The 144,179-nt window shown below is 39.6% G+C and overlaps 2 protein-coding genes across 2 annotated transcripts; one reads left to right on the top strand and one right to left on the bottom strand.

Annotated features, from left to right (window-relative positions):
* Window positions 1–7,549: 7,549 nt before the first annotated feature.
* On the bottom strand, window positions 7,550–11,154 carry LOC126481927 (nucleoside diphosphate kinase A). The gene is made up of 4 exons (XM_050105890.1): window positions 10,882–11,154; window positions 10,703–10,804; window positions 7,854–7,966; window positions 7,550–7,750 (listed from the first exon to the last, which is right to left on the bottom strand). Exons 1-4 carry the CDS (start codon window positions 11,056–11,058, stop codon window positions 7,630–7,632), a joined length of 513 nt encoding a protein of 170 aa, XP_049961847.1. The 5' UTR covers window positions 11,059–11,154; the 3' UTR covers window positions 7,550–7,629.
* A 25-nt stretch (window positions 11,155–11,179) lies between these two features.
* Window positions 11,180–99,355, top strand: LOC126428695 (U3 small nucleolar RNA-associated protein 18 homolog). The gene is made up of 11 exons (XM_050090414.1): window positions 11,180–11,219; window positions 11,310–11,421; window positions 39,040–39,201; window positions 62,966–63,190; window positions 63,543–63,726; window positions 63,970–64,155; window positions 67,058–67,255; window positions 84,826–84,994; window positions 92,372–92,670; window positions 98,936–99,075; window positions 99,167–99,355. The coding sequence occupies exons 1-11, from the start codon at window positions 11,180–11,182 to the stop codon at window positions 99,189–99,191; spliced, it is 1,740 nt and encodes a 579-aa protein (XP_049946371.1). The 3' UTR covers window positions 99,192–99,355.
* Window positions 99,356–144,179: the final 44,824 nt, after the last annotated feature.

Raw genomic sequence — 144,179 nt, forward strand, 5'->3', positions numbered from 1 at the left:
TGCAGGAAAGTGTTTCAAAACTGAAATTCCAATATCATTGCACTGCCTGGTACAGAAATTACAAATGTGTGAGGATAACTACACACAAAGATTTTCATTGAGAACTAATTTAAATTATTTTTTCTTTCATGGTTTTTGGCATATTTATTTCGTGAGTGAATACTGCTTTTCACATAAATGAATTAAACCTTTGTACTTGGCCATTTGTGTGAAAGACAGTGTAAGAAGAGAGAGAGTGGGCTATTGCTTGCAGGCTGTACATCCTCCTGTCACAAATTCATGATGAGGAACAGAGTATGTACAGTTTAATGGAGATCCAGTGTGGCATTTTTAAGTGTAGCATACTATGGTAACAATAAATGTTCTGTTAACAGTTTTGTTACATATTTTGTTTCTCTCACTTGTAATCATATGGCAGCCTGAAAGTTATGTTGTTCAAAGTAATCTTAAATTCCACTAGGTTAAAGGTCAGTTTAATAGCAGTTGGTGATCTGTAAGATCTTCTGAAGTTAGATTGATTCATATCTTACAGTCCAAAACTGCAGCTGATAGTTAATTAGCTACCTTTTCTTTATTAATGTCATGAAACTGATCTACTACATTTCATTTTGACAGTATTCTATGAAAAATGTGATTGCTATATGCTCTGCATTTGATTTGCTTTAGATTTTATGTTGGTGGTACACTAATGTATAATTTTTTTTCCAAGCTGGAAGAAAAGCCTTTTATTACTCTAGTCTGGAATGAATATACTAGGTGTATTCTGAGAGTCACCAGGCACATTTTCTCTGGTATTTCGGCAGATGTTTGAAATTCTGTTTCTGCACTGCGTAGCTGGAGTCAGCCCAAACAATTAATGCTTGTCACATTTTTCATGCAATTCCCAGTGTGAACAGAATGTGTCTGTTTCCCTCATAAAAAAAATTGGAATTTTACATGCTTTTTTGGGGTGCTTCCACATTAGTCTAAACTGATATTTGTTTTTTAGTTTCTATTAACAGGGACAGTAAAATACTATGTCAGTAGTGCGTGCTTGGCATTAGCGGTCAGTGCGGCCAGCAGCACTGCTGGAGTACTGATTATTATTCAGGTTTTGCAGTTCCTGTTAAATACATGTTGAGGAGACGAACATCGAACTAGACTAATCTGAAACCACTATTGAAGAGGCATGCAAATTACCACATTAAAAATAATTTTATTTGTAACAGGAAACAAACTGTCATTTTCTGTTGGCACTTATCGTTGCATGAAATATGTGACTAACACTATTTGTTTCGGCTGACTTCAAGTACACAATGCGAAAATGAAAGCAAGAATCTGCTGAAACACAGATAAAATGCACTTTATGACTCTTGGGAGAGAGAGACTGTATATCAGAGCAGTACATTGCATGGCAAATTCATTGATATTTTTCATTTCTATTTCACACAAGATTAATCAAATCAGTCACTGAACTCTACATTGGACTGTTAGTCTTTTCAGTTTGTTTAGTAGTAGTGTGATACTTGCCGATTCAGATGCTTGTTTATCTATTGCACAAGTTACCCAATTCTTAATATTCTTAGCATTTTGTATTCAGTTTGAGACATCAAAATAAGGTTGTTAACAACACTGTAGGAAGAGATAAATTGCTGCTTACCATAAAGATGACATTAAGTTGCAGACAGGCACAATTAAAAAGACACTTACACAAAGCTGTGGGCCACAACCTTTGTCAGAAAAAGAGAAACACACATCATTCAGTCAGAGAAGCACACGTCACAAACACAAACGTCAACTCTGGAACTCGGACCAGAATGTTACGCAAAGTAGGTCTTCAGGCTTTCCCAGTGAGGTGTTATCTTGGAAAATTAGTTTTTCTGTTGGTAATCAGCGTTGTGCTTAAAAAGTAAATTTGAGCCATTAGTAGAGTAATTCTACTGCATTCTGAATCTTCTTAATAATGTTCTTCACAATATTTCTTGTATGGGGGTAAACACCCATCTTATTGGTGTTACTCACCACTAAGTGTGTAGTTACAATACTGAGGCACACGTTGCAGTGACTACTAGGCATAAAAAATTTATCTTGATGGATAGTCTCAAGAAAATGAGGTTAATTCTCAAGAAGCTCAATAAGTGTTGTGCTACCTTGCAAATCAACATAGCATTAAGAACTTAACTACAGGAACAATGCAATTATGTTAAGTTGCATATTAACTTGCCACATTTTTCGTGGTTGCTAAATACACAAAACGAAGTTGCATAGCAGTTGGGCAGCCTTAAACAGCTGAGTGCTACACCCTTCAGCACAGTTCAGTTGCACCAGGGTACGTAATGAGGGGTGTTAGTATCAGTTATTCATCTGTCATTGTCGTTGGCGTCAGGAGGCATGTCTGTTTAGAGTCTGCAGGCAGTCATTTTGCAAAGTTTAGAGATGAACACTAATAATCTTGTTAAACAGCATCAGCCATTTGGGTCACATTGTGAACCTTGAATGGTCTGGATGGATATACTGCCGAATTGCTGCATGTGTTGGGCACAATGTATCAGTGGTGTGTTGTTGCTTTTGGCAGTTATCTTTGGAACATTCCCATGCCTGTAGATCAGGTTCTGAATGTCCGCTTACTACAGAAGTCTCATCAAGATTGACACATTGTGCAGGCAGTGGCAGCCAACTGATCATCTTCCTGGGACAAAATCCTAGCACTTGTCGCATCTGCTCTGTCATCAGGGACCATTGGGAATTGACTGCTTGCAGCAGGATTAAGATCATGTGTGCCTCTGGCCAGGTTCCCAGTGGCACAACAACACCACAAAACATGGCTTTTCTATCGTGAGAGTTGACTGCAGAGTGGAATGGTACAGTTTTCAGTGATGGAAGTAAGTTCTGTCTATATGCAAATGATAGACGTACTATGGTGTAGACTTTGTGAGCAGCTTACTCCAGAGTGCATTTCTCCTCAACAAAAAGGTCACCCAATTTCTTAGGCAGGAAGGCGATTTGTTTTTCAGCAAGATAATGCACATCCACATACAGCTGCTGCAATGCAACATGCTCTTGAGGGGGTGTACAATTGTCCCGGCCAGCGAGAGCATCATATCTCTTGCCAGTTGAACATTTAAGGAACACGAATAAGTGGGAACGGAACAGCTCACCAGTGCCTCCAAGAACCATGCTGAACTGTAACAAAAGACAAGATGCTCGGGACAGTCTATTGCAGAATGCTATTCGGCACCATTATGATCATTTGCATGCTAGAATACATCCCTGCCTTGCCGCTAGAGTGGGGTACACTGGGCACCCTTTACCATAGCGTATATAATTTGGTCATTGTCACCATACACTCTTACAGTGATGAAGTACCTGTCACCTCTCTCGTCAGTGAAATGACCTTGTCCTTTAGGTTACTGCATTTTTTTATTTTTTTTTTCGTGGCATGCACGAATGCTTAGTTGAGGATGGGGCTTACAAAAATGAACCAAACAGTTTTTGCTGTATGGTCATTGACAGCAAATAAAACAATCAATCTTAAGGAAAACAGCTTTTGCCTGTATCAAATCTACTTTGCTCATTTATTTCCCTTATACTTTCACTTTGCATCTAGCACCTACATCAGCAGTCATCAAACTGCAGCATGCATTCATGTGGCCCCCAATTATTAATCTTATTCTACAATAATATGCATCAAGCAACTAACAGCCAAATTCAGAAATGTCAACTAACGTTAGAGCTTAAGAGTAATTTTCTTGCTCAATAACAAAAGTACTTATAGGGACAGTAATATTTTAAGATGTCCTTAATTAAAACTGACACTGGTGAATACAGCCTTGAGCTAATTTTGCCACTTATGTCGGGAGCAGTGTGCTAGTAGCACAGCCACTGCAGGGTTAATAGAAGTAAGAGGTGATGCAGACAACTTACAAGCATTCACAACTAGCACTGATCAGCTGCTATAGCATAAATGCCTAACAGAAGTAACATGGATTCATGAATGTACATTGTAGAGATTGTCATTTTCAAATGTGGTACATCTTTGTAGCAAGTAATATGCAATCAAATTAAGCTATTGTAATACAGTGCAATAGTAAAAACTGCCATTCAAAACATGTGTGATGGTTCCTCATATTGCAAGTTATTAATTAATGTAACATACTAATTTACAGGGTTCCAGTCAATAGTAAGTTCAATAGGGGAAGGTGTGGTAAAATGGCCAGGTCAGGAAAAGTTTAAACAACTTCCTCTGGCCTACAGATGTAGTTCCTTGTTTACTTCAGTTTGATAATTTATTCTGTGTATCACTAATGCTGACACGGCATCCAAAGGGAAAATTGGCCAAAGTGTTCACCCCCAATGAAAGTTCTATCCCTGTGTGACAGTTCTGAATGAAGTTACTCTATTTGGCCCAGTACAAAGTGCCAACTGTAAACAGTCTGCTGCAGCTGCATGTTAATCTTTCACATACTATGGCATGAAGACAACTAGAAAATATGCCCCCAAACAAGAAAAACAAACGTGGGATTCAGTTGCAGTATGGCACCGACCACAGTACCCGCCTAGGTACAGAAGATGAGTAGCTATGTAAGTCTTCAGGAAAATGCATGTAGTTGCAATATGTTATTTTCATGCCACCCTACAGTGTCAATATTGGCTAAGACAATGTTTGACAACCACTGACCAACATAGTTGCAGCCCAAACTGTCACGCCATCTACAAACTACAGATGTATCAATATACAGCTGTATCAATATACTGAAAGCAAACTACCAGGAGTGTGGTAAAAGTGGGTTTAGTTTGGAAACTGGCAGCTGAAGTACCTCTCCCACACACTACAAGGCTTGAGGATAAATGCGGACAGTGCCACAAATTGTATATTGTGGTTCCTATACAAAACTCCAGCCTTTTGATTTACATGTTGTAGATTAGTGGAAGATCTTTCAGTAAAAATCAGTCTCATTGCAAATTAAAGGCAAAGTGACAACTCTGCAAGAGGTCTGGATCCAAATATTGGCAGCAGAGACACAAACTCATAGAGACTATTCTTATATCCTTTTGATCAGTACCTACACAGAAGAAGACATCTGTGTACAGTGGCACTTCTATGCAGTGTTTGGTTCTCACAGGAAGTACAAAAAAGAAAAAACTGATGCTTGCACATCAAACATATGCACCCATAACTAAAGCTTAGCTTTACTTGGAGGGATGTTCTATTTTTAACTATGTGCTTCCAGTGTAAAAGTAAGTACTATGACATCTTAACTGCGAGACACATTCTTAATAGAGATTTCTCATCTGAATACAAAAAACTATCTGAATATATTTCAAGTTTGTGTAAGCCCAGATGGGCAGAGATGTGGCTATTGACACAATGCTAACAGAAAAAATAAAAAAAATGATCCAATGCATACCAAACTTACAGTGACAAAGTTATTATCCCCTAACAAAAGAACAAACATCATCCACAGAAAATTAACAAGAGTCAATTATACCTGCAATCAAGGTTAACTAGTTGTTGATTCTCTTTAAATATATCATCATCTTCATATAGGGACCCATGTCCACTGTATTTCAGCTTTAAATACTAATGTACCTGAAACATTGCACTATTTCTGGGACATTCTCTAAATGTTCACAGACCCACAATTCCCTGTTTATTGCCATCAATATGCAATGCAAGTATTTCATCATTTATTGCTATGAATATAAGACCACACCTCACAAGGGAAACTCCTGATATCATCCCCCCCCCCCCCCCCCCAATCCTCCTGACTTAGTGATAAGAGGGCCCAGTGGATAGCCCGTCAAAAACTAAACACAAATCAAGTGTGAAAATAGGAAGGTGGTGTACTGAACTATGGAAGACCGGGGGGGGGGGGGGGGGGGGGGAATAGAAACAGTGAACAGTCCAAGGAGAAGAAGCACCACAAACAGCAAAAGCATCATGGGTAAGTGGTCATGGTGTTGGACTGCCAAGCCGAGTTCAACATGCTTTAATACTATTATTCCCCCTCCCGCTATAATATTATGAACTGTCCATCCAGTCCTTGAAATGTGTATTCTCTTCCTATAGTCTTGGCAGTTATGTTATACACTGGTTACAGAATGAGCCATGTGGTAAGAATACACTACAGTCATACGTAAATGTGATGAATAGAGATAGCAAACAAGGTACCACAGGCTTCTCACATAAATGAAAACAACACATGTGAACTATGTTACAAGAGTTCAAGAGTTAATACTTTCAAAACAACTTAAAAAGTTAGAAACACATTTTGACAGAGCACAGAAACTGTGTGATTGTGAAACTGTGGCATTAATTTGTTGCAGCTTATGTGACAAACTATTAGGTTTTCATCATTTCCTTCGGAGCGATCACATTCACATGAACACATACTGGGTGAGGAGGCATATCCCACCCACTCACCAGTTGTGCAGTTTAGGTGTGTCAATAAGAGGTTACTATCTCATTGACACACGTGCTGTCGATGTCATGTATGACACCAGACATGTTTTCCAGTGGAGGATTCGGTGCATGTGTTGCCTTTGCATCAAACTTTTGCATTTCCCATACAAAAGCCATTTCCTTTCGGCTCCTAATCGAGTAGTTGTGCAGAGTCAACTTTCATTATAGGTCTGCCTTACACCTCATTGTTGTAGCATGTTACAACACAGACACAAATTTGAATAAGGCGAAAAGAAAATTTGCACGATAGAGATTTGAACCCTACACACCCGTGTGCTAACCCAACACTAACCACTTACCCACATCACCATTTCTGTTCCCAGCTGCTCTATATCTCACTTTATTCTTTGACTGTTCACTGTTTCTATTCTGCCTTTTTTTCCACAGTCCAGTAAATAATCTTCCTGTATTAATGCTTCACCTGTGTTCGGTTTTTGATGAGCTGTCTACTGGGCTCTTACCACTAAATCTGGGAATGGAGGAGGGGGGTGGGGGTGCAATGGGGAGTTTCCCATGACAACATGTTTGGCTATTCCACACAAATGAGCCCAGAGCACATTATCAGACACTCAGTCCTTTGAATCATGGGGAACAAGTATTTACATTCATGAGAATCAAAGGACACAGAAATTCATTGACAAATAACTATGTCACCAAACACTCGTTTCTCCACCTATAATCCATCCATTCACTCCATGTCCTAGTGAATGATGGTATGAACTATCTGCCATGACGCATTAAATAAAAATGTTATTTCCGTTCACATTTAACTTTTTCCCAACCTATCAAGTTTTCAGTGCTTGGAACAAGTGCAACATTCTTGTTTATTTGTAGATACAAATGAATGTACTTGGCAATGTTTGTGAAGGCAGATACTGTTACATCCAGAGATGTTTCTTTGGTTCTTGTAAAGATACCTTTATCCTCTACACCAATACTCTTACAGATTTCCCTATCCATTTGCTTTCCATATCACCTTTCAGCAACTAGTAATTGCAGACTAATTGTGAGCCTGTATTTATAGATTCTTAAGTTAAAATAATTTACTAGGGCAATTTGAAGCAGATTTAGGGGGGGTAATCTACACTATTATAAATGCATTATTACACTTTTTTTGAAAAATTTATTATTATCACATAAATGGCGCATTTTGTGTAACTGGAATGTACACAGTATATAAGATTCAATTAGTCTTCATAGATCCATGCCTGAGTTGCTGGCTGCCAAGCAACCAATTCCTTTGACTCAAACCAGAGGCCTATTTCCTTCTGTGCTGACTCCACTGAATCTGAACCGTGTATGATGTTCCTGCAGAAAGAACAAAATCAGATACAAGTTCAGCATGGTATAATCAACACTACATAGTTTAATTAGGTGTTATGTACCACATTGTTCTGTGTGTATAATTTACCTTCCCACTTGAATGCAGAAGTCACCCCGAATGGTACCTGGTGCTGAATCAGCCGGATTAGTTGTACCCATCATGAAACGCCCCGTCTTGACAACATTCAGTCCTTCCCAGACCTGTGAAACATTTAGAAGTACTTTTAGTTTAAAGATTATGTTTGAACAGTCTCAATACATGTAACAGAATTACAATTCTTCATTTACATACAAGCTAATGGTGTGTACGTGTACAAAGGCAGTGTGCAAGTGTGACCCTACAACCTAACCTAGACCTTGTACAATGCAACATTGCTCATCACAATTTCCACAATTGTTATTTTCAACACACCCTATCCTGTTAATCTTGCAATTGTTGTCTGAGCACACCAATAAAAACTATTAACTCTACCAACAATCTTTACACCATCAAATCACAGTTGAAGATTAAGACACAAAAGCATTAACTCTGCTACCATAACCCACCGAAGTGAGCATCAAGAGAGTAAGTTACCTTCAAACATTCAGAAACATACCAATGTGAATACCACCATTTAAAAATAGTGTGGGACATGCTGAAAATATCAGATCAATGAAATGGAAAATATACAAGCCACAGTACAGTTCTTTGTTGCAATTATCCCTCCCTTTACTCCCACACGTTTTTCTAGTAGTATAATTATACTACTTCAGAACTTATTTGTTGTTTCACAGTAAAAAGAATGAAAATCCTTGCTAAACGAGTTAAAAAATAGCTGATTCAAGCTAGTCTATTGCATGCCTGAGAATTCAAGTTACAATACCCACAACATTGTCCCTGCTTGTAGAGTGAACTAGAATTTAAAATTTCTGTTTCAGAAAGGTTTTTACCATTTAAGTCAATATCAGCTCACAGAAATACTGATTGTGAAATTATCAAGTTTTTATCCAATGGCAGTGGAACTGTCTTTGCTGTGTAACTTTACACAAAAATGTATCAGCTATAGTTTTTAGTTTCCTCTGTTGCACATAGTTTCTTTTGTACTAACACGTCAAGATGAATCAGAGTAATGAAGTGGTGTCAGGGCTTCACATGTTTTGTGCATAAATGTGACTTAGCATTCCTGTTCCATTAAACTTCATCTTTTACATGTCATACCATTATGTTAAAAGGTCAAACAGCAAATTAATATGGTAATTCGGACAGCCTAATATTTGTAAGTAGTAAAGATGTTGATATGTTAGATTTCCCTGTACACTGAGGATTTTTTGCACTACTGCTCTTGCCTGAAAGATTCACCTTCATTTCCATTTACCAGACTATTAGCTAATGTGAAATAAGAGCTACCCTTCAAAAACATGGGCATGTATTTTAGTTCTCCCTCACTTTATACTGCTTCAAATTTTAAAAACACAGGGAAGTGCGGAAAAAGCAAATTAGGCACAACATAAAATTTATAGTGGGATGTAACTTCAATTTACTCAAGCTTTAGCAACAGACATTTTTATATTCACAAGTTTGTTTTCTCTCCACACCAAGGCTACATGTTGCATGCCATGCGAAGAGCATGTTTGATTTTAGCATTGCAGATTTTTAGTAATTCCAGTTCCTTAATCTGATGTCTAATTGTTCTTTTTGCCATATCATCCATTCAACAATTTCAAGGTGGTGTGATTTGAGCAGATTTATATGTCAATGTGGCTTGAAGAAAGTTAATTTGTGTCATTTACAGCGCTTCTTCCAACCACGGCACATATCTGAGGTTTGACCACTATGAAAGCACTAAAATGTCCTAATACTTTTATCAATTAAAGTATACTTTCGATGCACAGCTACACTAACATGTATTCTATGTGTATTTTAAGGTCCAGAATAGCTTCAGTATACAAATCCACATGCTACATTCGAGGAGTAAGTGATAACCAGTTGATTTTTATAGTCTTACCAGTCATTTAGCTGTGCTTACAGCTGAATAAAATTTATAAAATAAGGTAATGATTTATATATAGTGAGTGCATCTCATTACAACAGTGCGCATTCCAACTGCACAGCAGAGAGTGTCCAGTGCGTGTTTTGAAGACAGGTATTTTAGAGAAGGGTGTGTATTTAAGGAGTGAATGATGAGTTGCCAATAAGTAACGGTAGACTGCAACAACGGTAGAAGGGTACCATATTGCATTTTTCTTAACTTGTGTACGACATGTGATAATATCCATCAAACTCATTACGTAATATGTTTTTTTTTAATTTACATTGCAATTTTAGTTGTTAAAACAAGTTAGGCCCTAAATCTGCTGTGAATAAAGACATCAGGTACTATAGATCAATCCGGTACCAGAATCGACATTTCACGGGGAAAGGGGGAGGTATACTACACTGTAAACCATTCCACAACAGAGAAAAGAGTACTCTGTGTCTTGTCCATATGAGCTTTTCAAATGATGAACTTGCCCTTTCGGCTGAAGGGAAACGACTGCGGCAGTCCTGAATGGAGGAAAATGCCAGATATGGTTATGGGGAATCAACGGAAACTACGGTTGAGAGACCCCACTGTTTCGGAATTGTTCCATAGAATGGCAGAATGCATCCCAGACTAAAACTGGTAACCAGTCAATATCTGTCAAATGTGGGTTGCAATGGTACGTACACTGATCTAGAGCTGGCCATCAAAGGGAAAAAAATCTATTATTTATTCAGAGAGTCTGCACTGGTTCAGTATTCACAAACTGTTGAAGTGCTGATGATAGCACAAGTGAAACCCGAAACGTTCTTGACAGAAGTCGCAAATAATTAACGCCACGTGGTATTTTCTGATACACCACATATTTAACACATCGCTATTTAAAATTCCATATACTTGTATTCTTGGGATCCATTAGATGAACGTTTTTACTTACCATTGCTACAACTGGGCCAGAAGACATGTATTTTACCAGTCCAGCGAAGAAAGGTCTCCCAATGTGTTCAGCATAATGTTTCTTTAGCAGGTCTTCCGACGGCTACGAATGGAAATTTGATCAATGTAACATACGTATACGAGGAAAATATGTTTTTAGTAACTATCATAGTAACTTACCAATACAAACTTCATCGCTACTAGTTTAAAACCTTTAGCTTCAAATCGTTTTATTATTTCACCAACAAGATTTCGTTGAACACCATCTGGTTTCACCATAATAAATGTACGTTCCTTGTTTGCTGCCATTGCTTTGGAAAATAGGGAGAAGATATACAGAACAGTACAAATAACCATACGACGTCCACGAGGAAGTCAGGAGACAGAGAAGGAAGCCGGTAAAATGTACTAGGTTTTATGAGGTTCCGGTGGGAACTACTGTGCGGTCACAGATATTAGAAAATTTGGACTCGGGTGAATGGAGACATATCCAGTGCAATTTAGAAAGAAGGTCTTGAGTTGGTCACAAATCTTAGCGTAAGAGTGACAACTGTGGTAAGTTTGCCTTTATTTTCCTTTTCATACATAATCTCAAAATATTTTTGAAGTTGATGTCACTTTTTCCAACATTGGTATTGCAATTTCGATAGTACAATCATCTTTGGATTCGTGTACATTTTTTGATATCAACTCTGGTACGGAGGTTGTCAGAGTCGTCGGGTGAGTGTAAAATGTTTGTTGTGAATTTTCACTAGTTGCGTATGTTCTGATTTAAGAGTGTTTATTTACATAAGAACAGATTAATATAATAATCGCTGACCATTAAATATGAATCGTTTTCGCTTGGCAGGAATATGAGTACTATTGGAATTATTCAGACTAGTGTTCCTAAAATTCATGATAAAATATTCAGGTTTTGTACCGACTGTTTTTAGGCGTTTTGGATAAAGAGCGTTTAGGTGTGTAACACTACTCGACACCGCCCCTTAAAGCAATATTTTGTGCATGTATCTTTTGAGTGGAAGTGATTTCTTATCTGCATGAGTAAGTGTCCAGCCACATATCCTGAACGTTAGTATTCGACCCCAGTTTGTACCACGAATTTTCTGGTAATGTGGCGAACTGACGGTTAGACTGTGCACATATTGGATGGAAGCAAAAGCAGTAGGGCATCGTGGTTTTCAAACCAAACTTTTGTTAGAGGGTTGTTTCATTACGATGAGAATGTAATATAAAAGTGAGTGTTTGGAACTAAAGCCTCTGTCAGGCGTGTCGTGTAGTAAGGAAGTGAAAAGTGGGCGATAAACAATTCAGACAAGAAAAAAATGGAAGCTGTTGAAATGTCGCATAGCTGCAGAAACAATTGATTTATTTGCTTCCAAACAGTTGTGGTGTGCTGGCTAAGGCATCATTAGTACATACATAACTATACATTGCTAATCTTGTACTCATCCTGCACTATCACAGCCTTATCCTATCCAATTTTGTCAATGTTTTTTTGTGTGTGCATGTGCTCTCTCATGTCCGATGCTGTTGTACCAAATGGTCTATGGGCAAATAAATAATAAATCGCATAATACGTTTTGTTGCGCATATTACACAGACTGCAAATAGAGTTGTATGCCATAACTTACAATTTTATCTGTTCAGTCACATTTGTAATAAAAGATTTTTTTTTATTATATATAAATGCAGTTCTGTTTAGGATGCTTTTACCCTTACTATATCATCCAATATACTGTTGAAAAATATTGTGACAGCTTGTAATATGTATGGCAGTAAATCATATTGTCCACACAAACTAAGTTAACGCTTGACTCTGTGGCATATGGGACCAACTGTAGAGGCATTTGCCATTTATGGTTGCCTCAATCAGCCACCATTCCAAGTGTCAACTTTGTTTACATGGACCATCCAAGTTTCGGTTTCCCTTGGTGTTTCTAAATGGCTTAAGATGTATTTTAGTGGTTACTTTTTTTTAAAAAAAAAAAAAGCTACAGCTGATGTCATACCTACACCTTTCTGCATCATCCTTGATAATCTTAATCTACCCACTGCCTCTTCTTTCATTATCTTGCAATTGGAAACAATGTTCAGTGAGTAGACTTGTTGGGCGCATTATTGTACCCACTGCTGTTTGTTATTTTTATACATGTAAATAAATTTTGTGTGGCTCAGTAATACGATGGATAAGTGTCAGACTACAAATCTATAGGTCCTGGGACATTTTCGGTCACTTATTGCTTTTTTCACCTTTGATACTGAATTGCGTATGTGCCCAGTGCTGAGTGGCACCTTGGTTCCAGAACTGTTACCTAGTGAAGCACTTTGGCATCCAAAATTAAGTTTTTTCGTGAAGACAGGCTTATCTTTTTTAGATGTTCCACCGTATTTTCTGAAAACAATGACTTTGCAGTTTTAGTGCTTAGAGGAAAAATGTATTTAATATGGAAAAGTGTGTTAAATTTGGTGTGAATGTAAACATTAGGTTACTTCACAGGTCAGTCTATTACCACAACCTTCATTTGACATTTAAATTCATTGACTCTGACTCACAACCAATTATTGCCTTCTAACCTATCCTAGACCTCAGGCTACACAACAGATCAGTCAGATTCCAAAACCAAGTTTTCAGGGGGTGCAACATCACACTTGAGCCCAGATATATTTTTTATGCTTGTATAATAGCCTAGTTCCATCTACTACATATAACCTTTAAATTGGGTGGTAAATTATATTTTGAGGGTGTAAAATAATTTTAATTTTGTGTATATTAATTCATGTTTAAGAAATTCAGATTCAAACAAGACAATTCAAGGATAATTTTTTCTTTTATTAGCACCAAAGCTGCAATGTCAGTAGTCCGTAAACTCATACCAATAATTGTATTCATTATTTAGTGTTTCTTGAAAAACACTGTGCATTAGTAGCCTTCCCTTAGATGATTTTATATTATAAAGAAACTGTTGATTATTTCAGGTGACGTCTTTGTTCACTGATTCTACATACGTACATAAATACATAAATACTCGGTGTGTGGCAGAGGGTACCATGTACACCACAGTCACACATGTCATTAATGTTCCACTTCACATACAATGCTGATAAAAATGCATGCAAATGGAACAAAGGAAAGGACTTTCTGTATGCCTCCTTACAAGCCCTAATTTCTGTAATCTATTCTTTGCAGTTGTTATGTGAGATGTTAGTTGGAGCCAGTAGAATCGTTCTGCAGTCAACTGCAAATTCCTGTTTAAACTTTCTCAACATTGTGTTGCAAAAAGAATGCAATCTTCCCTCCAGGGATTCTCGTTTGAGTTCACAAAACATCTCCATAACACTTGTGTTGATCAGACCTGTCAGTAACAAATATAGCAGCAAGCTTCTGAATTGCTTCAGTGCCTTCCTTTAACTGACTTCTGATGGGGATCCCAAACATTCAAGACTTGGTCATTCCCAAAACTTTCCTAGTAAGCCGAAGTTAACCATTCACCTTTCCTGCTACTGTCCTTATACTCTCATTACTTTTCATATAACTTTGCAATGTTAAGCATAGATATTTAATCGGCATGACTGTGCACCCCACTGACACTGTATTCAAACATAGCAGGATTGTTTATGCTGTCCGTCTGCACTACCTTAACTTTTTCTACATTTATAGCAAGCACCCATAAAAAATCTTGACCAACTCATCCTGTAACCTTCTACGATCTTTACCTGCATACTATGGTGTTATCAGCAAACACACACCAAGTGCTGCTGATTCTATCCATCAGTATCAAGTATCACTTTGAAGTTCATGTAATGTAATGATCTGTGCATCTGTTCAGTTAATGAATAATCAAACTTAACTTTTCTGAATTATTGGAACAGGGAGAGGGACATCAGAAAACCTACATGATTGGGGCTACTCAAACATTGATCACACAGCAAATAATATGACTATTTTGAAGTTTATATTCTAGGATAATTGGGAGATCTGTATTTACAATTTCACTGGACATTAAACAACCATTGTGATACCGACTACTTATTGCATTTCTATATATACCTTAATGATGATCCACTCACTGTAGTGGAGTCATATCAGTTCCTAGGACTGGTTTTCGACGCTCGATTGACTTGGCTCCTTCATCTTCGTCAGCTTAAGCAGAAGTGCTGGCAGCACCTCAATGCCCTCAGTTGCCTGAGCTACACCAATAGGGGTGCAGATAGCTGTACGCTGCTGTAGCTCTACAAAGCCCTTGTCCAATCCCGAATTGACTATGGGAGTGCGGTTTATGGTTCAGCAGCACCTTCAACATTGCATTTACTCGACCCTGTGCACCACTGTGGGGTTCGATTAGTGACAGGAGCTTTTAGGACGAGTCCGGTGACCAGTGTACTGGAGGAGGCTGGTGTCCCTCCACTGCAGATCAGACGTGCGCAACTGCTCACCAGTTACACAGCACGCGTTCATAGTTCCCCTGAGCATCCGAATTACTGTCTCCTTTTCCCGCCCGCGGCAGTCCAATTGCTGTTCGCATGCGGTCCCTTCTCTCTGAGCTGGAGTCCTTCCCTTTACCATCTCTACTTGCGGTCCATTCATGTATGCCTCCATGGTGTACGCCTTGGCCGCAGCTTTGTCAGGACCTTTTGCATGGCGCCAAGGACTCCGTTAACCCCGCCACTCTCTGAAGTGGTTTACACCAAGGGCTCAATGGTCTCGTAGGCTTCGCATATGTTCATGGAAGACTTGAGCAGCACTCCTTGCCAGTTGACTGCAGAGTTTTCACTGCAGAGCTGGTGGCCATATCACGTGCTCCCACAGGGTTTTCCGGTTTTGGGAGACAGAATGACATAACAGCACGCACAACAAACTGCATGTTATTAAGGAGATTATGAATGTGTGGAAGTCTTCCATGCACACATCCTGCATTGGACATTCGTGGCTAATTCATGGTTACCTACTTTGTCTCGAGGACCCACCTCAGTGTCACTGTGGCTCCCAAATGACAGTCATCCACCTTTTGCCGGACTGCCCGCTTTTAGCCGCTCTTCCTTTCTTTCCGTTTTATGTTATATGTTTCGTCCGTTTTATTCTCACACTTGTGGCATTGTTTTATTATGTGTAGATAACCTTTTCATTGTTTTGGTTTATTTGACTTGTTAATGTGTGTAACATTTGTGAATAGCAAGTTAAAATTACCTGCTTTTGGGACACTGGAAGGTACGCTGATGCCAGATCAAATCAGTGTTGCAGACTAACAATTGGACCAGTTTGCCAGCCAACCTGGCCATCATATCTAAGTAGTTTTCCGCATTCACTTCACTAATGATGTCACTTTTGACCTTGTGATATGCGCTAGATGTAGGCAGGTAAGGTACACGGATTCCTCCCCAGTGGTGAGCTTGGCAGCAGCTTTAAAATGCCTATGAGGGTGGTAACTCCATCAACGCGGACTTGGAGAAGTACTATACCATTCCCAACCTAGAATTTGCTGGATAAAGAGCACTGTAATGGGTAGCTGGAGTTGCAGAGGTTTGTGTGTTTTGTTTATATGTATTGTTTATTTTCTTTGGGTCGTGTCTTGCTCTCCATATGTATTGTGAAGATGCTGAGTATATTGAAGATCACAATCTTGTACAGATAGTTGTTCTTATGGGGCAGCCGAAACTATGCAGGTCCATTTTGAAAAATCAAGAAACTGCAGAACTGTTGCTTAATCTACAGGTTTTTCTTGTGTACAAGACCAGTTTTGGAACACTTAAGTTCCATCATCTGGTGTAAAAAGATAGTCACTTAATCATCTAAGGTTACCTCACTCCAATGTTGTAATACAACCAAATGTTCCGTGTCAAAAGGCTGAAAGGGACAAAAATTCCGTAACAATTATTGGCCCTTGCTGTGTAATGGGGAACACAAACAGAAAAACTCATTTCCCTTTGCTGCATGACCTGGAACACAAACTGAAAACTATGTTTGTGTTCTTGGTCATGCAGAACAGGGAAACAGTTGTCGTGGAATTTTTTGTGCCTTTTTCCCTTTTGACACGGAACCTTTGATTCCATGACAACATTGGGTTGGTGATAACCTCAGGTGATCAAGTGATTTTGTTTTATTTATTTGTTGTTGTTGTGGTCTTCAGTCCTGAGACTGGTTTGATGCAGCTCTCCGTGCTACTCTATCCTGTGCAAGCTTCTTCATCTCCCAGTACGTACTGCAGCCTATATCCTTATGAATCTGCTTAGTGTATTCATCTCTTGGTCTCCCTCTACGATTTTTACCCTCCACTCTGCCCTCCAATACTAAATTGGTGATCCCTTGATGCCTCAGAACATGTCCTACCAACCGATCCCCTCTTCTAGTCAAGTTGTGCCACAAACTCCTCTTCTCCCCCATTCTATTCAATACCTCCTCATTAGTTATGTGATCTATCCATCTAATCTTCTTTATTTATTTATTTTACTATAAATAATGGAACTTCAAGTGTTCAAAAACCGGTCATGTACAAAATAAAAGATTGTGGATTAAGCAACTGTTATACAGTTCCTTAATTTTTCAAAATCACCATATTGTCATTCTGCTTTGGCCAGACACATCACTCTTGGCACTGTTTGCATTAAATGGAAGTTGTGACAGACTGAACTGTTTTGTAGGTTAGGTTGTATGTGAAAGTTTGGATTTAAATTGTTGAAATCAAAGAAATGAAGTGACAGTCTTTGTTGTAGGAAAGTTATTGTAGAATGTAATGGTTTCGGATTCACATGCTCTCTCTCTCTCTCTCTCTCTCTCTCTCTCTCTCTCTCTCTCTCTCTCTCTCTCTGGTGTCCTTACATGGTGCCAACTGGACATCCAGCCAGCATCATGTAAGGGCACAGGCAAGTATGTTTTCTGTGTATATTTTTTACTCTCTTGCTTGTCAAAGGGTTATAAATTTTATTTTATTTATTTATTTATTTATTTATTTATTTTTTTTTTTTTTTTTTTTTTCGACAACTCAGCACTTATACTTTACTGCTGAGAGTGGTCCCTTTTTAATCAAACCTAGTGACAATCTTTTTTTTTATTATTATGATATCGATAATATTACTTTAGAGCTATCTAATCACAACTGAATAAAAAAAATTTCTTGTCATACATGTTTCACCTGTTATTATTTCTAAGGCATCCTTGGTGTTTAAATTACTGTGCTTTACATTTTGGACATTTTATATTGAGGTTATTTATGCTTCTGCCACTTTTTGCTGGTGTGTGCTGTAGTGACAGTATAATTTCTACTTACAAATTTCATAGACGCTGGTCTACTTGTGTTGTTTTTCTTCTTCTGCTTTCGGCCGTAAGAGATTTCTTTTTCACAGCACCAGGGAATGACCGTTTGTTTACTTGATATGTTTTGGATGGTGTTGCTAACTGTTGAATGTGTCTTAGTGACACCAGTGATCTGCGTGCCATTTTTTTTTTATATTGGTGATCTATCCCTCTGTGTGTCTGTGTGTGTGTGTGTGTGTGTGTGTGTGTGTGTGTGTGTGTGTGTGTGTTTCCATTTATCACATAGGATTTTTGTGCTGTGGCTTTCTGGATGTGATACTTTTTATAACATCAATATACAATGTCCAAAAGTAAAGCAAAATTGTTTAAACACACATATGTTCTGTACATAGATATAAATGTAGATATATATGTCAGGCCACTGAAGATACCTTGCAATTAATAAAGACAAAATGTGTATGGCAAGAGAAAAATGTTTTGTCCAGTTGTGATTAGATGGTTGTAAAATAGTAATTATCAACATAATATTACATGCATTTGTGAATGACAGGACAAGAAATAATTAACGATGTTTGTTTTATTATTATTGCTTATATTGGGCATTAGACCAATGGCCTTGTCGCAGTGGTAACACCAGCTCCCGTCAGATCACCCACCACTGTTCGGCTTGGCTAGTACTTGGACGGGTCACTGTCTGGGTCTGCCGAGTGCTGTTGGCCAGCGGGGTGCACTCAGCCCTTGTGAGGCCAATTGAAGAGCTACTTGATTGAGAAGTGGTGGCACCGGTCATGAAAACTGACAACGGTCAGGAGAGTGGTGTGTTGACCACATGCCCATTCACATCTGGTGGTGCCTAAGGGCATAGAATGACTTGGCATCCAGTCAGTACTGTTGGGCCTTCAAGGCCTGTTCGGACAGTGTTTGTTTGTTTTTATATTGGACATTAGTTATGGTATATTCATCCCTTTTATGAAAACTCCTGTCATCCTACTGTGGTCTGGTATTTCAAGTTTTTAATATTTTTGGAGGTATTGATGAAAAGGACATCTATGCCCAGAACCCCGTACTCACATGAAGGTACCATTAGTTCGTTGATTTTGTTTTAGCTAACTTTTTGTGTTGTCCATTGTTCGTTTCTTGAGGCTTGAATTTAAAACATGTTAATGACATCATAAGATTAATGGTGCAGTACCGAATTTTTTCACTAATGCCACTTTTCTTGAGTCTTGCTTCCCTATCTATTCCACTTCCAACATGGCAAAAATCACACACCTCTAAAAATATCTCTTGTCTGTGTTTAAAGTTTAAACGCCTCTGCAGTCCTCACCATTATTAAATTTCGTTTTTGTTCGTGTTTATATTATCGTCATTAGCTATCATACTTTCCATTTGATTAAGGACCTGTCTCAATTTTTGTTCACTTTCGAAGACTAATCCTGTTGTCAGCAGAACATATTATACAGTTCTTCTGTACTCCCTTCTCAAATGCCCCTCCTTTTTGTAAAAGCAAACTGATCCTTCCTATTCTACTTCAATTTCCTCTTCCATTCTCTTGATAATGTACTCTTGAGTGTTTTTGGCACATGCAGTACAAGTCTTTGCCTGATGCCCATCAGAGTTTTGCTGTATTTCATAAATACTTGGGCATTTGTTCCCTTCAAATTTGTACCCAAACATTTTGAAACACAGAAATTTCTGTTGTATCTCCTTATTTTTGGTTAGCCTAATTTCTTCTGTGAGCAGCTGTAAAGTTTGTCCAAGTACTGTTTCCATCTTCCCACTTTATTTTTTTTCCTCTAATACCTAGTAATCTTTTTCATCTCTGAGCATTGTGTTCCTTGTTCTACACTCCCTCTTAGGGATTATTTTTTCGACTGCATGCAGCATGTATGATACCACATTTCAATTTTTTTAAATCTACAACCCAGTCATTCTTTCTAGGTTTTTCTACGTCCATGGACAATTTTGTTCTGAGTGGATGATGATGTAGTGTTTCACTTCCAACATTTTTGCCTTTTCTTTATTACCACCGAGCAAGGTGCTGCAGTGGTTAGCACACTGGACTCGCATACAGAACGACAATGGTTCAAACCCATGATCAGCCATCCTGATTTCGATTTTCCATGATCTCCCTAAATCACTTCAGGTAAATGTGAGGACGGTTCCTTTGAAAGGGCACAGCCGTCTCTTGACATGGTTGACACAGGCATTTACTATAAAAATCTCAATAACACTGCTTTTCATTGCTATATCCCACAAAATGAATTGTGGTAACCTCACAATACTGTTATGCACAGTTACAGAAGTGGAAAAATTTTATAATTTACAACAATCTTAAGAGAACATTTAATGAGCGGAGGAGCATTCAGATGATCGAGGCCAACAGGGAAGCTGCTTAAAATGTGAGAAGAATAGTGACACTAAAACTGCCAAACTGGTTTCTCATGGAAAAGCTTACAATAGTATCAGCCTCTGACATGTGTACCAAGTTACAGCACTATATGTAGGATGGGAAGTCTTTGAGCATGTTAGAAACAGTTTGAATTTCTCTCAGTAAAAGTTAAAGAGCAATACTGAATCAATTGCAATAATTTATATGTGAACTGGTATAACAAATAATGAGTCTTGGAGTGATTAAGATGCCTTGAAAAACTAGTAGCAAGTGTGTAGATGGCAATCTGTGGAACAAATACTGATGCAGGCTAGCTGTGTGGTGAGGTGTTCATAGCCACCTTCCTGATCTACATCTTTGTTCAGATAATTGTAAATTCATCTTTGCTGATGACACTACACTACTTGTTGATAATTCAGTAGAAAAACTTGAGGTTTCAGCTAGTAAGGTTGTAGGGGTATTGTGAACTGGTTTAACATAAATGCTCTTTCTATTAATTACAGTAATAGCAAAATATACCCATTTTCACATACCCTTGGAAGATAAAGAAATGCGAGAAAAACTAGGTGATCTGCAGGCAACTTGGATGGGTAGTTCAAAAAACCTGGGTATACATACTGATAGCAAACTAAACTGATCAAACCACATCTTGGATTTGTGTAAAAGACTGAATCCTGCAACTTAAATACATTGTCTGCTGTTATAGGAATATGACACCATTATGGCATATGGAATCATATTTTGAGAAAATCAGCCACTTTTTTGGAAAGTGCTATGCACACAGGAAAAAGCCATGGGAATCATGAGTGGAATCTACCCGAGCCACATGCAAAAATCTTTTTAAGAAACTCAAAATCTTCATGTCCACTCAACAGTGTATGTTCTCTCTGATGTGTTTCATAAAGGGAGATGTTTAGCAAACTCAAGTGGCAGACTCTGCAAGAGAGGCAGTCTGCATCGCGATGTAGCTTGCTGTCCAGGTTACAAGATGGTGCATTTCTGGATGAGGCATCGAATATATTGCTTCCCCCTACTCATATCTCCCGAAGAGATCACAAATGTAAAATTAGAGAGATTGGAGCACGCACGGAGGCTTTCCGGCAGTCGTTCTTCCCGTGAACCATACGTGACTGGAACAAGAAAGGGAGGTAATGACAGTGGCACGTAAAGTGCCCTCCGCCGCACACCGTTGGGTGGCTTGCGGAGTATAAATGTAGATGTAGATGTAGATGGCAATACAGAAACATAAGAAAGAAACAGACAAATCACTAATCTAAGAACCGTTAATAATTGCAAACAAACATCACTAATACAACAAAGTTTAAGGATTACAAACAAACATTAAGTCTATTAATATAATCTATCGACACTGGAGTTGCGAGCAGGAAGTCGTTGGGGCTCCCATTATAGGCTCGTCTGGAGCACTCCTCAACAATGTGGCTGATGGTCTGATTTTCTCTGCAGTCACACTGAGGGGATGGTATTTTACCCCATTTATACAGGGAGTAAGCACATCTGCCATGACGAGTTCGAATCCTATTTAGAGTGGACCACATTTTGCATGGTAGGTCAAAACCAGGTGGCTTTTGTGTGATGTAAGGCATGTTATGATTTTGCCATGCGTACAAGGGCGTCAATACGTCGCAGGTGTGGCGGCAGGATGTGGCTTAATATTGGAAGCCATTTCGTTGGAGTGGATTTGATTACTCCAGAAATCATCCTTAGATTTTTATGCAACTGGACATCCACCTTTTTTACATGTGGGCTGTTTAGCCGAATCGGAGCACAGTATTCGGCAGCCGAGAATACAATTGCTAAAGCAGAGGTGCGGAGAGTGGAGTCCGTTGCTCCTCAGGTAGTACCACAGACCTTTTGAATAATGTTGTTTCTTGTCTAATTTTTCAGCAGTCTTTGTTAGGTGATCTTTAAAAGATAGTATTCTGTCCAGGTCATGCCCAAGTACTTCGGAGTTTTATTGTGCTTAGAATGGTGTTTTCAAATCAAATCTTGAGTTCCTTTTCAGTGAATTTGTTGTTGAGATGGAAGCAACTAACCTCTGTTTTGGAAGCATTTGGTTGAAGTCTCCACTTACGGAAATATTCGGGCATTGTCTTCAGGTCTTTCGTTAGGCTGTCCTCAGATGCTTCAATTGTGCTATATCTTGTAGCGAGGGCCCAATCATCAGCATACACGAACTTTCTTGGTTGTGTTTCGGGCAGGTCTGCAATATAGAGGCTGAATAGCAATGGTGCGAACATTGATCCTTGTGGTAAGCCATTCTTTAGTTTTTTGATGGAGCTGTAGTCAGTGCTCATACTTATTTGGAACACCCTATCATTGAGCGTGCTGTCTATTGATCATGCTATAGATTTGCAAGGAATTACTCGGAGAATTTTGTACATGATGCCTTCTCTCCACAGAGTGTCGTAAGCTGCTGAGAGGTCAATGAAGGCCACTGATGTTATCAATTTTCTCTGGAATCCCGCCTCATTGTAAGTAGTAAGTGACAACACCTGGTCAGTACAACTTCTTCCTGGCCGAAAGCCTGCCTGTTCAACTCAGATCAACCTGAGCAATTCTGGGCTAATTCTGTTATATATAAGACACTCTAGTAATTTGTAAATTACAGACAGCAGGGCAATTGGTCTGTAGCTTTTTGGGTTGTCAGCTGGCTTCCCAGGCTTTAGAATAGCTATTACCTTAGAGCATTTGAGTTCTTGTTTGGATATTGCCAGTTGGCATGATGTTTGTGAAAAATCAAGCCAGTCATACTTTTGTATACTTGCCACAGTTTACTATGAATTCAGGGTGAACGTTGTCGAAACCTGGTGCCTTTGTTGGTTTGACAACTTTCAGAGCTTTTTCTATTGTCTTTGCTAGAGAAAGGGCGAGAGTGTTCAGTTTCTGGGCTTCATTTTTTAAGATTTTGAGTTCTCGCTTCACTTGGATTGCATGTGTTTTATCCTTTCGTGTCCTAGACGTGTTAACTAGATGTGCAGCTATGGCATTTGGTCTTACAGCTGCTTTTTGTCATTGTGCTGGTGAGCTGCTCCCTAGTTTTCTCAGCAGTAACCATGCTTGCCTGCTAGATGTTTGGAAATTGAGGCTTTCTACTGTTTCCATCCATTTTTGTCTTCTGGCAACATCCAAGCTGTGAAGCAGTTCATCCGCTATTTCCTGATCTCTGGATTCAAGGGAACTCTGGTATAGTTCTTCGCTGGTTTGGGACCATCCAGGGCTGTATTCTTTGCGGTACCCTCGTGGTATGTGCGTCTTGGCCATGCTTATCATGGCACCAACAAATCTTTGGTAATTTTTCCTAGTAAATGGTATCCATCCCAAACATTTGTCCAGACCTGTGGAGAACCCAGTCGAATTGGCTTTTTTAAAATTTCATCGTGGGTGAGGAATAGAGGTAATTAGGGGAATTTGAGTTCTTAGCTCTATTATGATTGGACGGTGTTGACTGTGTGGAAAGTCAGGCAGGACTCCACGCGAGGCCATGAGAGGTTGGTCTCTGTTGTTGGACGAGACGAAACACAGGTCAGGGTTGTATTCCTGTCTCCGGGCAGCTGATCTAAATGTAAATCGATCCGTAGCATCGAATACATGGTATAAGTATTTGTCTTCTGTCCATATTGCTAATGCTTCTCTATTTGCATCATTGTCTTTATACTTCCATTGTTCATGATTATTGAAATCCCAATGTATACAGCAGGATGTGATTGAGTTTGAAGAACGCGGACTGGCCAAGGTGTAGCAGGTGGCTTATAAATATTGGAGACAGTAATGATTCCGATTTTTGTGACAACATTATGAATATCTTTGTTGGTGGATGTAGAAATTAGGAAAGCGTTTTCAATATCTTGTTTGACATATGTGGCTACTCCATATTGACATATGTAGCTACTCCATAAGACCTGTGATAGGTCGCTCCCAACAGCTCATAGCCGGGTATTTTTCCCCTTTTATTTAGTTTTTGCACTGTATCACAATGGGTTTCCTGTACAGCAACCAAGTCAGTGTTGTCATTTTTTTAATAGTTTTGATAGAAACTGTCACTTAGCATAGCTTATGCCTTCCATGTGTATGTGACAAATTTGAACTGCAGGTCCGAGTTTCCTGGTCAGAAGGACCTGAGAAGGGCCTTTTGGTCTATCTGGTGACATAAATTTTTCTGAAAGTGTCTTATAGTCAGGATATCCTCAGATTATCTGACTGCCAGTATGTGCTAGTTCATTTAGCATTACCCAAGCTGCATGTGTAGTGTTATACTACAGATGCGAACTAACTTTACACCCCTTCATAAAGTGAAAAAGCCTCTTTTCAAACCTAATAATATGTATCAGTGTCATGATACTAGAAGAAAAAAACAATATTCAGTATGAGCATGAAAATTTGCATATGGTACGGAAGGGGTCCACTTAGTGGTTGTAAAATTTTTAGTGCACTCCTTTCACAGATCAAGAGTTTAGTAGATGACAAATTTTTAAGAAACGTCTTATCAAAGTTCCTATTGCAAGCACCATTTTACGCTACAGGAGAGTTCTGATCCACCATGAGTAGTACCGATGTACCTGTAACTCTCAGATACATTCCCAGACCTTCATGTGTGATCGTGTCTATTTACTATTGTAAATGTATTTCTGTGTGATATATTTTCTGTAAAATTTATTTTTATGTAATAGAACCTAAGTTGAATTCTTAACTATGAAAATAGTACTACTTGCATAATACCGTAACAGATTTGTAGAACTGATATGTTCCATATCCTATGATACGTTCACAACAAGGATCACCAGGACATGAAACTAAGAAATAAAATAAATAAATGCGCAACAGTCGGAAATATGTTCTCTGTGACTTAGAGCGTATGATAATGTCTGTTAATTTGGTACTTGATGTTCTGCATTGCATAAGGGGTAGTGACTTAAGAAAGAAGGAAAGAAATCCCCGCTACTCATGCCACATTAATTTTATTCTGCCTGTTGCACATGAATAGTATTGTTAGTTTTTGCATCGCCTGTTGGTATGCTAAAACTGTGCCAGTAGTTCAAAACAGCTAGCAGATACTCACATTTTATAAAAATGAAAACAGCTATTTATGAGATAGTTCTAATAATAATAAAGAAAATATCACTGCATAAAATGCAGAGCTCTTTATGGAATAGGAGTCCTATTAGTGAATCTATATAATGTATGCATTAGAGAATATTTGTGTTGTAAAATACATTAACGTTTCTTACTGCATGTGTCAGGAGTGGAGACCTTCCTTTTTTTGCCTGCTTTCAAACTTTTAATCGTCAGATTTTATCTTTGTTGTCTACGTGAGGGATGTGTGGGGGTTCTCAAGAATATTCATGAACAGAACAGTAGTTCTGCAATAGTTCTGTAGATATTCATTGTGTTACATCTTTTTGAAGCTGAGTAAGACCTCTTACCTTTTCTAATCACTGGAAACTGATATCTTCTCAGATAACGTGGGAAATGCACTTTGCCAGACTGCTGGGCTTTTCAGTACTATGGCTTTTGATATCTGTTTTACCAATTTTTGTAGTGGTTCAGCAATTGAGTGATGAGAATGTACCTCAGTTAAGCTCTGTGAAGGAACTTTCAAATACAAAAATAAAAATGTGACCATTTGTCTTGCTAGTGTCTACTTGGTACTTGGTCCATGCGATTCTGATTAAGATTTTTTATTAGTCATTCAGCATTGGTACACACAGACTTTGGCAGTACACATATTAATTTTACAGAATTATATTTTTACATTGTTATGCTCAACTTGGGCATTCCTAAAAATTATTTTAATGAATAAAGTGAATTAGCTAACAAGAACTGTGCAACTTTTTCTTAAATGATTTGATTGGCACATATGCTTAGGCAGTTTGTTACACTGTATATTTGATTGCCATGTACACATAGTTGTTATTAGTTTTTGCTAATCTGGTTAATGATAACTATTATAACTATCAAGAATATAAAAATTGATTACTGTCAAAATCTTATACTTTATGAACAGAGATTTCCAATGAGTTTTACGATTACTCTTGCCATTACTTTGATTGCCATCTTCTGAATCGCAAGAACTTTTTTTTTTTTTTTTTTTTTCCATACTTGTCCATAGTCTTCCTTAAAATAGGTTGAGAAAAAAAAAAGCAAAATAAGCTGTCACCACATATGCAGAAGTGACACAGGACATCAACCTCTGTAGCAAATATATTTCTCTTTTCAACCATTTGCATTAAACCATGATGATGCAGTTTCTTTCACCAAATTTGTACTGTTGACAGCATCTTCAAATACATGGTTTACAGTCAGAAAAGTGTCATCTGCATAGACAAACATCTTTACATCGTTATTTAGCAGTATATCGTTTACTTGTGCAAGGAATAGAAGAGGTCTTAATTTAGATCTGCCTGGCACCCTGTGTTGAACCTCTAGTGTGTTTGATAGCTGACTTCCTGAACTCACCACCTGCTTTCTTTTATCGAGGTGTGATTTCATTGGTTTTAAATCTTTTCCAAAAATTCCATAGTACTCAAGTTTAGAGTGCAAAACAGTGGTCATCACAGTCGAACACTTTACTCAGATCATAGAAGGTTACTGTATGTGAAAAATGGTCCTCGAATGTTAATGAAATGTCTCTCACTACGAGTTCTATGGGATACATGATCTTTCCTTTCTGTAACCAAACTCTGATATGCTATTGAATTGAATTGGATTTATTTGCCTGTAGACAACTATTGTGTTGTATAAGGCATTGCCATTTGCTAGATAATTATACAGTTGATAAAACAAATTATACAAAAGATGGATACATATTTCTACAGATGGTTATACAAATGATTATACAAAAGGTTAACATAGATACTGTTATATAAACATTGCATATCTTGTACTCATCCATAATTAGTTACACCGTTTACACACACAAAATTTGTTGTATGTCATACGTTATAATTTTGTTGGATCACACTCACAATTTTGTTAGTTCACAATAATGTTCATTTTTCGTTATACAAAAGAACATAATATTTTTCATTATACAAAAGAGTATCATATTTTTCATTGTATATAAGAGCATCAAATTTTGTTGTTATGTCTGAATTCACTTGAACTATAGAATGCTTTCTCTTTCAGCCGTGTGTCTGCCACCATTTTAAATTTATTTTCATGCAACTCCCTGGTGCCATGTGATATAGTGTTAAAAAAATGTTTTGCCAGCATGTACAAAATTATTTTGGGCTTTACTCAAATGCCTCCAAAGAATGTCATAATTTCCTGTTTCTGATTTCATATGAGTGCACATCTGACCTGCTTTGATACATATGGGCATTCTGTTTGCCTTGCATAAGTGCTTTGAGTATGTATAAACCGGGGATTGTAAGTTTCTGTGCTCAATAAAGCATTGTCTGCAAGAAGTTAATTTGCTCAAACCAAACATACATCTAACAGCTTTCTTCTATCAGAGGAATACATCTTTTTACCCAGCAGAGTTTCCCCAAAGAATTCCATAATGCTTACCGACCAAGGTGGCATGGTAGTTGGCACACTGGACTTCCATACCGGAGGATTTAAGTTTTCTGCGAGTCCCCAAAACTGTTCCATGTAGAGGGCATTGCGAGCTACCTTCCCCATCCTTTTGTAATGCAAGCTTGTGCTACAGTTCTAATAACCTCGACGTCAGAGGTTCATTAAACTGTAACCTTCCTTCATTTTTTGTGAGAAACTTAATGTCTTATTGAATAGTAGGTTTTCATACATTTGATGATGCATGATGCTTTCAAAGACTTTGGCTAATGCTGGGACTAGTGAAATTGATCCATAGTTTACAGAGCCAGATTTGTTACCTTTCTTAAATATTGGTCTCACATCCGAGTGTTTGAGGGGATTATGACAAACACTTTCTGTGAGACATGAGTTCATAGAATATGTCTGCAAGATTCTAGCCAACTAATATTTAATCCATTGATAATATCAAAATTATGTTCTTAGGATTTTCAGAGAGGCTTTGTGAAACAAGGATTTTCAGAGGTGTTCTGCAATACAATTTTGCTACTGAAGGCTTCATACATTGAATGTTTTGAAAAAGTCTACTTATCTGTGGATTTGTACTTTTACCGATTTTGTAGGTGGTGTAATTCCTTAACTTTTTTGTATAGTCCCATCTTTGATTGTATTTTTTGGACCTTGCTTAACTATTCTGGTGAAATTAAGCCACATTTGCTTGTTTTTGTAGCATTTTGTACTGTGGTGGTCATTGTTTACAGTTACATGAATGTCACTGATCTCCGTGCGTATATTGGCATCCTTGAAGAGCTTGGATATAGGTTTTGCTGACAAATATATATTTTTATCATGGGTAGTTTTCTGAATTATCGGTTGTAGGTAATTTTGAGAGAGCTTTTAGAACAGGTTGAGGTGGAGTTTTGTCTACTCCCAGATTTATAAAAATGAAATTATTCACTGTTTTAGGAGATGCGGAAAAGATTCTCCTACTATTGTGGCTTTACTAAGGGTCATAAATACTAGTGAAATGCAGTGTCCTCTAAATTTTTCAGTTACTTCTGCAACTTATGCTAGTGGTGAGTAAGCAGATTAAGCTATAACTTTCTACCTATCCTTGATAATGACCTTGTCTAAACAATTTTTCATCAAAACTCAGCGTGTAGTACAATTTATGAAGGATTCTTCTTTAGTATTATAAATATGCCTCCTTCTGGCCCCATGCAGCATGTCTTCTCAGTGAACACTGCGATTTTCCCCAAAAATCTCATCACTATTGATTTTTGTTTTGAGTCAACATTTAGTACTAAGTATTGTGTGAACCCAGTTACACTGTGAAGAGCTTCAAACTTTTGTGAATGCTTCTACATTTGATAACTACTTCATTAACAGTTGCATACCAATGCTGTATGTTGTACTGGCCAACGCCAATGGGAGGGGTGAGTGACTGACCCCACAACCATCACACATTCTCTATCTAGGATAAATCACATTACTTATGTATTTCCATAATTTTGGCAGATTAGAAATGTTGATTATTATTACAGGGAAAGGGTTTCTGGGACATTTTTAGTAAAAAATAAATAGTTTTTTTACATTTATTTGTATTAATTTCACAATACTTTACAATATGAACTACTTCTTCTTTCTTGGTGTGTGCAGAGCAGATATACTTCCTACAAGAAGTGCAAGCCTTCCTGTACTTATGGTCTTTGATTCTGGCGCATAAGTAACAGCGTCATTCTTTTGGCAGATTATGCACAGGTGCACGTGTTACTTTCCGTCGCGGCTCCGTAACGTTGTTTCCTCTGCTCACAGTACCTTGATTTTGATTACACTCATACCCAAACGTTGATAATGCTGTAGTGTATTTTGAGTGTAGGCCTACAGCATTTTGAGCGCGTCTTTTCGTGTTGAGGTCACAAAGTTCATGAACAAAATCTTTCAAGTACTTCTTTCTTCCAGAACTCTTTGTCGGGTAATTCTTTGTCCATTCCTTGTGTGTATCTTGAAATACAACATATGAATTGTATGCTGCAATGTCACAACATATGAATTGTATGCTGCAATGTCAATCAAGTTGAAAAACACCGCCATTGGCCATCAACGCGTTGCTCGACGGCAGCTGTACGTTCTTACACACTTATCGAATGTATCCGCTCCTGACTTTGTACAATTGTAGAATAGGATTATGTCTGGCTTCTCTTACGTCACATTCATATCATGATGTTGGGTTGACAATACTGTAACAACCTTTCCTTTCTGAGGCACGTAACTGACTAAAGTCCGCCCCCGGTAACTGTGTGGTCAGCGCGACAGATTGTCAATCCAAAGGACCCGGGTTCGATTCCCGGCTGGGTCGGAGATTTTCTCTGCTCAGGGACTGGGTGTTGTGTTGTCCTAATCATCATCATTTCATTCTCATCGACGCGCAAGTCGCCGAAGTGGCGTCAAATCGAAAGACTTACACTAGGCGAGCAGTCTACCCGACGGGAGGCCCTCGTCACACGACATTTCATTTCATTTCAACTGACGAAAGTGGCATCACCACTAAAGGCAAATCGGATTGTTCCCAGTGTAGCTTTTTTTAGAGAAACGTCACTTTGAATAGTACCAACTGTAGTTATTTTCTCTTTAAAAAGATCAGAAGCAAGTGGAACGGTAGTGAACTTTCTGTCCATGATAACATTTCATCCAGATTGTTTCAAGTTAGACATTTCAGTCAATCTTCTAACTATTTTAGGGCCACTGTTGTGGTTCATCGTATTAGTGTGCTTTCCAGCGTAGGGATCCGCAACTTTGTATTTCGTATCTGAATCACATAACAGGTTCACGTCTATTCCATATTTTCCTGGTTTTGTTGGAATATATAGCCTGAATGGGCATCGCCCATGGAAGGCCACAAGTTCTTCATCCACTGTGACTGACTCACTAGGATTATAAAACTCAGGAAATTTACTATCATGTTTCATATATCCCTGATAGGAGCAAATTTGTCGGTTTGTTTTCTAGCTACTCGAGTTAGAGCATCATCAAAACGCAAGCACTTCAGTAAGAGCCTCAGTCTATACTCCGAAAATGAAGCTCGGTGCATCAGAAAGTTTTGTTTACTAAATATACGAGGGCTATCCACAAAGTACATTACGTTTTTGTTTGTGTCCGTTAGGGGCGGGGCTAGCGCGGCCATCTTGGTGTCATGGTATTCCGCTGCTCAGTCGGCATCCTGCCGTGCTAGTGAGAGGTTCATGCTGTACTCCGTTGAGTTACTGTGAAAGTTTGAAATGTCAGCATTAATTGAAAATGCCGCGAAGTGTGAAGTGCCTGCTGTAATAAGGTTTCTGACTGCAAAAAACTGTACACCGATAGAAATCTATCGGCAGCTTTGTGAAGTGTATGGGGACAACATAATCACTGAAGGTGGAGTGTGTCAATGGGTCATAAAATTTAAAAATGGCCGAACTAACATTCACGACGAAGAGCAAAGTGGAAGACCCAGCATAGTGACTGCCGAACTTGTCAAAAAAGTTGATGCCGCGGTCCGTGAAAACCATAATTTCACAATAACGGAACTCTGTGTGTTTTCCATAAATTTCACGAAGTTTGTTGCACAAAATCATTACCGAAAAGCTTGGTTACCATAAGTTTTGTGCAAGATGGATACCAAAAATCTTGACAGAGATTCACAAAAATCAGCGAATGGCTGCAGCGTTAACGTTTTTGGACGCTTACGAGAAAGATGGCGACTCATTACTCGATCGCATCGTTACTGGTGACGAAACGTGGGTTAAGCATGTGAACTGCGAGACAAAATTACAGTCAATGCAGTGGGGGCACACAAATTCCCCCCAAAAATCCAAGAAATGCATGCAGACAATGTCGGCAAGGAAGGTGATGGCGACTGTCTTTTGGGACAGAAAAGGTGTGATTTTTGTGGATTTCCTGGAAAGAGGCACTACAATAAACTCTCAAAAGTATTGCCAAACTCTGCACAACCTCAGAAGAGCAATACAAAACAAGTGCAGGGGAAAGTTGGGCTCAATGATCTTACTGATTCACGACAATGCCCGGGCCCACACAGCAAATGCCACTCGTGAAGTTCTCGAATCTTTTAAGTGGGAGTTGTTTCCTCACCCGCCGTACAGTCCCGACCTGGCACCGAGCGACTTCCACTTATTCCCAGCAATGAAGAAGTGGTTGGCTATGCAGCGTTTTGATAACGACGCACAGCTTCAAGAAGAGGTAACCACGTGGTTGGAGGCGCAGGCGGCCAAATTTTACGACGAAGGGATTTTCAAGCTCGTCCATCGCTATGATAAGTGCCTTAATTTAAATGGCAACTATGTAGAAAAGTAGTATTTAAGTGTGGCTTTCATCTGTATATAATAAAAAAAATTCCAATACTTTATTTATTTTTAATTCCAAAATGTAATGTACGAGGGCAGTTCAATAAGTAATGCAACACATTTTTTTTCTGAAACAGGGTTTGTTTTATTCAGCATTGAAATACACCAGGTTATTCCCCAATCTTTTAGCTACACAACACTATTTTTCAACGTAATCTCCATTCAATGCTACGGCCTTACACCACCTTGAAATGAGGGCCTGTATGCCTGCATGGTACCATTCCACTGGTCGATGTCAGAGTCAACGTCGTACTGCATCAATAACTTCATCATCATCCACGTAGTGCCTCCCACGGATTGCGTCCTTCATTGGGCCAAACATATGGAAATCCGACGGTGCGAGATCGGGGCTGTAGGGTGCATGAGGAAGAACAGTCCACTGAAGTTTTGTGAGCTCCTCTCGGGTGTGAAGACTTGTGTGAAGTCTTGCGTTGTCATGAAGAAGGAGAAGTTCGTTCAGATTTTTGTGCCTACGAACACGCTGAAGACGTTTCTTCAGTTTCTGAAGAGTAGCACAATACACTTCAGAGTTGATCGTTTGACCATGGGGAAGGACATCGAACAGAATAACCCCTTCAGCGTCCCAGAAGACTGTAACCATGACTTTATCGGCTGAGGATATGGCTTTAAACTTTTTCTTGGTAGGGGAGTGGGTGTGGCATCAGGTACGAAGTGATGAACCCATGTTTCATCGCCTGTAACAATCTATGACAAGAAATTGTCACCCTCAGCCACATGACGAGCAAGCAATTCCGCACAGATGGTTCTCCTTTGCTCTTTATGGTGTTCGGTTAGACAACAAGGGACCCAGCGGGAACAAACCTTTGAATATCCCAACTGGTGAACAATTGTGACAGCACTACCAACAGAGATGTCAAGTTGAGCACTGAGTTGTTTGATGGTGATCCGTCAATCATCTCGAACGAGTGTGTTCGCACGCTCCGCCATTGCAGGAGTCACAGCTGTGCACGGCCGGCCCGCACGCGGGAGATCAGACAGTCTTGCTTGACCTTGCAGCGATGATGACACACACTTTGCCCAACGACTCACCGTGCTTTTGTCCATTGCCAGATCACCGTAGACATTCTGCAAGCGCCTATGAATATCTGAGATGCCCTGGTTTTCCGCCAAAAGAAACTCGATCACTGCCCGTTGTTTGCAACGCACATCCGTTACAAACGCCATTTTAACAGCTCCGTACAGCGCTGCCACCTGTCGGAAGTCAATGAAACTATATGAGACGAAGCGGGAATGTTTGAAAATATTCCACAAGAAATTTCCGGTTTTTTCAACCAAAATTGGCCGAGAAAAAAAAAGTGTTGCATTACTTATTGAACTGCCCTCGTACTTTGTGGATAGCCCTCGTATCACGTAAACTGTCCTTGTTCTGTCTATGGACTCCACAGTTCAATAGAATTCCAATTGCTGACACCATTTCTTCCCTTTCAAATGCTTTCGAATTTTTTATGAAAATATCTTCAGATGATTCCCTAAGATTTCCAAGCTTTTGATTGGTACACATCAAAATGTTATCCAGGATGTTATCATCGAAGTACATGAGAAAAGCTTTACCTGGTGTATCAGCTTTTATCTCTGGCTTAGTTCCCTTTGGGGTTCTCATTACGTTAGCAATTGCATTACCGGCTACCAGGTTCCACCATGACAGTTCTAGAATCATTCAAAGGGAATTTACACTCTGTATCGCAGAAGTACCCGGATCATGCTATATTAGTCGGAGGCGACTTCAACGTACCTAGTATAGACTGGGATGTCTATGGATTCATTACAGGTGGTACAGACAAGCTGTCGTGTGAATTACTTTTGAACACATTATCCGAAAACTGTCTTGAGCAGCTAAATCGACAGTCAACACGGAATGGAAATATTTTAGATCTGGTAGCCTCGAACAGAACAGACCTCATCGACAGTGTCAATGCTGAGACAGGGATTAATGATCATGATGTTGTCATTACTACTATGGTTACGAAAGTTAAAAAGTCGGGTCAAGAAGGCTAGGAGAGTATTCTTACTAGGAAGAGCAGATAAGCAGTTGTTAGCATCTCACTTAGTAAATGAACCGACTTCATTTGCTTCTGGTACGATGGACGTGGAAGAATTATGGGCAAATTTTAAACACATTGTAAATCACGCATTGGAGAAGTATGTGCCAAAAAGGGGGTTACAGATGGAAAAGACCCAGCGTGGTTTAACAGCGCAATTCGGAGAATGCTCAGGAAGCAAAGGCAGTTGCTCTTGTGGTACAAGAAAGATCGGGACAATGAGGACAGGCAAAAGTTAGTAGAGATTCGTGCTGGTGTAAAAAGAGCAATGCGTGAAACATACAACCACTACCACCGTCATACCTTAGCAAAAGATCTTGCTGAAAACCCAAGGAAACTTGGTCTCACGTAAAATCGGTAAGCGGGTCGAAGGCTTCCATCCAGTCACTCACTGATCAGTCTGGCCTGGCAACGGAATACAGCAAAACGAAAGCTGAAATTTTAAATTTAGCATTTGAGAAATCTTTCATGCAGGAGGATCGTACAAACATACCGCCATTTGAGTCTCGTACAGATTCCCGTATGGAGACCATAGTGATAGACATCCCTGGGGTTGTGAAGCAGCTGAATGGGTTGAAAATAAATAAATCGCCAGGTCCTGATGGGATTCCAATTAGGTTTTACAGAGAGTACTCTACTGCTTTGGCTCTTTACTTAGCTTACATTTATCGCAAATCTCTTGCCCAATGTAAAATCCCGAGCGAATGGAAAAAAGCGCAGGTGACGCCTGTATATAAGAGGGATAGGAGGACAGATCCTCAAAATTACAGACCAATATCCTTAACATCGGTTCGTTGCAGGATTCTCGAATATATTCTCAGTTCGAATATAATGAATTTCCTTGAGACAGAGAAGTCGCTGTCCATGAATCAGCACGGCTTTAGAAAGCATCGCTCCTGTGAAACGCAACTCTCCCTTTTTTCACGTGATATCTTGCGAACCATGGATGAAGTGTATCAGACAGATGCTATATTCCTTGACTTCCGGAAAGCGTTTGACTCGGTGCCTCCCAGCAGACTCCTAACTAAGGTACGAGCATATGGGATTGGTTCCCAAATACGTGAGTGGCTCGAAGACTTCTTAAGTAATAGAACCCAGTACATTGTCCTCGATGGTAAGTGTTCATCGGAGGTGAGGGTATCATCTGGAGTGCCCCAGGGAAGTGTGGTAGGTCGGCTGTTGTTTTCTATCTACATAAATGATCTTTTGGATAGGGTGGATAGCAATGTGTGGCTGTTTGCTGATGATGCTGTGGTGTACGGGAAGGTGTCATTGTTGAGTGACTGTAGGAGGATACAAGATGACATGGAAAGGATTTTTGGTTGGTGTAAAGAATGGCAGCTAACTCTAAATGTAGATAAATATAAATTAATGCAGATGAATGTTTGAATACTCCATTAGTAGTGTAGCGCTTGACACAGTCACGTCGATTAAATATTTGGGCGTAACATTGCAGAGCGATATGAAGTGGGACAAGCATGTAATGGCAGTTATGGGGAAGGCGGAAAGTCGTCTTCGGTTCATTGGTAGAATTTTGGGAAGATGTGGTTCATCTGTAAAGGAGACTGCTTATAAAACACTAATACGAGCTATTCTGGAGTACTGCTTGAGCGTTTGGGATCCCCTATCAGGTCGGATTGAGGGAGGACATAGAAGCAATTCAGAGGCAGGCTGCTAGATTTGTTACTTGTAGGTTTGATCATCACACGAGTGTTATGGAACTGCTTCAGGAACTCGGGTGGGAGTCTCTGGAGGGAAGGAGGCATTCTTTTCGTGAATCGCTACTGAGGGAATTTAGAGAACCAGTATTTGAGCCTGACTGCAGTACAATTTTACTGCCGCCAACTTATATTCGTGGAAAGTCCACAAAGATAAGATAAGAGAGATTAGGGCTCGTACAGAGGCATATAGGCAGTCATTTTTCCCTCGTTCTGTTTGGGAGTTGAACAGGGAGAGAAGATGCTAGTTGTGGTATGAGGTACCCTCCGCCATGCACCATATTGTGGATTGCGGAGTATGTATGTAGATGTAGATGTAGACCTCCTCCTTTGATTTACGTAAGGGCTTCTCTTCCATATCATACTTGACGGAGCCACCGTGTCTTCTTCAGGTTGATCAATTTGTGATTTCGGCCTGGGTCGTCTTCTTGTTGGTTGAATATCTATAAAAATTTGAAAATAGATCCGAACACTAACAAATTAAGCACTCTACCGAGACACACATCCTAATACACTCCAAAATATCTGTAAAAAGTAATCAAAATCAATACTTACCCTGTTCACTTTCATCCGACTCACAGCTGTCAGAAAATACTTGATCTGGAATTTCCATGACTACATCTTCAGTTTGACTGCTTGAGCTTTCGGATAGTTCACCACTAAATTCATTGTCTGAACTCTCAAACAAGTTTCTAGTTTTGTCATCTGTCAGTTTCATCTTCTTGTACATTCTGTCAAATGCCACAAAGATATTACCTTCCACTCACCACACTGTTTACCGGTTGACTACGAGTGGTGATTGTTGACCTGCTACACCTTCAGTTATAACAATCACTATAACTCAACAATGAGTGTAAACCAAAAGCTGTTCTTATTGTCGATTGTAGCAATTATAATTACGATAAATGTCATGTATTTATTAAATAAACTACTGAACACAACAAGAGTTTTAGCCTAAAAACTTCGTTGGGGTCAGTTACTGCCCCCCCCCCCCCACCCCCTCCCCCAATTGGTATGCAACTGTTAATATTATCATCTGAAAGGTGGATTTTTTGTATTTGATTACATTTGCAAAATTGATTTTTTAATAATTATATGTAAAAGAATTGTAAACAAATAAAATATATCAATAAGTGTGTCAGATGATCATGATCCTAAAAACTGGCTATTTGGATATAATTTGCCATCATTTGTTGTATACTCTGAAACTCATTCTTCCTTTTTAATTCCTTCATTAACTCATGTGTAGACAATTTCCAATGTATAGATGTGATCAGGACATATACAATTTCAATTATAATACCCAGTACCATCCAAGATTTTCTTAACATAAGCTGGATAAATTAAAAACATGTTTATATATATTTGACATTGTGTCATCTGTTGGGGGAAGTATAAATTACATTTTATTCTGGGGAATGAGGTTCACCAGGATAACTTGTAAATCTTACTATTGACCAATTATTACAGATCTGTGCTGTCATCATCAGATCTTGTAACGTCTTTTTATAAAAAGATTTACCGACGATCTTGGCGAACATGGTTTTTAAAAATAATTGAACTATTCAGATTGCCCCCAACAGTTGATGCAATGACCAACTTACACAACATTACACCTAGTCAGGCCATTGGTGATTTCCACATGCTGTTGTTAAAAATGTTACAAGATTCAATGACAAATGCACTGATCTGCAAAATCTGGTCAATAAAAAGATTTACAAGCAATCTTGCCAAACCTGGTCTTTAAGAATAATATTAAACCTTGCTTACTCACACATTGATATCTGTATGAATTCACAAACTCAACTTCACATTCTCACAATTATTCACCCTCACCATTTCACTTTCACAATGTTACCACATACTAACTAATATTTGCTGTCTTACACTCTGACAGCCTTACTTTGTAGTATCATGCCTGTCAAAGGTATCAGGATAAACAAAAAAAGAACAAGCAGCAGCATCATCCTTGTATAATGATAAGGTACATACATTGTATATTTATGATTACTGGTTTATAGTTATGTAACTGTCTTATTAATTTCATTTTTGAAGGGGGTCCTCTCAACTGTTTAGCTTCTAGTTATTCTTTTAGGCTATATAGAGAGGAAGAGACTAAATACCCTCAGAATTTATTTATAAATACAGATGTGTTTTCAACGCATTTGATTCTGAGAGGCAATTTGTTGTATAAAATGTGCCTGACACGGGATCTTTAAGGGTTAATTTATGCCACTTCTTGTGTAGATAATAATTGTCTGTTTTGCACATTGTAATCCTGTATGTCACTAGTTTACTGAGCAGCTCTATTTGCTTTCAAATGCGTAATTGTTGCAAATATACATAGTAAGGGACAATCTTCAACAGGCTGATATATCTATTCAGAGGAAAAAGAATGTTCAAATATGCTTTATTATAATTTTAGATGGTAGGGTGGTCACAGTGTTGAGTACAGTACAATTGTGGTGTAAATCATAATGTTACAGATAGTTTGGGCCTTTGAGCAACTATTGAAGTGTTGTACTCAGTATCTCTCCCATCTTGTTCTTGGCTGGACATCAAGACAAATTCCTGCATTCTGTTGGATTAGTGAAAGGGAGCTTCTGCACAATAGTATCTATTCTGTGGTTTTAGTCCTGACACTATTCAGTAAATGAATGAAAATTTTGATCCAAGTGGGATAAAGAATCACCATATGAACAGTGTACTTTCTGTGGAATGTATTTAGTTAGAACCCTCAGTGAAACTGCAATTTGTAATTGAAATGACTTTGTAACTTCAGAAAGGAAACCTTCCACAGGTGATTTACTTATGTTTTGATAATATTTTTGAGTTTGACGTATAGATGTAAGACACTGAACAAACCTTGACTTATCACTGTTTGTTTTATGAGACAGGAAGGAAAACCAACACCTCCTGACACAATTTATGCTTGTCGTGTAGTGTAAATATGCATGTCTGTTTCATTGTACATAATTAAGACAGCACCATCTTTTGTTTTTAGGGGAATAACAATGTTGCGAAATTCTCCAAGAATTAGAACACATCCAAAAAAGCGGAAGCATGAGGATGATGGTGAGAACAGGCGTGAAAGGAAAGTGAGAAGAGAAAAAAAACATTCAGAAAATGTGATACCCTTACAGTCACTGAAAGAAGAAGAACGAAGGTTTGTTATTTTATCAAATTAAGTAAAAGTGAAATAATCATTGTTACTCTTTTTCCTGTGTAAAGTGCTTTCATTGTCTCCAGAAATGTAATTAAATATATTTATTTTTCACTTGAGTTTACTGGAGTTTCTTATGTTGAGAGAAAATCATTTATTTTGACAATGTGGAGGAGGGGGGGGGGGGTGCCATCTGACCTATAATCTAACAGTAAAATAATTTTGAATGCCAATATCTACATACAAAATAAGTTGGTTTTTGTGTTAACATAGTGTCTAGTAGGCTTGCAGCAATATCTGTTATGCATAGATGTACATTTCTTGGAACAGAGCGTGACTAACATTTAAACTCACGAGCATTTGAGTTAAAGGTATCTCTGTTGGACAGAAACCTTCTTGCTATTTGCATATTGTGATCAAGTTAGCATGGTGCCCAATATCGACACATTTCATTGTGGCCAAATCCCAGATGCCAAATGTGTGGGAAACTTCATCTCCGAAGTTGTGCAGGCACTTTTAGAATCCAGCATGTCAAGGCTTTGAATACATGCCACCGCCATAGTCACCTGCTTTGGGCTATTATTTGTTGGTAACAGGATCACAATCAACTTTTGTCTGTTGTATCAGTGATAGACCAGCCACATTGCAGCAAATCCAATTCAGTATAGTAATAACCAATGAGGACCTATACCTTCCGAACCACCTCATAGATATTGAGTACAGAAACCACCATTTCCTGAAGTTGGTATTCTCCCAGCGTGTTTCAGGGCACGGAGATAGCACAGATGCAGAAATATTGCCCCACCTTTGGATCTTAAAAGTTATTGCCTAGACTGGTGAGACAAGCTGTGTGGTTGTACGTACAGTCTGTGGCGTAAAGTGCCTGTCCTGCGGCCATAGAGACTAAGTCTGAATTGACATGTTGAATAATTGGGTCTTCTGCGCTGGTTGTTCGTGTCATTTTCGCACGATATTTCGATGCCATGACTTGCTGTCTTCTTCACATGCCCCTGAGTCAAGTCCGAATTGTTCACTTAAGGTACCAACAAAGCTGTCTTCCCCTCAGAATCCTGAGACCAGCCATCTGCATGAACTGGCAACACAGTAGCAAGCTAAAGTCTGTACAGAAACTGTTGACTTCTATTCGAGCTGTTTTGGTGCTGAATTTGCTTGTTGTCTAATGATTAACAGCACACTCTGTAAACAAGAGGCTGAGAGTTTGAACCCCTCTTTCCTTAATTTTTTAACCGCATTTCATCTTTTTGCTACAAGTATTAGTCAGATAGAAGCTCAGAGATAATTTACATCATTGTCTAAGTTGCCAATTACTGCAAAACTTCCAGAAATATTTCCACAAAAGAGCTTATGGCTGTCTGTCCAGATGAGAACAATTTTTGTGCCAGAGTTTCCTCTGGAGGGAGCAGACGCTAGCTGGCAGCCATCAGCTACCTGACACTACTCAGCATCCATCCAGGCGATAAAGACATTTTACACCTTTTGCCTACAATCTACAGTGCAACGTTACTGTACCCAATTATTAGCAAATGCAATGACTATGACCATTTAACTTTCATGCAAAATTTGCATTCAGTGGACAAGGTTTGCAAGTTGAACGTAGAGGTATTCCATAACCTAATTCACAGCAACAGAAATGAAAAGTGTGGCCAGATCTACGTTTTTACTTGAAAATCACTAGCTAAATAAACTATGTTCTGTGATACGAAAATCATTGTGCTGGAGGATGTGAATGGGAAATATGCCCACCTGACTGGTTGTGATGGGACAACCGACTGTTTTCGACAACCAACTATTAAGAGTACTGTTTTTTCCTTCAGTTGGTTTTTTTCCATTGAATGAAACAACCAAATGAAACTGGTCTCTGCAGCCGTGTCAGCTATATGAATGTTTTCACTCACTCACTGGGTTTATGTGGCTTCACTCAATGTGAGACAACTGATTAAAACAACTTTCCTTCGGCTGTGGCTGTTATATGAAAGTTTTCACTCACCATATTTGATTGGTTTCATTCAATGCAAGACAACCGACTGAGACAATTATGTTTCGGTTATATAAATGTTTGCACTCAGTCTTTGGGTTTGAGTGATTTCACTTCCATACTTTTTTGCCATTTTCCATGGGGGTCATTGGGGGCAGGCACAAGGTGGTGCTGCCACTTATAGCCTTCTCCTGTTACTGGTAGGGCCAAGGGTGCAGCCAGCGGTGGCTGGTGCGAGTACAGGTCCAACGAGTGCAGCACTACTAGGACCTGCACTAGTGGTGGCTGGCCAGCTCCTCGCTCTGGCTGCTACCCTGGCCTGATAGCAGCAGGACAGTGACGTGGAGTCTGTGGGACACTCAGATACAACTAAAAAGACTGGTTGGTTTCACTTGAAAAGAAAGAAAGAAAGAAAGGAGGAATGAATAACTCAGTCAGAACACTAAACACCACAGGATTGTGTCAACTATTTTCATTCAGTTGCTCCCAGTTACTGGTTTGACTCAAAAGAAATGAATGTATAATAATACAACTGGTACACATAAAGCTACAACTGCCTGATTTGTTTGTTTCCATTTGGTTGCTCCTATAGACTGATTTCACTGAAAAGAACGAATGAATAATTCAAGCAATATATAAAGTTACAACCAAATGAGGCGATTGTTATCCAACAACTGATTGAATTGGTTGTTATCCGTCAACTGATTGAATCGATTGTTTTCATTTGATTATTCCCTGCACTATTACAGGAACACACATTGCTAAAATAACTAACAATGACAGGACAGAACATAGCCCTTTGAATTTGTCGTGTTAGCAGAATGTATCCATAATGCTATTTTTAGATGGAACTTCATGCAGGTGTCACAAGCAGTCATAGACTGGAAGATCAGGGCAACAGATTTACAAAGCTGTTTTTAAATAGCACACATAACAAAAATCGCCCTGGGCAGTAGTTTACTGCTGCATATGTTGCTGTCCTCTGATCACGAATGAGAAGAGACCCAATAGTCAGTGTAGATGTTCAGCTAAATAGTGATGCTTTTCTCGACTGCAAAAAGCTACTCGGACTTTCAAATGAAATATATGAACCAGTAGTGATCGTAAGCATTGCAGGTGGTCAAGGGCAACTTTGAATTACTTGTCATTACAAGTTTACACAACTTGTCTCTAAAGGAATGGGTACAGGAACTATCGAACCAGTCCAAAAAAGACAGCTTAGTGCCATTGTCGTTGACTTGTTTTTTGTTACGTTAAAGGAAATGCATTGGAAAAAGTTACTATTGAACTGCCCATAGGATCTGGCCTGACTGAGGAACAACATCTATGAGCATTAGCTGTTCTGTGCTAATTTTTATTGCTTTCAAATTCAGAGTGGAGAGAAGACAGATCAAACAGCTCTTGGTAAGACACCATATCAGCACTGGGGACCATCCACCAATCAGCCAGCTCTCATATAGGGTGTTGCCAACTGGACTGCAGGTAATTGGAGAGGAAGTGGAGAAGATGCTGAAAGATAATATCATTGAACCTCCACAGAGTTCTTGGTCCTCTCCTGTGGTCCTTGTCAAGGAGGAGGATGACACGGGCATTCTAGGGACAAACTGATTTGAACTTTAAATGGACGGCGTATCTTTCCTATCCAGATGATGGCGTTGTTATTTTGAAGACAAGTTCAGAACAATTAGACCTTCTGACAAATGTGTTTAAGGTTGTTCAAGGCTGAAAGTCTCTGCATGAATCCAAAATAGTGGGTCTTCGCCACTCAGGAAATATAAATCATGGGGATCTAGTGAATTTTGATGCAGATCTCTATCCAGAGGTAAAAAAGAAATCACAGATTTTCAACCCCTCAGCACAGTTATGATGTGAGAAGATTTTTCAGAATGTACTCATAATTTTGGTGATTCATGAAGTACTTCTGTGCCAGGGCACATCCCATACAAGAACTGCAGGGAGCTGCCAATTTCCTTGGAACAATGTGCAAGAAAGATCTTTTCTTGTCCTTAAGGAAGTACCAAAATCTCAGCTTCAAGCCTTGTATGATAAGAATCATAGATCACATAACTAATGATGAAGTATTGAATAGGATTGGGGAGAAGAGAAGTTTGTGGCACAACTTGACCAGAAGAAGGGATCGGTTGGTAGGACATGTTCTGAGGCATCAAGGGATCACCAATTTAGTATTGGAGGGCAGCGTGGCGGGTAAAAATCATAGGGGGAGACCAAGAGATGAATACACTAAGCAGATTCAGAAGGATGTAGGTTGCAGTAGGTACTGGGAGATGAAGAAGCTTGGCACAGGATAGAGTAGCATGGAGAGCTGCATCAAACCAGTCTCAGGACTGAAGACCACAACAACAACAACATGATAAGAATGCTGAGAGAGAACTTCGCACCAATGTTATTGAATATGGGATATGTGCAGTTCTAGTACAAATTCGTGCAGGTGCTGAAAAAGTGATAGCTTAAGCTTTCAGAGTACTCTCCAAGTTAGCGATGAACTACACTACAACCAAGAATTTGTGCCTTGCAGTTGCTTGGACCATCCATAAGTTCTAAGTTCCAGCTGTATTTGTACAACCATACTCTATGCTAGGTGACAAGCCTGAAGGATCCATCGGGTTGACTGTTGAGCTGAGCACTGAGCCTTCATGAGTAGAATGTCACCGCAGTATACAAAAGTGAATGCAAACACAAGAACACAGGCTACCTTTCAAGGACTAATTTGGCAAAACACAGCATTGTGGATGAAATCTCAGCCCTTACTGCATTGACTGATATTGCTGCTGAACAGAGGGAAAATACAGCATTGCTGAAAACCATAGAAGCCTTGAAGGAGGAGGAATTGCCAAAAGAAGCATTTCAATTAATAAACTAGACATTGTACGAGGTTTGTAAATAAAGTAATGAAGCTGATAGCATAATGTTTGTTCTGGCAATGCTGCTGAAGCTGGACTTGGAGGGGAGTCAGGTGGACATGTGAGATGCCATCAGCGTGTAGTGGCATACTGGTTGTGTGTAGCAAATTTTTGGTGAAGAAGGATTTGCTTGTGTGTTCCGACAATGAGTGATGTGAATTTCAAGCAACAGTGTTCAATTATATTTTGCTTTGGATTTGAACGCAGTGCAACAAAAATGGTCACAAAATTTCAGTGGGCCTACAGAGATAGTGTTTTGTCAAGGACCTAGGTATTTCTGTGGTTTAAGGCATTTGCAGATGAAGATGAACCCCACAGTGGAAGGCTTTCAGTCTCGGTAGTGATGCAAATATCAACCAAGTCCGGGATCATGTTCATGCAGATCTTCATTTGACAGTCGGAAGGCTGGTGCAGAGTTGAATTTGTGTCCTGCTTCTCTTCATTAGAAACCAGTCGTCAAAAAGAAGTGGATGTAGTATCACTACGATGCTCCTTGTCACACAGTGATATCAGTAAACCATTTTTTGGCCAGTAAAAGCATTCCTATGGCTCCTCAGGCTTCGTATTCTGTCCTTGTGACATTTTTCTCTTTCTGAGATTGAACATGCACTTCTGAGATGTTGCTTTGGGGCTCTAGACAACATTCAAATGGCTGTAACTGACCAGCTCGAGGTTATTTCAGGATCGGAGTTCCAGAATTGTTATGAGTAGTGGAAGAAAAGTCTCCAGTGCCATGTGACTTCTCAAGCAAAGTACTTTGAAGGGGGAAATGTTGAATTATAATGTTATTGGTATCATACGGGTGGGGAAAAAAATCACTCTCATTACATTATTTATACATACCATATGAGGCTAACTATGATCGAGTGTGGTGGAAATGGAGCTAGACAGAATAACACAAAGGCATCATTGGCCAGATCTCTATTGATCAGTTAGACAGTATGTGAGCCACTGTAAGGAATACCAGCATAGGAAGCATATGTCATAATTACCTATGTGGCATCTAGTACCGTATCCACCTTGTGTCATTCCACCAAATTGCAATCGACCTCTTGGGAAGGTTCTCAAAGTTGACAAACTACTTTACTTGCTTTGGCGGCACCAGAGCTGTGCCAACTACCAAAGCTCTGGAAATTGCAAGGTTACTTGTAGAAGACATTGTTTTTAAGCAAGAGCAGGCTGTGTAGTGATTTCAGATCTTGGAAGTCTTACCCTCTCGAAACTAGTATCACATAAGACATTGGGAGATACGCCCCCTTCGGTGTGCGCTGATGTTGAACAAAGGGATTGAGACACAGTACTGCCCATCTGACATTTGCATACAACAAAGCGAAGCAAGATACTGCAAGCTTCGCCCTGTTTTTTCTGCTCCATAGTGAAATGTTATTCGGAAGTCTTGACTAGAATCTGTAAGCGCAATCATGTTACGTGAATTTAGCATAATAAAATCCGTAACTGGTAGAAATGCCAGAAGTTTCAAGGACTGCTTCAATTGAGTTATGCCAATCTTCTCAATACTGAATCTGCGTTGTTGAGTGTCTGATGATCATTATTATTTCCTTTCCGTTCTGTATAATAGGACTAAGTCTATTTGAAATAAAAACTGTGGCGATATAGTTCATTTTATAAGCTCATTTAGTCCACTAGTCCCTTGAGATTGAGTGCAAGTTGGTGTCTTGGCTTCCAATATGGCTGGCTGACGGTACCAATTGATAATTACATTTTAGCCTATTTACGCATATTATAAATAGAGAATAATATTTATGATAAAAACAGATCAGATGTTGATTATTTTCATGAACAAATTCTGTACTTATGTAGTGAGCATTATTTACGGAAATAGCATTTCTTGGTATCTGCGTTTACTAGTATGGGTAATTGGAACCTGATATTTGTTTTGAAACTTGGTCGACAAATATACATTTTAAAGCTCTAGTTTTCCTCAGAACATGACTTTTTAATTATTGTGTATTGAATTAAGAGTAAAAATCTGAACAGAATTCTGATTATGATTACAGATCAGGTGTGCTCTGAATTTCCGAATTACATCACAATTTAAATATTTCATATTCTGATAACAACAAGCTTGGCAAGAAATAAAATGCATTCTGGATACTCCTCCTCCTCCTCCTCCAAAGTTTCTTGATGACCTATAAATTCCTAAAAAAGTAGTTAGGCCACTCCAAACCAAGTGGTCTAATCTCGGACAAGTTCCCAGTGACCATCGCGGGTTTTGATGAAATTTTATGTGAATGTTGACACATGTTTGCAATGAACATTGATAAAGTTCTACTTTCATCAGTTTAATACTTGCAGAGATACAATCATTTGTTTGGCCTCATAGTGCAGCTTTGGGACATAATATCTCTAGGAACATTTTCTTGAAAGAAACAGAACTAGGCCATTTTGTAGAATGTTTTGCTCTCTCTTCCATAAACAATGAAAAAGGTTTCATGAGCAATTTTCATACCAATAATTTGAAACAGTCATCCAAAAACTGGTATCGTAAAGAAAAAAAAGTGAAATTAAGCTTTTTATATCTCCAGAAATAATTTTGGGGTAAACCTGAAACTTTAACTGCAATAACATACCAACATAAGCTCTTAGAATATAAAGTTTCATTCTCATACTGCTTTCCATAGTTTATGTTGAGAGCCTATTATTATTATTATTATTATTATTATTATTATTATTATTATTATTTCATACTTTTTAAAATCCTTTTCGTTAGAAAGACCGTGTTCTAAATCACCTAAAAACAAGATTTGGTTTATCAATGTGAGCATATAAGGCTATAAAAGAAAGACGAGGTTATGGTGTGGTGAAAATGTGGCCATATTGTGCTGGTATTCACATTAAATGTGAGATATTTTTATTGTGTTTTACATTTGTTTTCTAGAGCATGGGGAAAGTAAAATCAGATGTTTCGATAAACAGAAAATGAGCTTGAATCAGAAAAACTCGAAAAACTGCAAAAAACTAGTCTTTTGTTTCTCTTTAACATCCCGTGAATTCCACATATCTTAAAAAATACTTTTCATAAAAAATTAAAGGGCAGTAATAAGGATAGTTTTTGTTCGTCTAATAATGTGAAGTAATCACTTAAGCTTCTCAGTACGGCAGTTTGCAGTGTGAAATTTCAAGAATATGTGCCACATCACTGTGAAAAGTGTCCTAGCCCAGAAGCTATAGCATCACAACATGATCCAAAGGAAATTATTGATATAAGCAATGGATCCATACCATTTAGAACATTCTGGACACGAAACAAATGACAGTGGAGGTATTTTTTGAAGAAATAGGAACAAAAGTTGAGTTATATAATAAAATGGGACACCTACAGCCATCCTTATGTCATCATTTACTATGTGGCTACCAGTTTCAGTGCTTGTGTGCACCATCTTCAGGCCTTAGCTCAAACCGAGCGAGGTGGCGCAGTGGTTAGACACTGGACTCGCATTCGGAAGGACGACGGTTCAATCCTGCGTCCAGCCATCCTGATTTAGGTTTTCCGTGATTTCCCTAAATCGCTCCAGGCAAATGCCGGGATGGTTCCTTTAAAAGGACACGGCCGACTTCCTTCCCCGTCCTTCCCTAATCCGATGAGACCGATGACCTCGCTGTCTGGTCTCCTTCACCAAAGCAACCAACCTTAGCTCAAGCTGAGTGGGTTAACACCATCCGTTTGCTCAGTGTATCAGTGGCCAACATCTATAACTGGTTTTCACAGATTACCTGTGACAATGATGTTGTCTCTCCAACCATCAGCTATCAACTACTGATAGTTGATAGTTGATGGTTGAAGAGACATCGCTGTTACAGCTAGTCTCTGAAAACCGGTTATAGATGTTGGCCACTGACAGATTGTGCATATGGATCCTCTCAGCATCAATTAAGGCCTGAAGGTGGTGCACTGAAGCACCAAAAATGGTAGCCAATACAATAAATGACATAATAGGATGGCTGTAGGTGTTACATTGTATTATATAAGTGAATGGCTGAAGTACCTCCAAACACAAGAATGGATGTACAAAAATTGAGTTGGTCAAGCCATCACTACATCACCAGACATCTAAGTTTGTATCTTAATGTTGTTAAATTAGATCCAGAGAAAGATGAGCTTACTATCCTAATGCATTTTACTGAGAATTATTCATTTATTATTCAGGATGCAGTGCAAGGTTTCCTTTGGGAAAATGGTTAGCCAACAATCCATCCATTTGTCATCTATTTTACTCAAAAACAGAAGATGGAATCTCTTGTTCTTGCGTTAACTGCAGCAAGACACAATTTTCTGCTCAACATTTTCATCAAGGAACTGATCAAATCTGTAAAAAGGAAGCTTGCTCAGATTTCCATATCCATTTTTCAGAGATGGCTCTGATATCCAGTACAAAACTTTCAAAAACTGTCTCAGTTTGTGTACGGCCAGTTAATAGACAGAGTCTAATACCAGTAGATGTGTTTTGCTTCTGTACTGAGAACATTAACAATATTAAATTGTCTTTCAGCAGCTAAGAATAAATTGAAAAAAATAAAGGGCCACAAGAAGACGGGTTTCGATATGGGCATACTTTAGCAGGAGTTAGAGAAAAATCTCAACTTTTACCAGCCGATGAAACAGTTCAGGTCATCAGAATTTAGAATGATGCATCATCTTTTGTGACAAAATTAAGTTCGAGTAGTGAACGAGAGTAACAGTATTATGAAAAGGATAGTTGCTACTCGCCATACAGCAGAGATGCTGAATCCAGATAGGCACAACAAAAACACTTTTTTGTTGTTGTTGTGACTTCCTGTGTGTCAGCATCTCCGCTTTATGGTGAGTAGCAACTATCCTTTTCATAATATTGTTACATTCTATCCTGGATGTTCCATTGGTAGTGAAGGAGATATAAACATCAGATCTTCAAGCAGGACAATATGCTAAATGCATTTATGAAAAAGAGTGGTGGATTGGAATCCTTTGTTAGACTTCCTCAGCAGAAGGATGCTTTATGCATCCACGTGGCCCAGCAAATTCATTGTATTCGCCATAAGGAAGTGGCATGTGCTGAGTTCTAAAACAACCCAATATTGCAGTTATTCCAGCTCCATCAGTGATATCATCTTGCTTTCAGTATAGTTTTCCTTGTGATATTCAACAGCAGATTAATTAAATCTTTAAAGGATTCAAGCAGCTCGTAGTAAACATAAGCTTAAGATCCGAAAAGAAATATTTTTTAGCTTTTGCCTGGGGCACTGAAAGAACTGGCTCATCGGATTTGGGACCCTGTGGAAACAGACCCAATCAGGCATCATATTTTTTGGTATTGAAACCCACCCAAGGTACCTGTTGCATAGCTTAGGGCATGGACTGTATGGAGATGGGGGTGCTGGTTTTCTCTCTTTAAAAGAATTCAGTAGTGGTTAAGCCATGATCGACTATACCAACACATTTATACAAAAAAGTTTACAACAGTGTACTTATGTTCCACATAAACAGCAAACACAAAATATGCTATTTTGTAGACTGGAATTAAATTTGCACATCAGTGGCATCCCAAAAGAAAAACTCCCATTGAAAATTTTCATTAACGTGAATCCTATATATAAAAAAAGGAAAAGAAGAGAAAAAGAGGGAGAGTCAGACTGCTGTGAAGTTCTCCAAACTTTACACAATGCTACAAGGATGTAAAAATTGAAGGTAGTTTGTAGAATGCGTGTTGCAGCTGTTCGGCAACAATTTTATTACTGTGATCCCTAGTGCCTCAGTGATGCATGGTTAAATTTTGAAGTTTATAACTACTTATGACAGCAGAAAAACTGGCTGAAATATGTCATTACGAATCTTGACAAGGTGCCCTTCTTTTTTGTCTTTTTTCAAGTTCTTCTGGCTCAAGCTCACTTTCTGTTCATCAGGATTTTTGATATTACATTCCCCTGAGAGTATTAAACAACCGTAAAACAAAATAAAAATGTTAGATTTAATTTAAGTATCAGCAGAATATGGACACAAACCTACTTGTTTAGATGGTTTGGAACATGATTTTTTAAATGAAAATTGTTTAAAAGAGTTGGCAGAATTTTTTTGTTAAACTGGATTGAAAATACCCATTTTTTGTAAGTCATAACATGCAAAGTTTCAGATTTATCATTCACTTACTTTCAGAGCTAAAGACAACTAAACTTAGCATATTTTTTCAAACAGCCATTTTTCTGACCAACATTGCTTCGAATTATCCACATGAAAATCCCTTGTGAAATCTTTTTTTGTTTCTTCGGAGACAATAATGCCTGAGATAGTGTCTCAAGGTTTCTGAAAGTTATTGAAAGCTGCTTTACAGTGTCAGTTAAACGACTGTATCTCCACAAGTATTTTACTGAATTTGGTTAAAATACATAATGGTCATGACCACTTGGCATGGAATTACCCAAGTAGTTTTTGTAATAGGCAAATTTGCAAGTCATGTATTTCATTAATTTTTGTGTCATTAATATCCTGTAATAATTCAGGTCGATTTTTTAGTCTCTTATAACCACAATAGCGGCCAGTCACACACAACTAAGTGCTGTTGTTATTTAAATTGTTTTGCAATTTATAGTTTTTGACATTTGTTTGTTTAAAATGTGGCTGTAATTATGGCTTGTCAACAAACTTTGTTCTACTTACTAAATGCAAGAATATGGGTTGATTATTATGGTATTGTATAGGTATCACAGATGTTAATCGTATTTACCTGATTATAAGACAAAATTTTTTCCAAAATTCACTATTCAGAAAATACACGGTTATCTTATATTCCCAGATTAAACTATTGCCGATGTTAACATTTTTACGTTATTTATATAGATTATATAGGGGTTGTCTTACATTTACAGATGAATCTTTGGCTATTGAGGTCACATGCAGATTTATTTTGAAGAATATGGAAGGGCAGGGATGGTCATACAATACTTGCATTCGAACTGGCTCGAGATTTCCCGAAACACCGGAATGCTTGATACAGTATTGATGTTCAAACAATTGTGTGAAATTTGAATCATGCGGCACTAGTGCAAGGGATGTATGAAAAACGATGAACTAGCCACTGGAACAGTCTCTTTCTCTGCTTAAAATTTGACAGTTTTGTGAAACACAGCAGAAAATAGCACAAAATCCTATCATCTTACAAACACTTGTTGCATTTGAACAGGTTTGCAATGAAAGTTCCATACATGTATTGATACTGTGTGCAGACATTAATGCTGTTTCATTTTTTTAAGTAAAGGTAACATTTAAAAGCAGAAATGTTGACTTTCAAGAAACGTTATTAGTTTCTGAACCCAGATCAACACTTTACTTGATTATGAGGGGCCGGCCGGGATGGCCGAGTGGTTCTAGGCACTACAGTGTGGAACCGCGCGACCGCTACGGTCGCAGGTTCGAATCCTGCCTCGGGCATGGATGTGTGTGATGTCCTTAGTTAGGTTTAAGTAGTTCTAAGTCTAGGGGACTGATGACCTCAGATGTTAAGTCCCACAGTGCTCAGACCCATTTGAACCATTTTGTTTGATTATGAGGGACTGTAATGATTTACTAAGTGGGTTGCAAAGGAGAATTTTGGTCACTTTTCACATATTAGAATACTGAGTAAAAGCGTTACCAGATTTTAATCAGCTCTAAAACATGATGGTGACATTATGAAGATACAAGAAGGAAAATTAATTCATAATGAAATAAATCATATTAAACTGACTATCATCGTTGTCACAAGAATAAATTACAGTTGCAAGACCTGTCGTGCCGATAGTATAAACAGACATCAGTAGATCATGGGACGTGTGACAGTTTGAAAATGGTCTGAATCGTGATTGCAATCTTTAATTTATGTATTAGTTGCTGTTGTTATATGTGACTTGCACTCTAAAAGATATTGCAGTCCATGTTTCAGATTTGCTCAAATACAGAACTACAGAAGGGTTGAAGGGGAACATAGATACCAGCTTGACCAAGACCTAGATGAGTACAGGGAGGGGGGTAGTGAGCCGAAAGCAAATTATGTCATGTTGCCAACCATGGGAATCCATCCTGTGTACTTTGGCTTTTTAGGAACAACTACCATGTTTAAACTGCACTTTGCCAGAATCAGTTTGTAGTCGAATTGAATTAACTTTAAAAATTGGACAAGTAATCAACAGCAGCATTAATTTCTGCAGGAGGTGGTAAAAATCTAGACAGGGGCCAGTGGCGTGTATAAGTGTTTCATGCTGCAAAGTTGTCGACACTCACAGTGACATATGATGGTAACGAAAGGCTCCTGGGCCTGTGCGGCCAATGAGAAGAGTGGCAGGTTTGAAAACAAGGGACACACTAACATCCCCACGTCAGCACAGAAGGGAAATCCGATGTGTAATCAATAAGAACGGCTGTGTTCTCAGGTCCCTCGGTAACCACAACCTCAGAACTCGCAACATATTTGGAAGAACGGCCAAATATTTGCCAAAATAAATTTGACAGCTACGCTCTTAGCATCATGATGATTAAAAATAGTGATAAAACAGATGTCAGGGTAGGTAAGTGAAAAATGTAGAAAAGAAAACGGTCCTCAAATTAATGTTAATCACTTCTTTTCATTTAGTTTATTTCTCCTTGTTTTATCAAAATTTAGGCAATCAATAAATTGCAGAAATTTATATAGGTATTATGTTAACCTTTTTGGCTGATATTTTATGGCAATAAAATGGGTTTAATTTCATTAATCAGAAGATATTGAAAATAAATTTTTCTCTAGGAGCATCATGAAAATAAGGGGGTCGTCTTGTAATTAGGGTCTTCTCACACTCGGGCAAATACAGTATGTTAAAGTTTTTTATTTTGACTATTATTTGCATGTGGAAGCCTTCAACAAACTTGATACCCAGCAAAGTTTAATGCAGTGTTCGTTATATGACTGGATTCGTTATTGAATTGACCAGTACCCTGTCTGAAATGTTATACCCATACCCTTCGTCAACAAGACAAAAGCACATACCCATACCCTTCGTCAACAAGACAAAACCACAGAGGTGTAGTCCATGTCCTCCGTATAATGGCCTACTACCATCCTGAGGTGTAATTGGCATATGAGGGCTCCTCATTCAAGGAACCAGAAGACATATCAACAATTGCAAGCCTGTGATAGAAGCGGCTACCCTCAGTGTTCATCATAAGCAAGAGGATGTGACCACATGACCTCGACACAGGGACCTGCCAGCACTGCCATAAAGAAGATTAGTGACACAATCTAGATTCTGTGTGCAGTATTTGGCTCCAGTGAGAGCTTCTGAATCAGCGGGTCAATATGTCTCCGGGAGATTGCATGCTGTGGATCACCAGTTCAAACCCAACCACCAGCAATTATTTGTTATATAATATTTATCATTTCTGGAAAGTTATCAGAATTTCTTATATGTGTAATATTTGTGTGTTGTGGAATTGGAATTTCAGTGCATAGAGGCATCTGTTTGTAGTGAATGCGTTTCCCTGATTTCGTCATTTAAAAAAGGTTCTTCGGTACTTTTTTGCTATTTTTATATCATTTTGTCAGTAATTTTGCTAAATTTTATTTTCACTTTTCAGCACTAAAGGCTAAAGCAAAAATCATTGATATAGGCATTCAAACATCTTTTATTGTTACATAAATTAAAAAAGCATGAAAATGATACATCTGATGAAAACACACAAATCAAGGCATGAATGTTGGGAAAATCTTTATCTTGCCACTTTAATAAGTAGGGCCTAGCCTATGTCCATAATCCAGGGTACCATGACTTCCATATTACTGAGAGTCAGAGCTGTTCTGCTGTCATCAATTATATTACAATATATTGAAAATTACCTCTCATTGTCAACGTTACTGATGGATCCACATAGCCTTTATTGCAGCAAAATGCCCATATTCTGATTTCAGCGAAAGAACAAGAACAATCAACAATCACATAAACATTTTTTACCTTCTCTATAAGAACTAGCAACTAAATCCCAGAACATTATTTGTGGTGCAAGACATTCTGATGCTGAAAGTTCTTGTAGAATGGAAATTTGCTTCATTAACCGAGAGATTTCGTCACTGGCTAAATCACCTTTTGTTATGTTTCTCGGATCAAACAGTTTACTGAAGCCTTTCCTGTGTCTCACTCCATTGAGTGGTTCAGTTTTATCAGTCTTGCTCTATCTACAGATTGGAACAGGGATGTTAAATAAACTTGCATTTGCTTTGGCAATTTATCAAGTTAACCCAAGGTAGTCTCGGGAGGGAAAAAAAAGCAGTCTTTAGTAATGTAAAGCTCTTTGAAAAGTCACTAAACTTAGCTCATAGAACATGAATATGGTATCTTGGAGGAGTATTTTTAATGTCAACAGCCAGTTGCAACAGTTTTGAACAACGCTCAATAAGAAAAATAGCTAGGCATTCAATTTTTTACTTCACTAGAGGTCAAGGCTTTAAAATAGTTTACAGCAACACTCTCATATTCCAACAGTTTCAATGAATTCTACTGTATTATTGAGATATTCTCCAATGTACTCAACACTTCTAAACCATGAGATCCACCCGGTGATGACAGGAATAGGGAAAATTTTAGCTTTTGTGGGTTCAGCTTCATATTTTTGAATTAAGAATTGACTGTATGCATGCACTCTCTTTCGGATGTTAAGGAAGATATGTTTTGCATGCACAACACAATGATTCAAACCATTGAGTACCATAACCAACACACACTGCCCACCAGATTTAAATTATAAGTGCTGCGCTGTTTGTAGTAATCCTTCTGAAATTGAAACCGTAGTTGCATTTATATGCTTACCCACGTAACAGGTTGAATCCAGAGTTATGAAAACTACATTTCTTTCCAAATTTTTGAAGTACGCTCTCCATTGCTTGCGAACATTTTGTAGATTTTGCATTTGCAATAACTTTCACTACCCTAACAAACAGCTTCTGAACTATACCATTGGCACTACTAAGTACTTTGTTCAGAACCATGAACACACACAGTCATCTTCTGTCTGTCATTTTATTACAAAGAAATGAAACACACTCATCTTTCACAGTTTCCTTTAATCTTTCCTACCGAGCGAGGTGGCGCAGTGGTTAGCACACTGGGCTCGCATTCGGAAGGACGACGGTTCAATCCCGCGTCCGGCCATCCTGATTTAGGTTTTCCGTGATTTCCCTATATCACTTCAGGCAAATGCCGGGATGGTTCCTTTGAAAGGGCACGGCCGATTTCCTTCCCCATCCTTCCCTAACCCGAGCTTGTGCTCCGTCTCTAATGACCTCGTTGTCGATGGGACGTTAAACACTAATCTCCTCCTCCTCCAATCTCCTTTAATCTTTCCTCCTCCTATTCCTCTTTAAAGATTCAAGGTACAGAACTGCTCCGCAGTCTTCCAGATGAGAACAAGTCTCCAGCATCTTAAAAATGTCAGTAGACCTGATATTAGAGTACTATTTAAAACCATGTAAGGAATTCAATTCATTTCAATTTATTAGCGTCCTTGTAGTACATCATCAAAATGACATAGGACTTGTCAATAAACATTACAATTTAAAATACATGTACATGAAAATTTATAATTGAATTTACTTGTCACTTAGACATTACAATTTTAATAGAACTATAAGAACATTAACATAAAAATATACGAGTAGGATAACAAAAAAAAAAAAAAAAAGCTAGTGATTATCACATCAAAGATTACTTCCATTCTTACATTAACACTGTTTCACGCTTTCATAGAAACAGCAAGTATTTAAATGTGGGCAATTACACATATTTATTATGCCAGGGAAATATTATTCATAAACTCTTCAATACTGTAAAAACTATTGCTCAATAACATGTTTTGTAATTCTCTTTTAAATATGTGCAGTTTTGGTATTATTTTTAGTTCGTTGGGGAGAGCACTGTAGAAGATTTTGGGTTGGTATAGTACACTTTTGTGATAAATAGCTGTTTTATGAATTTCTCTGTGGAAATCATTCCTATTCCTTGTTTCGTAGTTGTGAAATTCTCTGTTAAAATTAAATTATTAGTCTTCTTGTATTTGAAATGAATTAGGGATCCAGCATTCATTACCAATATCTAAGTATCATGGAATGAGAAAAAGAGCATAACAACACAATTATTAAATTTTCATGGGTACTGATATCAATTTAGAAAAGCTCCTGTTGGTATTTGATCTTAATTTGTATTTTGTGTATTGTACCAGTGGTTGCATTTGTGTATAACTGTTTTCAGTTCACTAATATTCATTTTGCTTTGCCTAATATCAGAATAATAACTAACTTACTGAATACGGAAAGTGTATTCAATTCGATTCTAGTTCCCATGTAAATGGAGTAATCAATATTGTGAGAAAATTTGGTTAGATTGTAGGACTTCTAATTGCCAACATAGTGGTCGCGTGTTGTTGCCGCTGACGCGCGCACATGTAAATAGAGGGTTGACAACTTTAATACATCATTCCTAAACCTGATGCTGTAAACATTAGACAATCTGACACACAACAATTTGGTTAGTTTGAGTAGGCCTCTCTCTTTCTACATTTTAAGAGTCTTATTGCATGACAGTTGGCAGCACAGAAAAGTCCAAGTTTCCTGATTCACAAGAACTGTCTCATTCTTGCTATAAAAGTAAGAATAGTTTTTGGAGTGGGAGGGTGGGTTCAAGGCAAGCATGAACGAATTCCTTTTCCTCCCAGCTACATTTCGTTACACGAAACCGCGTCTGTCAATTTTAATACCACTAAGAAAATTGCTAAACCCCCGAACTGGCACGAATGTAAATTAAACTCATATTTATTCCCCCTAAATAATGTGTAATATTACACAATGTTCATCCTCTCTCTCAGCTTTGATCGGCCTTTTCCAGTGGAATATTAGCCTTGATTAAAGCTTGAGTTGTTGATAAAATGAATTCTTATTCGTCAGTTTTCACTTCTTTTGCTGCTGCATGGATGTGTGTGAGAGTAAGTTGTGTTTCAACACATGCTGTCATTAGCACATTCTCCTTGTCCACTTAAGGGAAGAACTGTTTGTTAATATGTTTTAGGCATAAGTCCTTTCTCTGACACTAATTTTGCTGAAAGTTTTCTTCTTCAGCAAAAACTGTCACTTTTCAGTTAAAACTTCTGGGCCCCTCCGCCCCAAAGTTTTAACTGAAGAAGATGTTGGCCTTGAAAGCGTGCATGGTATGAAAAAGCTGTCACTACCATACTAATAAAATGTAGCACAAAAACAAATCACAAAATGTAAGATTGAATGCACTGGTGATCAGCAACTATTTTCAACACATAATACACCTCCTGATAAAAGAATCAGCTGGATATTGTTGAATGTCTCACTTCCCTGTGTAAGGAAAGAAATTAACAATTTTCTATGTGATATGTCAGTATACATCAGAGTGGTGTAGAATTGATTGTCATTAGTGTTCGTATTTCATTGCCATAACTGAAATCAAATTTCTGCTGTTAACTTCAAATGATGTGATTCCATACAAGTTTGCTGAGCGAAATTTCATAAAAATTTCATGATTTCCACCACTCTACATCCAGGAGTTCAGTTCTGTGTGACCGTAAAGGCATTTCCCATTTGCTGTCGCTCCCATGAGCCACCATGCCAAGTGTCAACTTAATTTGTGTGAATGTTAATTAACACTAGTATCGCCTGTGGTCGAAACTCGACCAGTTGTGGCAGTGAATCTGATCTGTGATAGTAAACGTCGTGTATCTTAAAGTATCCTGAAATTTTAGCTGCAGAACTGATCCATGGCAAAGATTGCATTGTAGGTACATGTATTCTGAAATAATTCTGTAATTTCTCATTAATTGTTTGATCATATCAAGGGCCTCTTTGAAACATTGTGTTGAAAAATAAATTTTGTTAATGACGGCAAACTAACTTTTCCCTTATGACAACACAATGTGAATGGCATTGCATCACATAAAGCCACCTCAGACGTGAAATAATTTGCATTACAAAATTTGCACTGTAAATTCATCAAACCACAGTTGCAGTTCTCAAAATTATTTGAAATTATGTTCAGTGCACATTTAAATGTATCTTTCAGAATGACAATAGAATTATCGTTATCAACATCTGCACTATTCCTATTACTTTCTCGACATAAACATTCTCTCTCTCTAACCTTTTCTCTTTCAGTCTGACGTGTTAATGTTTTTCTTTGAGGCATAGCATAAAACAAGTGTAGTTTCCTTGTAATAAGGCGCGTTGTAGCTACTAAAAATGATGATACTGAAAATTAGGAGCACACTAAATTTTTTGGTGGCGGAAGCAAACAATCACAGAGTTGGTTCTGTTTACTCTTAGGCCAAAGTAAGTGAAAAAACGACACTAACAAACTGTTTGTTGTCCACGACAGCCTCGTTACCATCTTTCATTTCCCACTGTTGACAACATTGACGACATAGCAATTGTGGCAATGTACTTGTCCGGTATGTGTCTGTTACTGAACTTCACGAAGTGTTAATTTCGTGTGTCCTTTTCTGCCACAGCATTTAATGGTTACATGTGATGGTAGAAATTTCAGAGACAAAGGAAAACATTTCTCGTGTGTGGGTGGGTGCGTGGGTGGGTACACACACACACACACACACACACACACACACACACGAAATGTTTTCCTTTGTCTCTGACATTGCTACCATCTTCCTTTTCTCTCTCGTTATGGCTATTTATACATATGATTCTTTCTTTTGTGCACATTTATGGCAATGTTCCTTTCACCATTGGCCCCCATATATAATTAATTTTAAAAATCAGTACTTCCATTTTTGATGCTCACATATTAATATTATGATAATTAAAAGAAACAGATGTATTATCATTATGAATGTCAATATTGCTATTACTTTCTCTATGCAAAAATTGTGTCTGTCTAGCTGTGTGTCTTTCACTCCAACCTGTTAACATTCTCCTTCTAGGAGTACCCTAAAACAAATAGTTTCTGCTTAGTAAGGGAAGATAGAAGTTGTAGTTATTCAAAATGAAAAAAATTAAAAATTAGCAACTTACTTCAAATTTATGGTAATAGCAGGAAGTGACCACACAGTTATTTTTACAGAAAAGTAAGCAAAATAACGACACCAATATATGTTGTTCACAGACTTTGTTACTGTGATATGTTGACTGTCACTGTTGACAATCTCATTGACTTAATGTTGTCACATTGTAGCTTCCCAGTATAAATATTTTAACTGCAAATGAAGCATGTAAACATGAAACCCCCTAGAATGCAATTTCACAAAATGTTGTTACTTTTGTGTGTTGTTTCTACCGTAGCACCTGATTGGTGCACAAGGCAGAGGCTGGTAGCTCTTAAATGTTTGATGTTCTGGTATTGGAGACTTGTGTTCAGATATTAATATTATGAGCTTTCAGTGCTGAGTGTTGTACTTCATTCATGACCCTGCTGTTGGATTTGGGCTTAATTATGATTGACAAGGACTTAATTATGATTGACAATATTTATATACTTGCTGTGGAAAATGGCTGTACCAGCAATCTTGAATATTTGTAGTTTTTCTTTGTGACAGTGGCCTGAGAACTTATAATAAGATGAAACCTCGTCACATTTCACCATTTATCAGCAGGACACAGTTTAGCGATGATAACAAGTGCAGTTAGTCTACATATTTTTCAAGTATGTTATCCAGTTTGTTTATTATCTATGTATGGTTGGGCATTTTTTGAAAAAATAAAAAAAGAAACATGAAGTATTCTGTTAAAATTATAACGAATATTTTCATTGAGCATACACTATGAGTATTATGCATGGAACTCGTGTTTTACTTCCAGAAGATGATGCAACTCCCAGTCCCATTGTGGGAAATTTGTGAAGTATTTTAATTGTTGTTTCCAATTATATCTTGATGTACATTCTGTGATCTACCCTTGCAAAATATTTGTGACTCACTTAAAGCCAAGAGGAAAATAAAAGAAAAGAAAAAAAAAAGAAATTAGGTTTCTTCTGGGATAGAAAAAAAAAAGAAATTAGGTTTTTCTGGGATAGTTTTCTTCAGCATTCTTGCTATACGCTGATAATAAATGAAAGCATATTGTTAAACAGTGCCATAAAGAATGCATTGTTATGTGTATTTTTTAGTTGCCAACAGATCTTAGTAATACTGCAGCTTCTGTGAATATAACTTGACAGTAAGTGTTATCCTGTATCATATTCCTTGTTGTCACTGAACCTACAGACAGTATCCACATGCTAGGAAGATGACAAAGCTATAGAAATGTTAGAAAATGGTGAATCTTCAGTAAAACTTTTTTAAGTTTGTGAGATGGGCATACAGACAGGGATAGACTTTAAAAAAAAAAAATAAAGAAGAAAATGTTAAATTTTGCAAGCAAGATTGATAACCAAGCCAGCATCAGCTTGCACAAAACTAAATCAGTTACTCAATCCACTTGTGGTTCTGGCAGAAGAGAGAGAAGGGGCATTCCTGTTCCCCGTCAGATGTTAATAAAGAAACGACGAGAGTTCGGTGAAACTCATGAGAGTGAAGGAAAATATGATAGTTCATCAGGATGGCTGAGGTTATTTAAATGTTGTTAAGGGATTCAAGAAAGTGCTGTTCAGGGTGAGAAACTTAATGTCAACAAAGACAACAGCTGGTGCTTTTTGTAATGAATTCTTCAGTAACATCAAACATAGCCATTTTTACCCGGAACCTAAAGGACACGCCTACACTAATTTCAACATCTCAAACTGAAGTGCATACTATTATTGGAGCATCCACATTTTTTTCAGTTATCCGTTTTAGGTCCACATTAACCCAGGTAGTTAGGGGCTTCATGTATCTCTAATGGAGACTTAGTGAAGAGACTATGCAGCATCTTTAAGACACAAATGTATCACCATTTTTGAAGGCACTTTTCAATCTTACAACATGTCTTAAGAATAGAATTTATTGTATCTATTTGACTCTACGTGATATTCGTAGTCATCTTTTCCCTTCATCCAGAAATTGGCAGAGTTAGTACATTTATGGTACTTCTCCACTTCCCCTGTCTGTTCACAATTCTTCATCTATAACTATTTTGTTTTGATCCAGATTCCTTCTTCTTAAACTGGTCTTTATTCTGTCAATCAAAATTTGCTCCAGGTCTCCCTCATGGTGTCAAACTTTGTCTCCGGCATTCGTTTTGGAATTCTTCCAGCTTTAATTCTGTTGACATGTCATAACCATTTTGATGTGTTCTTCTCAATTCTCTCATTCAGCTTATTTGTCCAATTTTGTTCCTTGCATGTTCATTTCCCTAATATACTTGTTAGGAATTTCACTTCACTCTCTTGAATTGTACTCTCCTCTCTTTTTGTCATTGTCATGGTCTGCAATGCGTATGTCGTTGTTGTTGTAGTCTTCAGTCCTGAGACTGGTTTTATACAGCTCTCCATGCTGCTCTATCCTGTGCAAGCTTCTTCCTCTCCCAGTACTTACTGCAGCCTACATCCTTCTGAATCTGCTTAGTGTATTCATCTCTTGGTCTCCCTCTACGATTTTTACCCTCCACACTGCTCTTCAGTACTAGATTGGTGATCCCTTGATGCCTCAGAACATGTACTATTAACCAATCCCTTCTAGTCAAGTTGTGCCACAAACTCCTCTTCTCCCCAATTCTATTCACTACCTCCTCATTGTCAGTGTACTGTATTTATCATGCTTTCAGCATGCTGGATCCGCCTAGCTTCAGATGGTAGCACTCTGTATGGGCCCCTTGCCAGGGTAACAATTGAAGACAGTCAACAATTTTAAAAGTGGAAGAGAATATAATAGGCGCAACAGTGGAAAAAGTGACAGAACTGTCTTCATATTATATTACCAGTAGTGCCTGTACTCCAGAGGAGTGGCAACAAAAGGCATATGTTTTCCACATTAGGAACAGCCTAAACCTATGCTGGCAGTGGATCAAAAAATGCCTTTGCTAGTGGCAATGTCATTGTAATAATAGCGTATAAAATTAATGTACTTCAAAACAAGCCTTGGAAAAGTTCAGGGTGTAAGTACCTTATGTAATTGTGTGACTAATAACTGCAGGGAGGAATTCTAAGACAGCCATCCGTATCCAACTTAAAATTGTTCTCTGGGACGTCTAAAGATAACTTAAAAAAGAATCTGTTTTAAACCTGTTCATGATTCTTTAAGTCTGTGATGTATGTTATAGTCAGTGGAACAAAATCATTAAACATCAAATCTTGCTATTTTGACATATCTGAAATGAAATCTTTCATACATGTAAAATTGCAAAGATGATTAATGGCTGAACGGTACTTGCCCTCTTGAGGTGACATTCCAGAACTGCCAGTTGAAACATTTAAAAGTGAGAAAGCTATTCCTACTTTCTTAAACGGCAGTTCCCTTAACCTGTTGGAGAGTGGTCCATCTCATCGTGGGTTCTGAGTGACCAGCCTTTCCCTTGAAACCTTTCCCAACCAATCCCTCTTTCCTTTGTGAGGAAGGAACTAATAGCTCTAAAGGCTAGGAAGAGTTTCTTCACTTTTAAATGTGTTAAATGTGTACTGGTAGTGCTGGAACTTTGCCACTAGAAGATAACTGGCCCCCTATACGGTCTCTTTGTACTTTTTTTTCAAATGAATTTTCCTTTTGATACAGTTACTTTTTTTCATGTATGTGAGCACCCTCTTGTCTCCCCCCTTCCTCTTCTCCCCTCAACTTCCTCTCTTTCTGTACCCACCCCTTCTTCCTGGCTATCTTTATCTCTCAGCATTAAGCCAAATATGACTTTCGTTTTCCTGTCTTTCTTGGGGAGTTGAACTGCACTTAATTTCACAACCTCTCTTTCAAACTTTCTTCCAGGCTGGAGAGACTTGTATTTGGAGACCCATCTGAAGTGATTGAAAATGTCAACCGATGGGAATCTGATGATGTATCTCGTGTATTAGAACAGGGTTCTGATCCTGAAGACTCTGGTGTTGATGAAGGGGATGATAGCCCAGACTCTGACAGCTCTCCAGCATCTGATACTCTCGCCTCACCTGAGAGACAACCTGCCTGGAATGATGATGAGGATAATGAGATATGGTAAGTACTACCATCAAATGACACAGAAATGTATTCTGCTAAACCAGTGACCATCAGTGCACTTTGTGCTGTTCAGTTCATGTTGTTGTTATGTAAGTGGATTTTTAGAGCATCTGTTTGGAATAATTTCATGTTTCTTGTAACAGAGAAATATTCTGAATCAAGTTAACTCTACACATTCAGTTTATTTATTGACCTTGAATCATTTCTGCTTACTTTGTATAAATTACACTGTCTTCTTACATATATTTTATTTGTTTCATTTCCATACACATTTGTATGGAAGTAGCTTTTAAGTCTTACTGAATGACGCAATAACCTTTGTACATCATCGTGTGTCTTTTTCTTATAGTGTCAAAGAAGCATTGGCAAGCCAAGGACGAAGGTTGGCAATACCAAGCACATCCTCAGATGAGTACACCCATGCTCTCAAACGAAAATTTGAATCAGTTATGGGTGTTCCTAAGTGGGCAGAACTGGGGAGATCAAATAAAATAAATGATACAGATGATGAATCAGATAACGAATTACTGCAGGTATTAAAATTATTGAATCTTTTAAAAAATATTATCTTTCAGTCCACACATACAACCATCTGACCATCTGTCTCTTGTTATTTCTTAATTTCTTATTCCTCCCATTCTCCCTTTATCTTTGTGGTTTTTTCTTCTTCGTGGTTTTTTTTTTTTTTTTTTTTTTTTTTTTTTTTTTTTTTTTTTTTTACTTTGTGGAATTTTTCCTTTTTTAATGCAAATAAATTTACTTCATTTTCATTGCAGCATTGTGGGAACTTCCTTGCCAAAAAGTCATCTATATTACACCGGGGTACAATAGAACTGAAGCGACTGAAAGACCTAAATAGAGACACTTACAGTGAGGGGCCTGTAATTAAATCTGTACAGTTCCATCCGTCGGCAACTGTAGCTTTAGTTGCTGGTCTGTCTGGCGTTGCATCCCTTTTCCAGGTATGCCCATTTGTAGGTATGCTTGAAGAGTGGTTTTAAGAGAACAAGCACACAACTTCATTATTTAAGAGCATTAATAAGTCAGTTTAATGTTTATTTCCAATTGATTTACTGCCAACATTGATATTTGCCGAGTGTCTGTTAATGAAACGTGGTAGCACTGAAAATGAAATAGATGCTAGTTGATTTGAACATTTCTCAAATATTCTGAATAAATACAAAACCTTACAAAAATGTCATCAGACATATGAGAATATAGTAAAATTACACTGACCTTTACATGTTAAGGAATAAACACGAATTGGAAAATAGAATGAAATAACTAATTATGGTACAACTATATGCACATATGTGAATCTGCATGGGTTATATGCTGTGGTACAATGAAACAAATTTCAGTGAAAGTATTGTTTTATTAATTTTAATTCCAAAACAAAAATAATAAAAAAGGTTGTGAAGAACCTACCAGAAGAATTTGTCCACCAAATCTATGAAATGGTAGAATTGATGTACATACATATCCTTCTTGTGATGTTTCATCATTTGCTGTGTGGGACTGCTAAATACAACCTGCAGGCTATTAGGTTGTGTAGTATCCCATTGTAGGTAATGCATGCACAAGCAGAGAGAAGTGCCAAGGTAGCCAGGAACAATAAAACTTTATTACTACACTACTGGTCATTAAAATTGCTTCACCACAAAAATTTAACCGACTGGAAGAAGATGCTGTGATATGCAAATTATTAGCTTTTCAGAGCATTCACACAAGGTTGGCGCCGGTGGCGACACCTACAACGTGCTGCCATGAGGAAAGTTTCCAACCGATTTCTCATACACAAACAGCAGTTGACCGGCGTTGCCTGGTGAAACATTGTTGTGATTTCTTGTGTAAGGAGGAGAAATGCATACCATCACGTTTCTGACTTTGATAAAGGTCGGATTGTAGCCTATCACGATTGCAGTTTATCGTATCGCGACATTGCTGCTCGCGTTGGTCGAGATCCAATGACTGTTAGCAGAATATGGAATCGGTGGGTTCAGGAGGGTAATACGGAATGCCATGCTGGATCCCAACGGCCTCGTATCACTAGCAGTTGAGATGACAGGCATCTTATCCGCTTGGCTGTAAAAGATCGTACAGCCACGTCTCGATCCCTGAGTCAACAGATGGGGACGTTTGCAAGACAACAACCATCTGCATGAACAGTTAGATGACATTTGCAACAGCATGGACTATCAGCTCGAAGACCGTGGCTGCGGTTACCTTTGACGCTGCATCACAGACGAACCTGGGTGCACGAATGGCAAAACGTCATTTTTTCGAATACATCCAGGTTCTGTTTACAGCATCATGATGGTTGCATCCGTGTTTGGGGACATCACGGTGAACACACATTGGAAGCGTGTATTCGTCATCGCCATACTGCCGTATCACCCGACGTGATGATATGAGGTGCCATTGGTTACATGTCTCGGTCACCTCTTGTTCGCATTGACGGTACTTTAAAAAGTGGACGTTACATTTCAGATGTGTTAAGACCCGTGGCTCTACCCTTCATTCGATCCCTGCGAAACCCTACATTTCAGCATGATAATGCATGTTGCAGGTCCTGTATGGGCCTTTCTGGATACAGAAAATGTTCGACTGCTGCCCTGGCCAGCACATTCTCCAGATCTCTCACCAATTGAAAATGTCTGGTCAGTGGTGGCCGAGCAACTGGCTCATCACAATATGCCAGGCACTATTCTTGATGAACTGTTGAAGCTGCATGGGCAGCTGTATCTGTACACGCCATCCAAGCTCTGTTTGACTCAATGCCCAGGCGTATCAAGGCCGTTGTTACGGCCAGAGTTTGGTGTTCTGGGTACTGATTTCTCAGGATCTGTGCACGCAAATTGCGTGAAAATGTTATCACGTCAGTTCTAGTGTAATATATTTGTCCAATGAATAACTGTTTATCATCTGCATTTCTTCTTGGTTTAGCAATTTTATTGGCCAGTAGTGTATATAGAAAGCACACAATAATGGTAGCAATTGAAACACCTTCAGAGTCAAAGCAACGTACAGATTTTCCCGATCTGATGAAGATTTGTCACAAACACTGCAACAGTTTCTGAATTTACAGAGGACATTGTCAGTCTTTACTGAGAAATAGTGCCATAGGAAGAGTCTTTATACACGACACTGGTGAGGTCCCTAGTTTTACTGATGAGCACTGTGCTCTGATGAATAGATTGGCTGCACTTCCGATGTTGAGTTGAGACATTGAGGTATGACAGTTGGGCTGTTGGGCAGCTTGCTATAAAGGGCCGCCCAGGTGGACCAATATTGGGAAGTTGTCTGGTGTCGCGTAGCTCATGGACACAAGTTGGTGCTGGCTGTACCTAGTGGATTTGGTACCCTCATAGTGCAGCGGGTGTCTCAAGCAAGATGAGCTGCATCAACTTGCAGATATCTTGACTGGGTATCAATCCACAGCGCTCTGTTGTGTAGCATGTGACTGATCATAAGGCACCAGCTCGGTGCTACATTCCTCTTTTGGAGAAAATGGCAGAGACATCTTGCTGCGTAGACAGTGGCTGTGCCATAGTCTACAGCCGCGGATATGGGAGATTGTCCCCTATCCAGCAGTTAAAAATGTTCTCATTATTCCACATTTTAAGCAGAATAAAATACTGAAATGCGAGTAATTATTTTTATGACGAGTTGAAGAAGAAAAATATTTTCAACGGTGGAAAGTACTGTGATAGTTGAGGAACTATAATGATATGAAGCTTTTGATGAAACATTTTTAAATAGCTTTTTAAGTGAATAAGAATGTTTAATGTAATTTAGTTGTCTTGAAATTGCAGATACTTAACGATTTGTTACCATTGAAACTTGCTTTTAATTTTGGTTCAGGTTGATGGCCATAACAATACAAAACTACAGTCAGTTCAGTTTGAGCGGTTTCCAATCCGCTGTTCTCATTTTACAATGGATGGAGAAAAATTTATTGTTGGTTCTCAGCATCATAGTCATTATTACAAGTATGACATGATAGCTGGAAAGAGTATGTGTGTCAACTTGTCGCAAGGAGGTGATATTACAAATATGAAGGTAAATTTTTAATTTAACTTGAGCATAGTAATTATGATTGTAGTAAAGTTATCCAAAAGGTTATTAAATATCAAAAGAAATTAATTTAATACTTATGTGAAACTCTGAATTAGCTATTGTGTTGGTATGATGTGGTAGAGCTTTCTGTAGTAAATGTTGCTTAAGAGATGAATTGGGATAAATTCTAGGTTACAGGGAGACTGTAAAAAGGGTCTATGATAGTAGTACAACAATAACAGAATGTGGATCAGGGACATTTAATTTCATACAATGACTTGGGGCAATGTTTTTTTAAGCTGCAGTTGATAAGAAATACTGAGTGCTTCATGGGTCACTGTTATCTTTCAACCCTCTACTAATAATTTGTGGAGAATTCGTCAAATTATGAAATATTTGCCAACTTTCATGAAGTACTGTTTAATTTTCTGCTGATGTATTGTGAAATTTGATTCCTAAGAGACATCTGAAATAGGCTGTATTTTGGCAGCTTTGCTGTCAGTATTCTTCTGTACTTCACAATGGTTTTACTGAATTGATGCAAAATCTATCATATCAAATTTTAGACAGTCAGTATCTTCCAAATATTTGTCAAGTAAGTGAATTGGATTGGATGTGCTCAGCAGTGCATGAAGAGTTGTTAGGAAAATTTGTACAGTGTGTACCTGTAACATTTTTAATCTCACCAACTTTATAGCAATTTTAGTCAGGAAGATTGAGTCAAGTATGGGTGAAAGTGATATGTATTAAATTTAAATTGTTTTCTTTTTCACAAATGTCTTGGTTGACTGATACTGATCTAGTTTTTAGAAACAAAATTTTCTTGTTATCTATACATTAGTGGAAATTAAAGCACCTGACTTTTGGATTTAATCATAAGCAACATTACAGCGTATAGTACTTCATGCTAACTACCTGACTGTAGGAATGTTACAGTACTCCTACTGCAGCTGATTTAATAGTCAAGCTTTGCCCAGTAAAAATCACAAAATTATATAAAAATCACAAAATCTTATCTTATGTAACCAGCTCTATATACAAAGCTATATTTTTTATTGTTCAGCTTAAGCAACCAAATTGAATTGTCTGTGAGGTCTTTAGTGTAACAGTTAGTTGCTGGAGAAAGGTAGGATAGGTGCACAAATTCCTGCATGCTTGCCACAAATTTTCTGTGTGCAGCTCCACAATAGTGTGTTTCCAACCTATTGTTTATGTGTTGAGTTTTACGTGATTCAGTGTTGTCCAACCTGCAATGACATTGATACAAAGTTTCTTCTGCGCCCTGTGTATCCAACGATCCCACATTGATGGCCTAAATCTGTGCTACAGAAAAAGTGATCTACAATTGATAAGACGTGGGGTGCATTCATGTTGTGTAAAGTGGCCTAGAGGCAGACCGAATAAAATACAAACATAGGCTATTCCAGAATATTTGTATTTATACAGATCAAATATTTCAGATTACACAAAGAAAAGATGTACAAGAACCTTCCAGACATCATAAACTAAGTAACAAATAATCCCTGGTGGCCAGGTTTGAACTGGCAACCTGCAGCACACTAGACAGTGACTCTAATCACTATATTGCAGTGAATACATCACAGCTCACAGAAATACCAAACCACAAGAAGTGCTCCCAGTACACGTGAATATTGTTAGCAATCAACCTTAGACATATTCAGAGTTTGACACAATTGTTAAAAGCTATGTGGCTAATTATACATGCTACCAGGAGCTGGATGAAACGAGGACCAGAAAGCATTGAAATCATCAGGTCTGGTCTTACTGTTTCCTCAAAAGACAGACTGATTGGGATTCACATTATATTGGAAGCGGCAGACATGCATCTTTAATCGATTGAATTAGGAGTTGAATCAACATTTAAACAGTTTAGGCTAGTATAGTTACCATGGTCAGGATAAAAATTATTGTTGGGTTAGTCATAGTAGATTTATCTGGCGCCTCAGTTCATTTCTTGTAAAACTTATACTCATGACTGCCGCAGCCACCTGCCTGAACATTGCCCTAGTGACAGAAGGGATGGATTACCTTATGTACTTCCGACAATCTCATACGCTACAACACTTACGTAAAGTATGTGTGAGCTGTCAGAGTAGCTGAACTTCTCCCATGTATTGAATGCCAAACAATTATTTTCTTACATCCACTCTAATTTCTGTGCTCTGATATGCAGTGAGCTGATGTATTCCAGTGCAGTGGTTACTTTTGAATCTCATAGCAAGGTCATTGTACAGCATTGGACAAGTATTTGTTCTGTGTTAACTTTATATCCTCAAATAACACCAGATAGACTAGAGCAGTGGTCAAACTGCAGCCAGTGGATCACATGCATCCTCAATCAAGTGTTCGTGTGGCTCACAGTTCTCGGCCCTATTCTATGGTACTGTCAAACCTCGATAAAACAATGTTCGTGGGACCATGAAAATGATATTGTTATAGCAGGGTTACTGTTACAACATGGTTTTTATTTTTTTATTTTAATAGTGACTACTACAGTACTGTACCTCAAAGGACAGTGTGTACAGTACTTTAGTGCTTTTTTTCGTGAGAAATAACTTTAAAAGACAAATAATGAACTTGTAAATATTGTCTTTATCACTTTCAGCACAATTGTTCCACTGGAATGTGGGGATTGAAGATGCTGTTTGCTGAATAGTTTCCAATTATCCTATTGGCTCCATCAGAGGAGAAGGGCGTGCACATATCACATGATTGTCATTCTTACAATCTTCAACAGATAAATTACACTTTAATTCTAAGATGGTAGATTTTTTGGTGTATTCTTCAAACACGAGTGCCTCATCTTCCACTGACACATATTCAACTACTATGGTTTCACCAGTTACTTGTGAATACATCCCAAGATCGCATTGATCATCATCCTGCATTTTTTCATCCACCACAACATCAACATCTACACTTTCAGAAATCTTTGCTTTTCACCGGCAGCTCGCAATCACATTTGGCTCTGCTCTGTTCCAGGAGCCAGCAATCATGTCACAAGCCTGCTACACATGGAGACTGTAGAAATTGTGATTTTTTTTTTTTTTTTTTTTTTTCGTCCCAAGTTTTCAGTCACATGTTGGATTAGTTGTGAACAGTACTTTGTCGGTAAGTTTTTAAGTATCCCTTTGTCATGCGGCTGAAAGATCAAAGTACAGTTTGGGGAGGAAGCAGCATAGTTTTGCATTCTTCAGTGCTGGCATATTGTTATACTCACTGCAGTTATCCACCAGCAACACAATTTTATTTTTCCAGGCTTTGCAAATTGTATTGTAATTGGCTGCAATAAAAGAAATCATATTTAGAACAATGGAAAAAAATACAAAATTAAAGTACTGTATGGTATGTACTCTTCATGCATGCTCATAACAGTACAGCTGAAGATGCTGAATCAACTTATAAAGTAAAGGAAGGTAAAATAAAATGTCTGTAATCTTACCTGGTAAGCTTCTTACCTTTTTTAAACCTCGGGGATTTGTTGATCATCTGATCACCAGTGTTTAAACTGTGCTGCAGAAAGGATCATTTTGTGTACCTCAGATTGTTTCCTGCCTTTACATTTTTGTCTCTAAAGTCCGTCATCTTCTGATAAAACAGTCCCATGTAATCTGCATTGTACATGTTTTCAGGACTGTATTTTCCCACCATTTATCATGTGGGATTTTTCCGCCAACATTTTGAATCACCTTTAGATGTTTTAGAATTTAAAGAATGTAGCTAACATTGATTGTGCAAGTCCTCAACGTGTTTATCTGTTTTGTTCCATTATCTATGTCTTTTAAAACCTCAATTTTTGTCTCTAATCTTATCCTTTCCTGAGTTCAAACTATTGTCCAAATATTGTTAACTATGTCCAAAGAGTATTTGCATCAACTTAAAACCACTGACAGATTGCAAAAATAATGTAAATAAACTGTGTATGAGCCCAACAAAACACTTCTGACTACAAGCTCAACAACGTACAGGTTAAAACTGCTAACTCTGGTTCAAATACAGGAGCTCTATGACATTTTTCTATTTTCTGCTCAGCACAGCTCATCTGCAGCTATAGGCTATTTGCTACTTTCTTACCATCAGCACAGAGTATGTAGCAAATCTTCTGAAAGTACAGTGTAGAACATCAAGAGACTTAACAAACAATATGTACCATTATGATCAGATTCTTAGAAGCAAAAAATAGTAATAGCCCCAAAATGTTACCTTCATTATAACGAGGTGATGAAGTAATTTTAGCATCATTGTAATGAGGGATAATTAACACAGTACATATAGGCAATCAGTCAGGATCATCTAAAATTACCTCTGTATCTGGGTTTACATTATATGGAGGTTTTACTGTAATATGTATCTACCAACTAACAACTGAATCGAGAAATGTCATTCAGTGTTAAGAACATTTTAAGTTTGCAGTTTCACTGCTCAGAAACAAATAAAAATACTTACAGAAGCAGTAATATATTAAGATATGTTTAATTTTAATTGATGTTGGAGAATGTGGCAATAAGCAAAGTAAAGTTAGCTGTACACATCAGAGGCAGAAGGATAAGTAAAGTGGCCACTGTGGAATTAGAGGATGTGAGAGCAGGAGTGTTGTATTGTCTTCATGTACTGACAACTCACGAGCATGTGCGACTTGAACCAATCAGATGCTGTGGTATAAATTTGTACACGAAAGTTACCTGATTTCATGGATGAACATCACAGAGGCTGTCATCTGTAAATGTTGTAGTTATTTGTAGCAAAGGACATTAAATTAATAAAGGCTGTGAGTAGGAAAAACTGGCATTTAAATCATTTATCAATTTTTTTTTCGTGCCTTATATTCAGTAGTGCATTTAAAGTAAGTACAAATACTATTACTAATCAAAGTCGTTCGCACTTGCAGTAAAACCAACAACATTTCACTGTGCAACTATAGTGCCAGAACTGTTAGATCACTTGAGGAGGGGACCACAGTCAGCACACAGTGTTCCGAATGGTTCCTATCAGTATCAGGCGGCCAGTGACCAATTTATTGCTCCCTTACTATTAACTAGACTATTGAGACCTCCTAACTCACTAATGTATGTAGGTTACTAATTAAGGTAGTGGTCATAACATATACAACCTTAGGTGCTGCCCCAAAATCTCAATATTGGATCTTGAGCAAAAAAGTGTGATGACCATTGATCTAGAGCAGCTGTTGGCAAGTGATCTCAGGTAGGGTGCGAAAACTTTCGAAATTTTTTATCAATGTTAAACAAAAATAACACATTGATTTTAATTTTCACTTGCAAAATAATACAAAATACAATAGATAGGCATAATTATATTCAGTGGAAAAAATCACATTTGTGATCTTGAGCCAGTTTTTTTTATACTTATTTTCATGCGGGAAGCAGCTTTTATGAAGAATTCTTTAAGGTGGGCATCTGTTAATCTTGAGCGATATTGGTTCTTCAGTAAATTAATTTTTGAAAATGAAGTTTCACAAAAATATATGGAGCCAAATGTAGTAGCCAGATAAATGACAAATTTTTAGCAATTTCCTTATTTGTCTGGGACATGTGTATCGTCCGCGCAGAGTGCCGTGGCCAGTAGATGAACAGACGACAGGGCACACATGGGGAGAATGGTAGTGGTGGGGGTTATGGGCAGGCATTGTAGGGGAAATGCAAAGCGTTGGAAGGGAAGTGCCATTCTAAACTGAAACCTATGCTCACATTTTCTGTAAATGTTAAGTGTAGTCCCTTCACGCCCACACGTGCATGGTGACCGTTCGAAAAGATCTACCGTCACCTCTGCTTTTGTTAGTATCTAAAAATAATTCCACGGAAAATGCAGCGATTTATTTTCGCCTGGCTTGTTAGCCATTTGTACCTTTCAGAGAGAACAAGCTCCAGTGGCGGACACTTCAAGAAAGGCGTTACGCAGTACGGAGAGGTTTATTATCGAAATTACGAGAGAGCACATTCCGGGAAGAGATGGGCAACATATTACTACCGCCCACATATATCTCGCGTAATGATCACAACGAAAAGATCCGAGAAATTAGAGCAAATACGGAGACTTACAAGCAGTCGTTCTTCCCACGCACAATTCGTGAATGGAACAGGGAAGGGGGATCAGATAGTGGTACAATAAGTACCCTCCGCCACACACCGTAAGGTGGCTCGCGGAGTATAGATGTAGATGTAGAAATGACGAATTTTGAGTAAAACCTCACATTCCTCTGGATGACATGTCCAAATTTGCTTATGTTGCCAAAACACAGCAGAGTCTATACTGTCTCACCTCACTACCATGTTGTGTGGGCACAAATGCGAGAGAATTCTGAAAAGGTGATTTATTAATTTTATTAAGTGAGGAACTGAGGAAAAGGAAAGTCGGTAGTTTATGAAATAGCAATGTTGTCACATATGTTGTTCCAAAACCCATAGCATTCCTCGTTTCACTGGCTATCGATGGCCATTAAAAATTATGCTCTTTCACCAAAAAAGTGAGTCCGCAGCTTGTAGTGTAGTGGCTAGCGTTGCTGCCTCTGGATCATGGCATCCCAGGTTCTATTCCCGGCTGGGTTGGGGATTTTCTCTGCCCGGGAACTGGGTGTTTCCGTTGTCCTCATCATTTCATCATCATCATTCGTGACAGTGGTTAGACTGGACAGAGAAAAAATAAATAAATAAAATTGGGCTGTATAAATATTGGGAATTTGTACGGGCACTGATGACAATGCAGTTGAGTGCCCTCCAAACCAATCATCATCATTGTCATCACCGAAAAAGTGTGTAATTACTCCAATAACATGGTAGGTAATGAAGTTCTACGTAGTAATGATATGGTAAAATACTCTCCTCTTTGCGTGCTATCATGAACCAAAATCTCATTTCGATATCTGAAACTGTTTATAAAATATGAGGAATATTGTTATATTTCAGTATGGCTTTATTGCTGGTGCTGTGTGATCGCAAATGAGGGTGCTACATCAGATCAGTTTTCATGAGATTGGTGACAGATAGGTACCTCTACCCAAGTGTAATGAAAAATTCAATATCTTAGCCAAATTTCGTATGCAACAACATATTATGTAATATGCACCAAACGCAGAGTCATAGCAACCTCTATTTTTCACTGCACACTTTTATGAATTTCTCACATTGTGTTACTTGCACAGAAATATCACAAAACTATAACCATTAATGAAATAATGGGCGCATTATTATGAACCTGATATACAAAGCTGTAAGTAAAGCAAAATGAAATTCTTTTACCAAATAGTTTCTGTAAAATCATTTGAGAAAGATTGCAGGGCGCACACCTCAATTCTGACATCTCTCACCGGCCGAAAGGTGGTAAACATTTATCGGCCGCCTCTTTTGAACAAACAAATGAACTCACCCAGTGCATTGGATGAAAACTGGTCACTGCGCATCGGCCACTGTATTCTGTATTAGCTATACACCATAATTCTGCAGTGGACACAGTTTTAAATGTTTGTGAGGGAAAGTGTTTCTTTTGAGTCCATTATCTCCATTTGGAGTAAAGGCTTTAAAATGCAGAACTCAGTACATTATGCCACTGGAGAAACTTCAAAAAAGGCGATATTAAAAATCACACCACCTGCTCTCTGTATGTGAAATCTTGGAATCTTGCTGAAAATCCCTTCCAAAGATCTGACATAAAATTTGAAAATACTACAATGTCCATTTCAAAATTATTTTTATATTAAAGAATTGTTGAAAAGTGAATAAATTCTTGACTTGCAATGTGTTTTTCAAAGATGTCCAGTTTTTTTATTCCTTTTTTTCCTGAACTTTTTTAATTTTCTAGTTCCATCAAACAATTGACATATTTCTTCTGCTACTCAAAGTTGTTCACATTTACCTACTTCTTGCCTAAATTTGTCTGTTCCACTGATGTGATTACCCTTTTTAGGGATGTTCATTCCTACTGAACTCTGCTACCTACCATGGTTACCATTATCATAAAATCTGTAGCCTCAGAGAACTTTGAATGCAAACAATTATTCCGCAGTACTTTAAAAGTCCATTTCTTTGTACATTAACTCTTTCTGATTATTTTCTTAAACTTCAGCTTGTTTCTCATCATTGATAAATCATGATCTTAGTGTATACCTGCTCCTGGATGTGCCTTGCAAACCAGTATCTGATTGCAGAATTAGTGTCTCATGGCGATGTAACTGCAAAAAGTGATCTCTTCATTGGCACAAATTCCTTTTTAGTTCTCTGTTCAGATCCCTTAGAAGAGATTGACATGAAGGAGATGAACACTAGAACAGGATTGAAAAATCAATGCAAGCGTCAAAGTGTGGGCTGTCATAAGTCTGATTGAGACAGAGAAGGAAGAAAATCTGAAGAGAGAGATGACATCATCCAGTGAAGCAATAATGCTGAAAGGCTTATGTGATAAGCTTTCAGGTGGAATCCAGAATGAGTTACCACATGAAATAATACTTCATTTAAAGAAATGCATTATGGTAATGTCATCTATGACTCCATTATCTGCAAACAAGGTCTTACATTTACAATCATGATAAATAAGTGAGAAATCCTGTGGTGAAGAGAGAATGTTTTCCAGGTGCCACAGTGAAGGGAGTAGTTCAGTTTGTCATGAGACTGGAGTTTCATCAAACCTTGTACTGGCCTCATACTGGCCACTTTTATAAATGGTGTTAGTACCGCATACTTCAGGATCATGTTAAGATTTTGGGAACCCAACACTGGAGAAACTCCATCTAGATGGTTGTGCAAACACTGGATTTTCACATGATGCAGTGACATGAGTGTAAGAGGACTGTTCAAAAAGTATTCAACTTCATTTTTTGTTGTCGAGAGCGACAGTGGTTTCAGAAGGCTTGTGTTCTTTATATTTGTAAGCATATGTAGTGCGCATGCCTGACTTTTCTCACGACTGCCATTTGATGGCATGCCGTTGACATGTGAACACGTGTAAGTGGTAATCATTGGATTTTGCTTAGTGTGCAAAATGACAGCAAAAATGGAACAACATTATTGCATCAAATATTATTTTAAGCTTGGCGAATCTCAAGTTGACACAGTCAACAAGTTTTGGCAAGTGTTTGGGGATGAAGCAATAGGTACAGCACAGATAAGAAAGAGGAACAGCTACTTCAAATATGGCTGCTCATCAGTGAACAGTGAAGCATGTTCAGGAAGGCCTCAGCATCTGCAAATGTAGACCAATCACAATCAGAGAACTTGCAGATGAGGTTAGAATTAGTGTTTGATACATTCATTCCATTGTACAGAACATTTCGACCTCAGGAGGTCTCAGCACAATTTGTGCCAAAGTTGCTAGCAACTGAGCAGAAGCAGCTTCATTCAGAGATTGTAAAGGACATGCTGCATACTATGAACAGTAATCTCAACTTTAACATGGTGATCACTGGTGTGATGAATCCTGGGTTTATGGGTACGACCTAGAAACAAAGTTTGAGTCATTGCAATGAAAGTGTCCGTCGTCCTCGATCAGTGTGGCAGGCCCACAACAATTTGAAAGTCATGCTGACTGCCTATTTTGACTCCAGTGGTGTAGTTCATAACAAGTATGTTACTAATTTCAATAAGAAGTACTACCACCTTTGTGAAGCAGTAAGATGCAAATGGTCAGGCTTGTGGGCTGCAGGCAGTTGTGCCTTCACCACGATAACACACACACATTTGTCGTTCTCAACTAATGTAGAGTTTTTTGACCGAACACAACATGGCTGTGATTTGTCAGCCTCCCTATTCCCTTGACCTAGCACCAAGTGACTTCTGTCTTTTCCCTAAGCTAAAAGAGATCTGAAAGGGACCAGATTTCAGAACAGGAAGGCATTATGCAGAATTCCACAGAGCAGCTGCACACCATACCAAAAGAGGCTTTCCAGCTATGCATCCAACACCCGCTGCAGTATTGGGAGAGGTGTTTAGAAGCTGATGGGGAGTTCTTTGAAGGTGACTAGCGTCAAACAACTGTGTGTGAATGAAGACTGATTTTACAAATAGAAGTCAGATACTTTTTGAACAGTTCTCTTACGGCAGGGGTCACTATCAACTGTCACAAAGTTAAGAACAGATAGTATGTCTGAAATCACTTGGACGGAAAGGAATCACACCATCATTCACTAAGGGGTACAAAAGCCTCTACATGTGTGGCTATGCTAAATAATGAGAAAAGGTTGTGAACTTAGGAATTGCAGCACATGCCACTGTCAGGGTATGGCAAATGATACAGGAACCTACTGTCCCATCATGAGTATCTGCTTGCACTTGTATAGCAACATATGGGTGACCTGTACCTCCAACCAGCCAATGCACTGGTTTGTTGTTTCTGTATAGTAATACTTGACACAAATGAGGGTGCTTCTGTGGCATCTCACATATCCTGGACACTACCAAACAAAAAGTGCATGATTTGGACCTGCTCTGACCATTTTCCATTGAGTTGTGGGCTGCAGTTGAGTGATCAGGATAGGTCTCTGAAGCTCATGTCACAACATTTTACAATCATCAGGAAACTTTTTACTTACAATCTCCTAGAGACAGGGTGTCTACGACCCGGGACATCCGGGAAAAACCTGGGATTTTTTTTCATCCGGGAGAAAACCGGGATATTTTTAGAATTCCGGGAATTTTTCATTGTTTTAGTTTTCAGTTAAATTTTTGTAATCTTGACTGGTAAGAACCGACACACTAACAAAGGATATTACTGTATCCCGCTACTGCAGAATAATACTTCAACAATAAAACATAAACGAGAGAAAAAAACGAAAATAACTTAAATTGCAAAGGAAATGCGCCATATACGACGACGACACAAGTGCTCATGCAAGCGTCTGCCAATTGAAAATGTGTCAAAGGCTTTAGGAAGACTATGCAGTGCTTCATAACAACAAATTGCCTCCAATGAGCGTGAAGTCGCAACTGTTTACATTCGATTTGTTTTAGCAGTTAACGCGCGGGCTCATGCGCATGCGCAGTTGAGTCACGTTTGAGTAGTAGATTCTCCTGCTTCTGTCAACAGGAATGTGGCTGTTGGCTGTGCAAGCAGTCGCAGCAAGCAGCTAGATACTACCGGGAAAAGGAGGCGCCAAATTCATATTCTTGAGGGGGAAAAAAAAACTTGTTTCACAAAGCACCTAGCATCCAGCGCACGTTTGCCTATCAATTAGTCATATGATTTTGAAACGCTTCCCTGTTGGTTTTTGAACATTTTTGAACACATTTAAGTTGATTTCTGAATGAATCATAAGCTGACTTTTGAATGCATGCATAGTGTACGTGATGTCTCTGTCAGGAGAATCCTCATCGCATCTAGAAATAAACTTTCCACAGACAAAAGGGGACGGGGCTATACGAGCTGAGTGGAGTAAAGCCGAATGGATGAATGGCAATCGCTGTCTGATTATGTGGTTGATTGGGTGTGCGAATGATCAGCGTTGTTATGATTACTAGCGAAATCCATAGCTTCATACTATCAGAATAGAAATAAACGACTGACAGGAATAACAGGTAAGAAATATTATGTATTATCTTCTCGGTGTGTCCAAGAAAATGAAGTTTTGGCAGAAAATGTTTGGCCACATCGCTACACTAGTAAGGACCAGTAGTACAGTCCCCGGCTACCAGCCGCTTAAGTTCTATTATGGAAGTAACGCAGAAAACGTGTTGTACGAACACGTAACAACGCCTAGCCGGAGAATAATTGCGGGAGAACTAAACCTGTGATTCTGGCAGGGTTAGTGAAGTTAATCGGCGAACAAATTTTGACAGTGGCAGCAATAGCTACAGAATTGGTGATGACAGGATTGTTTGTTAGAACGAGGACGGAGAAGAAACGGGGACATCACACAAATTATGGAAGAATAAGACGATTCCAAATCTATATAAAAATTTCGTAATACTAGTTTTCGATCTCATGCTAGAGAAGCTGGTGCATATGAATGAAACGTGAAACTATTTCCTAACATAAAGCTTTTTGCTTGTAGTAGGCCTAATAGGCATTAGATATTGATACTTACTGGATTATATTCTGTCGTGTTATAAAAATGACCATTTGTGCCAAAAAAGTCTCGTTTATTTGGTGTGTTACAAAATTGCTGCCGTATTAGAAAGGCGTATTTTGTTTTATCTAGCAGACAGTGACAAAATTGACGTAATCAGATCGAGAAACCACACCAGTCTTGGGTATTATTTGTATTAACAGCTTTTTCAGTATTAGATAACTACATTTCGATTTTCCATGTAGCAAAACTTTTGACAAACTTTGATGAGGTAAAAGATTCTTTCACAGAAAGGAAAACACGCCATGTAAAGCTGTAGCAAGATTAGAGAGAAAAAAATGCTAGGAGCTAAGGTTTGAAGAAATGTGTAATTTCTTGCTTATCTCTTGTCAGTACTGGTTTTATATATCCTATATTTAATTTTATGCCACACGAAACAGCCAAGTTATTAACTAATGGGCAATGAAGAGTTCAGATTTTCTCAAGAGTTCTTGTTCTCTCGATTACAAATAATCCCATCCGCTATTAATTGCGAGATTTTTTTTTTAAAGAGAGGCAGGCTGTCAAACCAGCCGACTGGGAGCAGGAGAGGCACCACAGGACATTTCAATTTCCACTCTCCTGAATATAGTTTGGACGTGCGGTAGAAAAATGCTTTATGAAGTGGCATGGCACCGCACTTTGGCATACTTAAGACCAAATAATATGTCTTACATTTCCTCGAATACATACGTTTTATGTTTCAGACTTTTCAGAAAGATGTGCGCTACAAGATGAACTTATTTTGAAAATTCGATTTTTTTTAGTATTGACCCGGCTCGCAAATGTCGTAGATCCAGGGCTGATGCGCAGAGCAATCTGAGCTATAGTGGGTAGTCTCCACGTGACCCGTGTTTACGTTCAGTGATTTTGCTGTTTCCCCTTCGTTTACTCTCGCGCCAAATGAAAACAAAACGGATATCCGTGGCCGGGAGCTATCAAGTGAATTAAAACACATTCACATAATTACTGAAGGCTGAAATATGTAATTGGTTTCAGATTTTATTTTATTTCCACCTTTCTGACAATCAAGCATTAATCGCCTTGCGGAACAATGAAGTTATTTTTGTCTGTTTGCTAAAGAAATTTGACTTTTGCTAATCTTTTCCACAGAGGCAGTCAATGTATTTGAAACGAAATGTTTAATTCCACAGTACTGGGTAGTTTAAACTGTTCACTGCATTTCAAGTGCACGTTTTCATTTTCTAGCACGTATGGCATTATGCCATAATAATGAACCAAACATGACATATTACACTACTGGTGCTCCAAGAAAATTTACATCCTGAAAACCACACTTAAAAGCTTAATACCAGGTCGGGGTCACGGTACTTCATTGGGAATCTGAACATACGAGTGTGCCTTTAAGTGTGCACTTTAAATGTGCACATTTTAATATGGTTCACGAAATTCCGATGCTCTTGCAGTATCATCTTTCATTGATGATCTTTTACATGTACGTACACACGGGCTTCCTACGTCATGATATGTACCCAAGCGCGGTGTCGCCTGTTATCTGAGCTCCCTGGCGACTGCTGAAACGAACCTATTTGTAACAGGTCGCGAGAAAATATTATGATTAGTGGTTTGAAAAGCGTTACTTTAAGAATTAAATATCCTTTTACGTAAGTTGAACTACGCACAAGAATGGACCGTGAATTTATTAAATCAAAAAGCGTTTGACTCTCATTTAAAAATCAGCTGGTGACGAGCCATTTAGAAGCATTTCGAACCCTGAAGATCAGACATTTATGTTGTTATTAAAAATTTTACAGGCACATTTGTATGATATCTCTTAAAGTGTAACACGCGCAAAAAAGATCAACAGTATATGCGAAAACTTAGCTTCTCTTGCAGCTTGAGACCAATATTTTATGTGAAAGCTTTTCTTTTCTTGTAACAACACTATCTATATTAATTTAAACTATTAACTTTCCCATTTGGCGCGCTACTTAACACTGATGTTGCTATTGGCTGACTACATCACGTGTCCTATGCTCTGAATATCCGCTGTCATCGGCTGGCGAGATCACGTGACATGAGTTACGAACGGCTTACAAAAGCGCATCGAAATCTCGATTTCAATGGTTCGGAAAGTAACATGCGGTGTTTGGTGGAATTCCAATGTATGTTTTCGTAATACAAAAATACGCAGCGTACATGTTGCTGCACATCAAAGATATTTCCAAAACGTGTCTTTTTCTCCGAGTTTCGTTTTCTAAAGTGCCAGGAAATTGTACGCCCATGTTCAAAACCATAACCATTCAAAGAAGTGATAGGGGAAAATATACTGTCACCCGGGAGAAAGGGAGAAAGTGTGTTTTTAACCGGGAAATCCGGGAAAAATCCGGGAATTTTTTTTCTTTGTCCACGTAGACACCCTGAGAGAACTACATAATATTTAAATAAGATTATATGTGCAGAATTACATAGTTCCAGTGCTACAGGAACAAACAAATCAAAGAACTTGTACATCTCTCCTACATCTGCTGGGCGAAAGGGTGACAGTAATGTACTATACGTGTATTAATTATATTTCTAATGCACTAACAAATGTTGCAGCAATGGCCAATGTTGTCCACATGAAATGTACAGTATTCACTTGGCATTCCACAGAATCAATCCTCTCCTACAGATAGTTCCACTAAAGCTATTGACACTGAGCCTGGTTGCAGTTATAACAATTGCCACGTTCTTTCTTTCACCCAACAGACACACTGTTATGAGACATTCATTTTAAAAGGCCTGTATAGTACTGAACATGGTCTATTTCATTTGTTCTGTCATTGGAATATGCCACGTGAAGTAACGTATCTGAACTCCTTGCACTATAGCGAGCATCTCACAAATTTCACCAAATTTTCACGATCATTTGAAACATGTAATTTATGGTAGAGAATGAAGGAACTGGGTGAGCATGACACAAATTAAGTTAGATTCGGTGGGGCTACACTGTTGTGGTGTGCCGCAGCGATCCTGAGAATCATGCTGCAGCTATCTTTAGAATTAAGCCAGAGTGAACTAATAGAATGTATATGGCTCAATTGAAACAAATATCAGAAAATAAAATATATTCAATTATTAACATTGTTGTAATCAAGCAGTTGGTCTGATTGCTTTGGTTTTAAAATATCAGCAAGCAGAGAAAAATAACTTCATAGAGACAAAAGTTCTGGGAACAGATAAGGCAGACTTCTTCTTCTTCTTCTTCTTCTTCTTCTTCCTGTTTTTACAGTAATGATTGTAAATGGGAGTGAAGTATGCAATAAAATCAAAAGGTCACTGAAAACAAATCACCATTCAGCCATTTCATTTACAGATTTCAAGAACTGTAAATTAAAAATCGTTGATCTTCTCAAGTTATAGAAATGGCTCCCTGTGAGGTGCACGACAGTCTTCTTGCTAGTCTTCTTCCCTCAGATTTTCAAGTTGAAATTTAGAATTTGTTTACAGATGTGTATGTGATTCAATTGAAGTTGATATTTTACATTATCATGTTTTTATTTTTTAGTTACTGCCATTTCTTAGTGTGTGTGTGTTTTTAATTTTAGAAATAACAAAAGGTCACTTTTCCTTCAACATCACACAAATTCCACAGCTCACATTACGAGCATCACTAGGAAGAAGAACAAACAACAAATTCAACCATTAATATCCTTTAGCACAGTTGACAGCTTTAATCTAAACTTATATGAGGCTTGAGTGTCAGCTAAAGCACCCTGGAATCTGCTAAAGAACATACTTTTAAGGGCTTCCTGGAAAATATCAGCAGCCACAGTATACCAAATGAGTAGACATAGTGCAGAAATGATTTGAAACACATTGCTGATATTAAAACAGCCTTTGGTGACAACTATATTTGGCTTTCAGTCGATGAAACTGCTGGCAGCTATGGCAGATTTATAGCTAATGTAGTGGGGGAAATTATATTCTGTGGCACCAGGGAAACCCCCACCTGCTCCAGTATAGAAGCTGAAGCCTAGTACTGTAGCCCTCACTGTCATGAATGTCCTTTGCATCCTATGGCCAGGAGAAGATAGGGATGAGAAATTATTGCTGTTGGTGACAGACTGTGCTGCCTGTATGTTAAAGGTGGGAGCAACGGTGAAAGAATTCTATCCCAGTAGAATTTTTTCTGTATGATCAATTGGGCATAGCTAACACTCTGGATTTGCTCATTCGAGCTTGTTTGGATGAGGTGGTGCCGCAGTGTGCCATTTGTAACTTTGCCGCTTTGTTCCTGGGTTGAGTAACGTGCTTTCATCCTTCAACACTTGGCGAATCATGGCCGTCTCCATACCAGATTTCCCTAATCCAATACAAAATTTGGTGATGTACCGCTGTTCAGTTGTTCGCTGCATTTTGCACTTGCACTGTGTCACTCAACTGAGCTACACTAAAAACACGATCTCACCTGAAAAAATGCTAACAGGCAACTGGCAAACGTGGCATGTGTTGAAGGTCACGTCCCCCACATCGAACAAGCATGGTTCGAAGTACCGTCAGATAAGGAAAAAATCGTTCCCGATACTTGGTATACAGGCTCTGTATTGTGTCAAACACTACTAAAAAAAAAAAAAAACAGAGGCAGTAGACACGTTAGACTCTAGTGAATCAGCTTTTATTGAGAAAGCAAAGATAGCCCTTAAGAATAACAAGAATGTTGCATCCTTGGCATTTTTAAGAGCTCGCTTCCAACATCTCCTTGTTGCAGTTCCAACACCTAGTGGCCACACATCTACCACTGAAAAATACTGTAAATGTGAGCTCCAAGCTGCAGATATATGTTGGAGAAATGTCTGGTTCAGAGGTGTCACTAAATATACTTCTGAGGAATCTGTGATACGAGTAAATGGAAAGTGTTCACCATTATTCAGGGGAAAAGTTCAAAGGTGGATTGTATTGGGGGCCATGAGCAATTGTTTCATTGAAATTGCACCATTAACCTCTTGTACAAAAATGCACTGAGACACAATGGAAATAAGTTCCACTTTACAAGACTGTGGTTAATGGTATACCGCAATACCAAAATGTAATACAAAATTTCATGGTAGTTGTAGCATTAGGAAACGGGTCGTGCTGTTATATGGAAGAGTTAATTTTTTTTATTTTCAACAAAGAACTAGAATAACTCAGTTAAAATTACAATAAAATTTTGTATGTCAGTATTTGTTCATTTCTTTTCTTTTTCATTGATGGTCTCCAGAAAGACTAAAATAGTTTGTTTAAAAGTAAAAGAGGATATTCTGAAAAAATAAAGAACTAAAATCTATTTTGTAAAAAATATAAAAATCTGGGTCCTAGTTATGAGCAAAATGGGCAGTACCTGTAAAGCTGATTTGATGCACATTTATTTCATAAAACCCTTAATAGTTTCTCTGAGTCAAGCAACAGCCAGAAAGCTTTAGTTATGTTAATATTAAGTTTGTATCAGTATTCACATTGGTTTTTGCAATATGCCTGAATTATAAAAATTTTTGAATTGCAATATTTTTTTATTTTTCAGAACTTTGAAATGTCACCAGATGGACATCTTATAGCTGTCAGTGGGAAATTTGGCAATATTCATTTCCTTTCTGCCCACACAGATGAATATCTTTTCACATTGAAAATGAATGGAGAAGTCACGTCAATCGCATTTAGTGCAGATGGGTCACGGTTGTTTTCTCATGGTGGTATGATTCAGTTTGTGTAACATTATTGTTACTACTGTCCTGTTGTAATATTTAGTAATTATAAAAGCAAGTGCTCATGATACTTGTTTATGACTCAATTAGTAATTTTAACATTATGTTGATGAATATATTGCAAAATGTTACTAAAAATTTCACACCTTTTGAGTTATACGCTGCCTTATCTTTGTTATATTGGCAGCTTTAAACTTTGTGTGATCAAATTCGTTTCTTTTTAGCTAGTAATTTTGGAGGCAGTGCATGGGAACAGTGTGTGTGATGCTGAGAAGATATTACAAATGTGAGAGATGTTATGAGAAGAATCTTTTATTGACGCAGTATTCCAAAGAAATGTACTGTCCAGTAACAAAGAAGTTTGAATACAGTGTCAATTGTGAAAATAACTTCTATCAGTGTATTTGCATTCATAAGTCTGGTGGGGAAAGGAGGGGCCCAAAGAAATTTATCCACTAATATTTAAAAGCTGGAGAAGCATCATACACGAAGTTGTAAAATTTTATGTACAGATGCATTCCTATAAGATTCAATTGATTAAAGGATCCAACTAAATAGCCTCTTGAAGTAGGTAGAATGTATCATTAAAAAATGGAAAATCCAGGTTGGATCAACAACAGTGTGGAAAGACCGATCACTGCTCATCATATAGTGTAGGCTGCTGTTGTAGAGTTCAGAAAGTAAGAAAGTACAAACTAATCACTTTAGTAGTGTTTATTTATGTGATTACAGCAACAAGGCAGTTAACAGTATTATACAAACAGGTACAAAAATAAAATACTCAGGACAACGATGTACAATGCCGCTGACTTTCCATATCATCCCCACCCTGGGCAATTTCCACAGCAATGACCCTGGTAACATTTACATCCAGGGTAACTGGTATGACAGTTTGAGGTAATCCATCATGACTTCTTTGTAGTGCTTTCACTCTTGCTGTCTTCCGCATGTGGCAGGGAAGTAGTCCTACGTCCTCTTGAAGAAGTACAATGTCTCCAACCTGGATCTTCAGTGTCGTGCCAATGTTCTTAACTTGATGGTAGGTGCGAAGGAGCAATAAGTACTCTTTGCTTCACCACTTCCAAAAGTCATCAGATATCTTCTGCAGCAGCTTAAATTGTCTTAACAATTCTGTTGTTTTTGGTGACTCAGGGTCTGTGGGGAGAAAATGAACTGGGGTAAGCATTTTGTACTCAATTTGTGTGATGGATCTTGAATTGAGGGTGGCTTATATGTCCGCAACTATAGTTTGTAGCCCATCCTCATCCATGCTGCAGTGACCCAGTACCTTGTGAAGGCATCATTTAATTGAGCAAACCAACTGCTCCCACCATCTTCCCCATCAAGGCACTCGTGGCAGTATTAACTTCCATGTGATACCCTGTTGTGCGACAAACTGGTGTGTCTTGTCAGGAGAGATAACAGCCCCACTCAGTTAGCTGCATGGGAAGTTTTGGCTTTATTAACGTAGATGTGGAATACCATGCCAACCTATAAACCTTTGGAAGGCTAATAGGAAGAGGTCCGTTGTCAAGTTGGTTATTAGTTCTAAATATAGCACTGTGCTGGATGGATTAATAGGATGTAACACTTATTCATAGTGATACCTGATTTTGAGTATAGGGGCTGAGCAGAATCACTTAAAGAAATTGCAAATGGCTTTTGAAGTTTCACTCTTATCAGCTGATAGTGGTGTTTCTATCTGCAGGCCGGCAATCTTATGTGCAATTTTACAGGGAAGACAACTACATAGGACCATTCTGATCACACGACAAGAGTATAGTATCCAGAAGGATTCTCCTAGTTGTAAAAGAACCACTCAAACTCAAAGATGGTGTAAATTGAAATGCATGTACATGATCAGAAGTTTAATGAAGTGGTGGTTTCATTCTAGAATAATGGGATGACGATCTTCAATAGACACCTTGGCATGTCGCAGGAGACCTCCTAAACCTAATAAATCACCATCTAAATATAGGTTGAAGCATTTTGTGTTGGATACGCTAGGACATGGGAGACCTTTGCTTATAGTGATGATTTCTGAGGAGAGACATTCTTGCTGCACAGTTTTAATCCAATAAAGATGAGCTACTGCTGTCTCTCCTGCAGTGAATTCTTTGCATGTGTCCATATTCTGAAAGTGTTTCCTTTTGAAATGGAGAACGTAAGTTGTGATTCGTAACAATTTCCATTAAGAGCTGGATCTGTTTACATGGAATGATTGTGGAGCCTAAATCAGTAAAGTCTGAGGAAGTTTCTCCAACTTCCTAGCTCCCAATAAAATTTTAGGTGCAATAGGTACATGATGATTGCTCGGCAATAAAGAAACTAAATCTGCTGGGTTGTCTTTGCGTGGACAGTGTCTCCACTGAGATGGTGTGGATTGTGTTTGTATCTCTGTCACTTAGTTGCATACAAGTGTTTTACGAGTGGCGAGATCACCCTTTATCCATCCATGGGTTACAATGGAGTCAGTCCAAAGTATCACTCTATTAAGGTCAAAGGTTCTGACCTTGCAATAGTAGTGTAGTAGTCTGGCTCATGTCAGTGCTGCTTGCAGTTAAAGCCAAGGAAGTACTGCTTTTTTCACAGGCCTTAATCTACTTTCAATGCACATTAGTTTGGCAATGTTACCACTAGAAGTGATATATAAGACAATGCCATATTCTCTCAGATGCATCACAGAAAATATTAATGTAGGTACTGTCATTCTCTGACAGTTGGCTCCACCTTGGAATAGTAATATTAGGTAGCTCCGGGAGGTTTGGCATCCAGGTGAGCCATCTAACTGATAAGTTGTGGGGCAAGTATTTGTCCCAACCTAGTCCGAGCAGCCAAGTGTCTTGAAACAGAATTTTTAGTGTGATGGATATCAAAGTTATTAATCCTACAGGATCATAAAGACCTGCTGTTGCTTGTAGTAAATTTCTTTTTGTTGCAATTGTCTCTGAAAATTTTTTGGTGACTTGTTGCTGACTTGCTGACATTGTGCCTTATTCTGAGTTCCATGTCATCCCTAGAATTGTGACTTCTGTTTCGGTATATCTTCCTTCCACCTTCCAAATAGTGGATAATTGTAGTGAATTAGTCACCCACTTTGACCACATCTGTTGTATTTTCTTCATAAATTAACTCGTGCTATAGCAAGAGGCTGCTTTCCAATTCATTTCCTGCAGCAAAGTCATCCCTGAACATGTTCTAATACAGTAAAGCAGCTGGGAAGGGAACTGGGACTGACAAGTGTCTGCTAATTCATGAATGGTTGCTGAAAGCAGAAATAGGCTGGATGTGAGGTCGAAAGGTAGACATGAGAATCAGTAAATTTTTCTTTGCCTTGCATTAATGTATTCTTCAACCTTCTTATTGCTGGGCTTGGACCTGAAGAATCTAGTACGATCTCTACCATCAGGGTATAGAAACCTGCAGAAAAGCTTGAACAATGTCGGCAGTGACTACGAGGTGTCATAGATAGAATCTTAAAACGACCTCAATCACATCAGGCAACAAAGTAGGTATGATTTCTAAAGAGTCATAATCCATTAACTGCCAGATTATTTTTCCTCAACCTACATTTATTTTTGGGTTACCTGAGTGACATATAGACTTTCCCTGTCTTTCTCACTTGCCCAGTTGATGAGGCAAATAAAATGAATTAATAGATTCGTCTGAAGGAACCAACTCTGTGGTTGTTTTTAACGTATTCTCACACTAAATTGTCATAAGTGCATCTTAGGTCATCATTTCTGCATAGCCTATTCTGTAAGGCAGCAAAACACCTCTCAACATTGTGAAAGTTATTAGGTAGTACAACAGTGGATATTCGAGGGAAGCTAACTACTCATCGTTGATCCGCAAGCACATGTGTTGCCCAAAACTTTTTCAGTACTATTGCCTCTTTCTCCCTCATTAATCGTTCTTGATTGGTACTCATTCCAATAGAGTCTAAGTCCCAAAAGCTGTGTGTAGTGTCATTCAGTTCTTCAACAGTTAAATTAATGAATTAGTGGTTGTGTGTTCAGCTGAAACATCCAGGCAAAATCCACTGAGGATCCACCCAAGTTTAGAGAGAAACTGTGCTAGAGATGGAGAAATTCATATCGGCACTGCCTCCTCCACTATTTCCAGTTAGTGATCAGCTCCAATAAGTAATTCTATAGAAATATCAGCTTTCCCTTCAGTGGGATCCACCAGTTGTAAGTGTAGGAAATTTTTATTTATTGCAACATCTTTGGGCACACTTGAATGTTTCATGGTGTTACGTATACTCTCGAAATCATTGAGCCTAACATGAGCATTGCTTAACTTGAATCGCACAAATCTGCGAGGCATGGATGTCAACGAAGGTTCAAATGCATCCACTGACAGAGGCCGAATATTGATATCTGTAGGTTTATATTATCAACTAGATTTTAGCAAATGAACATTGGTTTGCTGCCTGCTTCCAAAATACAACATGTGAGTAAGCTTTCCTCCTGACCCTAATACAGATATGCTTGCTGTCTGAAAATGTGTGAAACTTGTGGATCCCATTATGGCATTGCCCACTGACCTATTAACTGGGATGATGAGTGAATCAGATTGTTTGTGGGGTAGCTTTGGATAGTTTGAATCATCACAAATTATTCGATGATGACTCCCTTTGCAGTAAGAGCAGACAGCTCTTTCTTTCTTCGAAAAGTCTTTGACAGTGTGGCCTTGATTAAGACCAGATCTATTAATCATAGTTTTTTGAGGCACTCTGGAATGTCCTTTATTGTCTTGCAGTCTTTTTCTCAATTATCTCTATGTTTGCAGTACACACAGTAAAGCTTCACGGTATGTCTTTGTGTTTCAAACAACCTTGCTTCAAGTTAACATTGAGAGTGGATACGGCAGTGTGTAGCATGTCTTCTTTTTAATAGTTTCTCTCTTTTGATTTTAATTATCCAATGCCGATAAATGTCTGTAGGGAAAGTGCGCAAAGTTTTTGGCACAAGAACCTTGCCATATGCATTTACTTACTTATCTAAGTATTCCCGAGCTTGGATGTGTTTAATGCATTCTGTGAGTGTCGTATTAAGAGTTTCAGAAGATTCAGCTCGAGTGGATCACAATTCTTGTAAATTTTCTGAGTGGGCCAGTTCTGTGCAGGTGCTGTGCCATCACCCACTTGTTAGGGCTAACCTATGGGGTATCATTATTCAGGAACACACATTTCCAATAACTTGCCAGCAGCTATAAAAAGTTTAACAACCAGTGAAATTCAGTTTAAGAGAAGCCTAAAGAATTTATTGGTGGCCAGCTCCTCCTACTCCATTGATGAATTTCTCAGTAGAACTAACTGCTTTGTGTGTGTGTATGTGTGTGCGTGTGTGTGTGGGTAGGTGGGTGGCTAACTTATGCACCATTTCAGTGCAGTAATGTGTTCATTGTAAATAAGTATTTTAGTAATTCTATTATATTATTATTATCTTATAAATAAAAAAAAATATTTTTTTTTTAAATTTTAGATTTAGTGCGATCTTAGTAAATGAGTGTTGTAAAATGATCCTTTCATATAGTGGGAAGAAAAAAACTGTCAGTCATCACACTTGGGACCTGTGGAAGGTACATTAGTTTATTCATTTCAGTTGTAAATATTTGTCATGTATTATTGTTTTTCTGGCATGTTCTACATCCTGGAGGACCACCTCACTACAGATCAGTTGGAATGAAAGTAAATCTAATCTAATGTAATCTAATTTTAGGACCACGTATTTAAGAATAGTAGACATAGAAGCATTCCTGTTGATACAGCTTTTAAACAGTTCCCAAAATCTGGGCCAGGTCTCAGTGTCTCCAGAGAATGGTTCAAACTTAATACATGGCAACTTAATTGGCATAGGGATCCGAACCACTAACGAGATTGCATCAGTCGCACATGATGTCACTGTAGAAGTAGACAAGTTTTTTCTTAATACCTTTTTGGGCCTCGTAAATTGAATGTTTCAGCTTGTCAGAATACCCGTAGCAAAGAACTAAGTCCTTGTTGTACTCCTCATCCGAGATAAGATGGTGTAAAATGTCATCAAGCTGTGAGAGAAGTAACAACTCTTATTCCAAGCATTTCTTGCGATATTTAATATCCTCTTGCAGTGTGTCATATGAACATTATTCAAGTTTGGATACTAGACACATGACAAGACCTCTCTTGATGAGATTGTGTTCTTTCCAAACCTTGTAACTCTTAAAGGGACATTGTTGTTCTTAGCACTTAAAATAAATGCTGTGCATGCTGTCAAAATATTTCACTGTTTCAAGTAAGCCAAGACTGACTAAATGAAGCAATTCACTGGTCAGAGATGCTAATGTCTACCACACACCAATTGACAAGTAATTTTTAAATTAAATATGTACAACGATATGATCTTTTTTGGGTTAGACAAGATACTTCCTAGTATTTTTCTAATGGCAGCAGTGGGCTATGTGGGCCCTGGTTATTCTCTTCTCAGCCACAAGAGCAGTGGTCAGCATCAGTAATCTTCTGTGTAGTGTGCCTACTCTACAGCACACACTTGTGGGACCTTTTTAATATTGTAGCAGCTGTGTCCTCCATCAGTGGCAAGAAGGTGGCAGTGTATTGCCCAATGACATCCCTCAAGCTCCTTGTTCACAAGTTTTAGCACCACAAAATTCCGTCAAGTTCAGAAAGTAAGGAAATACAAGCCAGTCACTTTAACAGAGTGTTTATTTACATAACTACAACAGCAAGGCAGTCAATCAATGATGTACAACATTGAAGACCTTCCACAATGGCAATTAATGATCAATGGGCACAATGGAAATGAGTGCTAGATACATTCAGGTATTGGACTACGTCCTTCATAGACAAAAATAACCCACCCCACCTTGTCCAGAAAAGGATGTTTTGTGTCATGTCTGTCCTCTCATCTACTGTACCCCCATATACCCACTGTCCAGCCAGACTAGTATGCCTCTAGTGACTCAATACCACCCAGGATTGGAGCAGCTGAACTGCATTATCCGCCATGGCTTTGATTGCCTCTCATCATGCCTTGAAATGAGAAATATCCTTCCTGCCCCTTGCTCAGTGATGTTATGCAGCCCAACAGTGTACCTAGCTGCTCTGTTCTGTCCCCACCATGTCCCTGTTCACACCTATACCTCTTCTGTATTTCCACCTGCCACACAAACAAAGATTGCTGTTTACCTCAGACTGTCACAGTAGTGTGTGTGTGTGTGTGTGTGTGTGTGTGTGTGTGTGTGAGAGAGAGAGAGAGAGAGAGAGAGAGAGAGACTACCTCAGGGTTATTTGTTATTTGCAATAAATTCTAAATAAAAACTTTTTTATGTGTATCTGAGAGTGGTTAATTTCCTTTCTTTTAGATTGTGGTGAAGTTTATGTTTGGGATATGGGAAGCAGGACATGTTTGCATAGATTTGTTGATGATGGCTGCATTGTTGGTTCAAGCCTTGCATTGTCTCCTAATGGACAGTACTTGGCCTGTGGGTCACGTTCGGGAGTCGTAAATATATATGAATCAGCAAGCCTCACATTAAGTTCTGCTCCTCGACCTGCCAAGATCTTACTTAATCTCACTACTGCAGTTACTTCATTGCAGTTTAACTCATCATCTGAGATTCTTGCCATGGCTTCTGATGATAAGAAGAACGCTTTAAAACTGGTAAGTTATTATGTTGCTAGATACTTACTGTGGAACAGTGTTGTATTGTCAGAAGGCAGTTGGTATCAGATCATATACATCACAAATATGTGTATTCAAACATGAATAATTACTTTTTATTTTAGTGTTTTTGTTAATTTATTTGTTTTATAAATTTTGATTTTGCATGCTAATAATATTGTGTGGAGTGCACATTAAACCACTTTGAATATGTTTATGCAGAATTTTAGGTATCTTACAATATATTATTTACTGAACATTGTTAACATTCCGTTATTCTACTCAAACTTATTCTTTGACTACTATAATTCAGTTATCTTGTTTATTTGGAAGGGTTTGGAACATCAGGATATACTTCCTGAAAGCACTGCATATGGCTTCAGAAAATTGTATTTTGTTCAGGTGAAAAATGTTAATTACCTTCAGTTATTGAAGCATTATGCATATTGTAAAACACCTTCATTCCCCAGCAAGATGACAGTTTGATGAAGTTTCATAGGATTGTGTCTTTACGAGCAGTCTCTCCTTGTTTTTGTGTCATGTGTCCCTAAGTTTTGGGGTTTTGTTGACAATTGATTGGATGGTCGTGATGCTTATTGTGCTCCCTTTGAATTTGTATGAATAATTTTCGCTTTTGCTCATTCACAAGTAATGTTCTCAGCTCATTTCATCCAGGAAACTGCTCAGTACAGGTTTCTCTTAACTGCTTTTCATGTATTGCAAATTTCTAACTTAAACGTCACTATTTATCCAACCTGATTTTTTACACTTGTTTCACTAGGTCGGTTAGAATAGGCCCGAGGTATTCCTGTCTGTTGTAAGAGGAGATTAAAAGTAGTCTCACACAATTCAACCTTAATGTGATGGTCCTCTGTCAGGTTTGACCTCCATCTTTCTAAATTTTCCCACAGAGCGAGCCAATTGGGGAAGGGTGCCCTACATGGTGCATCGTGTCCATCGTGCATTGAGATCTTTAGTCCACTTTCTCGTCGTCGCATTGCAGTCCCAATTCTCCATCTCTTGGGCGAGGACACCTTCCTTCTCCACCATGCCCTATGCAGTGTCGCTTTTTGTGCCGATGATGACCATGAACTTCTTAGCCCCTCATATCCAGCATGGTAGCCAGTCTGTTGTGGTGGGGCCGCTATGTACCCTGTTGGTTGTAGCCCCCTGACAACACAAGGATTCCTCTGCTGACGCCTGAGCCGTTAACTCCCCATATATGCCATGGAGTAGATGCCCATCTCCCTGGGGCATCGGGACTCCCAGCAATGGCCATCCTGCCAGGTGGCCGTTGCTGAGGCTGGGCGGTGCCCGTGGGGAGGGCCCCTGGTCGGAGTGGGTGGCATCAGGGTGGATGACACGCTATGAAGCGTAGTACATCATCTCTTGCTGGTGGTGCGCCGCCAGCAGTTTCTAAGTGGGCAAAGTGTAACCTCAGTGGTAATAAATGACTCCAAATCATTCCCCTCCCTGGCCAGGCCACACCATGAGAGGAACGCCAGGCTAAGGATGACAGTGAAGCTTATTCGCCCTGGTACCTCGTATGTACAAGAGTTGATGGGGAATGTTTCATGTCCACGAAGCCTCAGTTTTTTGTGGAGCATTATGACGACAAGTTTGGGGAGGTGGAGGGCTTGTTCAAAATGCGCTCTGGGTCAGTCTTGATAAAAACAGTATACTCTGCCCAGTCACGGGCATTACTCACTTGTGACAAGTTGGGGGATGTTTATGTTGCCATCAAGCCCCATAAGAGCTTAAATATGGTCCAGGGTATTATATTCTACAGGGACCTTCTTTTGCAGTCCGACAACGAACTGCACACCAATTTAGAGCGGCAAGGTGTTCATTTCATCCAGCACGTCCATCAGGGTCTGAGGGATAATCAGGTTGCCATGGTTCCTTCATCTTGGCCTTTGAGGGTGACACATTGTCCGAGAAGGTCAAGGTGATGGTCAACCGCTGTGACATCAAGCCATATATCTTCCCCCCCCCCCCCCCCCCCTCCCCCTAATGCGGTGCTTTTAAAGTGCTGTAAGTTCGGCCTTATGTCTCCCTGCTGTACTTCAAGCCTCACATGTCAAGATTGCGGATGCCCATCACATCTCAATACTCCCTGTGCCCAGCCTCCCATCTGTGTCAACTGTGGAGAGCATCATTCACCTTGCTCGCCAAACTGCAGGATTTTACAAAACACGAGGAAAATCATGGAATATGACACTCTGGACCGACTCTCCTACACTGAGGCTAAGAGGAAATTTGAGCGACTACATCCTGTGGCTAGACCACCTCTTCTGCCGCCGCTGCAAGAACAGTTCTCGTCCCATCAGTTCCTCACATTCCTGTCCCCTCTCAGAACCAGAAGACTACACCTGCCCTATTGATGGTGGGGGGCACTTCCCTCCCTGTTGCTCCCTCACCACCTACTTCTGGAGCAACAAACCCCCAAACATCAGGGATATCAGTCCCCACTTCTGAGATGGAGAAGTGTAAGTCTTCTTCGGCTCCTCTCGCTAGAAAGGGGTCCCTTGGGTCACTCCCTTCCCAGGTTTCTGCTAATGGGAAAGATGACACCGCCAGTGGCTGAAGAGCCCAAAAGCCGCTGGTTGTAGGGCTTCACACTCATCCACGGTCCAGGAGACTGAATCAGTGAGGTCCTCCCAGCCAGGGAAGCCCAAGGAACAGTGAGAGAAGTCCAAAAAGATCATCCCCAAGACCAAGGGAATTGTGGTGGCACCCACATCACTGCTATCTACAAGCTCTGTGTCTGAGGATAAGGTTGAGGTTCTGGTGTCTGCTGAGGACCTAGATCTTGCTGGATCCTCCGACGCAATGCTAAGGCAATAAGTAGGTCAGCAGGTGACCTTGAGGTGTAACCTCCCTCATTGAATGTTCCATGCCTTCCCAGTCTCACAATGGCATCATCCTCCAGTGGAATTGCAGCAGTTTTTTCCACTGTCTGGCTGAGCTACAGCAACTGTTAATCTTTACACTTGCTTTCTGCATTACCCTCCAGGAAACCTGGTTCCTGGCAATGCGGACCCCAGCCCTCCGCGGCTATAAAAAATATTACAGGAACCATAGTGACTATAATAGTGTGTCAACTGGAGTTTTCATTTATGTCCTAAACTCAGTCTGTAGTGAAACTGTGCCCCTTCAAACCCCTCTTGAAGCTATGACTGTCAGAATAAGGACGACACAAAATATAACTGTCTGCAATGTATATCTTTCTCCAGATAGTGCAGTACCCCTCAATGTAATTGCTGCACTGATTGATCAACTCCCTAAACCTTTTCTACTTTTGGGAGATTTTGACACCCATAACCCCTTGTGGGGTGGCACTGTGCTTACTGGCTGAGGCAGAGATGTCGAAACTTTACTGTCTCAGTTCGACCTTTGCGTTTTGCCTCTTAAATACTGGGACCGCCACACAATTCAGTGTGGCTCATGGTAGTTACTCAGCCATTGATTTATCAATTTGCAGCCGAGGACTTCTCCCATCTATCCACTGGAGAGCACTTGACAACCTGTGTGGTAGTGACCACTTCCCCATCTTCCTGTCACTGCCCCGGTGTCAGGCCCACGGACGCCTGCCCAGATGGGCTTTAAACAAGGCAGACTGGGAAACTTTCACCTCTGCTGTCACCATTGAGTCTCCCCCACATGGTAATATCAATGTGATTGCTGAGCAGGTGACTACAACAATCGTTTCTACATCAGAAAACGTGATCCTTTGCACTCATGATGCCCCTGGCAAAAGGCAGCCCCTTGGTGGTCGCCGGAAGTCACTGAAGCAATTAAGGAGCGTCGGTGAGCTCTACAGTGGCATAAGTGGTACCCTTCCCTGGAGCATCTCATAGCCTATAAACGGCTCCATGCCCATGTTCGCCAACTTATCAAATGGTGGAAGCAGGAGTGTTGGAAGAGAGAAGTCTCAACCAAAAGTGCCATATGTCACCTTCCCAAGTCTGGGCAAAGATCAAACGTGTTTTCGGGTACCAGACAGGTGTTAACATAAATGGCGTGTTATCTACCGATGCAAAATGGTGTGTTATCTACCAACACAAACACGATTGCCGAGCACTATGCTCGAGCCTCTGCGTCACAGAATTTCCCCCCAGCCTTTCGCACTCTCAAACGGTTGCTGGAAGGGAAAGTCCTCTTGTTCACTACACACCACAGTGAATCCTATAACACCCCATTTACAGAGTGTGAGCTCCTCAGTGCCCTTGCACATTGCCCCGACACAGCTCCTGGGCCAGATCAGATCCACAGTCAGATGATTAAACATCTCTCATCTGACTACAAGCGACATCTCCTCGTCACCTTCAATCGGATCTGGTGCAATGTCGTCTTTCCATCACAATGGCGGGAGAGCACCATCATTCCAGTGCTGAAACCCAGTAAAAACACAATTGATGTTGATAGCTATCGGCTCCTAAGTCTCACCAACGTTCTTTGTAAGCTGCTGGAACATATGGTGTGTCGGCGGTTGGGTTGGGTCCAGGAGTCATGTGGCCTACTGGCTGCATGTCAGGGCGGCTTCCGCCAGGCTCGCTTTACCACAGATAATCTTGTGTCGCTCGAGTCCGCCATCCAAACAGCCTTTTCCAGATGCCAGCACCTGGTTGCCGTCTTTTTTGATTTACGAAAAGCTTACGACACCACCCGGCGACATCATGTCATTGCCACATTATACGAGTGGAGTCTCAGACGCCCACTCCTGATTTTTATCCAAAATTTCCTGTCAGTTTGTACTTTCCATGTCCAAGTTGGTGCCTCCTGTAGTTCCCCCCATATCCAGGAGAATGGGGTCCTGGAGGGCTCTGTATTGAGTGTATATCTGTTTTTAGTGGCCATTAATGGTCCAGCAGCAACTGTAGGGCCATCCGTCTCACCTTCTCTGTATGCAGACGACTTCCGGATTTCGTACTGCTCCAACAGTACTGGTGTTGCTGAGCAGCATCTACAGGGAGCCATCCACAAGTTGCAGTCATGGGCTCTAGCCCACAGTTTCCAGTTTTCAGCTGCAAAGTCATATGTTATGCACTTCTGTCGGCATTGTACCGTTCATCTGGAACCAGAACTGTATACCTTAATGATGATCCACTCACTGTAGTGGAGACATATCGATTCTTAGGACTGGTTTTCGATGCGCAGTTGACTTGGCTTTCTCACCTTCGTCAGCTTAAGCAGAAGTGCTGGCAGCACCTCAATGCCCTCCGCTGCCTGAGCAACACAAACTGGGGTGCAGATCGCTCTATGCTGCTGCAGCTCTACAGAGCCCTTGTTCAATCCCACCTTTACTATGGGAGTCTGGTTTATGGTTTGGCGGTGCCCTTAGCATTGCATTTACTCGACCCAGTGTAACACTGTGGTGTTCGTCTAGTAACAGAAGCATTTACGACGAGTCTGGTGACCAGCGTCCTTGTGGAGGCCGGAATCCCTCCATTGCAGGTTAGGCATGCACAACTGCTGGCCAGTTACGTTGCCCATGTTCTTAGTTCTCCTGCGCATCCGAATTACCGTCTCCTTTTCCCACCCACGGTGGTTCATCTCCCGCATGATGGGGGAGGTCGGCTGGCTTGCAGATGACTGTGTTTAGGTCATCTCTTTTATGTTCATCTGTCTATATGCCCTGTCTCTTTCAGTTTGATGGTAGTCTCTATGTTACAGTCATCATCTCTCTTTTTCATTTATTTGCCATCTTCCGTTGGTTTGTTACAGTCATTGCTAATCATCATTCTTAATTTGCAGCACTTCTCTCATCAAGCTTTATTTAATTCCATGCTTATTCCTGTTTAACTGCAAATTAATGATTTACAGATATCTCCTTTGAAAACAGAATACATTTTTTGTTAAATCTGGCTACCTCTCCTGACTCCATTTTCAGGTCTGAGTTGTCCACTATCTTGATGCAGTGTAATTGAAGCTCTAGCTTTGCTTTGCTCTCAGTGAATTGAACTGTGTTTCACTTGTGGTGACAAAATAAATTTTCTCACTTTACATTTTACAAATCTACTGGAAGTAAAATATATTTTACTCAGTTAAATGTTTCTGATTTTATTGTAGAAGTTGCTGATTACTTTCAATCCAGGAAAGTATAAGTTTAAGGTTGTAATTTGGCATAATAATAGAAACACATTTGTATCTTCTAGGGACAATGTTTGGCAATTATTTCTTGGCACGCTTACCAGGAAAAATTATGATTATTTAATATTAAAATTTTTGACCAATCTGTGGCTTTCATGGTTGTGTGTTTCAGGTTCACTTCCCATCGATGACTGTCTTTAGCAATTTTCCAGCATTTGAGTCAAAAATTTCCAGGCCACAGTGCCTGAACTTCTCTAGAAACAGTGGTTATTTGTCTGTGGGAAATAACAAAAGTACTGCTCTTCTGTACAGGTTTGTATTTGCTTTATATACATATATATTTTCTTCAGCGTTAAAATGGAAAATATTCCTATAATTGTGGGACCCATTATTCTGTTTACAGGCTGAAACACTACGGGAACTACTAAGGAAGAAAAGTGTTATTTTAATGAAGTCAACATTTATGGGATAATTGACTACAGAATTGCCATAATTACGCTTTTCCTGCATTTGTGTATATCAGTAACTCATGTTTGTCAAATGTGAAATGATTTAAGACAAAATAATAGTGAATATACTGATAATTACAGAACTTATTACTGTTGTCACTTATGTGTAATTAGTTACAGTTTTTTTAATCCTTCCTTTTACCCAATACTTGATTACAGTTATTAATGTTTGTTTCAGAACAAAACTATGTTCACTCCAAGAGAAAAGTCTGTTTGCAGTGCCTACCAGCACTAGAGGACATTCTATAAGAATTAGCAGTCATTGTCAAATATTTTACTGTCCATAAATAAATTAAGCCATTGTTGACTAGTTGATGAGTCCTTTAATGACAATAGCTGTTTCTGCCAACAGCCATTTTGCTCTGTCCCATCAGCATTAATGTTGATGCCCTGAAACTGTTATGTTAGCCCTTCCTTTGCTGCTTCTCCATCTGGCACACCTCTCAGCATACAAGCATCTAATCTCAACTTGGCTTTACAGTGTTCACCGTTTCTTGTTGTCAGTGTCTTTTTCCTCTATGCAGTTTATCTTTTGCATACCCTCCCAGCTGTGTCTTGTTGATTTAGATCCTGTAACCTTATCCCATGTTAATGGCCTTGCTCTTGCCGCCTTTCGTTTCAGTAGAGTCTGTTGCCTTTTCATCCCTCCATTTAATTCCATTGCTGCTCCCTTCCAATAGACAAATTAATATGAAGCAATTATTTTTGTTCTTGCTCTCTTTTTGTACATAACAACTCAGTTGTAGGTGATTTAGGTCTTCTCGCTTTTTATTTGATAAAAGAGGTGTTAGTTTGTAAACTAAGAGACCCTCAGCTTATTTTCGTCATTTGCAACCTTTTGCTTAAGACAGTGCTGGATCGTTCTTAACATTCTGTATAGAGAACATTACAGTAGTTCAAGAGATAAAGAGAACCCTTTAATAAGAGCCAACGAATTCTCAATAATGGTTGTAATGCAGATTTATAACTTAAGTTTGCTAATTAAGATACATAGAGAAATCATAATGTATTGGTAACATTACTTGTAACATCTTTTGCATCTATACACAGTGTGACAGAGGGTACTTTCTATTCTACTGTGTGTTAAGGTCATGTGTCATATCTGCCAAGAAATTTTCAGTTCATTTACAAACCTGGTTAGATAAATAACATGATTTTTTTCCCTCTCAATACAAGACATCATTGTAGTATTCTAGCAAAGCTTTTCAAATTTCTAAGAATACAAAATCAATAAGTCATTGGCAATAATTTTAATTTCTAGTTAGAAAAGGAAAAAACAAAACAAAACATCATTTGTCCATTTGTTAGTTTGTCTTTAAGGATTAAGTATTTCCTCAGCTGTAAAACCATGAACCAGTAGATATTGATGTGATATATGCTTCTTGACTAAACATTCTCTGTCAAGTGTGGGACAAAAAGACACAAATATATTTAAAAATGTTTCTGTTGAAAGTAATTATGGCAGTGAGAAGCCCATTCTTCATATAGGTATTTGAAATTAAAAATTGTTTAACTTTTTTAAGTATCGTTTTTTTTACTTTGACGAATGGGCTAGCATCATCTGAAAAGAAGATAACTTTCTTCTCATTCCACGTGATTATTAATACAACTGTTTGTCTAAGTCTGATCGATCAGTGCAATAACAAGCATAAGCTATTTTTTTAATATTTTTACAGATATGTGAAAGTATCAACTGTAGACTCACCCATGTTACAAAGGTAAAAATAATCAGAGCAATACAGATGCAGTTATTTGTGCTAACCAATGTGTCACCATAACCAAATTATCAGAACAGTTGTTCTTTGTGTTAGAGCAACGCACAAGAAGGTTCACTATGCCCTAAGCTCCATGAACATTTCCTCAAGCTGGATCTTGCCCCATTTGATACACAGGATGTTCAAATTTTGTACTTAAACTTTAGCTTCAGTTGCACATTAATCTATTGCTATGACTGATTGTGATTGGTAACTAATTTCCTTAAAATTGAGCTACCAAGTGATCTACAGGCATGTAAACAGGATTGGAATTGTAGCTAACAAGGAGAGGTCCCCAGTAGTGGGACTGACTTTTTGAAGCCACCTATACGGTACAGTGATGTAGATTGGGTCCTGGGTATTACACCCTGCAGCCATTCACCAGGGTGGGCCCTCATATGCGAGTAAGTGACCAAAAAAAAAAAAAAAAAGGAATTTTGTCTTATTCATAGATCCTTAAAAATGATGATGATATACAGGGCAGTGGTGTAGAATAGTGGTTAAGATACAGAAGGTCATGGGTTTAATTCTTATCAGGTTCCATGTTTTTTATTTTCAAAATCTGTATTGAAATGACTTCTATCATTAAGTGTATTCTGGTAACTGGTTTAAATGCATGTCCTAAATTTCTAATGATTTCTCACGTCATTTCAATCACCATATTTCATGCCCATATTTTGTCTTCCACCCATTCTTTCATCATTTGGGATCTTTGTGCATGTGATTTTATGTATTTTCATGAATTAACTTTGATTTAATTTCTTACATTGTATCATTTTGTATGTTTGTCCATGTTGTTGCATATTTGTTACTTCTCTTCCCCTTTTTGCATGAATTTTGTATTATTTACAAGTCCTTATTTTGCTTAAATATTCTTGTGCATTACTTTGTCCATAGTTCAAGAAGAATTTGTGTTACAAATGTTTGTATGAGAATTACCATCCAAAAACGTACATCCTGTAATAAAAAAATGCATTTTTTGACATCATTACACAGCCAATATAAAGAGATTACTTTGTCTCCCATTTTTAATCAATAGATCAGCATTTTTAAATATTTAATATTACAATAGATAAATAAAAGATAATTAAAATAAAATGCACAAAGTTTCCAATCTATTTATTTTCAAGAGAAATAACGTGAAATGAATAATTAGTACAATGATTAAAATGATGTGACAAAGGATTAGAAATTTTAAAAATATGTTTAAATCAATTAATTGATCAAAAATAATGATCAAAATCATTTTGATAAAGATTTGAAAATAAATTTGTAAGCACTTGACAAGATTCAAACTAACAGCTGTTCTGTGTACTATTATTATTTTTAGGGTTCTGGGATGTCACACCTAATTAAGAACATTTTTTCATCAAATGGCTGCAGGGTAGGATACAGATCCCGTACTCAGCCTACTTTACACGCTGCCCTCCGTTTTCCCCACCTTCCTGCCTCAAAACCTGATGCTGCACCTGTTGGCATTCTAGCTCATGCACATCCCATCAGACAGCCCACTTCCCTTGCCTCACCTGTACAGAAGTTATCCCTTCCCCACCCTTTGCTGCCGCCATCCCACGTGATAGTTACAGTGGGGCCTGAGCTGCTGGATGTGGTGGCCAGATGTGTGCTTGCTTGTGTGAATAAATGGTGTATGTTTGTCTTTTTCTGGCAAAGGCTGTGCCGAAAACGTACTTGTGTCTTTTAATTGTGCCTGTCTGCAGCTTAGCATGTTATCTTTACGGTAAGTAGCACTCTGTCTTTTTCTTTGTTGTTGTTATTCCTACCTAGAGTTTTCATTGTTTAAAGTAGGTAAAGGTGATTCTCACTAAAGGTTGAATGTATCACATATTTCCTTATATTTGACATTGCTGCTCACCATATAGCAGGGATGTAGAGTCACAGCTAGGCACAACAAAGGGACTGTCAAACAAGTAAACTTTTGGCCAAAAAGACCTTAGTCCAAATTAGTGCGTGCGCACGCACCCACCCACACACACACACACACACACACACACACACACACACACACACACACAGACAGACAGACAGACAGAGAACTGTCTCTGGCTGCCGAGGCCAGTTTAGGAGACAAAAGACGATTTTCCAGGTGTCGCTTTACATTCTAGTATTGTATATTTCATAAACCCAGTTAAAATTTCTACCTGTCTGGAAGGTACTGTATTCTTTTGATCCCTGACATCATAGATTTATCATGGGTTTAATATTACATAGTCCAGTAACGGGGAAATTTTTGCTTGCAAAAAACGAGGTAGAAGATTTTATTTTTTGTCTTGTGTATATAGTTGAGAGTATGCTGAATCCAAGTTTTCAACCTCCAAAAATTGCGGAACAACTTTTTGTGACCAAAAAACAAAGAAATTTTGGCACCTTTTATAGATTTTTGCCTATTACTTGGAAACTGCATTCTACTGAAAATGTTACTGTTACCAAAATGAAAAACATTAAATTTTGTACCGAATCATCTATTTAAATGTGAAAATTGGTGCAGCTGTTCATCCGCAATCAGTTGTCGAAGTTCACTTATTTTTACTAGTTTGGCTAAAAAGTCGGCTCCAAGAAATGTATCTCAAAAGTCAAGTTACCAAAGCTGTAGTGCATGAAATTTCATGTTGCAAAAGCATCTAGTTTCTCAGTTTAAAGCACTATTAAGTGTTTATACAAGCCAAAGCAATTCCATTTTGTTGTTTTACTTTTATGTCAAAATTATTCAATGAAATGAAATTTCTATTGTGAAGAGTGCTCTCTAATGAGCACACATGTGTTCTCTATGTATATGTTTTTAATTTTCTTCATTCATGTGTATTTTTATTTATTTTTATCCGTGCCTTAATTGGTAAGAGTGGGTTGCCAAAATTAAATCCAAGTAAATAGTAATGGTCATTATTATTTACCTATGAGTAACAAAAAAATTTTAGAAAAGAAAAAAAATGAAAGGGTGTGATAATATTTTTAAAAAAAATTAAATATCAGATATTAACATTTATCAAATTTCAATTCCATCCAGGTCATTTGGGAGACTACAGCAGCTCCAGCATCGAATCTTCAGGATCCATTGCATGCCTTCAGCAACTCCCTCATCTTGGACCATGCCTTTGATCTCTTCCTCATCCTTGTTGAGCCCAATTTCTGGAGTGTTCTCGCAAGATAAGCCACAACAGTGTTTGCATGTTGAGGAGCAGTTCAGTCCAGAATTGCAACACCCACATACTGCTGTGCATCCTGTTTTGTATGTGCAGGAAACCATCTTCAGTAGTGCATGTTGTTAAGCATCTTTTGTCATGCTTACGGGAAACAAGGCTAAGTTTTTCTTCCAGCCCCACTAGCATGGATCAGTTTTCTTCCCCAGCCAAAATTGCATCTGATGGTAGGATTGCAATGAGTGCCACCTTGCTACATCCATTGTTGGTGCTATTAAGTCTTTAGAGACTGAGGGTTTAACAAATTCAGTAGCTTGCACCTTGAGGTGTGGCTGTTGCTCCATAAGGTATAGTAATTTCCCTTTTCCTTGATCAAAAAAAAGATAACGTGGTATCCTGTGAAGGCATGGCTGAAAAGGGGCTCTGAGCACTATGGGACTTAACATCTATGGTCATCAGTCCCCTAGAACTTAGAACTACTTAAACCTAACTAACCTAAGGACAGCACACAACACCCAGTCATCATGAGGCAGAGAAAATCGCTGACCCCGCCGGGGGCTGAAAAGGGTAAATGTAGGATCGAAATTGAAAGAATTACTGGAATACCACACTCCTGCTTATTTTCTTCTTCCTGGTTTATGGAAGTACAAGTTGTTTTTGTTGTTGTTCTTGTTGCTGCTGCTGCTGTTTCCTCAACCCGTTATGAGAACAAGCACGCCAATGTACTCGCATAAGATTGCCACACTGCTAGACTCGGCAACTTAGGAAATAGCCAACGTCACTTCATGCTTCCAGCTCATCTGACTGTTAAGCAGCTTCACACATAAATCAGGTGACAATATCCATTTTATGTATTTTAACACACATGTAACAATGGGCTGTGGACAATCTTCTTGTTTTTATGGAAAATGTGACACATTTTACCCCAAAATAAATGTCATGATGCTTAACTGTGAATATTTCAAATGTACATATTTGTCACTTGGTGTTAAGGCGATATTAAATTGATGGAGTATACATACTTTGTAAATCTTCTGACTGATGGAAAGTGAACGATAGGCATCCAGTTCAGTCAGTGTCTACACATGTGTTTTAGGCCACAGTGAATGAACTGGTTTCAATTAATTTAAAATTAGCCAACTTATATTTAAATGGATCATAACAATGTCTTGCTACCATGCATAGACATAAGAAGAATTTACATATTCTGCTGATGCTACCATGATATCCCTTAGGCTATTTGACATGTATATGTTTTGTTTTTCTCCCCCCATTTAAAAATGGCTTGCAGTCAAAATTCGTCGTTGTCAATAAATGCTGTGAAGGTATTTTTCTTCCATCAGCAGACCATTTAAAAATGCCTACGTTACAAGAAATGACGAAGATTCATAAACTACAGTACTTCTCCAATGTTATGTTTAATTTTCCTGTACGATATGTCATTTTTCTTACAGCCATATCTCTCTCAGTATCTTTCTATGATCCTCTCATACATTCTGATTTAACCTGTTTGCGTTTCCTGTTAATTTCATTTCTAAATATACTACACTACTATCTTCCTATGTCAGTTTTAAAGCAGTGGCATAAAGCTGCCTGCAGTCCAAAAGTTGGTCTGGACACCACTTTGCTTCACTAGCCATGATCCTATTGGAGATGATACCTATATGCCTTCCTTTGACTTTTGAACTGATTTATCCACCCACTTGAAGGGAGACGTACAATTCAATATGGACACTAAATGACAGTTTGATGTGGCACTTTTTACATTAACAAGTTATTGCTAGAGGTGAAAATGCTGGTAACTGACAGAAAAGATCATTTCATGGATTGGAGATCAAACCTCATGCCTTTGGATCCCCATATCTCAGTTAAATATTCCACCCATAAACTCAAGTATTTCATGATTATTCCATAGCTTCTTAACCCCTGCTTTTGCTACACTCCATGTTCGTTCCTACCTTAATTTTTTCCTTCTACTCATCTTCTATTGAACTACTCTTTATACTTTTACCTAGGCCATTGGTCACTGTGTAAGAGAATTTCCACTTTGTCTCATTCTGACCTAAATTTTTGGTAGTCCCTCGTGCTTAACCATACTGTTTTTCACAAATGCCTTGGATGAATTGAATAAAAAACTGCTGTCAGGTGCCGATGTAATTGAAAACAGACTTTGGTAGTAGTGGGAAGCACGTTTTATGGGTAACGTGAATGCCACTTACCATTTACCATGCATTTAAAAAATCTGTCAGATTTCTCAGTTTGACAGATAATTTCATTTGTTTGCCATTGTGATTAACTATAGTTAACAATAACACAGAGAGTACCATTATCAGTATTCTACTGTTGCTTCCCATTTGATGTTATCAGGGAATCCAAGAATTAAAATCAAAGATACATCATCAGGTTTAATATTTAACTGTTGCATATGTCAATATAATAGAAGTAAAGAGCTATATAAAGAAAAGCAACTTAAAATTATGGAAAGGGAAAAGTGAGTGGGTAAAGATCAGATCGGGGTTGCAATAGTGAAAGAAGAATTTGACAGACCACTGAAAGAAATAAGTTAAAACAAGGCACCTGGAGTAGACAACATACCTTCATAATTATTAAGGCCCTTCAGAGACCCAACCACAATAAAATTGTTCCATCTGAAATGTGCGATATATGTGATGGAAAAAATACCCCCAGCTTTCAAGAATGTAATAATCCTTGTACAAAAATAAAGGTAGGTGCTGATAGACGTGTTACCAAACTATCAGTTTAGTAAGTCACTAACATTAAGAATGAAAATACTGGTGAAACCAACTTGGGGGAAGATCATCTTGGATTCCAGAGACAGGTGGGAACACACAAAACAGTACTGTCCCTATCTATTATCTTAGAAGGTGGGTTTAAGAAAGGCATTTGTAGGTATAGAAAACATGTTTAACTGGTATAAACTCTTTGAAATTATGAAGTTACTATGTAAAAAAGAATCTGCAGTTATAAAAGTCAGAGGAAATAAAAATAAGGCACTAATTGAGAAGAGAGTATAACAGACTAACCACCCTATTTTCATTTAGCTTACAGTAAAAGAAACCAAAGAGCAGTTTGCAAAGAGAATTGAAATTCAGGAAGAAGAAACAAATATTCTGAGGATTGCTGATGATGATGTAATCCTGCCCAAGTTGGCCAAGAACTTGGAAAATCCATTGAGTGGGATGGTTAGTATCTTGAAAAGAAGTTTTAACCAACTACAGATTACCTCTGTCCAATAAAGACATTCACGGAAGTAGTCAGACGATGACATTTTATTTTTAAGCTCAAACACCATGTTAAAAAAAGATTGAAGTAAATGCAGAGAATAGTAATAAAAATCAAAGAGTAAAGAAGATTGTCTGTGCGCTCATTGTCACAGAATACTGCTGAGTTTCATTGTGCATTCACAGGTGTTCTGGCAACTCCTACACAGCCCACCCCTCCCCCTGTAATGGGACATCCTCCTCTAGCATTACTTTCCATCAACAGTAGCTGTCAACATCAGTATTATTTTTCTAATTTTGGACAGGTCAGTATTATCTTTTTGCTATTCTGAAAACTTCCATATCATTTTATACACAGTATGTATATTTCAAGCTAAAATTTATGAAAACGAATTACTTTATAAAATATTTTTGTTATAATCGATAAGTACTAGTTCTGAATGTACAGTTAAAATTATTTTTTTCGAAACATTTGAAATTATGAATTATTTGCACACTTAAAATTTCTATTATTAATTACACAGACCTGCACTGTTTATTTCTGGATTGATTTATGAAATAATAATGTAATGAAAACAAGTAGGAATTCATTTGTGCAGAAAAATTGTAAACCCTTTGCAGTATTGTGATTTCATAAGCTCGTCTCTGATGTTATTGGACGTATTTTTGTATAAAGAGTGCGAACAATGTAATTTCGGCTTTGGTTATGTGAAAAATCACCCCCTCCCCCCTGCGGGTTCCGGTTTAAGAATAGGCCCGTGGGTTTCCTGCCTGTCATAAGAGGCGACTAAAAGGAGTCCTGCATGTTTTAGCTTTTATGTGATGGTCCCCTGTAGGGTTTGACCTCCGTATTTCAAAATTCTTCCGAAGAGCAAGCCAGTTGGGGAAGGGCGTGTTACATGGTGCATTGTGTCCATCGTGCATTGAGACCTTTAGCCAGCTTTCTCGTTGTCGCATTGCAGTCCCGCTCATCCTCCATCTCTTGGGCGAGGATACATTCCTGGGTGCGATTTCCACCATTCACTGTGCAGTGTTGCGTTCTGTGGAGACAATGACCATGAACTTCCTTGCACCTAATATCCAGCATGGTATCCAATCTGTTGTGGTAGGGCCGCCATGTACCCTGTTGGTTGGTTGTAGCCCCCTGACAACACAGGGACTGCTCTGCTGATGCCTGTGCCGTTAACTCCCCACATATGTCGAGTAGATGCCCATCTCCCTCGGGCATCGGGACTCCCCAGCAATGGCCATCCTGCCAGGTGGCCCTTGCTGAGGCTGGGTGGCACCTGTGGGGAGGCCCCTTAGTCGGAGTGGGTGGCATCAGGGCGGATGATCCGTAATGAAGAGTGGTAAATCATCTCTAGCTGGTGGCCAGCTGCCAGCAGTCTCTAAGCATTCAAGGGCTCAGTTTCGTGCAAATGTGTATGACCCAAATTGTTCCCCTCCCTGGCCACACCATGGGAGGAACGAAAGTCTAAGGATGGCAGTGTAGCTTATTCGCCCCTTTACCTATTATGTACGAGAGCTGATGGGGAATCCTTTGCGTCCATGTAGCCTTAGTTCTTTGTAGAGCATTTAGAGGACAAGTTTGGGGAGGTGGAGGGCTTGTCCTAAATGAGCTCTGGTTCAGTTCTGATAAAAACAGCATCATGCCCAATCATGAAGGTTACTCGCTTGTGACAAGTTGGGGTATGTTTCAGTTACCATCATGCCCCATGGCTAGAGGACAAATGTAAGGATGTAGTGGCTTATCTCACTAGGGGTAAGATAGATACTGCCTACAGGAAAATTAAAGAGATCTTTGGAGAAAAGAGAGCCACTTGTATGAATATCAAGAGCTCAGATGGAAACCCAGTTCTAAGCAAAGAAGGGAAAGCAGAAAGGTGGAAGGAGTATATAGAGGGTCTATACAAGGGCGATGAACTTGAGGACAATATTATGGAAATGGAAGAGGATGTAGATGAAGATGAAATGGGAGATACGATACTGCGTGAAGAGTTTGACAGAGCACTGAAAGACCTGAATCGAAACGGCACGACAAAATTCCATTAGAACTACAGACGGCCTTGGGAGAGCCATTCCTGACAAAACTCTACCACCTGGTGAGCAAGATGTATGAGACAGGCGAAATACCCTCAGACTTCAAGAAGAATATAATAATTCCAATCCCAAAGAAAGCAGGTGTTGACAGATGTGAAAATTACTGAACTATCAGCTTAATAAGTCACAGCTGCAAAATACTAACGCGAATTATTTACAGACGAATGGAAAAACTGGTAGAAGCCGACCTCGGGGAAGATCAGTTTGGATTCCGTGGAAATGTTGGAACATGTGAGGCAATACTGACCTTACAACTTATCTTAGAAGATAGATTAAGGAAAGGCAAACCTACATTTCTAGCATTTGTAGACTTAGAGAAAGCTTTTGACAATGTTGACTGGAGTACTCTCTTTCAAATGGTAAAGGTGGCAGGGATAAAATACAGGGAGCGAAAGGCTATTTACAATTTGTACAGAAACCAGATGGCAGTTATAAGAGTCGAGGGGCATGAAAGTGAAGCAGTGGTTGTTAAGGGAGTGAGACAGGGTTGTAGCCTCTCCCCAATGTTGTTCAATCTGTATATTGAGCAAGCAGTAAAGGAAACAAAAGAAAAGTTTGGAGTAGGTATTAAAATCCAGGAAGAAGAAATAAAAACTTTGAGGTTCACCGATGACATTGTGATTCTGTCAGAGACAGCAAAGGACTTTGAAGAACAGTTGAACAGAATGGACAGTGTCTTGAAAGGAGAATATAAGATGAACATCAACAAAAGCAAAACGAGGATAATGGAATGTAGTCGAATTAACTTGTGTGATGCTGAGGGAATTAGATTAGGAAATGAGACGCTTAAAGTAGTAAAGGAGTTTTGCTATGTGGGGATCAAAATAACTGATGATGGTCGAAGTAGAGAGGATATAAAATGTAGACTGGCAATGGCAAGGAAAGCGTTTCTGAAGAAGAGAAATTTGTTAACATCGATTATTGATTTAAGTGTCAGGAAGTCATTTCTGAAAGTATTTGTATGGAGTGTAGCCATGTATGGAAGTGAAACATGGACGATAAATAGTTTGGACAAGAACAGAATAGAAGCTTTCGAAATGTGGTGCTACAGAAGAATGTTGAAGATTAGGTGGGTAGATCACGTAACTAATGAGGAGGTATTGAATAGTATTGGGGAGAAGAGAAGTTTGTAGCACAACTTGACTAGAAGAAAGGATCGGTTGGTAGGACATGTTCTGAGGCATCAAGGGATCACAAATTTAGCATTGGAGGGCAGCGTGGAGGGTAAAAATCGTAGAGGGAGACCAAGAGATGAATACACTAAGCAGATACAGAAGGATGTAGGTTGCAGTAGGTACTGGGAGATGAAGGAGCTTGCACAGGATAGATTAGCATGGAGAGCTGCGTCAAACCAGTGTCAGGACTGAAGACCACAACAACATGCCCCGTAAGAGTTTAAATATGGTCTTGGGTATTATATTCCATAGGGACCTTCTTTTGCAGTCTGATGACGAGCTGCATGCAAATTTAGAGCAGTGAGGCGTACATTTTGCACGGCGTGTTCATTAGGGTCCGAGAGATAATCAGGTTGCCATCAGTGCCTTCATCTTGGCCTTCGAGGGTGATACATTACCTGAGAAGGTCAAGGTGATGGTGTACCGCTGTGGTGTCAATCCCTATATCCCTCCCCTGATTTGGTGCTTTAAGTGCTGGAATTCGGCTGTATGTCTTCTCGCTGTACTTCCATCCATATGTCGAGATTGTGGATGCCCATCACATCTCAATACTCTATGTGCCCAGCTTCCCATCTGTGTCAACTGTGGAGAGCATCATTCACGTTGCTCACCAGACTGCAGGATCTTACAGAAAGAGTGGAAAATCATGGAATGTAAGACACTGGACCAACTGACTTACACTTAGGCTAAGTGGAAGTTTGAATGCCTCCATCCTGTTCGCATGACTACCTCTTACGCCGCTGCTACCACTGTTCTAGCCCCATCAGCTCCACATCCAACAATCACGTCTCGGAGCCGAGCTGGAAGACTACACCTGCCCCCTTGATGGTGGCCCCTGTTGCTCCTGCAACCCCCCCCCCCCCCCCCACACACACACACATACACACACACTCTCTCTCTCCAGGGAGGTCCATCCCCACTACTAAGCCGGAGAACCATCCAACTTCTTCAGCTCCTCTCGCTCGGGAGGAGACCTTTGGGTTCCTTCCCTTCTCAGGTTTCCACCAGTGGGAAGGGTGAGCCCACCAGTGGCGTAAGTGCCCACAAGCAGCTGGTCCTGGTCGTAGGGCTTTACGATCCTCCTCAGTCCTGGAGACTCAATAGGTGAAGCCCTCCCAGCCAGTGAAACCCAAGGAGCAGTGAGAAAAGTCAAAGAAGAAGACCTCAAATAACAAGGAACTTGCAGTGGCACCCACCCCACAACAACCTACAAGCTCTGCATCTGAAGATGAGGTGGAGATTCTGGCATCCGCTGAGGACCTAGATCTCGCTGGAACCTCAGATATGATGGATGTCAAACACACACACACACACACACACACACACACACACACACACATACTCAGTCAGTGGCAGCAGGTGACCCAGCAGTGTAATCTGCCTCCTCAGTCCCTTCATGCCATTTTCGGCCATGGACAATTTCATTCTTCAGTGGAATTGCAGCAGTTTTTTCCACCACCTTGCTGAGCTCTGCCAACTTCTCAGCTTTCACCCTTTCCTCTGCATTGCCCTTCAGGAAACTTGGTTTCCGGCGATGCAAAACCTCGCCCTCTGTGGCTATTGGGGTTATTATAAGAACCAGGCAGCATATGGGAGGGTATCTGGTGGTGTCTGCATCCACATCCTTCACTCTCTTTACAGCAAGTGTGTTCCTCTTCAAACCCCTTTAGAGGCTGTCGCTGTTCGGTTGTGGATGCCTCAGGCTGTTACTGTCTGCAGTCTCTATCTTCCACCAGATGGTGATGTCCCACAGCATGTCCTGGTTGCACTGATAGCTCAATTGCCACCACCTTTTCTGTTACTGGATGACTTCAACACCCATAACCCTCTGTGGGGTGTATCAGTGGCAACAGGCCAAGGCAGCGCCATTGAGCAAGTGTTGGCACAGCTCAACCTTTCTCTTTTAAATAATGGTGCTTTCACACATTTCAGTGTGGCACGTGGCACGTACTCGGCCATTGACCTTTCGATCTGCAGCCCTAGCCTATTACCATCTGTCTAGTGGAGTGTGAATGATGACTTGTGTGGTAGTGACCACTTTCAGATCTTTCTGTCACTGCCACAGTGTCACTCTTCTTGGTGCCCCTGCAGATGGGCTATGAATAAGGCTGACAGGGACTTGTTCATCTCCATTGCCACTATGGAGCCTCTTTCCAATGACGTCATTGATGCTGTGGTTCCTCTATCATCACCGGCATCATTATTGCCACAGAATCTGCAATTCCCTGTTCTTCTGGGTCCCCTTGGCGGAAGACTGTGCCTTAGTGATCACCCGAGATTGCAGGCGGGCCCTCCAGTGTCATAAGCGGCATCCATCATTGGAATACCTCATCGCCTTTAAACGGCTCCATGCACAAGCCTGCCGCCTCATTCGCCAATGCAAGCAGGTGTGATGAGAAAGGTATGTCTCCACCATTGGCCTCCATACATCTCCATCGCAGGTTTGGGCCAAGATTAGGCAACTATGGCTATCAGACCCCCGTCAGTGTAGCTGCGCTTTCACTGAATGGAGCAGTTTGTACTGACTCCAACACGATTGCAAACTGCGTAGTGGAGCATTTTGCTCAGAGTTCCGCTTCTGCGAATTACCCGCTGGCCTTCCACTACCTGAAAGAGTGGTTGGAACATCGTAGCCTTTCATTCCACACACGCCACCCTGAATCGTACAGTGCTCTGTTCAGTGAGTGGGAATTCCAAAGTGCCCTAGCCGCTCGCCCTGATACGGCTCCTGGGCCAGATCACATCCACAGTCAGATGCTCAAACACCTCTCAGTGGACTGCCGGCGACGCCTCCTAGACCTTTTCAACCGAATCTGGGTGGAGGGTGAGTTCCCGTTGATTTGGTGGCAAAGCATCGTAATCCCCGTATTGAAACATGGAAAGAACCCACTTGAGGTGGACAGCTACCACCCCATTAGCCTCACCAACGTTCTTTGCAAGTTGCTGGGACGCATGGTGAGCCAGAGGTTCAGTTGGCTACTTGAGTCTCGGGGCCTTCTGGCTGTGCCTCAGGGTGGGTTCCATAAGGGCCGCTCTACCACCGATAATCTGGTCTGTCTGGAGTGTGCCATCCGTATGGTCTTTGCCGGCTGTCAGCATCTGGTTGCTGTCTTTTTTGACATGCGGAAGGCATACGATATGACATGGCGACATCACATCCTCTCCACGCTTCATGGGTGGGGTCTTTGGGGCCCACTCCCGATTTTCATACAGGATTTCCTGTCTCTTCATTCTTTCCGTGTGCAAGTTGTGGCCTCCCATAGTTCCTCCCAAGTTCAGGAGACTGGGTTCCTGCAAGTATCTGTCTTGAGCATCGGCCTCTTTTTATTTGCAATTAATGGGCTCACTGCAGTGCTGGGAACGTCTGTCTCAGCTTCCTTCTATGCTGATGACTTCTGCCCATACTATAGCTCCACTGTCCATAGCTCCACTGCCATTGCAGCTGCTCAATGGCAGCTGCAGGGCGCTATCCACAAGGCGCAGTGTTGGGCTGTAGCGCATGGCTTCCAGTTTTCAGCTGGCAAGACCTATGTTATGCATTTCTGCCGGCGTCACACTGTTCACCCTGAGCCACGGCTTTATCTTGACGATGAACCTCTTGCTGTGGTGGAGATGCATCGGTTTTTGATACCCGGTTGATTTAGCTCCCTCATATTCAGCAGCTTAAACAAACGTGCTGGCAGCATCTTAACGCTCTTCGTTGCTTGAGCCACACCAGCTGGGGTGCCGATCGGTCTACCCTTCTATGACTGTACCAGGTGTTAATTCAGTCCTGTCTAGATTTTGGGAGCCTGGCTTACTGCTTCATCCCCTTCTGCATTGTGGTTGCTAGACCCCATCCTTCACAGCGGGATACAACTCGCCACTGGAGCTTTCCGCACAAGCCCTATCACCAACGTACTTGTGGAGGCTGGTGTCCCACCATTACGGACCAGCACCACCAGCTACTGGCCGCTTATGCTGCACATGTTTGTAGCTTGCCTGGGCATCCCAATTACCATCTGCTGTTCCCCAACTCGGTCATCCATCTGCCAGAATGGCAGACCCGGCCAGGGTGTACGATCGCGGTTCACGTCCAGGCACTTCTCTCTGGACTTTAGGATTTCCCTCTTCCGCCTCTTTTCTGGGCCCCTCTACATATACTCCCGTGGTGTGTGCCCTGTCCGTGCCTTCGGCTCGATTTGGCACAGGGCCTGAAGGACTCAGTCCCTCCTGGGGCTCTCCACTGCCGCTTTTTTTCAAACCTTGCCGTGTTTCAAGGCTCTGACATGGTCTATACTTACGGTTCAGTGATTGTTGGTCAAGTCAGTTTTGTGCTCTTACACTAGGGGATCATTATGAACAACACTTATTGCCGACTGGCTTCAGTGTCTTCACTGCAGATCTGGTCGCCATCTCTCGCACCCTAGAGTATAGCCGCTCCTGCTCAGGTGAGTCCTTCGTTATCTGTAGTGACTCCCTGGCTGATTTACAAGCTATCAACCATTGTTTTCCTCGCTCTCGTCTGGTGATGGCTATCCAGGAGTCCATCCATACTCTTGCCTGTTGTGGCTGCTCCGTCATTTTTCTGTAGACCCCGGGTCATGTCGGCATCCCGGGTAATGAATGAGTTGACACGCTGGCCAAACAGGCTGTCAGTGCACCGACCTTGGAGATTGGCCTTTTGGAGTGTGATATCAGGTCAGTTTTGTGGCAGAAGGTACTTGGTACCTGGGGTGATGAATGGCACACCCTGCCTTCACCCAACATACTTTTGGTCAAGGAGACTACCGGTGCGTGGCGCTCCTCATTGCGGGTCTCTTGCAAGGACTCTGTTGTCCTCTGCCAGTTGCACATTGTCCACACCTAGATGATGCACAGTTATTTATTACGCCATGAGAACCCACCTTTATGTCGCTATGGGTCAGCTTTGACAGTGGTCCACATTTTGTTGGCCTGTCCACCTTTAATTGTGCTCAGGCAGATGTTTGCACTGCCTGATATGCTCCCTGCACTTTTATCGGATGACGCTGCAATGGCAAACTTAGTTTTTTTTTTTTTTTTCATGCAGGGGGCTTTTATCGCTCGATCTAAGGGTTTATGTCCTTTTTTGTGTTGAGTCTGGCCTTTGGCCTACGGTTTTAGATCGTGGTTTTTAGTGTTTCTTGGTGGTTGGCTTTTCCTTTTTTGTTTTCATGGTTGGCCAACCACTGTCACACTCTGTGTGCTTTTAATCCCTTTTGTCTGGTCTTTGTCTGTGTCTTTGTGGTTCTGTGTCGTCCCTTGTCATCTCAATTGCTTGTTGTTTTTTTCCCCCCCCCCCCCCCCTTGTAGGAATTTATGGCCGTGGAACAAGGGACCCTTGGCCTTTGTAGTCTGGTCCCTTCAACCCCCACAAACCAACCAAAAATCAAAACACTGTATGATATACTAAAATGTTAGAAAATCAGTGGAAAATATATTTACGTTAAAAATTCTGCAAAAACAACCTTCCAATTTATTTAGTTCAAACCAACTGTGAGGAGCTGATGTTAGATTTTCAGCTTCAAGAATCAGACCCGTAGACAAGAAGAACTGGAGCCATCTTGGCATGGCAAGCTAAGTAAACTTGAAAGTTTATTGCAATCTTCGCTTCTCTCAAATCTTCATAAAGGCTTTGCATATTAATTACTTGGACTGGGCGTTGTTTAATGTGGACAATAGAAGGAAGGAGGGGGGAGAGTACATCCCCCAGTAGATTGGAGCTCGAGGAATGTGTAGGGGCACCCAACACCCAGCTCTCATGTGTACTGAAGGCGTTGCTTGAACTTCTTCAGCCTCCAGTGCTGGCAGTGATGGTACCACTTTCTTTTGTGGAGCTGAGACAGTGTTGTCCATGTCCAGTAGTGTGGAAGGTGACACTTGGTGTTCACCATGTACATTCTCTTTGGTCATTAATGTATGTGCAGGTTTGGCCCATTCCAATAGTACCAGTTGGCTCTTCACATTTTGATCTATATGGATGGTATGTTCATCCCGGGAGAACACTCTAGGACCCAGAATATGGGGGCTGCAGCAGCGACTTGACAGAGTTCATCTGTAGTGTCACATACGTATATGACCGTAGATCTTTGTGCTCAAACGTAGTTATTGCCCCATGTCTCGAGACAGCGGATAAGCAAAGTCTGGCCGTATGCTCAGTGTGATCAGCGAAGAATTCTGTAGGCAGTCATAAAGGTTCACCATAAGCCAGTTCTGCAGTGGATGCTCCTAAATCTGCTTTTAATGCTGTATGAAGGCCGAACAAAACCAGTGACAAAGCTGATGACCAAGACCATGTGGCGCATAAACAGGGCTTTTAATGTCCTATGCTAGCGTTCCACCATTCCACCGCTTGTTGGGTGGTACCCCATGGTACAATGATGATGAAACCACAGAGGCTGGCCAATTTTGAGAACAGCATCGATTCAAATTGATGCCTCTGGTCTGTGATGACATTTAAAGGTCAGCCGAAACATGTGATCCACCATGAAAGAAATATTCATGCCACAGTTTCCGTCAAAATGTCTGATAGTGGAATTGCATCTGTCCACCTGGTGAAGCGGTCCACTGCAGTGAGGAGGTAACAGTATCCTTCCAATGGCAACAGAGGTCATATGATGCCCAGATGCATGTGTGTGAAATATTGCTTTTTTAGTGGGAAGTTTCCTATTGCTTTGTGTGTGTGTGTGTGTGTGTGTCATCCAACCTTGCCCCTCTGACAATCAAAGCTCACTCTCGCCCAGCCACGGCAGTCCTTATTAGCATTGGCAGGGTTGCCTCAGGTTCTGGAAATCGGGGTATTTCAAACACGCCAGGGAAATGTCAGAGAAGTTTCGGTGCAGCTAAGTACATGCGCTGCTCCCCTGCACCCTCATTACTACTGCTTCTCTCCTTCCTACTACCCCCACCCAACTTGCAGTAAGTGCCGCCACCACTTCTTGCCACTAGCCTAGCAGCTGTCAACGAGAGGCAGGGAGTCATGAGGAGTGGTTTGTTTGGATCTGGTTCTCAGAGACTGTAGACACAGCGGCCAGAGATGGCGGTCATGCGTGCATGAGGTGTGAATATGTGTGTGTGTGTGTGTGTGTGTGTGTGTGTGTGTGTGTGTGTGTACTCTTGTTTTCTGACAAAAGCTAAGGCTGAAAATTTGAGAGTGTAATTGTCTTTTCTACTTGCCTGTCTGCGGCTCAGCAATCATCCGTATGGTGAGTTGCTACCTGTCCTCGTTATTATTGATTCTCAGAGTATTTGAACAAGTTATCTGTTGCATGGAGTGATCATCACGGTGTCATTTCATCAGCATGCTCTCTGTGGCTCCTGAATAGCTGGCCACACAACTGGATTTCTGTGATGGGCCAAAACCACAGTCTGCATCTGTGGGTATCTGAATTGGTTCGAGGCTGCCGATGTGAAGCCATTCATTTCCCACTAATGTGCAGGTCCTTCCCGTCAGATCTAGTCTTAGCAATATGCCTGCAGGCCGGGTCTGTTTGTGTGGCATAATGCAGCAGACTTACGTTGTTGATCCATGGACCCAAGACTGCAGTACTCCTCAGCAGGCCAGAGGTCTTAGGTGGATTTCAGGAATTGTGACTCCCTCACTGCAAGTACATTGTACAATGTGGCATTTTATACACATTTTATTTGTCCTAGTATATTTTAGCACTTCAGAAGTAGTTTATATGTTAGAAAGTATGGACGGTAAGGTGAAGAAAATTGTGGCAGTCACTGATAAATTATACATTCTATATTCATATTGCTCGAAAGAAAAATCACAAGATAACTGTAAAATAATAGGTATAACACATGGATAATAACCAACAATAACAAATGTAGTAGACCCAACATTTTATTGGTGGTCACCTACAGTGTTGGTTTCCACAATTCTTCCCCACCTTATACATTTTTTTCAAGAGGCCTACCTTTTTCTTAGGTTACTTCTGAAATCAGTGAAGGTATTTTAAATCTGTCTTGTGACTCAATGTGTTTCGTTTTATTGAACTAAAATAGCATCCGTCGTCCGAATGAAAAACATATCCATCAATTTAACACGCGTTTTTTCCAGGTTGAGCCAGTCCATGGATTCTGTCAAATAATTGCCATCACACTTTCTCAAGGACAAAAGGTCTCGGTTTTCCCTGTGATACGTCACACCAAACTCAGAAACGTTCACCGGCAGGTTGTATTTGCTACAGACGTAACCAGGTTGTAATATGTCAACATAATTTGTTGAGCTGTTGGTCTGTTTCTTGTGCAGCAGCTAACTCGTTGTAGTCAATAGCGTGAGAGATTGATTCCAACCAAGATAGGAAATTGCTATGACATTCTCAACTCCTTTTTATATGCTGCAGGTCCATCATGAATTGAGCAATGAATTCAAGTTGTCTAAATTGTCGCAGTGAGCAGCCATCCATGATTTTACTGAAGGTCAAGGTAGGTGGCTTGTGGTCTGTGAAAACCGTGAACGGTCTGGCTTCCACTTGTGGCCAGAAGTGTCTGGCAGCTTTGTTAATTGCCAGTAGTTCCCCGTCGTAAGTGCTCCATTTAACTTGTGATGACTTAAGTTTATGGAGAAGCACAACCCAGGGGCTGCCAGTGGCCTTAGATGCACTGGTGTAGAGCTGTGCCAGTGGCTTGCTGGGTAGCATCCACAAGAATTGCCAGTTGCGTCTGAGGAACTGGGTGTGCCAACATAATTGACTGTCATAGGCATGCCTTGATCTTATCAAATGCCATCAGCATCTCTGGTCTCAACTGCAAAGGTCGTTTGCCCACTGTGCCCTTCCTGGCTAATGTTGATGTCAAAGGTGCCTGGATGGCTGCCGCATTAGACAGATGATGTCTATAGAAATTAATTGTTCCAAAGAACCAGCATAGCTGGTGATGATCAATGGGGCGAGCCATCTCTTCGATAATGGCAAGTTTATCTTGCAGTGGGCTAATACCAGCTGCCACCAATGAGTATCCCAAGAATGGCATCTCACGTCGTCAAAGTAAACACTTCAGTTCATTGACCGAAATGCTGTATGAATCAATGCCTTGGTAAACAGTCTTCAGTTGCAGTCCATACAATTTCTTGGATACCGAAAAGACCAGTATGTTGTCGAGGTATGCAGAGCAGTACGGTAAACCTCTCAGTACTACATCGACTAACCACTGCCAAGTTTATGCCACATTTATCAAACCAAATGGCATATGGTGGTATTTGAATAAGCCAAATAGTGTCTTGACAGCCATCTTTGGTATAACAGCAGCTGCAGCTGGTATCTGGTGGTATGCTTTCCGGCAATCGGTGACACTAAAAATTGTCACACCTGACAGCATATGCTTAAAATCCCTAATATGTGGTATTGGATAATGATCGGGAATAGTATGGGTGTTGAATGCCCGGTAGTCTCCACAAAGTCTCCAGGTCCTGTCTTTCTTATTTACTAGATGAAGTAGTGATGACCATGGGCTACTGTATCTGTGGATGAATCCCGAGCAGAGTAGTTCTTCAAATTATGCCTTCGCTGTGGCAAAATAATCAGGATCTAACTGGCACAGGTGCTGAGACACTGGTTGACTGGGTGTAGTCCTGATGTGATGCACCGTATTGCGCGTAACTGTCTGCGCACACAGCATGGATTCACAGTTTGCTATATGTGGCTCCATCCCGTCTATCATTGAATGTAGGCAGAGAACCTTGACCTACAGTGCCTTCAATGCACTGCGTACCCCAGTGGATGCTTGACAAGCCAATAGCTACTTCAACTGCATGTTGTTGTTGTTGTTGTTGTGGTCTTCAGTCCTGAGACTGGTTTGATGCAGCTCTCCATGCTACTCTATCCTGTGCAAGCTTTTTCATCTCCCAGTACCTACTGCAACCTACATCCTTCTGAATCTGCTTAGTGTATTCATCTCTTGGTCTCCCTCTACGATTTTTACCCTCCACGCTGCCCTCCAATACTAATTTGGTGATCCCTTGATGCCTCACAACATGTCCTACCAACCGATCCCTTCTTCGTGGTCAAGTTGTGCCACAAACTTCTCTTCTCCCCAATCCTATTCAATACTTCCTCATTAGTTATGTGATCTACCCATCTAATCTTCAGCATTCTTCTGTAGCACCACATTTCGAAAGCTTCTATTCTCTTCTTGTCCAAACTATTTATCGTCCATGTTTCACTTCCATACATGGCTACACTCCATACGAACACTTTCAGAAATGACTTCCTGACACTTAAATCAATACTGGATGTTAACAAATTTCTCTTCTTCAGAAACGCTTTCCTTGCCATTGCCAGCCTACATTTTATATCCTCTCTACTTCGACCATCATCAGTTATTTTGCTCCCCAAATAGCAAAACTCCTTTACTACTTTAAGTACCTCATTTCCTAATCTAATTCCCTCAGCATCACCCGACTTAATTAGACTACATTCCATTATCCTTGTTTTGCTTTTGTTGATGTTCATCTTATATCCTCCTTTCAAGACACTGTCCATTCCATTCAACTGCTCTTCCAAGTCCTTTGCTGTCTCTGACAGAATTACAATGTCATCGGCGAACCTCAAAGTTTTTATTTCTTCTCCATGAATTTTAATACCTACTCCGAATTTTTCTTTTGTTTCCTTTACTGCTTGCTCAATATACAGATTGAACAACATCGGGGAGAGGCTACAACCCTGTCTTACTCCCTTCCCAACCACTGCTTCCCTTTCATGTCCCTCGACTCTTATAACTGCCATCTGGTTTCTGTACAAATTGTAAATAGCCTTTCGCTCCCTGTATTTTACCCCTGCCACCTTCAGAATTTGAAAGAGAGTATTCCAGTCAACATTGTCAAAAGCTTTCTCTAAGTCTACAAATGCTAGAAACGTAGGTTTGCCTTTCCTTAATCTTTCTTCTAAGATAAGTCGTAAGGTCAGTATTGCCTCACGTGTTCCAGTGTTTCTACGGAATCCAAACTGATCTTCCCCGAGGTTGGCTTCTACTAGTTTTTCCATTCGTCTGTAAAGAATTCGTGTTAGTATTTTGCAGCTGTGACTTATTAAGCTGATAGTTCAGTAATTTTCACATCTGTCAACACCTGCTTTCTTTGGGATTGGAATTATTATATTCTTCTTGAAGTCTGAGGGTATTTCGCCTGTCTCATACATCTTCCTCACCAGATGGTAGAGTTTTGTCAGGACTGGCTCTCCCACGGCCGTCAGTAGTTCCAATGGAATATTGTCTACTCCGGGGGCTTTGTTTCGACTCAGGTCTTTCAGTGCTCTGTCAAACTCTTCACGCAGTATCATATCTCCCATTTCATCTTCATCTACATCCTCTTCCATTTCCATAATATTGTCCTCAAGTACATCGCCCTTGTATAGACCCTCTATATACTCCTTCCACCTTTCTGCTTTCCCTTCTTTGCTTAGAACTGGGTTTCCATCTGAGCTCTTGATATTCATACAAGTCGTTCTCTTATCTCCAAAGGTCTCTTTAATTTTCCTGTAGGCGGTATCTATCTTACTCCTAGTGAGATAGGCCTCTACATCCTTACATTTGTCCTCTAGCCATCCCTGCTTAGCCATTTTGCACTTCCTGTCGATCTCATTTTTGAGACGTTTGTATTCCTTTTTGCCAGCTTCATTTACTGCATTTTTATATTTTCTCCTTTCATCAATTAAATTCAATATTTCTTCTGTTACCCAAGGATTTCTACTAGCCCTCGTCTTTTTACCTACTTGATCCTCTGCTGCCTTTACTACTTCATCCCTCAAAGCTACCCATTCTTCTTCTACTGTATTTCTTTCCCCCATTCCTGTCAATTGCTCCCTTATGCTCTCCCTGAATCTCTGTACAACCTCTGGTTCTTTTAGTTTATCCAGGTCCCATCTCCTTAAATTCCCACCTTTTTGCAGTTTCTTCAGTTTTAATCTACAGGTCATAACCAATAGATTGTGGTCAGAGTCCACATCTGCCCCTGGAAATGTCTTACAATTTAAAACCTGGTTCCTAAATCTCTGTCTTACCATTATATAATCTATCTGATACCTTTTAGTATCTCCAGGGTTCTTCCATGTATACAACCTTCTTTCATGATTCTTAAACCAAGTGTTAGTTATGATTATGTTGTGCTCTGTGCAAAATTCTACCAGGCGGCTTCCTCTTTCATTTCTGTCCCCCAATCCATATTCACCTACTATGTTTCCTTCTCTTCCTTTTCCTACACTCGAATTCCAGTCACCCATGACTATTAAATTTTCGTCTCCCTTCACAATCTGAATAATTTCTTTTATTTCGTCATACATTTCTTCAATTTCTTCGTCATCTGCAGAGCTAGTTGGCATATAAACTTGTACTACTGTAGTAGGTGTGGGCTTCGTATCTATCTTGGCCACAATAATGCGTTCACTATGCTGTTTGTAGTAGCTTACCCGCATTCTTATTTTCCTATTCATTATTAAACCTACTCCTGCATTACCCCTATTTGATTTTGTGTTTATAACCCTGTAGTCACCTGACCAGAAGTCTTGTTCCTCCTGCCACCGAACTTCACTAATTCCCACTATATCTAACTTCAACCTATCCATTTCCCTTTTTAAATTTTCTAACCTACCTGCCCGATTAAGGGATCTGACATTCCACGCTCCGATCCGTAGAACGCCAGTTTTCTTTCTCCTGATAACGACATCCTCTTGAGTAGTCCCCGCCCGGAGATCCGAATGGGGGACTATTTTACCTCCGGAATATTTTACCCAAGAGGACGCCATCATCATGTAATCATACAGTAAAGCTGCATGCCCTCGGGAAAAATTACGGCTGTAGTTTCCCCTTGCTTTCAGCCGTTCGCAGTACCGGCACGGCAAGGCCGTTTTGGTTATTGTTACAAGGCCAGATCAGTCAATCATCCAGACTGTTGCCCTTGCAACTACTGAAAAGGCTGCTGCCCCTCTTCAGGAACCACACGTTTGTCTGGCCTCTCAACAGATACCCCTCCGTTGTGGTTGCACCTACGGTACGGCTATCTGTATCGCTGAGGCACGCAAGCCTCCCCACCAACGGCAAGGTCCATGGTTCATGGGGGGGGTTCAACTGCATAATGAAGCAAAACATCTGCACCCAGTATTGCATCTGACACATCGGCAATCACAGAAGTCCATGGTGAACATTCTTAGAAGCAAAGGTCTACATCTATATGGGATTTTCCTTAAGTCATTATTGAAGTTTGGTTTTCTGCTGTGAGCTTTGATTGAGATGGAGGAAGCTTCACATTGGAACTACTGACAGGCAATGCACTTATGTCCGAACATAGATGAAGCCGGATTTAATGTCTGTGACAAAGTGTCGATGGGACAGCAAGGGTAAAGAAGAAAGGTTACTTACCAGCAGTTGCCTCTCATTGCTCTCACCTCACAGTGGAAGGCGCTGGTGCTCGAACTCGTGACTGGCGGCACCTATTGCCAGCCAATTTCGCCATTTGGGTGAGTGCAGGGAGATGTGCACCCATCGCCTCGTTTCTGAAGCGACAGTGAAACCAGCAGATAAGCTCATTAGACACATTGATGCCATCTTCGTTGTTCTTCATGTATATGCCTGCCTTGCCTCCGGGCAAGTCGATATCTGTCACTGCAAGCAGTCAATGTAATTTTGTAGCTTGTGCAGTTGTTGAGTAATGTTCGATAGTTGATGTAGTCGTATCGCTATAGCCTCCTGAAGGCCCATACTGCTGCATTCGAACGTCACAGATGATGTATGCCCTGCGTCTAATGAGGTATAACCTGGTCAGCTAGTGAGAGCAATGATGAAATATTGCTTATATCAGAAAGAGCCACAGACATTCTAACTGCCTCTGGCAACTGTACATCCCATATATGTTGCAGTGTCATATCTGGCAACTTGATTTTGTCAACTAAGCTTTGCAAGTGCTGCCAAAATTCTGAAAGCGACTTATTTCCTCTCTTTTCTCCATGTAATGCTTGTTGGATATGTTGTTCCACCGGCTGACGTAGCCACTCAAAGAGTAACTGTTTAAAATTTGTATACTTCTGTGCTGATTGTTGCTGTTTTATTGTTGAGCGCACTAATGGCGATCATAAATTTTTTATTTTTGTTTAAAATGCCGTGGTGCTGAAAAGTCAGATCGAGCATGCAAGTCCTAATGCAGGTTTATCAGGAGTGAATTGTGTTGGGTGTATTTTTGTCTTGCTACTTTTATCTGCCGAATGGCATTCCTTGATGCGATAGAAAAGGTCAATGTAGTGTTTTCCGTGCTTTCAATGTCATGTCGTAAATCTTTGATGTGCTTCAACAAAGTGTTGCACCGATCTGCAGTGCTCTGTGTGTCGCAGGGACATGCTGACTCTGTGGTAGACGATACTGAACAGTGCTGCTTTTATTTGTCATAAAAATCAAAGGAAAAGAACATTGTCTGTGTGCTCATCACCACAGAATAATGCTGCGTTTCACTGTGCATTCACAGATGTCCTTCTGGTGACTCCCATAAAGTTATAAGATGATTATGAAACTAAGTAAAACAACAGTAGTGAAGTTTAGCCAATGAAATCGGGCAGTGCTGAGGGGACTGGATTTGGATATGAGACACTAAAAGTTTTGCTATTTAAGCAGCAAAATAGCTGACAACTTCCAAATTAAAGAGCATATAAAATGCAGACTTGCAATAGCAAAAAAAGTGCTTTTAACATCAGATAAAAATTTAAATGTTAGAAACTCTTCTGAAAATATGTCTGGAGTTCAGTTTTATATGGAAATGAAGCTTCTGTCATGTGGTGTTGTAGAAGAATGCTGAGTATAAAATGGGTAGATTGAGTATCCGATGAAGATGTACTACGCTAGTTTGGTGAGAAGAGTTTCATGGCGCAATATGGCCAAAGCAGGAATAATTAATTAGACAAATTGTAAAAAAAAAAAAAAGAGACAGACCAGCATGGAAACTTACATCAAACCAGTCTGGACTCATGACCATAACAACAATGTGTAAGTATACCTTTTTGATTTTGACTGTGTGACTCTCATCATCATTGGCTTGAGTCACATTGAAAGTAAAGATATTCTCAAACCAAAGGTTTGCATGAAGATTACAATACTTTGACTCATGTTAAAACCAAAAAAGTTCTTATTGAACAGCACGAATAGCTTGCTTCAGTTTTTGTACGAAACTTCTACTTAATTTCACCTAAATATCTTGAGCTGTTTCATATGCATCTAACAGGGCCATTACATTAGCTTCTAGTTTTAACAACACGCAGATTTGCTGGACAGTCAGCATTAGTCTGCTCATCCAACAGCTTGTTATGTACCACAAAACATGTCCTTTCACACGCACATAACCACACGCTGCCACAACATTAATTATTGTTGATACTTCATGCAACACACATACTTTAATTAGCCTCAGAAAGAATGTAAGTGCCAGTGCAAACTTAACTGAAACAACTAACAAGCTGTGGATTTCTCCACAATACCCTTTTTTTTCCTCCCCCCATGAACCATGGACGTTGCCGTTGGTGGGGAGGCTTGCGTGCCTCAGCGATACAGATGGCCGTACCGTAGGTGCAACCACAACGGAGGGGTATCTGTTGAGAGGCCAGACAAACGTGTGGTTCCTGAAGAGGGGCAGCAGCCTTTTCAGTAGTTGCAGGGGCAACAGTCTGGATGATAGACTGATCTGGCCTTGTAACACTAACCAAACCGGCCTTGCTGTGCTGGTACTGCGAATGACTGAAAGCAAGGAGAAATTACAGCCGTAATTTTTCCCGAGGGCATGCAGCTTTACTGTATGGTTAAATGATGATGGCGTCCTCTTGGATAAAATACTCCGGAAGTAAAATAGTCCTCCATTCGGATCTCCTGGCGGGGACTACTCAAGAGGACATCGTTATCAGAAGAAAGAAAACTGGCGTTCTGCAGATCGGAGCGTGGAATGTCAGATCCCTTAATCGGGCAGGTAGGTTAGAAAATTTAAAAAGGGAAATGGATAGGTTAAAGTTAGATATAGTGGGAATTAGTGAAGTTTTGTGGCAGGAGGAACAAGACTTTTGGTCAGCTGAATACAGGGTTATAAATACAAAATCAAATAGGGGTAATGCAGGAGTAGATTTAATAATGAATTAAAAATAGGAGTGCGGGTAAGCTACTACAAACAGCATAGTGAATGCATTATTGTGGCCAAGATAGACACGAATCCCACACCTACTACAGTAGTACAAGTTTATATGCCAACTACCTCTGCAGATGATGAAGAAATTGATGAAATGTATGATGAGATAAAAGAAATTATTCAGGTAGTGAAGGAGACGAAAATTTAATAGTAATGGGTGACTGGAATTCGAGAGTAGGAAAAGAGAGAGAATGAAACATAGTTGGTGAATATGGATTGGGGGAAAGAAATGAAACAGGAAGCTGTCTGGTAGAATTTTGCACAGAGCATAACTTAATCATAGCTAACACTTGGTTCAAGAATCATAAAAGAAGGTTGTACACATGGAAGAATCCTGGAAATACTAGAAGGTATCAGATAGATTATATAATGGTAAGACAGAGATTTAGGAACCAGGTATTAAATTTAAGACATTTCCAGGGGCAGATGTGGACTCTGACCACAATCTATTGGTTATGAACTGTAGATTAAAACTGCAAAAAGGTGGGAATTTAAGGAAATGGCACCTGGACAAACTGATTAAACCAGAGGTTGTACAGAGTTTCAGGGAGAGCTTAAGGAAACAATTGTCACAAATGGGGGAAAGAAATACAGTAGAAGAAGAATGGGTAGCTCTAAGGGATGAAGTAGTGAAGGCAGCAGAGGATCAAGTAGATAAAAAGACGAGGGCTAGTAGAAATCCTTGGGTAACAGGAGAAATATTGAATTTAATTGATGAAAGGAGAAAATATAAAAATGCAGTAAATGAAGCAGGTAAAAAGGTATACAAACGTCTCAAAAATGAGATCGACAGGGAGTGCAACATGGCTAAGCAGGGATGGCTAGAGGACAAATGTAAGGATGTAGAGGCTTATCTCACTAGGGGTAAGATGGATACAGCCTACAGGAAAATTAAAGAGACCTTTGGAGAAAAAAGAGCCACTTGTATGAATATCAAGAGCTCAGATGGAAACCCAGTTCTAAGCAAAGAAGGGAAAGCAGAAAGGTGGAAGGAGTATATAGAGGGTCTATACAAGGGTGACGTACCTGAGGACAATATTCTGGAAATGAAAGAGAATGTAGATGAAGACGAAATGGGAGATACAATAATGCGTGAACAGTTTGACAGAGCACTGAAAGACCTGAGTCGAAACAAGGCCCTGTGAGTAGACAACATTCCATTAGAACTACTGATGGCCTTGGGAGAGCCAGTCCTGACAAAACTCTACCATCTGGTGAGCAAGATGTATGAGACAGACGAAATACCCTCAGACTTCAAGAAGAATATAATAATACCAATCACAAAGAAAGCAGGTGTTGACAGATGTGAAAATTACCGAACAATCGGTTTAATAAGCCACAGCTGCAAAATACTAACACGAATTCTTTACAGACGAATGGAAAAACTAGTAGAAGCCGACCTTGGGGAAGATCAGTTTGGATTCCGTAGAAATATTGGAACACGTGAGGCAATACTGACCTTACGACTTATCTTAGAAGATAGATTAAGGAAAGGCAAACCTACATTTCTAGCATTTGTAGACTTAGATAAAGCTTTGGACAATGTTGACTGGAATACTCTCTTTCAAATTCTAAAGGTGGCAGGGGTAAACTACAGGGAGCGAAAGGCTATTTACAATTTGTACAGTAACCAGATGGCAGTTATATGAGTCGAGGGGCATGAAAGGGAAGCAGGGTTGTAGCCTCTCCCCAATGTTATTCAATCTGTATATTGAGCAAGCAGTAAAGGAAACAAAAGAAAAATTCGGAGTAGGTATTAAAATCCATGGAGAAGAAATAAAAACTTTGAGGTTCGACGATGACATTGTAATTCTGTCAGAGACAGCAAAGGACTTGGAAGAGCAGTTGAATGGAATGGACAGTGTCTTGAAAGAAGGATATAAGATGGACATCAACAAAAGCAAAACGAGGTAATGGAATGTAGTCGAATTAAGTCGGGTGATGCTGAGGGAATTAGATTAGGAAATGAGACACTTAAAGTAGTAAAGGAGTTTTGCTATTTGGGGGTCAAAATAACTGATGATGGTCGAGGTAGAGAGGATATAAAACGTAGACTGGCAATGGCAAGGAAAGCATTTCTGAAGAAGAGAAATTTGTTAACATCGAGTATAGATTTAAGTGTCAGGAAGTCGTTTCTGAAAGTATTTGTATGGAGTGTAGCCATTTATGGAAGTAAAACATGGACGATAAATAGTTCGGATAGGAAGAGAATAGAAGCTTCGATATGTGGTGCTACAGAAGAATGTTGAAGATTAGGTGGGTAGATCACGTAACTAATGAGGAGGTATTGAATGGAATTGGGGAGAAGAGGAGATTGTGGCACAACTTGACTAGAAGAAGGGACTGGTTGGTAGGACATGTTCTGAGGCATCAAGGGCTCACAAATTTAGCATTGGAGGGCAGTGTGGAGGGTAAAAATCATAGAGGGAGACCAAGAGATGAATACACCAAGCAGATTCAGAAGGATGTAGGTTGCAGTAAGTACTGGGAGATGATGAAGCTTGCACAGGATAGAGTAGCATGGAGAGCTGCATCAAACCAGTCTCAGGACTGAAGACGACAACAACAACAACAACAACCCTTTTTTTCCAGGAGCTCTTATCGAACAAGATACACTAATCAGCCCCTACATTATGACCACCTACCTATTAGCCAGTATGTTCACAGCTGTCACGGATAGCAGTGGCAGTACGACCTGGCACGGAAGCAGTGAAGCCTTGGTAGGTTGCTGGAGAGAGTGGGCACTACACCTGCACGCACAAATCACCTAATTCCCATAAATTCTGCAGAGGGGGACGATGTGCTCTAACGCCACATTAAGTCACGTCCCAGATGTGTTTGATTGGGTTCAGATCTGGCAAGTTGGAGGCCAGCACATCAACTGGAACTTGATACTCTGTTCCTTGAACCACTCTATAACTCTCCTGACCTTATGACATGGCGCATTATTTTGTTGAAGAGTGCCACTGCAGTCAGGAAACATGATCATTGAGAAGGGGTGTGCATGGTCTGCAACCAGTGTATGATATTTCTTGCCATCATGGCTCCTTGCACGAGCTCCACTTGAACCATGGACACCCATGTGACTGTTCCCCAGAGTATAATGGAACTGCGCATAGCTGTCTCCATCCCGCAGTACAGGTGTCAAGGAGCCGTTCCTCTGGAAAACGAAGGATTCATGCCCTCCCGTTGGTATGACAAAGAAGGTATCAGGATTCATCAGACCACACAATGCTCTGCCACTTTGCCAATGATCACATGTCGATTTTCGTCGTAGTTACTGATGATGTGATGTTAACATTAGCCCATGCATGGATCATTGACTGCGGAGGCCCATCGTTAGCAGTGTTCAGTGCCCAGCTTTAAAAGTCTGATGTTAGCTCCGCCACAGTTCGCTGACTGTCCTGTTTTACCAATTTGGCCAGCCTACGATGTCCAGCATATGTAATGAGGGGTGACTGCCCAACCCCATGATGTCTGGATGTGGTTTCACATTGGTTTTGCCATCTATTGAAGACAATCACCACAGCACTTGTCGAACACCCGACAAGTTGTACAGTTTCGTGCTGAGCCTTTGGGCCATAACAATCTGCCCTTGGTCAAACTCATATATATCACACGCCCTCCCCATTCACACAGAGACAGCACACTCACTGGTACTACATGCACTGAGCGTGTGTCTGACTGGCAATCAATCCTCGCCAGGTGACAATGCTATCGCCTGGACAGGTTTGTATCAGATAATAGGTCAGTGGTTATAATGTTCTGGCTGATCAGATGGATATTGGGTACTAAAAGTAGATATCAGTGAAACTTATCACAAAAATTCATTGGGGCCCAGCTGGATAAAAAGTTAAAATGAAATTAACATATTGATAATGTACTGAAGCAGTTCTATTTAGCAATATTTTCACTTTGCAATATCTCTGTGCTGTCCTAAAGGACAAGAATGGTGGCAAATATGACACGTTATCACAACCTGTTGTTTAAAAAAAAATGCTCTTGTAGTACAAGGTGTGTCCAGAAATTAAGTACCTTTTCATTGTATCATCATCACAACTCTAGTGTCATAGTTCTGCACATTCGCACTCATCTTTCTGGCTCATTGTCTTTCTACTGACACGTTTACAGTTGGATTCTGTTGTGTTTTGAGATAAACTCTGAGCCTGCTGACTGTGCAGTGTGTTCTGTAATACAGTTTTTGAATGCAAAAAATATTAAGCCAGTTGAAATTCTTCAACTTGTAGAGAATTGTGGTGAAAATGGAATGTTGAGAAAATGGGTGAGTCAATTATGTGATGGACAAAGCAGTGTTTGTGATGAAGCACGGAGTGGGGTGGCCTTCTGTTGTCAGTGAAGGCTTGATTGAGAAAGTGAAAGAGGAAATTCATGAAATCAGATGGTTCACAAGAAGAATGCTTTGCTATGAATTACCACAAATTCAAAAAGTTGTTTTGTGTGAGATTGTTGTAAATTGCTTAAATTTTTGCAAATTGTGTTCCTTTTGGGTTCCAAAAATGCTTACAGGTGTCCACAAAATAAAGCGACTTGGCAGTGCTTTGACATTTCTTACCCGATGAGGGAGATAAATTCTTAAACAGACTTGTGACCAGTGGTGATACTTGGGTTTGTCATGTCACCCCAGAATCAAAACAGTAGATGGAGTGGAGGCACACTCAGTCCCCCAAAACACAAAAATTCCTGTGCACTGAGTTCTGTGACAGGGCATTCTGCTTGTTGAGTTACTTCCAGAGGTGAAACCGTGAATGCGGTACAATATCGTGGAATGCTCTGTCAAGACATTCTGTTACTTCAAGAGAATGCATTTTCCCATTCTGTGGGTGTCACTCAAAAGCTTATTCGACAACGTGTATGGGAGCAGTTTGATCACCCGCCGTACAGCTCTGATCTCATGTTTTCATCTACCACTTAGTCTTGAACATGGAGGAAGGTGCTTTGACTACAGTGGCAGTGCTCCACTAGTGGAGTCATTCTGTGAAGATGGTGTAGAGATGTTGGTTTCTCAGTGTGACAAATGTCTAAACTTAGGTTGTAACTGTATAGAAAAATATTTTAAAAATGCTCTTTATTGATAAATTTTGGTCTAAAAACAATGTCTTCGAGTTTCTTTTCGAAAGCAGAACTTACTTTTCTGACATATCTCGTACCTAATCAACAGAGGCTAGCAGTAAGAATACTGTGTAGAGTAAATGATTCCTTATCTTGTAGTGGCCTCATCAGCAGTTGTGGATTTCATACATTAACTTCCCAATAAATCCATTCCTTAACACTATTGGTTGTTGATTCTACAAATCAACATCAGACAGAATAATCCCAGTATAAGACGCAAATAATTTACTTCTAGACTTTGCCTTCTTCTCTTGGGAGGGAAGGAAGAAGATTAGTGTTTATATGTAAATCTGGATGGCCAGATGCAAATTTGAAATGTTGTGCTCCCAAATGCAAATCTAGTATGCTAATTTCCGTGCCAGGCCATTGATTTTAGTTCCAAGCGAATTTACATACTCTAGTGCAAAAGTCAACAAACTCCCAACTTACATATAGCAAGAAATTAGGAAATGCTACCAATTCAAAAGGAAATTAAGAACCTACCTTATCAACCATTTTTTCAGCAAATTATCTGGTTGGGAGCCAAAATACCCAATAGCTATATGGCCATAGGCATTCGCAAGAGGAAGCACTTGCCCCCTACCCCTTGCTATCTGGAGTACAAAGTTTCTAGTTATTATAAGATTCTCATACACTTTCAGAGCTGATTCTACTAAACCTCTCATCCAGCCAATTGTAGCATTATGGAGCTGATTGCAATGAGACAATACTGTGACTTTAACAATTGCTGTATGAAATGGTAATTTTGCAGTCTTGCCATGACACACCCTCCCAGATAATTTTCCATAGACACCAGTGTACATTGCAGTGTTAGTAGTACTGCACTGATGATGACTTTGCTGTTTAGTGTCATTACCCACAAATCATCATCAAGTAGTAGGCCTTTGTTATAGATGTATATAAAAACTATTTTCTTTGAAATGCACTGCCTGATAAAAGTAGTGAAGCACCCAGAAGACATGTTCAGATGTCAGTGTAACATACACGTACACACCATCAGTGAGTATGGATATGGTTAGTGTTACAGTTCCCTGTGAAAGCTAGAACGGCCATTAGAGTGCATTAATGGTCTTCATTTTTATTGTTGATTCCTGGTCTGCTAGGGTACATAGGGGCACGAGCAGTGTCACATGTCGAGTGATCACTGTGGAAGACACGGGGATGCTGCATACTTGCCAGACAGCATTATCAGCATCTGACATAGTTTGCAAGTGGCCTCATCGTGGGTCTCCAGTTGGCTGGCTGCTTGAATTGTGCACTATCCAGATTTGTGGGCCTTTCAGATGTGATACTGGACAGCATGGGAATGTGGGGGTAGACATGATTGTGCAGGGTTCTGGTCGGACATGTCTGGCTCTCACAAGGGAGATGGATCGTACTTGTCCCAAGCACATCATAATACCTCCATACCCATGCCTTCCATCTGAGAACAAGGAACTGACTCCACATCTATGCCTTCAGTCTGAGAACTAGTAATCCACACCCTGCCACATTCCCTGTCATCCACACCGTTAAATAGACTACCAGCAACTGTATTAAGGAATTAGTGTCCTAAGCTGCTGTTAACACCAACAGCTGCAGTTGGAGTGGTGTCATGATAAAGAAGCATGGACAGCTAATGAACATCATCACATTGTGATCAGCTATGAATCACGGTTCTACACTACCCTGGATGACCAGCATTGGTGAATATGGTATCGACTGTTCATTGTTTTGAAGAGGCAGATTGCTGTCACTCTTAGTTGTCATGATGCTCATCGGGTATGACTTCAGTTCGTGGCTGGTAGTGATCGTAGAAACTGTGACAGCACAATGGTACATCATGGACATCCTGCTTCCTTTCATTCATTGTGTAGTGGTGCAGTTGTCCAGTAGGATAATGCGCGTGCACACACACACACACACACACACACACACACACACACACACACACACACACATACCAAGTGACTATCAACTGTCTGCATGATGTTGAGGTACTCCTGTGGTCAGTAAATCCCCAGCTCTGTCCCCAATAGAACGTGTGGGACCAGCTCGGATGTCAGATTTGCCCAAATGCCAGTGTTCAGGATATCAAGGACTAGTGACAGCAGTTGTGGGCTGACTTGCCACACAGGGCATTATGACACACTTCCCAAATGAATCACTGCATGCATCCAGGCTAGAGAGGGGTGTAATATTATACTGGTAAGTGTGTTCATATGCCAAGGTCTTTATGAATTTGACTCGACTTCATAATCACTGAAATAACATCACATACCCCATCAGCCTGCGAAGTTTCATTTCATTTCGTCTTCTCCTTTCCTATGCAGTTAACTTTTTTGTCAGGCAGTGTCTATAATGTTATTCTTTTAAATTCTAAGCTACCACTTAGGAAACAGTAGACATGTATTGGTGAAGCAGCAGACCTTTGCCAAGTAGCAGCTTTCCTACTAATTTACAAGGGCTATTCAGAAAGTAAGTTCCGATCGATTGCGAAATGGAAAAATATTTGAGAATCCGATAAAAATTTTGCACAGATGTGTTGCATAGTGTTTTTAGTGTGCCCGTCGATCCCAGCACGTCTCTCTTCTCAGTTCTGAGTGCAAAGTGAGCACGTAAAGATGCCTAGAAAATAGTGTGTCTCGCCAAGTATGAGAGCCTGGTGAGAGATTTCGCATGATATCGTGCAGCCCACATAACACAACAGTCATGCATTTCCTTCTTAATGACAATTCTCGGCCGCACTCTGCAGGGCAATGAAGATGCTCGGTATTTGATCACCCACACCGCAGCCCATAATTGGCTTGTCCTCAGTTTCACCTCTGTTCACATTAATTGCTAGCTATGAAGACAACATTTTGATACAGACAACGAGCGTAGAGAATTATTGGAAAGCACAGGTGGCTACCTTCTGCGATAAGGGTGTTGGAAAGTTGGCACAATGCTACACATGTCTAAGAGTCGGAGCAATGACTATGTAGAGAAGTAGCTGTAAGGTGTAGCTAACAATTGCAAATAAAACCTTTTTGGTGTTCACAGTGGTTTCTATTTAGCAACCGATCGGAACTTACTTTCCGAATAGCCCTCGTAATGTGCGAAATTAGGTGGAAACCCTTTTCTGTAACTAAGTGGCCAGTGAGTATGGACTTTAATGCAGATGACACACATGCCTTCGACGTTTTCTTACATCCACTTTTTAACCTGTCCATGGCATTGTCCGAATCAAAAGAATGTTTCTCCCAATCCAATCAAGCAAGGTTGCTTTACGTGGTGGGGTTGTACCAAAGCGATCTTGTTCACACACACACACACACACACACCCTCTACTTTGGAACCGAGCCCGCTCACCTCAGCTATTGCATCACAACTGAAAAAAATACAGTATTGAAATAAAATATTTTTGTCAGGTTCAAAGCAGGGGTACCAGTAAACGAATAGGGGCCAATTGCTTCTAAATAAAAATATCAATTAACTTAAGTAACCTCATTATTTTAACTGAAATGACAAAGGACGTGGAAATGTGTGAAGACAGGTGCGAGACAAAAGAATAAAAACAGGGAGACTTCACACCTTATGTTACATTAATACAGAAGATGAGTTCAGCCAGAAACACAAAATGACCAGATCGCTGACATTTGAAAACAGTGACTTGCTACGCCGTCTAGAGTACATCCTTAACAGTGCATGTACAGGCCTATACGTTTACAGAACAGTTGTCAGTTCCATTTCAGGACTGTGTTCAGTGCGTAAAGATTGATGTACGTTACGTGTACCTAGTTGTTAGTAAATATTCTTAACAAGATAGCAAATGGTGGTTGTTAACTAAAAAAATCGGCCAAGTGCGTATAGGTCTCATGCTGTTAGGATTAGAATCTCGACAATTTTTGTCTTATCAATGTCGATACTCTTACGATATGGGTCCCGGGAATTCCAAGACCTTCGAGAAATTTTAAGGTTAAGTTTTAAGTTTAAATTTTTTGTGTGATTTCGCATTTGCTACTGTAATTCATGAGATAAAGGGTTCTTAGCAGACAGAAAAACAGTTGGAAAATAAAAGACAAAAATATTTTTTTCATGTGGTAGTTACAAATTAACAATTTTAGGGTTTTCCCCTTATCTGTACCGTGAAACCTTGCTTCTTGCCAATGTTCATAACTCTAGGTAAACGGGAAGCCCCAAGCGATTTTATGAGAGATTTCGCAATTATCAAAATATGTGACATAAATGGTAGGTTATATTATTTTCACTGCCAAGGGACAATAAACCTCAGGATGTGACATAAATATCAACTTTATGCGTCAAACCGTTCCGGAGGAAAGAGATCTTAATAGTCAGGTAGACAGACTGACCAGAAAGCGATCATATGAGGATCATGTTTTTACCGATGGATGTCTGGAACCCTAAAATGAAGGCTGTTGTTCGAAAAGAAGTGGTTGGTTTTAACTAAAAAGAAAACTGTAATTTGAGAAGTGTAATTCGTGAAATTAGATAAAGCTGACATTTAGATACCGGCATTTGATGGAGAGGACTAGGGAACTGGAAAAGGCAAATGGAGATGTATTTGAAAATGATGAAATACTATACATTCGTTTCGAGATCAAAAACGAACATTGGCGACGCGGGTATTTGAGAAGAAGAAAATCTGAGACTGAAATGAATTACACGATTTCGAACAAGTAACTGTAATTTGTGAGTGATAAGAAAACTACATTTGAGAGACCATTAATAAAGAAGTTCGAGCTCCAAGGAATCGACAGCAAAGCAAATTGCAGAAACAAGTTGGTTTAACCGAGGTTAAGAGCCTGTAGTGAGACGGCAATATTCCTCGGTATTTTTGGAAAAAAGGCTTGGAAGTGACAGAAAATGCGTGACAAAACTATATATTAAGAACTTTGACGTAATCTTTGACCTATATCGGGACTTTGCCAATGTTTTGAAATAAGATCAAACAGTTGAATAAATTCAAACTTAATAACTTCAAATGATGGGTTTAAAAGTAAGCATGGAAGCGAAGGTGTAAAATCGAAAGTATTTCATACTGAAAAGGAAACCAGTACGAGCTACCAGTAGAAATTGTGTTACAGATGTAGAAAACCAGGCCGTTTCAAAAGGGACTGTCGCCTGTCGCGAACAAGCAGAGATCCGTGGATACTTGGTGCACACCATCAAGGAGATTAGATTAGATTTAGATTAGATTAGTTTTTCGTTCCATAGATCCGTGTGATCTTTGTTTGTAACTAAATTTTTTATGTTTGCTGGCAAATTATTGAAGATGAGTGTTCCTGAGTAGTGGACCCCTTTTTGAACTAAAGTAAGTGCTTTTAAGTCCTCGTGCAGATCATTTTTGTTCCTGGTATTGTATGTATGAACTGAGCTGTTTGTTGGAAAAAGAGATATATTATTTACGACAAATTTCATTAAGGAGTAAATATACTGAGAGGCAGTAGTTAGTATATCCAGTTCTTTGAAGAGGTTTCTACAAGATGTCCATGAATTTACTCCACTAATAGTACGTATTACACGCTTTTGGACTCTGACGAGTTACCCCAAAATATTATACCATATGACATTATGGAATGAAAGTAGGCAAAGTATGCAACCTTTTTCACTTTTATGTCGCCTATGTCTGCTAACACTCGAATTGCAAATACAGACTTGTTAAGGCGTTTCTGCAGTTCTGTGGTGTTCTACTCCCAACTGAATTTATTATCAAGTTGTAATCCCAGGAATTTAAGACTGTCAACCTCTTCTATCTGCTCTTCTTTGTACTTTATGCATATGCTGGGTGGAAACCTCTTACAGGTTCTGAATTGCATATAGTGAGTCTTTTTGAAGTTTAATGTCAGTGAGTTGGCTTTAAACCATTTATTAATATCTATGAAAATATCAATTAGCAGATCTTTCTAGAACTACACTCGACAAACTATTTATTGTAATACTTGTGTCATCTGCAAACAAAACGAACTCTGATTCTGGCAGTATAACTGATGAAAGATCATTAATGCACACAAGAAAAAGCAATGGCCCTAAGATGGATCCTTGTGGGACACCACATGTAATTTCTTCCCATTCTGATGATGACTGATGACTTAATTCACTAGTCCCTTGCACTGATACGCTTTGTTTCCTGTTAGCGAGGTATGACTTGAACCATTTTGCAGCACTGCCCATGACACCATAGAATTCTAATTTATTTAAAAGGATGTTGTGGTTTACACAATCTAATGCCTTTGACAAATCACAGAAAATACCTGCTGCTTGTAACTTGTTATTTAATGAATTAAGTACATTTTCACTGTAGATGTAAATACCCTTTTCGATATCAGAACCCTTCAGAAATCCAAACTGCGTTCTTGAAAATATGTTATTTGTGGTCAGATGATTGAGAAGCTGCCTGTACATTACTTTTTCTAAAATTTTTGAAAATGCTGGCAAAAGTGAAATCGGTCTGTAGTTTGATGGCGTCTCTTTATCCCATTTCTTGAATAGAGGCTTAACATCTGCATATTTCAGCCAGTCAGGAAATGTCCCAGTTATAATTGACTGGTTACACAAGTAACTTAGAATTGTACTAAACTCACAAGAACATGCCTTAATTAACTTTGTTGATATTTCATCGTAACCACTAGAATGCTTTGTTTTTAAAGATTTTACTATGGAAGTTATTTCTTTTGGTGAAGTGAGTGACATATACATGTACCTGAAGCTATTTGTAAAGGCTAGTTTCAGATATTCAAGGGCTTTTTTACTGATCCTGACAATCCCATTCTATCAGTAACGGATATAAAGTACTTGTTAAATAGATTTGCCACGCTATGCCCATCGGTTACTAATGTATCATCTACCCTTAGTACTATTTGCTCCTGTTCCTTCCTGGTTCTACCAGTCTCTTCTTTCACTATATACCATATTGTTTTTATTTTGTTCCCTGACATTGCTATCTTCTTCTCGTAGTGCATTTGTTTAGTTGTCTGAATTACTTTTTTTAATATTTTACAGTATTCCTTGTATTTAGCTAAATCAGCAGCATTGGAGCTATTCTTGGTCGACAGATACATTTTCCTTTTTGTCTTACAGGAAATCTTTATTCCTTGTGTGATCCATGGTTTTATTATAGACTTCTGTTTAATTTGAGTAGGTTTTAGAGGAAAACAGTTTTCAAACATGGTACTGACATTGTTCATGAATGTGTTATATTTTTCATTCATGTCATGAGCACTATAAACATCTTTCCAGTTCATATCTTTGAGCAGTTTTCTAAAACACTCAATTTTTGGTTGATTGAATACTCTCCTTTACTCAGATTTAGCAGTCTTGATAATCTGCTTAGAATTTACATCTAAAACAAGGAACTGCATGCCGTGATCTGATAGTCCATTTATTACAGGTTTTATGATACGATTTTGTTCCTTTGATTTGTCTATAAAAATGTTATCAATGGCTGTCCTTGTGGATTTAGTGATCCTAGTTGGAAAGTTTACAGTGTGAGTTATATTGAAAGACAACATTACTAACCGCAGTAAATGTTTACTGGAAGATTGCATCAGAAAATCTGTATTAAAGTCACCGGCAATCAAAATTCCTTTGTTTCTTCCTGTTAAATAACCCAAAAGAGCTTCTAGATGATTTATGAATAGATTATAATTTCCTGCAGCTGCTCGGTAAATTGTTACTATTGTATAGGATCTGTTATGGAACTCTACTTCTGTTGCACATGCTTCTAGATGCTGCTCTAAACAGAATTTATTAATGTCAATGTTCTTGAATTTATGGGAGTTTTCAATAAATGTGGCAACTCCTCCTCCATCCATATCTACTCTGCAGAAGTAGGAAGCTAGCTTAAATCCGGAAATGTCTAACATATCTATACCAGTGGTCACTTGATGTTCAGAGAGGCAGATTATGTCAATTTGGTTATATGAATTCATTTCATCGATACAAATGAGTAGTTCATCAACTTTATTTCTGAGTCCCGGAATGTTCTGGTGTAATAAAGATAACTGAGACTGCATACTAATGGGATTATAACTGCTTTGGTGAAGATGAACTGGCAGTTTCTGATTACTTTCTGTTATACATTGTTTAAATGGAGGCTGTATGCTAAAATCTGACTCCTGTTCATCTGTTTTCTCAAACTGAGTGTGTCTGCCAATCTCTCTTAAAACTCGTTTTCTATCCCCCTTCCCTATCCTAAAAAAGGCATCCCTGTGACAACTGGTATTTTACCACTTGTGACAGTGTCCCCCCTTAAGTTTTCTGCAACCAACCCATACAGTTTTCCCTTCCCTTTCCTATTGAGGTGAAGGCCATGCCTAGTGTAGTCCCACCTATCAATAGTATCCACAGGAATCAAACCAATATGGGACCCTATATCCGTCCTAAGCAGCCACTCCAACTCCAAGTTCACCCTCCCTTCAGAAGAGTTCAAATGAGGCCGATCATGGCGTCTCAACACAGACACAAATCCCACACTCGTATGCTTCGTTGCTGATGCTATCTTCACCAGGTCACTCTCTATGGAATATTCAGTGTCTCTGTCAGTGCTATCTCCCGGACCACCCACTATAACCACGGCATCCTCCTTCGTAAAATCCTTGCATAAAGAACCTATATCCTCTGTTACCTGACCCAGATCTGCACTAGGCTTGAAAAAGTTTGTGACCTGGTACTCTGGACCTAGATTTTCCTGCAGTAGTTGACCAACACCTCTACCATGGGAACTACCTAACAAGAGAACTTTCTTTCTGTTTACAAATTTCCCTACCTTTTTCAAGTCCTTGAAAGCTTGTTGTGCCCTTTCTACAGCTTCAGCTACATGAGGCTCATCCGATTCTGACTGAGGCAACAGGTCAAATCTATTTTCAAGATTTATCACAAAGCTGTCTGATGCTCTCCTTTGCCTGTTCCCCCTATTACCTGTTGCCACTTTCCACCTCTGTTCACCCTTCTCCCTCTTTAACCTGTCCAGATCCTCCCTTGCCCTGTCTAGGTCAGCTTGAAGAGCTGCAATTTTCCCTTCCTGTTCCAGTATTTTCCTATCTCTACTGCAGATCCTACAATACCTCTGGTGAGCCTCATTTATGTCCCCATTTCCCACGCCACTACATTCGCCCCAATGAAAGAAACTACAACACCCATACACCCATCACACCATACCCCGGAACTAACGATCCTACAGCATGTCACACACTTCTCACTCATGGCAAAAACAGAAATCATATAAACTGATTTAAGTACTGGCTAATATGTAAGCAATGGACCCTAGAAACTATTCAGGCAGATATAAATAAATTGAAAGAGTAATGAATAAAAAAACTGGTGATTACATATAAGTTTATGTCACTGTTTACTTACGATACGCGCGCGTGAAATTAAGCCTAAAATCTGTGCTATAGGCGCGACAAGGAAAATAAACTTCATACCCTGTTTAATCTTGTTTAACACTTCACTAACACTTCCACTAATTTAACAACACTTATATTTATAACACCTGTAGACGTTTAAAAATAGCTTTTTGTAATTATTTAGTGCAGCAAATACTCGAAGAGTCCGCGTCGGCGCAGTGTTGCCAACCACTCTCGTCTAGGATACCAGCAGGATGCGGTCATGGAAACTGGCAACGTGGGCAAAACGATCAGCATAACAGTAACAACTGGTCACGTGGTCAAGGTGAGCAATATGGTTCAAGAAGTGGCCGGTATTGAGGACACCAAAGCTAGCAATAGAACGGAACTGGCATAAGCAGCTTTGTAACAGACATATAACCCATGATGACATGGAATAACATTGAGTCAGGTATCAATGTACAGATTGGTTGGTTATTGGATAGGGGTTGCACAGTTCATGTTACTGATATTGAAAATTATTTTTCTGAATGCATAACTTTAATAAGAGACCCCATAAATGCCAACATTGTGGACAGCAAAGTTTTAGAACCTACAATATAGCAAACAGAATAAGTTATTTTTTAGTTTATGACGAATGATCCCAACTGAAATAAAAAATGGGTAGAAATTTGATTATTTGTGCTGGAATAGCAGCCGTATGCAACATCTGAAAAGTTTTTGATAAGGACAGTAACTTAATTTTATTTGCTTTCAAAGAAGATAGGCTGTATAAAATGCAATATGGGATTTGCAGTGCAGAATCAAGGGGGGATCTGCCTCTGTCTGCATCAAACCACCCCATCCTCTGATTTAAAATTACCCATCCTAACCGGGGCTGTTTATTTGTCACTCAATGGGTGTGTGTGTATATATATATATATATATATATATATATATATATATATATATATATATATATATATATATATATATATATATATATATAATGGAAGGAAACATTCCACGTGGGAAAAATTATATATAAAAACAAAGATGAGGTGACTTACCGAACAAAAAGCGCTGGCAGGTCGATAGACACACAAACATACACACAAAATTCTAGCTTTCGCAACAAACGGTTGCTTCATCAGGAAAGAGGGAAGGAGAGGGAAAGACGAAAGGAAGTGGGTTTTAAGGGAGAGGGTAAGGAGTCATTCCAATCCCGGGAGCGGAAAGACGTACCTTAGGGGGAAAAAAGGACAGGTATACACTCGCACACACACTCATATCCATCCGCACATACACAGACACACAGCAGACATTTGTAAAGGCAAAGAGTTTGGGCCTCTATTAATTATATATATATTGGTCTTTAAATATGTCCGCCTGTGTCTGTATGTGTGGATGGACACGCGCGTGTGTGCGAGTGTATACCTGTCCTTTCCTCCCCCCAAGGTAAGTCCCTCCGCTCCCGAGATTGGAATGACTCCCCACCCTCGTCCCCCCAAAAAACCCACCTCCCCCCGTCTCTCCTCTCCTTCCCTCTTTCCTGATGAGGCAACAGTCTGCCGCGAAAGCTTGAACCCTGTGTGTATGTTTTTATGTCTATCGACCTGCCAGCGCTCCCCGCTCGGCAAGTCACCTGATCTTTGTTTTTATATATATATATATATATATATATATATATATATATATATATATATATATACTATATATATATATATGGAAGGAAACATTCCACGTGAGAAAAATTATATATAAAAACAAAGATGAGGCGACCCACCGAACAAAAGCGCCGGCAGGTCGATAGACACACAAACAAACACAAACACACACACAAAACTCAAGCCCTCGCAACAAACTGCTGCCTCATCAGGAAACCCACTTCCTCCTTCCCTCCTTCCTGATGAGGCAACAGTTTGTTGCGAAAGCTTGAACCTTGTGTGTATGCTTGTGTTTGTCCGTGTGTCCATCGACCTGCCAGCACTCCCGTTCGGCAAGTCACCTCATCTTTGTTTTTTATATATATATATATATATATATATATATTATATATATATATATATATATATATATATATAATGGAAGGAAACATTCCACGTGGGAAAAATTATATATAAAAACAAAGATGAGGTGACCCACCGAACAAAAGCGCTGGCAGGTCGATAGACACACAAACAAACACAAACATACACACAAAATTCCAAGCCCCCCGCAACAAACTGTTGCCTCATCAGGAAAGAGGGAAGGAGAGGGGAAGACGAAAGGAAGTGGGCTCTAAGGGAGAGGGCAAGGAGTCACTCCAATCCCGGGAGCGGAAAGACCCACCCCAGGGGTGAAAAAAAGGACAGGTATACACTCGCACACGCACACGCACACATCCATCCACACACACAGACACAAGCAGACATATTTAAAGACAAAGAGTTTGGGCAGAGATGTCAGTCGAGGCAGAAGTGTAGAGGCAAAGAAGTTGTTGAAAGACAGGTGAGGGTATGAGTGGCGGGTAACTTGAAATTAGCGGAGATTGAGGCCTAGTGGATGACGAGAAGAGAGGATATACTGAAGGGCAAGTTCCCATCTCCGGAGTTCGGAGAGGTTGGTGTTGGTGGGGAAGTATCCAGATAACCCGGACGGTGTAACACTGTGGCCAAGATGTGCCTGGCTGTGCACCAAGGCATGTTTAGCCACAGGGTGATCCTCATTACCAACAAACACTGTCTGCCTGTGTCCATTCATGCGAATGGACAGTTTGTTGCTGGTCATTCCCCACATAGAATGCATCACAGTGTAGGCAGGTCAGTTGGGTAAATCACGTGGGTGCTTTCACACGTGGCTCTGCCTCTGATCGTGTACACCTTCCGGGTTACAGGACTGGAGTAGGTGGTGGTGG

The sequence above is a fragment of the Schistocerca serialis genome, chromosome 1 (genome assembly GCF_023864345.2).
Source record: "Schistocerca serialis cubense isolate TAMUIC-IGC-003099 chromosome 1, iqSchSeri2.2, whole genome shotgun sequence".
Lineage (NCBI taxonomy): Eukaryota > Metazoa > Arthropoda > Insecta > Orthoptera > Acrididae > Schistocerca > Schistocerca serialis.

Bases quoted from the DNA above. Each gene is read 5' to 3' on its own strand.
- LOC126481927 (XM_050105890.1), bottom strand. From the start codon at position 11,058: ATGGTTATTTGTACTGTTCTGTATATCTTCTCCCTATTTTCCAAAGCA. The intron at 10,805-10,881 runs GTAAGTTACTAT...TTCCATTCGTAG, and splicing joins TAGCGATGAAGTTTGTATTG to CCGTCGGAAGACCTGCTAAA. The intron at 7,967-10,702 runs GTAAGTAAAAAC...AATGTTTCACAG, and splicing joins CTGGCCCAGTTGTAGCAATG to GTCTGGGAAGGACTGAATGT.
- LOC126428695 (XM_050090414.1), top strand. From the start codon at position 11,180: ATGGAGACATATCCAGTGCAATTTAGAAAGAAGGTCTTGA. The intron at 11,220-11,309 runs GTTGGTCACAAA...ATATTTTTGAAG, and splicing joins ATTTAGAAAGAAGGTCTTGA to TTGATGTCACTTTTTCCAAC. The intron at 63,727-63,969 runs GTATTAAAATTA...TTTTCATTGCAG, and splicing joins CAGATAACGAATTACTGCAG to CATTGTGGGAACTTCCTTGC.